General features: G+C 44.4%; 3 protein-coding genes across 9 annotated transcripts in view; 2 read left to right on the top strand and 1 right to left on the bottom strand.

Annotated features, from left to right (window-relative positions):
- Window positions 1–307: 307 nt before the first annotated feature.
- On the top strand, window positions 308–48,052 carry TMTC4 (transmembrane O-mannosyltransferase targeting cadherins 4). Of its 3 annotated transcripts, XM_083168626.1 has the most exons (20): window positions 344–498; window positions 663–766; window positions 5,230–5,424; window positions 7,612–7,727; window positions 8,503–8,716; window positions 10,562–10,649; window positions 18,836–18,933; window positions 19,250–19,342; window positions 19,805–19,966; window positions 22,815–23,017; window positions 24,279–24,450; window positions 26,613–26,744; window positions 29,167–29,246; window positions 29,647–29,754; window positions 29,854–29,995; window positions 32,054–32,168; window positions 32,257–32,369; window positions 33,167–33,236; window positions 46,137–46,304; window positions 46,610–48,052. In XM_083168626.1, exons 3-19 carry the CDS (start codon window positions 5,257–5,259, stop codon window positions 46,286–46,288), a joined length of 2,226 nt encoding a protein of 741 aa, XP_083024752.1. In that variant the 5' UTR covers window positions 344–498; window positions 663–766; window positions 5,230–5,256; the 3' UTR covers window positions 46,289–46,304; window positions 46,610–48,052. The 3 variants fall into 3 exon arrangements, with proteins under 3 accessions (XP_083024751.1, XP_083024752.1, XP_083024750.1); XM_083168625.1 differs by lacking the exon at window positions 344–498 and adding an exon at window positions 308–332 and having other exon boundaries at window positions 46,137–48,052; XM_083168624.1 differs by having other exon boundaries at window positions 46,137–48,052.
- A 14,920-nt stretch (window positions 48,053–62,972) lies between these two features.
- GGACT (gamma-glutamylamine cyclotransferase) lies at window positions 62,973–117,579 on the top strand. Of its 5 annotated transcripts, none has more exons than XR_014469717.1 (3): window positions 62,973–63,084; window positions 80,649–80,776; window positions 94,564–94,832. XR_014469717.1 is itself a non-coding variant. In XM_083168627.1 (3 exons), exon 3 carries the CDS (start codon window positions 116,822–116,824, stop codon window positions 117,287–117,289), a length of 468 nt encoding a protein of 155 aa, XP_083024753.1. In that variant the 5' UTR covers window positions 62,973–63,084; window positions 80,649–80,776; window positions 116,813–116,821; the 3' UTR covers window positions 117,290–117,578. The 5 variants fall into 5 exon arrangements, 3 of the variants coding, with proteins under 3 accessions (XP_083024753.1, XP_083024755.1, XP_083024754.1); XR_014469716.1 differs by lacking the exon at window positions 94,564–94,832 and adding an exon at window positions 81,095–84,599; XM_083168627.1 differs by lacking the exon at window positions 94,564–94,832 and adding an exon at window positions 116,813–117,578.
- Window positions 117,580–122,184: 4,605 nt separating this feature from the next.
- The window catches only part of PCCA (propionyl-CoA carboxylase subunit alpha), a 457,969-nt gene continuing 435,974 nt past the window's right edge, over window positions 122,185–144,179 (bottom strand). The window contains exons 23-24 of the mRNA XM_083168630.1: window positions 123,147–123,224; window positions 122,185–122,414 (exon numbers count right to left, since the gene is read on the bottom strand). Coding sequence (XP_083024756.1) covers window positions 122,346–122,414; window positions 123,147–123,224 — 147 coding nt within the window. The 3' untranslated portion in view covers window positions 122,185–122,345. The remainder of the gene's footprint in view (window positions 122,415–123,146; window positions 123,225–144,179) is intronic.

Consider the following 144,179-nt stretch of genomic DNA (forward strand, 5'->3'; position numbering starts at 1 on the left):
AACCCTAGCATTGTCACGTGTCTCTATCCCTTTAAACTGGGACATGCATAATAAAGTAATTACATACTAAGTTCTCTTGCTGATTAAAATGCAGACTTGCAGTCAGCCTGTCACATAACTAGCATAATGCATGACCGTCTCGTTTTAAAAAGATAACTTTATATAGATCATTCATTGTTGACAAACAATACCAAACCAGATACACACACTCGCAACAACCAATGGAAAGGTAGATAACAATGTCCAATCAGTGTGTAATGAGAATCAATAAACCAATAGGGATGCCGCTTGCTTGGAGCATATGGGCAGCGTGATGTTAAGGGCAGGACAAGGTGTGTGATAGGTGTGTGTGTGACTGGCAGCCCTTCCCTCCGTGGTGATGGCAGCGCAGCAGCAGCGCCCCCGGGCAGGCAGCCGCCGCAGCAGCAGCAAGAGGAGGGGGACACAACAAAGGCGGCAGCAGCAGCACTAGTACAGTAACAATAGCAGCAGCGCCCAGTGAGTTACTTTCCGGCATCCAGCAGGGAGGGTGCACAGACATACACAAAGATACCCTATACCCACATAAAGACTGCTGCACTGCTGCCCCGTCTCTATGTATAGATGGTAAATGTCAGTGTGTCTAGATGGAGCAGTGTCTGCATCATTCTTTCCTCTTTTAGTTCTAGATGGACCTGTACTATGTGGCAGCTGACCTGTACAGATGAGTGTCACTCAGCTACTACAGTATGTTAGTATACTAAGGATGACTACAGGGCTAAAGCAGGTATGATAATAATGCATGGTAACCCTACACCAAGCTGTCTGTATAAGTAATCAAGGAGCATGAAAGGTGACTGTCACTTACGTACCATGTCTGTTATCCTATATATGTGTGTGTGTGGCAGCAGCCAGTGAGTGTACGCACTGTTATATCTAGAATACTTTACGTCTGCTTTTGTTTTGTCTACTTTGTATGATGATGGCTATAATCACTACTAGTTTGTGGGAAAAATAGGTCCAGGAACTCCAGGTTTGGGGGTGCAATCAATTAAATAATAATAAAAATATATAGATTTGGCTATAATGCATTTATCCACCACCAATACATGTTGATTTGTACAGTAATATTAATAACAAACATATAAAGCTACTTATAACATTGACGAATATATGCAGAAGTGCTGGAAGCTGATCCGAGATGGAGAAACCGTACCTTAGATAGAAAGGGCTCTCTACGTGGTCACACGCCTATCCGATTTCCTTTCACTATGTGTCCTATTTAGTCCGCATCCGCTCGGTCTGAAATGGCTGAATTGAGGTCATCTTAATTCTATCTAAGTATACATTTGATTTACATCTGTGTATTAGAATTAAACTTACAGTACATATTGGATCGCTAAAAAGATCAGAAAGAACATATTTGTAGTGGAAATGTGTGCACTGGGAAGATAAGACCAATAAAGGATTTATCTACCCACACAGTAATGTTTTAAACCTCCTCTTCCAACTAACTGAACTGAGATCTCATGCCAGGGAGCCCAGCAATTGGATGGGCCTACACGCACAGCGAGTGTGCAGAATGATGCTAGATTGCTCAGCACACACACATACTGCGCTGTGTGCTGGGTGAGCTGTCGGCACCAGCAGGGCCGGCGCCACCACTAGGCAAATCTAGGCATTTGCCTAGGGCGCCGGCCACTGGAGGGCGGCATTTCGCCCCCCGTGCCGCGGGGGTACCTGTCCTGCGGCTGTGTATATAAAGCTTGCGGCGGCAGCGGGGGGGTCCCTGCAGTCAAGAAATAACGAGCGCTATCCGCCTGGCTACGCGGAAGCGCTTCTGTTGTGGAAACACTGACCGCACGCTGATTGGCTGAGATTCAGCCAATCAGCGTGCGCCGTGCGGCCAGTGTTTTCACAACAGAAGCGCTTCCGCGTAGCCAGGCGGATAGCGCTCGTTATTTCTTGACTGCAGGGACCCCCCCCGCTGCCGCCGCCACCGCAAGCTTTATATACACAGCCGCAGGACAGGTACACACCACCCCCCCCCCCCCCCCCCGGCACCGGGGCGCCCCCACCCCGACTCGCCTGGGGCGGCCCTGGGTGCCAGTGTTCTCCGATGAGAGAACACTGGTGATATGGTCCCTGCTCATTCTTACTCCACACACATCGATATCGCTATGGCCCCTACAGACAGAGCGATGTAGGGTCATTTTCTATGCAATCTAGCTAAAAATCGCTATGTGTGTAGGCCCCATTAGGATATACATATCCATTAAAATGTAAGTTCTCACGAACAGGGCCTTCTCCCCTCATGTGCTTTTTCTTCTATTAATTAAACCACCTTTTGATGGCACCAAATCCTGTGGTTTTCTGCCACCCTGATTCTTATTTCCGTGTCCTCTGTTGATGCAGCTATGTGTATGTACCCTGTACTTGTTCTCTATTGTTTTTAACTCGAAGTTACTGTTTTGTTTATTCAATTATGTACTCTGTAACTTTGCGCTGCGGATCCCTTGTGGCACCATATAAATAAAGGATGACCACAATAATAATAATATAGGGTTTTGGCAATAGGATGGAGCGATAAAGCAAACTATGCCATGTCAGAAAGTGTCATATTGCATATGACTTCTTAATCCTGTCAAAATACTGTAGAGAGCTGTTTAGCCGGGTGAGGGTCATATGGTTGACCATAAATTGGTGGTCGACACCACTAGGCCGACAGGTCATTAGGTCGACATGGGGTTTCACACTGTTTTTTTACCCGAATGTCGACATGGACACAGGAGAACGTGCACTGCGTCCCCTCACATGGTACTTTGCTTCCACTGTAATCTGCAGTATACAGTAGCTCATTAGCCATCGTGTAAATGGGTCATGGGGAATTCAGTTGTTGTATGCGTGCCTGTTAAGGCAATTCATTTGTTGCTCTGACTGGGCACTAGTGCCACAGGTACCTGCGTTTTTCCACCTTACGTAATCTCTACAGGGAAAGAAAGAGAGCGAGGGTGTCTGAGAAAGGGGAGAGAGGGAATTAGGGAGGTGTGAGTATTAAGCCCTGTACACAAGGTGGAATTCATTTTCTATTTGGTCCGGATTTGATTACAGCGCAGTGTACACATTGAACTTTGACTATATAGTACAGATCTGTACTTCATAGTTTTACCTGCACAGTTTATTTTTCTATTTGATTTCAATTGAATGTAGCTGAAAAATGTTTGATTCCGATTTGATTTTTGACTATATAGTCAGAATCGCACCGCCTGTATGGGGCATCGGTACAGTGTCAAGGTAGGAGGGAGAAAGAAAGAGATGGGAGCAAGAGAGAGAATGTCAGTGGGAGAGGGTGTGTCATTATGAGAGGCAGTGGGGGGAAATTTGTTAAGATGTGAATTCTACTTCACAGATGTTGCTATGGGCAACCAATCAGAATGTACTTCGGTACTTATATGTTAGTTGGGCACCCAATATAGTTAGTACGCTCATACCCCCCACTATCCATGTTGGCATGGAGTTGATTTTATATAGTGTGGCTAGCCACCGAGCCCGAAGCGTGGCGAGCAGACGCGGAAAACTAAGCAAATAGCTTAGTGGGCGCCCAACTAACATATAAGTACCTGTACTTCTTATTTATTTAGCACCTTCTAGAAATTAGTAGACAGGATCTTATTGGTTGCCCATAGCAATATCACATGTGAAGTAGAATTCACATCTTAGTAAATTTCCCCCCAGTGTCAGGAAGAAAACAGAGAGTGAAATAGACAGTCAGGGAGAGATGGAGGGGAACACAGTACATCCTCCATCCCAGAAAGTAAAACTATTGCCGGCGAGCGACACCGAAGTGCATATTTAAAATAAAATAAAAAGGTCAAAGGGTGCAGGGGATAGCCTGCTAGGCTTCCGGGCCCTCCAAGCTATGGGGCCCCATTGCAGTTGCATCCCCTGCACCCTCCATTGTTACACTATTGTTGTAGGGTAAAAATCTATTTAACAATAGTTCTAGTTCAGAACCATCTCTGGGAGGCAGATAATGTATTACTCATGTGAGTCTCGCCACAAATATTTGCTTTTTAGAGGAAAGTTTTGTGTTTTTGTTTTTTTTAACTGGAGCTTCGTTACAGCAATGTGTTTTATGCATTCGGGGGCTAATACAGACAATTGTTTACATAATGTATTTTGCGCTGTGCTTGGTCACTCAGTGAATAGTCATATGGGTAATTGCAAGGTTGGTTGTAAGCTCATTCAGACCTACAGAAATATGAATGTACTCCTGTTAGGAGGCTACTAGTCCAAGCTCTGTTTTCTAATATTTTCTAATATCACATGCACCAACAAAGATTATGCATACAGATGTAGCGGCCCTCATTCAGGCAGGGGCTGGCGATCGTTTTGCCAGCCGCCAGCTCCAGCCATGGGGTGCACACAAGACGCCCGCGCCCCATGGCAACGGAGCTCCCCCAGGTCCCTGCCGCCTCATTCTGATGCTTCCCCGCCCCCCCCCCCCCTCGCCCAGCTGCCAAGAGACTGGGACGCACGTGTGTCCCAGTTTAATGGAGTCGCTGTCCGCCGGTGCTCGCCAGAGGGGGTGTTCTGGCGGGCGCCGGGCATGGACAAGGGACGCTCCATCTGTATCTAATTCTGGGTACACACACATACAAATTTCTGTCCAATCTTTCTGGTGGGAACAAAATCTAGTGATTTATAGGATTACTACTACATACAGCTGAGATGGAAGCAAGGAAGATGTCTGCATTCAGGTTGTCATTGGTAGACATGCATGAATACCGGAAGAGATGCAGGTATAAATGCTGAGCTGAGTAAGGGCCTGAACGCAGGAAGTGAGCATGGCAGGGATGGCCAGGACATTAGATGGTAGGTAGGTAATGCGGCCTCAATATTAGGTTCTGCAGGAGCGTACACTATGATGAACAGGTGGGTATCAGTGCCTGTTTGAAGCTTCGAAGGTCAGGGAGAGTCCAATAAAGTGAGGGAGCTCATTCCAGTGAAGTGGGAAATCGCAGGCAAAATCTTATGACAATCATACTTTTTCTTGCAAATGCTGAAAAATTGATAAAATAAACTAGTTTTGATAAATTTGTAAAATCATTCATATATATTCTTACTTTTTACTTAAATGTATTTCTTTCTTTGTTAAACCCAAAAACATTTTTGTGTTCTCTCTTTTTTTATAAAGTTTTGTGTATTATTATTATTTAAATAAATGAATGTTTGTTTTTCCCCATACAGAATGCTGAAGTGTATAACTGGGCATGAATGCATACCATGGCACCAGCAGCAGCTCTGGATCAGGATATTCCATTGTTTTCCATTTCTATATTCTGGGCCAAGTCCTTAATTGGCTTGCTCTCATTCGTGTGCTTTGCAAATAGCTATAATGGCAACTTTGTATTTGATGACTCTGAAGCGATCATTAATAATAAGGTATGTGCTAATATTTGTTATATTGTATGAAACATATTGTCTTTGATTTTGCACGTGGGTAAAATATATACCTTTATGCCAGTGGTTCCCAAACTTTTTTGAATCACAGCACCCTAGAGCATCAAAATATTTTCAAGGCACCCCTAGGCCAAATGCTTATCGAGAAATTCAGAAAAAAAATATTAAATTAAGTGCATTGTGTTTATGTCAGTTATCTGGTGAGGGAGAGGATATGCTTCTGTTTGTGCACATATATTATTATTGGCAGCCACAAGCACTGGTTTTGCCTGGTACATTGACCATAAATAATATGAATTGTTCTTGGTCCACCAACCCAAGGCACCCCTGCAAGTGTCCTGAGGCACCCCAGGGTTCCTAGGCACACAGTTTGGGAACCACTGCCTTATGCTAAAAGTATACCTTTATAAATATGACATTTGTACTGATGGGCATTAGCAGTATGTGCGGGAACTCTCTAAAGTGCTGGTTCAGGAATTGCGGATGGATTTGCTACGGGATAGCGATATTTTGACAATTCAATTGCAAATTTACACAGGGCGGGTTTTCTTTCTGTCTGGCTGGCGGTTGCCTACTACCAGTAATCTGTAACTAGGGTGGCCAATCACAGGATCCTAGGATTTGGGCCCAAAATGGCCAGGATTTCATTCCCTGGATTGGAGCTCCCATTTTTGGGATTAGACCGTGCACACGCAATCTAATGCCGGGCAGTGTCTGTGCACTCGCTGAGACGCTATGCGGCTCTGCACCGCGTGATCACAGGTCACGCTACGCAGGCCGCATATCCGCTCAGACGTTCTGCCCCCAGACACACTGCCCGTATTGCTGACCCAGCTCTCAGCTGTTTCGCCCATATTACTGTCCAGGCCTGGCTCACCGCTGCCCGCCCGCCCGCCTGGCTAAGCACCGCACCCACCTGTCATCCTTTTTTTTTTTTTTATTAGGAAAGGCAATTCAGGGATTCTGGATTTTTCCATCCTGAATTCCGGGATTGAAAAATTGCTTCAGGATTGGTTTCCCTGTCTGTACCTCAGCAATCAGGTCCTAGTTTTTCCATGTTGGTTTGCACCATCCTCATATAGTGTAAACTCCTTTTACCCTATAGAAACATGGGTGCATATGTAATACAGTCTCGGTTAGGTTGTGATACAGGATGCCAAGCGATCTTATGTTTATTTAAAGCAGTGATCATTTACGAGAAATGTCTGTTTTGTACAGGAGGAAAGCCTACAGCTATGACCAGTGAGTGTCCATGGTAACCCCTGTTCACTGCCAAATGCACCTACATTGAGCACGGGAGTGTCATAACTGGACTGTGAAACAATGGAAAAATTGTACTGGTCTGATGAATCGCATTATCTTTTCCATCATGAGAATGGACAGGTGCATTTTATTTAATGAAAAGGTGCACTATGGGAAGAAGGCAAACAAAGGGACATAGGACCTTATTCTGGTCCACATGCAATGCTGCGAATTGCGTGTGGATTAAACCGTGCTCGCATAGCCGCTCGCCCCCCACTCTTTGGTGTCTCAGCTTTGCGTGTTCCCTGTACGGTGATGTCAGCTGCCCTCCCCTGGCAGCCGCGTCACTGCCTTAGTTCCATGGGAACTCCCAGTATTTCATGGGAACACCCATGAAATGCTGGGCGTTCCCATGGGTGCGTCCCCATGCCCACAATGGTAGGTGTGAATGGGATGGAAAACTAGCAGTTTGCTGTGCCCGTTTGCAACCAGCACATGCGCAGAAGGGAAACATCACTCCCCCATGCGAGCACTCGGGGATCGAACAAACCAAACTAAGGCCCACAGTGTGATGCTCTGGGCAAAGTTTTTCTTGGGTCCTGGCATTCATGTGGCTGTTCCAGTATTCCCTGATGGCAGTGGCGTCTTTGACAAAGTTCAAGGTGTTCACTTGTCCACCATACTGATCAAACATAGGCGAGATGTGCTGGTAATCCATGTACGAGGATTGAGATGATTGCTCACATCTTGGTGTCAGGTTCCTCACGGAGCATTCAGAGGTCTTGTGGAGTCCATATCTTGTTGGGTTTTGTTGGCACGATTTTTGCTGGGTTTTGCCTACACAATATTATGCAGTTTTAATGTTATGACTGATCAGTGTACTATATATATACATGCTAGATAATGCATTTTTTGTTTTATTTATAGGACCTGCGAGAAGAGACCTCAGTTGGTGATCTTTGGATGCATGATTTCTGGGGTACTAAACTCAGTAGCAATGCTAGCCATAAATCCTACAGACCTCTCACAGTCCTAACATTCAGGTAAGATAAGTATTTTTTTTATTTTTTATTTGGCTCTGACAGGGAATGAACATTGTATTGCTTATTTAGGTTTAATCTGTAAAAATGTCAAACTATGGCTATGCTGAATGTATGTGTTCCAGTTGATTTTAAGGTCCAAGATTTATGCCCGTTTTGCTATTTATAGTAGCCATGTACTCTATATCTCACGAGTTTCTGGTTTAAAACCGCTGATGTTGGCACAAGGGAACTCTGCACTCTTTTGTAAATCGTCCCTCATGAATTGAGGTGGGCCAGCCTCAGACTCCCTTTATAATGGCCCTCCTTTAATTTGCCTGTCTCGGAACCCCCTTCCTAAAGTCTTAATTACCTTCACCAATCACTAAGGGGTCCAGTAATTCCACAGGCTCAACACTCCAGTCACCACTCCTCTCTCTGCCTAGCAAAGTCACTGCTTCTCAATAGCTTCACTGCTGAGATTACAGTAGCTCCAGTCTCCTCCTAGAGGCTTTCTTCAATTGCATTCCCAGTTTTGTTATATGCTGATGCATGCCTGGCATGCAAAGTGGCTGTATTCAACTGCTTACTGCAGGGTACAATCTCCAGATAATAGAATATCATTATGGGTTAATATAATGACATTTGTGCTCTATTTAAAAAAACAATTATATATATATATATATTTATATTGTGTTTGTATTCTGTAGTTGTGCACAATTTTGTTTTGTGTTTATTTATTTTTTTGTTGCTGTTTTAATTATTATTATTTTTTTTTTTTTACCCTCTTATATTACAGGATCAGTTATAGCCTTGCTGGTGGTTTGCACCCAATTGGATTTCATGTAGTCAACATAATCATTCATTGTGTAGTGTCAGTCCTGATGTTTGATGTCTTTTTATTACTTTTTGGTAATGGAACATGCGACAAAGGAAAAAAACGAATACATGCTCCCAAGGCGGCATTGTTAAGTGCCTTGTTGTTTGCAGTGCATCCAGTACATACAGAATGTGTAAGTATATTTTCTGTTTCTTTTGGCATTTTGGATCTTCCTTTTTACTTTTTTTTGCTTTCTCTTATTAAGTTGCTTCATTACCATGTCAGTGTTGTGTCTTCTTATTGCGAACAATGGGCATTTGGTTGTATTACTAGTCACTGATCATGTAGTATGTAAATCGGGTAATCTGAACAGGATGAAAAAGAGAAATGTCATAATCTAGTCTATAGCACAATATGATCCTTACGGCAGCAGGCCCAGTATCTAATTGAGTATACAAAAAAAGTGGTTGAGTTTGCTCAGCCCCATCCTCCTGTCCAAGCAGTCCTATTCTTTTGGTATTTACCAACATCGCCACAATAATGGATTGTTCACAGCTCTTGTTTCTTGTACTGCAATATCTCAAACGAACAGTGAGTCCTAGTTGTCTTCAAACGAACAGTGAGTCCTAGTTGTCTTTAAACACTGTTATTACAAAACCATGGAAAACTTTAATGTAACATGTGATTATTGTTATTACTTTTACATGTTAACAAACATGCCCTATATCTGAAGGTGTAGAAAGGTTTTAGTTTTTTTACTCCCCAAAATCGGTGGCCAAACATAGGCCCTTATTCTGGTTGGTGCGGATATGTCCGCGTGCGTTCGTTCCGCCGATGTTTTGTGTTTGCGCATGTGCAGAGGCATATCTGCGCATGTGCGAAAAGGACATACGTCCAAATTCCGCATGAATTGTTTACACTACGAACAGGGGGAGTAGAGGGGCGTGAAGGGCTGTTTGGCCTCATTAACATATGCATACGCCCCGCGTTTCATGGGCGTTCCCATGAAAACACTGGGCGTACCTATGGAAATGCGGCCGTGACGCACATGTAGGGGGCGGACATATGACATTGCCGGATGTCAGCTGCCCGCCCAGATCCCTGCTTTTGCACGGAGAAATGCCCGAGTGGTCTGAGCTCGCGGGAGCTGCCTGACCACTCGGTCCTGCATTCGATGGTCTGCGACCATCTAATGATGGGGGAGGTTCCCAGAGATGGAGGAGGTGTATACATGAGAAATCCACTCGTGCTCCGTGCGGTCAGCGGCTTACCGCATTCGGACGGAGTGAGCGATCCGTACGGAAGGCGGGGTTTAGGACACACGGTCCTGGCCGCATATTCGGCTCCGGCTGCACAGACCAGAATAAGGGCCATAGTCTAATTATTTGTTGGCTATTCTACTTCATATATCTACTTCAATATCTTTCTTTTATTGGCCTTTGTAATATATGGACATGGTTCTGATGCCTCTCTGTCCATTTTGATTGAAGAGCTGCGCCAAGGAGAGCCCAAGTATAGTAGTATTTAATTCATAGCATGGGGATTTTCAAAACTTTTTTTACAAGTAGAGAGTCAATTATAATTGTGTTCCAAAAAAATACATGCAGAGCAAACAAGAACTCCATGACATCATATGTCGTGATATTATGGTTGCCATAGTCCAAACAATCTGTAAATCAGTGATGGCAGCTACAAAATAGTGAGGTTGTCGGCATTGACTAAACTCATACTTTAGGTTGAGTGGTCTTGTGAAGGGGTTGTGGATAACCGACCCATCTTGACTTGGACCTCAGTTGTCTGCCCTATGCCCCAAGGAAATGCCACATGATCTGAAGGTGGGAGCCTACTGCTTGGAAGATTGTAATCCATTTAGCTCTGACTGGCATGATTGCTCAAGATACGTCCGATGCCCAATGTTCAAAAGCAGAGCCTGTAGCTTGCACTGTAATTTCGAGACTGTTAAGTACACTGACATTACGGTACACTTTCAGAATCAATTTTGTATCGGTACAATGGAAGTTTCTTTTTTTATTTCTAGGTTGCAGGAGTTGTTGGCAGGGCTGATTTGCTTTGTGCATTTTTTGTTGTTTTATCATTTCTTGGATACAGCAAAGCACTACCAGGAAGTAAGTTATCCTTTATGTATTTCTAAATTTCAAGGGAGGTGGGGGGTATGGACCTCACTCGACTACTCTCCATGGGGGTGATGCTAAAATGAGATGTCAAAAGCTTGTGCTGCATAATAAGGTCAGGCTGGGTGCACTGTCTACAGGATAAGTGTAACTGGATGGGTTCAAGGCACTGGCTACAGAATTAATGTCATTTGGGTGGGGGAGTGGGGCTGAGGTTACAGGATGAATGTGTATGATATTGTCATTTTAAATGTATAATTTGCTGGTTTGTCACCATTATTGCCATTACATTCAGTGATATGCGAAAATGATGGTTTCTGCGGAACCTTCGTATAAAAAACCATTACTAAGGATTCTATATGACAACGCTGGGTAACGTTAATGACCAACCCTAGTGACATCACTGCTTAAAATAATATTATATACATTTGATGGCTATATGGCAATATTCTGAAGGATGACCTGATATTACATGATTGGATGTATGGATAACTGGATAATATCTGAATTGTTCCCAAAAAAATTTGGCCAATATATAACGTTTTGGAAATGAAATGCTGTTGTTTTGATCTATAGCCATTATATTCGGGGCCTGGGTGGTTGTTATCATAAGCCATTCTCTCTTCACTATACTGCAGCAATAATTATATCTTAGGTGTTTTCTCCGGATTTTCACATATGAACTTGTAAGTTTACAGTATGTATTAACAGATTCTTACACAGTGCAGCAAGTTCCGTTGTGCTTTGCATTCGGAAATAGGGATAAAAAAAATGGGGTAATTACAGACAGTCACAATGGTGGGAAGGCCCTGTTAGCATGATTACAACATTGTTATGTTTGTCTGTTTTTTCTTGATTATGGTCTTGTGATTCCTTGGACATCTGAGCTCAATACGATCTATCATTTGTGCTTACTGATGGGTTGTGTGTGTGTGTGTGTGTGTGTGTGTATATATCTCCGTTCAGACTTGATCGCACGGCTGCAAATTTGTGTGCGGCCCATAGTACGCATGCACAGACTGTCATGTGGTGAAATCCTGCTACTTTTTCTGTTTGCTGGCTGTTCGCAAGGTTATAGTAGGCGTCTGTGGGTGGAATCTGTGCGTTTACTAGGAGTGCTAAGAAAAATGCAGGCATGCCAGAGAAAATGCTGGGAGTGTCAGGAAAATTGCTAGGCGTGCCTGAGCATTTTAGTGGAGGATCTGTGACTCCAGCTTCAGGCCGGATATGCCATTTTCCATCACACCACCAAGTCGCTTGCTGTGCCTGCGATGACTTGTGCCCATTTTAAAAATCATTAGATGCTGAGCCTGTTTAAAATGGGGGTGCTTGTTTAGTTTCACGGCGGCAGCACGAGACGCTCTAGCTTGAATATTGGCAGCTTGCCAGACTGCCTTAAGCTACGCTAGTAGCGTAGTGACTGTTTGAATTCTGGCAGCTTGCCAGCTGCCTAGCCGCCTTTCATTATTAGGCTACTTGTTTAGTTTCAGCTCGGCATCGCGTGCTGCCTTACGCTGACTTCTACGTGGCAGGCCAGCGCTGCTACCCCTAACCTCCTTTCAAGTGAGCGCCTCTCACACAGCGCTTGTGCCCGCATGATATCCTCTCCTGTGGAGAGGGGATCATGATGGCGCCGGCACTCCCGACCGCCGCAATGCCGGCACTTGGTCCCTCTATGGGTGTCCATGAGAATAAATAGTGTGCCGAGCATAGCAAGGCTCCGGGCCCATTGCGTGGCAAGCGCAGCCCCCTCACCAAGCCCCTTATTCCTGGTTCTTTCCAGAACCGACCCTTTAATCTATCTGGGCAGAATTCTGGGACAACTGGCACCAGGTTACTTGAGGGACCCTTTCACACCAAGCCGTGACCTGGGTTAACCTGGCATTAACCAGGGTTGACTCGGCTGTGTGAAAGTGGTATTCGTTACCAGGCATGAGGCTTCAGTTGCTTTTTAATGTCTGTTTGTGATCCTGACTTAGTTGTTCAATATGTAGATTGACGTTCTGAAACTTGAAATCACACAGCGCTAAAGTTTTAGCATAAGGCTTATGTGCTGACATTTTACATCTCAAGCCTTTTACAGTAACACTTTATACTTCATCAGCTGCCCTTGAGGTTTATTACACACGTTTTAAGTGCACAGTAGCTAACTTTTTAATGCAAAAAGTGTATCCTCCTGACCTTCTTTGAAATGTAATAGAGCAATCCATGCTGTTAGAGGAGAACAGAAAGATTCATGACCAATCTGATAAAAGCACTAATATATCCTTAAATATATGCTGCTAAATTCTGTAGCGGAAGCCTGATGTGACAATCTGTCTGTTTACTGATGAACAACATCGTTCCTGCAAAACGTTCTGTGCAGCTCATTTTGTTATTCCCATGGTGGCAAAATGTAGAATTTTGGCAAGTTATGTATATTAAAATAAACTTTTACAGACTAGATTTTCTCTTTGATTAATGCCATTTTTTTATAGTGACAAGGTAAGACCCTTCTTCCTCAAGCCCCCACACACTATGCTGAAGTAAATATCCCAGCATTCCCCCTCTGCAGTTTTGCTATTTAGCCATGCTAAAACAGTTGCAGGGCATGATGGGCTGTGTAGTTCCAACAGCTGGAGTGCCGAAGGTTCCCATCTCTGCACCATACGATAAAGTTAGACTATCTGCACATTAATGATCTCGTTAATGTTATTATCGTGGAAATATCGATCAGTGTGTATGAGCGATAATAATGTGCGCTCCCGTGGCTCATTATCGACACCCTTTCAAGGGGGATCCATGCTGGCGTCTGACAGGAGCCTGCAGTGGTGTCCTTGCTGCGCGGCGCTGTGTATAAAGCTGGCGGCGGGGTCCCTGCAGTGAATAAGAAATAACTAGCGCTATTCGCCGAGCTATGCGGCAGCGCAGGAAACTGCTGGTGGGTTTGAAAACACTGGCCGCACGCTGATTGGCTGAATCCTCAGCCAATCAGCGTGCGGCCAGTGTTTTCAAAACAGAAGCGCTTCCCGCGACGGCGCAACAGGTACCCCCGCCCCCCGGCACCGGGGTGCCCCCACCCCGACTCGGCTAGGGCGCTCCGGTGCCTTGTGCCGACCCTGGGTAAAGCAAGCTCTTTATCTTTGACATTTGAAATTGTTCAGTGTGTATGCACTATATTGTGTATTCTGTAGCTTCGGGGGTTCAAGGGAAATTGTTAACTGCCTTTATTGCATAGAGGGCCTGATTCAGACCTGATCACTGCTGTGCAAAATTGCAGAGTTCTGCGATCAGAAAGCCCTCACCCCAACAGAGTAAAACCCTGCACTTGCAAGTCTGAGAGTGGCTTGAAAATCGATTGCTGTTATGAAAATCGATTGGCAACAATCAAATGATTTATCCCGTCTGTGCAAGTGTGTGTAACTATGGGCCTTATTCTATATCACTCTTTCTGAGAAAATCCTTCTTAGATGGACAAAACCATGTGCACTGCAGGGGGGCAGATGTTACTTGTGCAGAGATAATTAGATTTGGGTGGGGTTTTACTTAAAAGTGAGATCTATATTGCAGTGTAAAAATAAAGCAGTCAGTATTTAACCTGCACAGAAACAAAATAACTCACCCAAATCTAATTCTCTCTGCACATTTTACATCTGCCCCCCCCCCCCTGCAGTACACATGGTTTTGTCCATCTAAGAAGGATTTTGTCAGAAAGAGGAAACTAGAATAAGGCCCCATGACCCTTCCACATCTCTGCCCAATCCCAGAAAACTGTCGGTTAACACCCACAAAAGGTGGCTTCCTGTCAATCAAACTGGGGCTGGATTGGCAATGAAGATCACAGATTTTTGTCATTGTTTATTGTTATGGTGGTATCACCCTGCCGCATGCGCGGTATCACCCTGCTGCATGCGCAGTCTTTCGATAATTGTTCAGCTTGCGCAGTTGGACCCGTGGAACCTCAGTGTGTACGAGGCTTTAGAAATGACATTTTATTGGGACCATAGACTGGGATGTTGCAATTGTATACCTTCCAAATGTAATTGTAATTGATTTAATCTGCACTTATTATATACTGATATGTTGGCTGAGACTCATGCGCTCTGTGAGATTCTAAATTGTGGGCTTGTTGTCAATTAGCTCAACATTTGTAAATATATAATTTGTCCAGTGCTCACCAGAGGCTATGGGTCTGATTCTGAGGTAAATATTTACAAATAAGTAATTGTGCAACTGGACAAACCATGTTTTAATTTTTTTTGCATGAATGGAAAATACTGTCTGCAATCAAATGAGCCCTACAAATACTGGGGAGATTTTTAATAGCAATTTTGTATTTCAGTTTGGACACGCCCCTGTCTCATCTAAATCTCTCTGCACATTTGAAATCTGCCCCAACTGCAGTGCAGCATGGTTTTGCCCAGGTGCACAGTTACTTGCTATTTTGCTTTACTCCCACATAATCCCATTGCATGTCATTTATATTTTGTGTCCCTAAGTAGATGAGCGTTTGCGCTATTTCTCATCTGTTTCAGGACATATACAAGATAAGGCATATGGTCATTTGGTCTACAGCATGATGGTCGACAGGCATTGGGTTGACACCATTAGGTCGACATAGATATAGGTCGACATGGCTTTAGGTCAACATGGGGTTTTTCACTGTGCCGACAGGCGGTATTTCATACCCTACCATCCACTAGGGCGTGGTGTGAGAATAAAATAGTGTGCCGAGCGCAGCGAGGGGATGCAGTGCACTTCAAACTATGTCCATGCCCACTGTGTCAACATTGGGGTCAAAACAGTGAAAAACCCCATGTCGACCTAATGACCTGTTGACCTTGACCCATGTTGACCTTATCTCCATGTCGACCTAATGCTTGTCGAACAACATGCTGTAGACCAAACGATCCCAACCCCAAGATAATCTCAAAGCCCTGTTGAGCATCACACGAATTATATTTATTATCTCTACCTCAGACTCCTAGTCACTACAGATATACAAATTGAAACCCCTTATTTTAGAACATGGAATCTCCACCTTATGGTCGGTCCTCTTTAATGTCTTTTTTCGGTACTTATGTAATATCTGGGCTCCCGTTTTTCTTATGAGACCGCATCCCCTCACGGGGCTCGCTGCGCTCGCCACGCTTCGGGCACAGTGGCTCGCTGCGCTCGCCACACTATATAAAATCAACTCCATGCGTAGTTGGATAGTAGGGGTATGAAAAAATGGGGTGCATTTAACATGGGAGCCCAGATAATACATAAGTACCCTTTTTTCTTTTCAATGTAAATTGCAAAATGAGTAATTTGAAGGTTATGTAGTTGTACTGTAAGACCGGGTACACCTACAGATTTTGGGCAGTATTCAATGAGGATAATTCGCCCTGTTTCACTGCGAATTTGTGCTATTTTCGCGTTGGAAGGTGATTTTTTTGGGGGGGGGGTCAGAAAGCGAATCACCCTATTCAACGTGCACTTCTCGCCGTCTTTCTAAGTGATTTTCGCCGTGTAGCAAATCGCCATCTTTTCATGGAGAAGTGGAAAGTGAACTTTTAAAATAAAGAAGTTGTTGTTGTTGTTGTTTTACATTTGGTATAAAAAAATCAGGAATTTTATTCTGTGAAGGGGCATGCTATTTTTATTCATGTGCTTATTGCACATGAATATATATTTAATTTTAAAAAACATATATTTTTTTTACACATAGCAGCCAGCAGGGGGCCGGGAGCAGAGAGCCGCTCATTACATATTCATATATTCACTGCTCCCGATCATTACATATGCACGATCGGGAGCAGTGCATATTTGGTCCCCTGCTGGCTCTCCCGGGGGGGGCAGCTTGTGCTGTCTGGCTCCTGATGTCACATGACATTGACCCATAACTCCACGCACTTATCCCAGAATTTGTGGCTTAATGTCTGTTAGCCACATTAGGAAAATGCCTTGGATATGCAGCACCCAGGTACTGAGATGTGTTTGCAGTCCAATAACACAAGTCTCCCTTGTTTACCAACAGGTCTTCTTAGATCACAAACACACCGTGACAGAGAGGCAAGCGTAGAGTCTACCCTTTTTTTTAGCAGACACAACCCTACACCATGTAAAAGTACAACTCCATTTCATTATATTAACAGGTTTCCAACTATAACCAAGCTAAAAGTATTATAAAGCAAGTGACAAGCAGGTGCACACATGACAGGTAGGTAATGTGGTTGCCGGCTTTGTTACACTGTTACTATAAACAACCACTGCCTTCACTATACAACCTCAATAACATTTCATAACCAACAGATCAATAACCTATTTCCAACAGCAATAAGTCAGCTTGAAAATGGCCACTATAACACTGTATAGACATACAATTCAATATATAGGAATGTAATGTTACCAATGGAGAAGAGAGGGAACATAAGGGGACCTATTCCCGGTGTCAACTTTTATGAAGGGGTGCACCAACAAAAGGAGTACTTTCTCCTATTTTAATTAAGGCCAGGACCTTGAGTAAAGGGGAACCCACCCCCTATTTCAACTCCAACCCAGACCAAAACTCCAATGGGACCTATTCCTAATAAAAATAACTGAAAAGGGTCCGTCTAGCAGAGCTGGCAATGAAGGTTAATGGAGCAGGGCACTGTACTAAGGGAATAATAGCAGAGTGTTTGGCAGCCGGAGGGATGCACAGCAAAGTTTTGGCAGCCGAGGGGTTACGATGCAGAGTTTGATAGCGAAAGGGTTAACAGACTCTCACCACCTGCTGCGGTGCTTCTGCCACCTCCGACCGACCTCTGCTATCGGTGCCACCCGAAATGGAAAGCACTGTGCCGGGGATGCACTTGGCGTGACCGACAGCCGTCAGGATTCCACCACGCCAGCATGCAGGTCCTTCAACATCCTCCCCGGATGTTCCTGGCTTACGCCCCGCTGTGATGTCCATCAGTGCGGACATACTCTAACTTGGATACTTTAACTCCCTGGGTTTTGCTTTAAAAAAAATTATATGGGGGTATTGTGTGTATGTTCTTCTGTCTATTTCTGTGAGCCCACAAGATAAAGGTTATTATTTTTTTTTTTTTTAAAGGCTTGTAATTGAAAAGCTCATGGCGTAAAAATCAAAGGCTACAAGCACTTTCCCTCACAGGGTAATCAGCACAGCTAATTGAATACGGCCTAGAGTCTATGATGTGATATGACGGCATCCACAATATGTTCGGATTCAGCAGGGAGCTTGTATCAGATTTTAAAAATTAAGCAGTGCTAGTTTCTATTACAATATTGTACATCTCTCTTTATGTGTATTACTGTTTAATTTGTACTAACAGCACACAACCACTATTATTTGATTATGATTTGAAATACAGATCTATCAGGGTTCATGCTTTATTAACCACTTGTAAGGCCTAAGGTTTGAGGCCTATGTCCCTTATTCGGATCTGATCCCAGTACAAATTTGGAAAATGGGCAAAACCATGTGCACTGCAGGTGGGGCAGATGTTACATGTTCAGAGAGAGTTAGATTTGTGAATTATTTTGTTTCTGTGCAGGGTAAACACTGGCTGCATTATTTTTTCACTGCAATTTAGATTTCAGTTTCAACACACCCCACCCAAATGTAACTCTCTGCACATGTTACATCTGCCCCACCTGCAGTGCACATGGTTTTGCCCATTTTCCAAACAAATTTGTACTGCAATCAGATCTGAATAAGGGCCTATGTGCCGGTTTCCTTCTCGCCTTTTGTACCATTCCCCCCCCTCCTTTTTGAGTCATTTATTGATTTGCTCTTATATGCAGCTATTGAATTTACAGCCTTTGTGATCATGATCTATATCACTTACTTCCAAATCATTTCCCTTAATAACTTTGTTTTCCCTGATTCTGAAGTCCATTATTCTCGATGCAGTAACACATGAAAGATTTCTGTAGTCCTACGTAACCAACACCTTCTTCCTGTGCAGAACTAATGCTTGTAACTCCGTGGTGCAAATCTGCTAAATCTTTGCAGCTAAAAACACAGACACCTATTAATTGTTTCAGGAATCGGATTGTTTAAAATGTGCAATAAAAATAATTGATTTTAAAATAAAAATAGAAAAAGTATACATATTTTTGCTAATGTTAATCATGTCGACCTACACTGATGGTTGTTTGTAATGAAGGACAGGTATGACTTTAAAACAGTTACTTTTTCCCCCCAGTTACCAAGGAGGAACATACATCTGCATTCTGGGTACTGTTTAGCGTTTTCCTTGGTGCTATTGCCATGTTGTGCAAAGAGCAAGGCATAACTGTCCTGGTAAGAAACATAATGAATTCTTTAATGCATGGACAAATGATGTAAATCCTGTATTTGTAAGAGAAAAGGGTGTATAAAACTGCCATGTGAAATCATTAGGAGAACCTTCCTGTTAGAGATTCTTAACATCAAAACCATGCTCGCTGTACATGAATTGATATAAGCTGTCTTTGTTTCTTTATTATGCCTCTATCTTGATTGCACCAAAATACTATCTGATTTATTAATCTTTAATTTAAATATTTTAGATCCCCCTCCTCTCCCTCATTCAAGCTAATGGTCCCTGGAAATAATAAAAGATGATTGTCTTTTCTAGGGTTTGAATGCAGTATTTGATGTCTTTGTAATCTGCAAGTTAAACATGCTGGAATGTATCCAGAAGGTACAGCACAGGGACAAACCCCCAGAGGTGAGTGTATTCAGTTTCCCATTTCCTATTCAGAGCAGATTCTGGGCTCCTCAGTTACTGCACAGTGTGATCTCATGTCTGTCGCTCAGTTGCATTCTTGAAAGAAGTCTCTTTATTGAAGGGAAAAAAAATCCTCAGCTGCCCTTTGATATTCTTGGTGCTATGGGAATACATAGCCAAACACTTTTTTGCTATAAAGTGGCAAAATCCCGATCTTTCAAGGTGTGGTGCGGAAGTAACTTGGAATAAGAGTATCATTATTATCATTCAGCGATTCATTATTTTGTGTCTCGGGTATCTTGTAGAATGAACTAGCATATGATAAATCAGATCTTCTTTCTAGTATATGCTGTTATTCCTTACAATAGTATACCCACAGGAAGAGGTTTTTGTTTAGGATTATGTACATTTTTGACAGTACAAACATGTTTTGAAATGATTATTTTTTTCCTTCCCTAATAGAATGTATCTTTTCTAAAGAAGGGATTGTTTCCAAGGATAAGCCTTCTGGCTGCTGGAGGTATATTTATGCTTTATGTACGCTGGCGCATAATGGGTACAGGACCACCAGCATTCACTGAAGTTGACAATCCGGCATCGTTTGCTGATCACCCACTTGTAAGAGTAAGTATTACGTTTCCGGGCTACAGGTTACTGCTGTTGTACTAGATACCCAGCACATAGGCTTATCACCACTACAAAGCAAATGTAAATCCACTTTTGTTGCTACAGACTACTATGGGGGTTATTCAAACCTGATCGCACAGCTGCTAAATTGCAGAGCCCTGCGATCAGGCAGTCGGCACCCAGCCAGAGTGAAACCCCACCCCGTGCAAGCCTGCAAATTGCTTAGCACAGCTTGCAAAAATAGCTGGATCAAGTCCAGTCATCAGACACTCAGCATCAATTGATTTTTTTTCCAGTGTGTGGGCAGTCTCTACATAGCCCAGGACTTACTCGGTGGTTGGGATAGAAGCAGTCAGATCAGGGCCGAAGCTGATGTCACACACCCTGCCTCCGAGCGCCTGCATTTTTCTCTGACACTCCTAGAAAACGAACAGTTACTACCCCCTTCTCGCGGCCACACCCCCTTCTCGCCCTGCGGCAGGCAGGACATTGAATCCCGCCTGCTTGTTTTCGGTCGAGCTGACCGAGAATGGTCGTTTTTTAGGGCACCTTTCCATTTGTGCACATTTCTTATTGTACATTTTGTTTAGGTTACAAATCACAATGATCTAGAAATACAATCTACCCAATTGTTTGTAAAGCTCTAGGGAATAACAGGCACCATATATACGGTAATAATATTGGATACATGTTGCTATTCAGATATATTGTGCTCTCGTAAATCCGTTGCTAGATCCCAGAATTCGTTGTGTACTGTGTAGTCTATAAAGCTATTGGCAGGTAAGCGTTTTCTAGAAGGCCATTAGGGTACATCTCACGCACATGAAATTCAGTATTCCATTATATGAGGATATTAAATCTGCTCAGCCAATGTTGATACAATTTTATAGTGATTCTGATATACAGATGGAGCAGGCTCTATCTTTATAGGGGCTGGCGATTCTATCGCCAGACCCCGCCAGCGGACGGCTCTCGCACGTGCCCCGTGGCTACGGAGCTGGCCCTGCCGTCCCCCCTATCCCTGCCCGTTTCCCTGAAGAGGAGAGGGGCAGGATGCCGCCGTGGCGCCTTCCTGAAACTGGGATGCGCGTGAGACACATATGCGTCCCAGTCAGATGGAGCGCCTCTGCACCGGTGATCGCCAGAGCAGGCATGCTGGCGACCCCCGGCCAAAGAAGAGAGGCGCTCTATCTGGATCTCACTGAATTACATTCCTATGTTGCCATTTATTTGTTTAGAATTTCTGCAATCCACAAGCAGTGAAAATTATTAAAATATATATATATATGTTGTAGTTCTCTATTATATTTTGTTACGTATCCATTTATTAAGTTCATTTTTATTTCTGTAACTAAATCATACAAGTGTTCCCAAACAGAGTCTTTCTGTCTCTTTCTAAATACACCATATATACTGCATATCAATAATGTGTATTTGGGGAAAAAGTTGGTCATTGATAAAACATGTAGCATGCTTTAGGTGCCCACACAAGGTAAGAGTTTAAGTTTTTAAATGTTATGGTCATTTTTGACCAATCGCAAAGTCCGTTGTTATAAAACTTTCAGTGTATGAACATGATCACAAACCAATGCAAGCTCCTACTGGTCATTCATCTAGCTCGCTGATCTCTTCGATAAGCGAAAAGATGAAAGACCTGTCATGCATGATTTGGCACATATCATTCCTTGTGTAGGCATGATGAACGATGTGGCAACCATGTGTTGTATGATTTGCAGTTGTTTAAACAACCCATCTAACATTCTGATCATTTATTTGACAATGGATTTTAAGTGAAATTGGATTATTATTATTTATTATAATTTTTTTTAATGAGGCACCACAAGTCTTTCGCAGCACCGTACAAAGGAACAGTACAGGGAGACAAAACTTATCATTACAGTAAATAAATAACAAAAATAGAGTACAGGTAAAAAGCGCCACAATTCAATACACATTAAAGCTTAAATATAAGTAGTGAGGACTAGATCAACGTACTACTACTAGAGGCTGGTGGCCAATGATGGAGAGGAGTATGTGGACACCGATAGTCGCTGAGTGAGTATGGGACAGCTGAGTGAAATGTGTAGAGAAGAGGTCTTTGACAACAGGAGAGAAGAGGGCCTTGCTCTGAGGAGCTTACAATCTAGTAGGGGGATGCGGTTAATTTCCCGGCGGTCGGAATCCCGGCGTTCAAAATACCGATGCTGGAATCCCGACCGCTGACACCCCGAAACTTTCTCTCTCCATGGGTGCCGGGATTTCGGCGGTTGGGATTCCAGCGTCGGGATTTTGAACACCGGGATTCCGACCGCTGGGATTCCATACCACATCCCTAGTAGGAAGGGGTGACAGACAGATTACATGAGGTGCAAGGGGCAGTGGCTTGATAGCAGGATATAAGCAGGCAGAGATGGTCAAGACAGGGGGTCGGAGGACCAGCCTCAGGACTAGATTATGCAGCGGAAGGGTACGCTTTGATAAATAGGTGAGTTTTCAGTGCCTGTTTGAAGCTTTGCAAGGTCGGGGAGAGTCTAATGGAGTAAGGGAGTGCGTTATACAACCACTTACACTCGGGAAAGCCATTTTAACCTTCCGTTTTATTTTTACATTTTTGCAACTTTTTATTTTAAATCTTTTTTTTTCTTTCAGTAGTAGATTAGTCAAACAGAATATACCATGAACACTGAAATAATGGTAAATATTAAATTTAAAACTACAACAAAATATTTTTGTGTTTTTTTTTTTTTTGTATTTATATGTTGACGCTGTGTAAGATGCACCTGTACTCATCATTTTGTTAACATTTAATATGGGACATTGATTTTTCTTTTCCTCTTAATGACAGGTAATAAACTATAATTACTATTATTCCTTAAATGGATGGCTGCTGCTGTGCCCATGGTGGCTCTGCTTTGATTGGTCAATGGGCTGCATACCTCTTATTAAATCTCTCAGCGATTCTCGGATAATGGCACCAGCAGCACTTTGGTTCTGCTTGTTTGGCTTAATGTACCAGGCTTTATTCTCCAGTAATGGCCAAACGAGAAGGTGAGGGCTTTTTTTGTGAGTTTTCAAATAATGGAAGCATGGCTTTTTTTTCTTTTTTTTTGATCAGTAGGGAGCCAGAAGCTCACGAAACCTTCATTTCTAGATACTGCTAATAAAGAGTAACCTAATTTTATTGCTTTCTGTTATCTGGCTCATTCAGTGCATGGGCAAATGAATAGTGTATGATTTCATGTATATATTTGTTCTTTAAACTTCCCCTTCCTTACTTCTAGATCCGATTTAGACAAGAATTGGTAGTTTGCTGTATACCTATATTTTATATACATTCATTCTCTTCTGTAACATAAAGCAGGTATTTGATGATAACCAATATATCAATTCACAGTTATCTTAATAAGGGGAATATGGCAACAATCCTTATTTTCAAATCATTATATACAGTACTGTAAGCAAAATTTTGCAAGGCAAATTTCACTTTAAAACTAGCTGGATCGTGAGTAGGAAAATACTACCGTACAACAGAGTACAGGGGTAGTAAGCCTGAATACAATGCTTGTGATTGAATCAGTGACAAATACTCTGTGTGCACATGGAAAACACAAAACACTACTGCATCTAAACTGGAGCTGTCATCCCACTTCATTTTTCATCATAAAGTTGCCACATTATACTAGTGTACAGTAAATACACAACCACCTACCGCAACATTGTATCACATTTGGGCTATATATAAACATAGCAATGGCTTTGCTTAAAGCTATAAGCGTGACCTAATTTTCCTGTTCATGATTTACAGTATTAACAAGAGCATACTATGCAAAAAAATAATAATAATTTTGTGTCTGGAACACACCATGTGTCAATGCAGGGTAAATAGTGGCTGCTTCTGCATGTAGCCCACAAATATTAGACCACTTTAAGTTTACACTGCAATTTTAAGTTTCAGTTTGAACACACACCACCCAAACCTAAATCTCTCTGCACATGTTACATCTGCCCCACCTGCAGTAGAACATGGTTTTGCCTAGTTGTGCGCTGCGTTATATATATATATATAATTTATTATTTTTTTGGGGGGGGGGGTTCTAACAGAAATTGTAATATGGCTCCAGAGAAATGTAAACATAAATTTTAAATGGGCCAGATTCCCCCCCCCTTTTTCGTTGTTCGGCAGGTGGGTGATTGAGTCCAGCCTGCCGCATAACAATCAAGTGGGCCTGAGAACGAGCCACGGTCACGACTGTCAAGAAAGCCATTTCTATTATCTGGGTTCTAACTTCTATTTTCGCTTATTACACAGAATTCTCACCATGGGATTAGGGTTTCTCACAATCCCTTATCTTCCGGCAAGTAATTTGTTCTTCCGAGTTGGCTTTGTTATTGCAGAGAGAGTCCTGTACCTACCTAGTGTCGGTTATTGCATGTTACTGACTTATGGCTACAGTAAAATCTGTAGACAATTCAGGAAAAAGGTAAGAATATTATTTTTATGATCTATACCAAAGACAAGTTTGAGAAGCCATAATGAATTGTTCTGATGGACTTTTGTAAGAAGAAAAGTACGCACAAACTCATGATCTGTGCACCTTTATTATAAACCTAACCAGCGGCAACAGACTGTCCCTGGAATCCATCAGTCAATGTCCTCTTTGACCACACAACCAAAATGAGGGACTTGGTGGACTTTTGGCTGTGTTAATAAATGCTTTTATCCACACTGCGCCTATCAAAGTAGCAAAATTTCCACTTTAATTTCCGGAATACACACCCTTAGACACACACACACATGTGATTGGCTTTATTGATCAACTTTTCCCGGTCACTAAATCATTATCTATGGAAGGTCGCACACTCCCTGCTTTTGGCAAACTTAATCCAGCAAGTAAGACTTCAACTAGATGCTAATTGTGTTCTTACACAAATGTCATTTAGGATATAGTCTCTTCCCCCTCAATAGCCTTGGTCTAGTGCAGTGATGGCTAACCTTGACACTCCAGATGTTTTTTAACTACATATGCCAGCATGCCCTGCAACAGTTTTGCTATTTGGCCATGTTACAACTGATGCATGGCATGCTGGGATATGTAGTTCAACAACAGCTGGCGTGTCAAGGTTAGCCATCACTGGTCTAGTGAGACCTCTAATGCCCAGACAGGAGTAAATATGGCTCCACTAGATGTAGGAATCGTCTGCATCTTACCACTTTCACCTTTTTCTTAATCACTTAATTACTATTGTCAGTTCTTTGTGTCGGTTTATCAATGACATGGTTCTACTGCTTGTATAAAGGCTAGGTGAGACCTGACAGGAGTTATGCCTAGGCTAAATGCAATGTCAGTAGAAAATAGGCAACCTGTATCATCCTCACAATCTTCTGAGGCTGCGCAAACCAAGAATAATCATTTAATCACATAAACTAAAACAGATCTTTTAGTGTGCCAACCTCACAAATTAGAACTCCAGTGGGATCATTTCCCTTTATTGCTAATTGGGTGAAATGAAGGTGCTGGATAATTTGTATATCTATTTACTAAAATCCACTACTACCATGTCCAATTCAAGACTGAACTGGATGTAAATACCCACTTCCTGAGCCTAGGCTGGTAGTCCTGACTTAGACTTTGCATCAATGACCTCATACCCACAATAATTAAAGGCCTCATATACGCTCCACAAAAATGAGCAAATTTAATCTAAGGTCTGCATGGCTCCAAACATAAGCAGATTTCCTCAACCAACCCTTAACTGCATTATTGACCCAATTGGACGCTGAAATGAGTCTAAGGGCCCTCTGTGCAGCCCATGTAAATCAACTTTTTGGGTGGCCTTAATTGTGCTATTCATGTTCTCTTTAATGCAGCAGTATTCAGAATCACAATGGTGGTGATCTTTGACAGGTGAGCACTATGAGCCTGATTATAACCTCAATAACAGCAGTGATCAGGTCTCCCCCAGAGACCATCTCATGGTGGGAGTGGGAAAGACAGTAGAAATAGGAACATCCCCAACCATAGCTGATTGATACTGATAAAAGTTGATTTGAAAACTTAAATATCAAACTTTAGCACCCATATGAAGTGTTTGATCTGCTCTGTTGACGTCCAGAATATCAATACTGTAATGTTGACTAGAGCATACCGGCACATCCGTTTTTGTTATTTTCAATTATTTTAACCATGTTGGCATTACAACTTTAAACATTATGCTTTATCATCGTCTTTAAAGTTGTTATGGCAACACAGTCAACTTGATTAATTAACTACTGTGCCTCCCCATACAAAACAGCCTGGCAGGCTTTTGGGGTTAATACTAGGCTTTTTGGAAGTAAATCGTCCCCAAAAGTAACTCTCTCGATTCCAACCATTCCAGGGGTGTTGTGAGTTTTTTTTGTTGGCTTATGTTCTTAAAGAGGATCTACCTACACATCTATACAATTATGGACCCATTCACCCAAAAACAGGTGATTTGGCCTTGGATTGTATAGGTGTGTACCCAGCATCAGTCTTTCCAGAAGTATTTTCTATATACTGTAATGTTATCTAGCTGCTGTGTGAAAAATATTTTTGATCATGTAACATCATGTTATTTAGGTGCTGTACTTTTTCATTTGTAATAACAGATTATTTATATTTAGAAACTTCTGACACTGGCTATACTAGGACTCCTGGCCATAAATGTAGTGCGTTGTATCCACCGTAGTAACCAGTGGAAGTCTGAGGAACTCCTATTCCAGAGCGCACTCTGTGTGTGTCCTCTGAATGCTAAAGTAAGTCCGTGGGTTCAGATATAAAATCTAGATTTAAAGAAAAGATATAGGTGAACTGTGTTGCTCAGATTAAAAAACAACAAAATGTACCTTTGTCTACATTGTGTTCATCTAAGGCTTACCTGTATGCTGAAAGTATAAACTTTTGAGATAACGGGTGACATTTAATGCGATGTGATTTTTGCGATTTTTTTTTTTTTTTGGCAAAAAAAGTCAGAAATCGCACGTTTTTCCTAAATCCCATATTTAATGAGATGCGTAAAACTGCAAAATCCCACATTCTGAAGGTGCAATTTTTTTTTTTATTATTTTAAGTATCGCCGGAACTTGACGGTTTTTGCATTGTAAAGTATACAAATCGCGTATTTAATGAGATGGGAAAATGTTACTAAAAATCGCCACACATGCAGACCAGGTTCTGACAGGCAAATTTGCTAGAACCAAGAACAGATCATGGAGATCTGTGCATGGTCCTTTTTTAAAAAATGTGTAAAAGTAAATTTGTTAAAATAAAAATGGCGTGAGGTCCCCCCTCCTGATCATAACCAGCCCTGGGCTCATTGAGCGGGACCTGGTTCCAAAAATACGGGGGACAAAACGTGTAGGGGTCCCCTGTATTTCTGAAACCAACCCTGGTCTTCAACAGCCCGCGGTGTCATGCCACAGCCGGGGGACACTTTTTACATAAGGTCCCCTGGCCGTACCATGTTCACCGTGGCTGGTCAGCCTTGGACGGGGTACCTGGCCCCCCCTGGCCTGATAGGGTTAAAGCAATCATACATAACATTGCTTTATACAGGTGAACCGCTGGGACTTGTAGTCCACCTGTAAAAAAAAAAATTTAAAATAAAACACACACACACACAGAAAAGTAGAACTTTATTACACACACACACCACAATTTTACACCAATATACTTACCAACCCAGGATCCAGCGTTGATTCAGGAGAGGTAATGCCAATTCCTTACATGTGTGATTGAAACAGCTGCTCATCCCCATGGTAACCTTGTAATTAGAGATGAGCGGGTTTGGTTTTATCTGGATCAGAAAGCAGGATCCAAAACACGTGATGGCGGATAGCCAATTGGAAAAATCCAAAATTGCGATAATTTGCCAATAAGAACCAAGTAAAACTGAACCCGCTCATCTCTACTTGTAATACATGCACCAAGTACTGTAATTGCATCTGCTAAATGAGGGTCCTGTTTTCTTTCAAAACTTTCTTTTTAAGATAGTAATGTGGGAATCTTTCTTCTTTTTTAATACATTACAAAATGCTCCTATAAAAAATGTCAATTGTATTTCTGCAGTTTTCATTGAAAGCATAATGTCGCTTGGCATGTAAAAGGAGAACGCTTCCCTTTTCATTATGCTTAAAGGAAGTGCTTTTGAGAATAGGGCTAAAATGACTGAAGTTGACAAACCTGCTCCTACATTAGTGGGATTTGTGTTTATTCTGTATAAAGCTCACATACTGTACATTGTAAATGGTCTGGTCCCTTAGCCAGGTTATTTTCTAACTCTTCCACTCATATCGATGACCAAACTGGTGCTCAGGCCAAGACATTGGATCACAAACTGGCTGGTCAGTTGGAAAACAACCAAATTTTTTTAGTCCTATAACTCTTTAGTGAAGGAATTTTGGGATTTACACAAGTGAACAAACAACTCACACACACAAACAGAGAAACTGATAAGTAACAGGTCATGAGCGATCAAATTGTCATAGAATTGTCAATAGCTAAACAGGTCAAATGACTTATTAGGCAATAACGAACCACCATGCGAGAGGCTAAGAAAAAAACAGAGAGGGGGGGGGGGGGGTAGAAGACAGGGGAATAAAGAAGAAAAAAAAAAAAGGACAGATCTGGGGGTATGCAATCCTCCGCCACTATTTCGGACAGGCGAAATAGCGGCGGATGCCTATTCAATGTTATCATTACCGACAGCATTGAAGAGGCAGAACGAGCCTGACTTTAAAAGCTGTCGGGCTCGTTCTGCCGATAACAGACGTATTTCGGCTATCCATGGCCGTTTACGCAGACACTTCCCCTTTTCGCCAATAGGCAGGGGGGACATTTGCAGATTTGCTGTTGGGCAAACCTCAAACGGGCCAGGATCACTGCTGTCCGGACGGACCGACAGTTGTGATCAGGGATTGCATACTCCCCTAAGACTGTTGTGGTTCAGGTCTGACATTCGTCTGTGCTGCTGTTACTATTGAACACACACGCACAGAACAAATTGCTAACATTGCATGTGTACAGTATAGAGACTTTAAATTTTTTAATTTTATGTCTAGTCTCCTTTATGAGGTGTCTTTAAAATGTATTTTCTTATGTCAATAGAATCCTGCATAATGAATATATATTCTGATTTGCAAATTGGATCCAACTTAGTCTTTTTTTCATCATTTATAGGTGCACTACAATGTAGGTAAAAATTTAGCAGATCAAGGCCTTCAGTCCGATGCCATTAAGTACTACAGAGAAGCTGTAAGGTAATGTTAGATGGTTTTCTGGGATTATAGATTTGCGTTCTGTATAAATGTGTCCTTTCAGAACATAATGCGAGATGTCTTGGAGCAGCCTGAGACCGCGGACACCGCTGATCATCTTTTTCTGCATCGGCCCTGTCTTGGCTTTGTCGCAGCATCACACAACATGCTATATTACTGCTCTCTCATAGATTAAAAAATGATAAAATGTGTTCAGAAAACACAGTGTTCAGTGCACATTGATAGATCTCTTTATTTATAGCTGGAAAATGCCACCATCCTAGATACGAAGAGCACTTAATATAATCTACTTAGCGAACAGCAGCTTCGCTATCCTGACATGTACTACTGTAAGGCTTACTGGTTTTAAACACACTCCTTATATAATATTTGATGTTTCCAGGTTAAATCCCAAATATGTTCATGCAATGAACAACCTTGGAAATATACTAAAAGAGAAAGATGAACTCCGTGAAGCTGAGCAACTTTTATCCCGCGCTGTGTCAATCCAGTAAGTGCTTAGAGAAAGTGTGTAGTAAAGAAATATGCGGTACTGTATATTTTGGTTAATTGCCCTTTTTAATCTGATATTTCTTTATCCCAATTATAGACCTGATTTCTCCGCTGCATGGATGAACTTGGGTATTGTGCAAAACAGCCTTAAACAGTTTGAAGAAGCTGAAAAAAGCTACCTAACTGCGATCCGGTACAGGAAAAAATATGCAGACTGTTACTATAACTTGGGACGACTGGTAAATGTTCTCCTGTTCTCAGTATACTTAGCTTCGGTACTTGTTTCCTAGCACGGCGCCCATCGCATACCGTACTTATTGGTGTGTGATTCGATCTTCCCGTTAAATTAACAGGAGTACTTGTACAATGAAATATCGCATGGCATGCGATGCGATTCGATTTTTAATTGTACAAGCATCCTGATGGGTGCTTACAATGTTAAATGCACCCCCATTGTCAACTCCACCCCCACTATCAACGGCAACCTGAAGCATGGCGAGTGCAGCGAGCCCACGAGGGGCGGCGTTACGCATCCTCCTACCTTTTAATACCCCCACTATCCACGTCAGCGTGGAGTTGATTCTACATAGTGTGGCGAGCCCCGCGAGGGGACGTGGAATACAAGCCGGAAGCGTGGCGAGGAATACGAGCCCGAAGAGTGGCGAGCGCAGCGGAATACATGTAAAGTAATCAGTGTCCGCTCGCCACACTTCGGGCTCGCCACACTATCTAAAATCAACTCCACGCTAACGTGGAAGGAATCGCATCGCATGCCGCTATATTGCATGCAATGCAATAAGATGCACTTTGATCAAAATCGGGGGCGCCGTGCTAGGAAACCTTCGCTTCTTTTGCAATTTTTCCAGGCATATTATTTTTCTGAACAGTAAAATGTAACTTATTTACAAGCATAGAATTATTTAACTCATCTAATCCCTGTGACTAAGGTTTTATGTGCAATATATAATACTTGTTGACTCTTACATACTGTAAGCTTCATGTCTGTGGGGGGGGATCGGATCGGATCCGATGTCAAACACAACCAATTTCTCATCCCAATCTGTCGAAATTGGGTCATATCTGCCCAAATCGGATTAGTGTATGGGGAGTTTTAGTAACTGGAAAAATCTGAACATGGAAGGAATATTCTTCAGAGGTTGACAGAAAAAGGACTGGAGCGAGACTGATATCCAGTCCAATTCTAATATATTAATGCTAAAATAAGAACGTATTTCTTGGACCACTCCCTCTCTTTTCTTTTCTGTGGAATACCCTGCTCATTGGCTGAACCTTTTTTTTTTTAGTAATTAAATTCAGGACCTAGTCTTCTCTGTATTCAGTGCACTAATTTCAGAAAGGTTACATATGGAAGCGGCAGTCATTTGGAAATGTTTCCAATTATGGCATTCCAGTAACTTGTTAATTTTATACAGAGCGGTTGAACATTTGATAATCGGACCATCTAAAGTTCAATGTCTAATGCACCAGATTATCAATTAATGACATTAACATCCAGTAGCTCAGAACTTTGTATGCAGAATAGTGATTATTATAGGATGTATGTTACAGATCTATGTAAAGTTCTATCCACTTATTTACTAGCAACATTAAAAGCAGTAGCTTGTGTATTGTACAGGTAATCATTAATTCCATCGGACGTCTGCAGCAGCTAGTTTATAATCATTACTTGGTAACCATGGCGAGAGAAGTGATGCACTAATGACACCGAAAAGTGTCATGTCAAACTTTTCACGTGTTGACCTTTTTGCTGTTCACCTAATGACTGTTGGTCTAGAAATGGTCTGTGATCTATACCACAATCTGATCTTTGAGCTGGCCAGGCCATCCGGGTTATCGATCTTTCTGTAGACCAGTGCAACGCTGCCCTGGAAACATGAAAGGTAGTATTGTCATCCTGATAACATTTATGTTTCCTAAGAACTGGCATAATGTAGGGAGCACAGAGTTACTGAGAACATCTCTATACTTTTCAGAGTTAATGTGACCATGCATTACAACTAGTGGACACATGCCAGACCAGTTGAAACAGCCCCACAGCATAACATCACCACCTCCATGTTTCCCTGTAGATACTGTACACTCTGGCATCAGACGTTCTCCTGGCAATCCCCAAACACGTCCATCTGGTCTGCAAAGTGTGAATCGCGATTTGTTTGTTTTATACCTTTTACAAACGTGTCTGTTGCAGGAACTTCTCACTTGGGCAGGGTTGTCCTATAACTTTGTCAGAAGGCCTGACCATTTCTAGTTACAGTCTAAAACATTTAACGTTTCAGTATGCAGATTTAAATCGACATATGGATGCACTGAACGCCTGGAGAAATGCAACGTTTTTGAAGCCACAGCACAGTTTGGCTTGGAATAACATGATCATACTGCTTGATAATACAGGTAAACTACTATTTTTGTCTTTTTAAAAATAATTTTCGCTGCTGACATGTTTGCTGTTTTTTATTTTTTATTTGTGTCTCTTCCTTAGGCAATTTGGCTCAGGCTGAAGCTATTGGAAGGGAAGCCTTAAAACTGTTACCACATGACCACTCCATCACATTCTCCTTAGCCAATGTGCTGGGAAAGGCTCAGAAGTACAAGGTTGGTTTGGTGTAAACTCTAAAGCAGCATGTTATGCATGAGTTCCTCTGACTGTATCTGTGCCATTAGTCTTCAGGTGTAACTGTAGCTGTCGTTTTCTATAGAATAGGTGCAGTTAAACAGCATGGGGTCTGCATACATGTGAAGTGGTAGTATTTAGATATTTGTGATCTGCTTTGTCCATACCACTTCTTGCACACTATAAGCATTTTAGTGTTTTGGGTTTCTTCTGGCACTTTGGCCACCTGAGGGCATTGTTCTTTTGTTGTCTGATTTTTTTTTTTTGCTTTGCACCCACTAAGAAATACAGATCCAGGCCTGATTTAGATACACAAACCCTAATGCTTATGTACAAATCCACTGGGGAGTGGATTGCGCAGGTGTAGGAGCTGTTCTGCTCATATTCAGAATGGGTCCTGTGCGATTGCTCGCAGTGCCTCCTTAGCCAAAGCATGAATGGCACGCTGTGGCATATAGGGTGCGAAGGCTTCTTTCATCACAGTGATAATTGCATTAATCATCTTTGGACGCAGCACTCGGATCGTAGGTGCTGGCTGGATGCATCTTTTGCCTCCCTGTAGCTGTGCAGTACCAAACCTATCCGAATAAGGCCCAAAGTCCCTTATTGCTTTTCCCGTCTTTAGTGATTTATCCAAAACCTACTGTTTGTAATCTGTATTATACTTCAGTTATACGAGAAAACTAAAACTATTTTGAAACCTATTATACACGTCACTTTGACTAATTGTACTTTAGCCTTCAAAGAATGTACAGATTTTCTATTCTTTTAATTTCAGGAGTCTGAAGGTTTGTTCCTTAAAGCCATTAAAGCAAACCCTTCGTCTGCGAGTTATCATGGCAATTTGGGTAAGAGCCATTTCAATTCTTCAACTGAATAAACTGTCACCCAGTAGATACATAAACTGTGAGAGATTTTTTTCTATTGATGGAGTGGAAAATTAATTATCAAACAATGTCAAGAATGAAACGTCAAGAAGCATATGTTTAACAGTCCATTCTCACTGCGTAGTAATTGAAAAGGGTAAAATCAATATCAATCAAAAATGAGGGTGTACAAAAAGCCTACCCATTGGAGTGAAGCATTTCCATTATGAGGTGATGACTGTTCGCACTGTAAATGTTTCCATGTGCGGACCCTTTGTTTAGGAACAGCATGAGCAGAATGGGAAAAAAAAACTGTAAGCGCTCTTTTGAGGCCTGCTCTTTCTTACAGCAGAACTCTGTCAAAGTTTTCAGGGCACGCTGAGATAAAGCATGCATGAAAATCAGGAACGTATTGAAAGAACTGGACATGACAAAACACTGATGAGTCATTGGTCAAGTGATATTGTTTTTCAGCCATTGATGAGATTTGTATTCTAAGTAATTATACATTTAAAATAACACTGTGATATCAATGAACATATCTGCACACTACAATATATGCAGTAATTCAGTTGTTCTGTGCAAACAACAAATCACTTAAGTGATTTATGATTTAGATTGAATGTCAACTGAGAAAAGTTATTTCAGAAAGTGTTTTTTTTTTTTTTTTATTACAAAAGTATTTTTATTTTGTTGAAGTTCACCTTACAATTCACCACAACTGTGCCACAAGATACCGACACAGTTTGCATGCAGTAAACACTGCTCTAATATGAGATATATCGGAGAACACTTCCCATTTGGAAACCAAAAACTGAATTTAAATCTAATTAAACTCCTACAAAAAATGTATAATAGATATCCGACTAACCATAAAATAATCAGTTGGCATCACAAGTAGACAATCACAAGCTTCTCACTAGTAGTTGCGACCTCCATCATGTGCTGTTCATTCAAACCGACATGTAGGTGTCTGTGTCCCAGTCTGCATGTTCACAGTTGCACAAACAAGCTCTTACTGTTAACTGCATTGGTTAGAATGTTTCTGTCACCTCTCGATGACCAGCCTGGAGTAAGTGCCAGAATCATGCAAACCACATACGGTATACATCTGATAACTTGGTACTTATGAGTTATCCGGGCGCCCGATTTCTAAATCGGGTCGGATCGGGAACATCGCATCGCATCGCATGCGACCATCGGATGCGATGCGATGCGATGACCCGATTTTTCCATAGGAATCAATGTTAAAATGGACTGAGTCCATTTTAACATGGAATTCAATGGGAAAAAGGGGTCCATTTCATACCCCTACTATCCAAGTGGGCATGGAGTTGGATATAAACCTGTGGCGAGCGTAGCGAGCCACCGAGCCCGAAGCGTGGCGAGCGGACATAGAATACCGTTCGCTCGCCACGCTTCGCTCGCCACGCTTCGCTCGCCACGCTTCGGGCTCGGTGGCTCGCTACGCTCGCCACAGGTTTATATCCAACTCCATGCCCACTTGGATAGTAGGGGTATGAAATGGACCCCTTTTTCCCATTGAATTCCATGTTAAAATGGACTCAGTCCATTTTAACATTGATTCCTATGGAAAAATCGGGTCATCGCATGCGATGCGATATCGCATCGCATCGCATCTGATTGTATGCCTTAACTTAAGGCATACAATCAAAAAATCGGGCGCCCAGATAACTCATAAGTACCGATAACTTTTCTCGCCATGCACACAGCAGTGTCATTGAGAATACCACTACACAAACTGACAGGCCAGATGTCTGCTATGATCTTAATATGTAGTATGCAAGATGAAAGGAAGAGCCAAATATGATAAATATTGCCAGTTTTATATGAATCCTCACCGTGTTCATTGAAGTACATCCTATAGAGTCCATATAGACAGTGTCTAGCTGGGTTTAGCAAAGTGCAAGTTGTAGTTTAGATTATAAACCTAATGAATACTGATGTATTGTGGCTGATGAATACTAAGGCTCTGTTACTAATTTGTGCTATTACTTGTTTGCGTATATATGCATATACAACTGTACATATTGCAGTCCTGAAATAAGTTTTGCCAATACAATAGACAGAATGTATTGGACTTATTATCCCCAGTGAAGAAGGGCACATGGAACACTAACTGATGTTGACTGGTGTGAGTTACTGCATAGGCCTATCGATCACCTCTACCTTCCTGAGTCATGGCCATGGTTATTCCCAGGTCTGACCAGGGTCAGCTGCAGTGGGAAAGGCAGACCCAAAACATACTTGACCCTGGTCATGCCTAAAAGGCTGATGATTTGATGGGCTCAGGAGTGACATCTCCAAGCATATTGTGTGAACGCCGAGGACCTGGGACCCAGCGGTGCTGTGATAGGGGTAAATGTATGACCCATGTTCGGTATCACCTTACAGCTACTGCTGAGTGGTAATGTCAGAAAGATGCAGATCCAACTGGTAAGGCAGGCCGCTAATGTGTGACGCTGGCTTCATAATATTCTTCTTGGATGAGGCTGGGATCCAGACACTCCTCTTGATCGCAATCGTAAGTTGGCGGAACTGTCCTGGCATATAATAGAGTGTGGGGCGAAATACCGACGCCAGGATCCCGACCGCCACAATCCTAACAGGGCTTGCGGCCTCACTATGGCCCTTATTCTGATCGGTGCGGATTTCTCCGCATGCGTTCGGCCCGCCGATGGTGATCGTCTGCGCATGTGCAGAGGTCACTCTGCGCATGTGCAGGCGATTTCGCCGCACGTATTCTTGACACGCCGCACAGGGGGCGTAGAGGGGCCTGAGGGGCTACTTAGCCTCATTACCCTATGCATACGCCCCGCGTTTCATGGGCGTTCCCATGCAAACGCGGGGCGTATGCATGGTAATGAGGCCGTGACGCGTGTGTAGGGGGCGGGCATCTGACATCGCCGGATGTCAGCTGCCCGCCCCCATACATGATTTCACACGGACAAGTGTCCGTGTGGTCTTGTGTGGCGGGACCTGGTGGAGCGTGCGGCCCTGCATTCGATGTTCGGCGACCATCGAATGCAGGGGCTGCTCCCAAGACGGAGGAGGCGTATCCCCGTCCAATTTCATGCGGATCACCACATATCCGCGTACGGACGGAGGTGGCGATCCGTATGGAAGGCGGGGATTCGCCTGCACGGTCGTGGCCGCATATTCTGATCGGGCCGCACCGATCAGAATAAGGCCCAATGTTCGGCACACTAATTTATTCTCCCTCTACCTTTTTCTAGCATAAGGCTTGTACAAGTTTCACTGGTTTGACTGATTGGTGGCATATAAAGAAGTACAAAGCCTGGTGGTATACACTGACAGTGGGTGTCTCAGTACGTGCATATTCAGATGTGCAGATGTACCAGGGATGGGCTTTGTAGCAGCATTAGTATAAAGTCACAGACTCAAGGCTGCGACTGCCTCAGAATTATGCCCTGTGATGATGGAGTTTCCCGCCACCTCCACAGACTCCACGCCTCAACAGTTCCCGTCCTCATTAGGGTTGCATTTAGAAATTTACCTGGATGGTTTAATATCCAAATCCTCCATTGTCGTTATCTGTCAACTGTCTCAACAGCTCCCTTGTCGTCTCCATCTCAGTAACTGATACAAAATGGGTTCCCTTAAGTACAGATTTGATGGTAGGGAAAATAAAGAAGTTAGAACATTCCAAACTGTTTCTTAGAAGAAAATCCTCCATTAGGACAACACGTTTTCGGTCTGATTCTTTCCAGCAAAGTTTCTAAACTATGTTTTTAGTGATGATTCACTGTTGCATCTTTTGATACCTAGTCTTACAAAATAACACCCATAGCAAACCTAACAATTAACATGGCTTTGAGTTTGGATTTGCTTTGATATGCTTTCTTGGTGATGATGGTGTTTTCCAGTGCATGGACTGTTGTTTTGTCATAATGGAAGCGCCAAGGTTCAAAACCGTTAAAAGCCTTATCTAAAAAATGAGAATCCGCTTGGATTTGATTCATAATGTCTGTACAATTTTTCGCTTTTGATTTTATTTCTGCTTGGCAGTGAGAACCATCTTAGCACAAATGTTTGTCATGTTAAGGTTTTGATACAAAACTTGTCTAACAATTTCCTTGGCAATGTTTACCATTTCTTTTATCATGCTAAGTCAACCATCAGTTGGAACAATTTCCCCCATTTTTTTTTTACCTTTTTTCCTTTTGTGTTTGATGTGCAAGGCCTTCCGGAATGTTCAGTCTTAAATGTCCTCACAACAATCACTAAATCTTTTGTGCCACTCAAAAACAGGTGCACTCACACTCTGCTCTAGTGGTTTCCGACCTTAATTGGAAGTGAGCTACTCAAAACAAAATAAACCTATTGAAGAGCTAAAGATGGAGCCGCGTACATCTAGCCGGGCCTCTAACATTTTTTTATAGAAAAAATCGGTACTCTTTACCTAGAACGGCGCCAGCGATTGAAATCGCGGTCGTCGGGGGTAAAAATCGCGGTGATCGCGGGCATCGCGGGTAAATCGGGATGGCCGCGATGACCGCGATCACCGCGATTTTCCCATAGGGAACAATGTTAAAACGGCAGATTCACCGCGATTTTACTGTTAAATGCCTCAATGGACCCGATTTGGGGCCAAATAGGCCAAATTAACCCTTAAATGTCCCCCCAAATTTTTAACGCCACCCCACGATCCACGCCAACCCGAAGCGTGGCGAGCGCTGCGAGCCCGCGAGGGGCGGCGGTACGCGTCCTCCGACCTTTTCATGCCCTACTATCCACTAGGGCGTGGTGTGAGAATATAATAGTGTGGCGAGCCACCGAGCCCGAAGCGTGGCGAGCGGACGCGGATACCTTCACAGGTAGACGCGTCCCCTCGCGGGCTTCACAGGTGTCCGCCTCGCCACGGACACCTGTGAAGCCCGCGAGGGGACGCGCATAACTGTGAAGGTATCCGCGTGCGCTCGCCACGCTTCGGGCTCGGTGGCTCGCTGCGCTCGCCACACTATTATATTCTCACACCACGCCCTAGTGGATAGTAGGGCATGAAAAGGTCGGAGGACGCGTACCGCCGCCCCTCGCGGGCTCGCTGCGCTCGCCACGCTTCGGGTTGGCGTGGATCGTGGGGTGGCGTTAAAAATTTGGGGGGACATTTAAGGGTTAATGGGCTCTGTGGCCCATTTAACATTGATTCCTATGGCCAAATCGGGTGGATTGAGCCATTTAACAGTAAAATCGGGTCCATCGCGCCTTTTAACATTGATTCCTATGGGAAATCGGGAGCATCGCGTCGCGGGCATCGCGGGTACATTTATGGCCGGCCGCGACGCGACCGACACGATTTCCATGTTTAACATTGGTTTCAATGTGAAATCGCGGGCATCGCGTCGGTCGCGTCGCGGCCATACATACATGTACCCGCGATGCCCGCGACGGGCGCCGTTCTAGGTAAAGAGTACCAAAAAATCTGTATAAAAAACAATAAATGCCCCTTGCACATTATGCCACACACATACTGCCTATTACACATAATGTCACACACCATAATGCCCCTGACATAATATGCCCCACACTGCAATAACCCCAACACAATATGCAGCTTCCACATGATGCCACCTGTAGTGCTGCTTATACATAAAGCACCCTGTGATGCCACTTACAAATGATGCCCTCTGTATTGCTGCTTTAAAATGATTCCTCCTGTAGTGTCCCTTACAAATAATGCCCCCTGTATTGAATGCCCTCTGCGGTGCTGATTTATAAATAATACGCTTCATAGTGAAGCTTTACAAACTCATCTCATAGGCTCCCACTTACCAGGCTCTCTGCTCTGCTGCTGGCCAGTGAAAGATGGGGCTGCCTCATGAGCAAATCGCAGCGGTACACTGCTCTAATATGAGATATATCGGAGAACACTTCCCATTTGGAAACCAAAAACTGAATTTAAATCTAATTAAACTCCTACAAAAAATGTATAATAGATATCCGACTAACCATAAAATAATCAGTTGGCATCACAAGTAGACAATCACAAGCTTCTCACTAGTAGTTGCGACCTCCATCATGTGCTGTTCATTCAAACCGACATGTAGGTGTCTGTGTCCCAGTCTGCATGTTCACAGTTGCACAAACAAGCTCTTACTGTTAACTGCATTGGTTAGAATGTTTCTGTCACCTCTCGATGACCAGCCTGGAGTAAGTGCCAGAATCATGCAAACCACATACGGTATACATCTGATAACTTGGTACTTATGAGTTATCCGGGCGCCCGATTTCTAAATCGGGTCGGATCGGGAACATCGCATCGCATCGCATGCGACCATCGGATGCGATGCGATGACCCGATTTTTCCATAGGAATCAATGTTAAAATGGACTCAGTCCATTTTAACATGGAATTCAATGGGAAAAAGGGGTCCATTTCATACCCCTACTATCCAAGTGGGCATGGAGTTGGATATAAACCTGTGGCGAGCGTAGCGAGCCACCGAGCCCGAAGCGTGGCGAGCGGACATAGAATACCGTCCCCTCGCGGGGCTCGCTTCGCTCGCCACGCTTCGCTCGCCACGCTTCGGGCTCGGTGGCTCGCTACGCTCGCCACAGGTTTATATCCAACTCCATGCCCACTTGGATAGTAGGGGTATGAAATGGACCCCTTTTTCCCATTGAATTCCATGTTAAAATGGACTCAGTCCATTTTAACATTGATTCCTATGGAAAAATCGGGTCATCGCATGCGATGCGATATCGCATCGCATCGCATCTGATTGTATGCCTTAACTTAAGGCATACAATCAAAAAATCGGGCGCCCAGATAACTCATAAGTACCGATAACTTTTCTCGCCATGCACACAGCAGTGTCATTGAGAATACCACTACACAAACTGACAGGCCAGATGTCTGCTATGATCTTAATATGTAGTATGCAAGATGAAAGGAAGAGCCAAATATGATAAATATTGCCAGTTTTATATGAATCCTCACCGTGTTCATTGAAGTACATCCTATAGAGTCCATATAGACAGTGTCTAGCTGGGTTTAGCAAAGTGCAAGTTGTAGTTTAGATTATAAACCTAATGAATACTGATGTATTGTGGCTGATGAATACTAAGGCTCTGTTACTAATTTGTGCTATTACTTGTTTGCGTATATATGCATATACAACTGTACATATTGCAGTCCTGAAATAAGTTTTGCCAATACAATAGACAGAATGTATTGGACTTATTATCCCCAGTGAAGAAGGGCACATGGAACACTAACTGATGTTGACTGGTGTGAGTTACTGCATAGGCCTATCGATCACCTCTACCTTCCTGAGTCATGGCCATGGTTATTCCCAGGTCTGACCAGGGTCAGCTGCAGTGGGAAAGGCAGACCCAAAACATACTTGACCCTGGTCATGCCTAAAAGGCTGATGATTTGATGGGCTCAGGAGTGACATCTCCAAGCATATTGTGTGAACGCCGAGGACCTGGGACCCAGCGGTGCTGTGATAGGGGTAAATGTATGACCCATGTTCGGTATCACCTTACAGCTACTGCTGAGTGGTAATGTCAGAAAGATGCAGATCCAACTGGTAAGGCAGGCCGCTAATGTGTGACGCTGGCTTCATAATATTCTTCTTGGATGAGGCTGGGATCCAGACACTCCTCTTGATCGCAATCGTAAGTTGGCGGAACTGTCCTGGCATATAATAGAGTGTGGGGCGAAATACCGACGCCAGGATCCCGACCGCCACAATCCTAACAGGGCTTGCGGCCTCACTATGGCCCTTATTCTGATCGGTGCGGATTTCTCCGCATGCGTTCGGCCCGCCGATGGTGATCGTCTGCGCATGTGCAGAGGTCACTCTGCGCATGTGCAGGCGATTTCGCCGCACGTATTCTTGACACGCCGCACAGGGGGCGTAGAGGGGCCTGAGGGGCTACTTAGCCTCATTACCCTATGCATACGCCCCGCGTTTCATGGGCGTTCCCATGCAAACGCGGGGCGTATGCATGGTAATGAGGCCGTGACGCGTGTGTAGGGGGCGGGCATCTGACATCGCCGGATGTCAGCTGCCCGCCCCCATACATGATTTCACACGGACAAGTGTCCGTGTGGTCTTGTGTGGCGGGACCTGGTGGAGCGTGCGGCCCTGCATTCGATGTTCGGCGACCATCGAATGCAGGGGCTGCTCCCAAGACGGAGGAGGCGTATCCCCGTCCAATTTCATGCGGATCACCACATATCCGCGTACGGACGGAGGTGGCGATCCGTATGGAAGGCGGGGATTCGCCTGCACGGTCGTGGCCGCATATTCTGATCGGGCCGCACCGATCAGAATAAGGCCCAATGTTCGGCACACTAATTTATTCTCCCTCTACCTTTTTCTAGCATAAGGCTTGTACAAGTTTCACTGGTTTGACTGATTGGTGGCATATAAAGAAGTACAAAGCCTGGTGGTATACACTGACAGTGGGTGTCTCAGTACGTGCATATTCAGATGTGCAGATGTACCAGGGATGGGCTTTGTAGCAGCATTAGTATAAAGTCACAGACTCAAGGCTGCGACTGCCTCAGAATTATGCCCTGTGATGATGGAGTTTCCCGCCACCTCCACAGACTCCACGCCTCAACAGTTCCCGTCCTCATTAGGGTTGCATTTAGAAATTTACCTGGATGGTTTAATATCCAAATCCTCCATTGTCGTTATCTGTCAACTGTCTCAACAGCTCCCTTGTCGTCTCCATCTCAGTAACTGATACAAAATGGGTTCCCTTAAGTACAGATTTGATGGTAGGGAAAATAAAGAAGTTAGAACATTCCAAACTGTTTCTTAGAAGAAAATCCTCCATTAGGACAACACGTTTTCGGTCTGATTCTTTCCAGCAAAGTTTCTAAACTATGTTTTTAGTGATGATTCACTGTTGCATCTTTTGATACCTAGTCTTACAAAATAACACCCATAGCAAACCTAACAATTAACATGGCTTTGAGTTTGGATTTGCTTTGATATGCTTTCTTGGTGATGATGGTGTTTTCCAGTGCATGGACTGTTGTTTTGTCATAATGGAAGCGCCAAGGTTCAAAACCGTTAAAAGCCTTATCTAAAAAATGAGAATCCGCTTGGATTTGATTCATAATGTCTGTACAATTTTTCGCTTTTGATTTTATTTCTGCTTGGCAGTGAGAACCATCTTAGCACAAATGTTTGTCATGTTAAGGTTTTGATACAAAACTTGTCTAACAATTTCCTTGGCAATGTTTACCATTTCTTTTATCATGCTAAGTCAACCATCAGTTGGAACAATTTCCCCCATTTTTTTTTTACCTTTTTTCCTTTTGTGTTTGATGTGCAAGGCCTTCCGGAATGTTCAGTCTTAAATGTCCTCACAACAATCACTAAATCTTTTGTGCCACTCAAAAACAGGTGCACTCACACTCTGCTCTAGTGGTTTCCGACCTTAATTGGAAGTGAGCTACTCAAAACAAAATAAACCTATTGAAGAGCTAAAGATGGAGTTGCGTACATCTAGCCGGGCCTCTAACATTTTTTTATAGAAAAAATCGGTACTCTTTACCTAGAACGGCGCCAGCGATTGAAATCGCGGTCGTCGGGGGTAAAAATCGCGGTGATCGCGGGCATCGCGGGTAAATCGGGATGGCCGTGATGACCGCGATCACCGCGATTTTCCCATAGGGAACAATGTTAAAACGGCAGATTGACCGCGATTTTACTGTTAAATGCCTCAATGGACCCGATTTGGGGCCAAATAGGCCAAATTAACCCTTAAATGTCCCCCCAAATTTTTAACGCCACCCCACGATCCACGCCAACCCGAAGCGTGGCGAGCGCTGCGAGCCCGCGAGGGGCGGCGGTACGCGTCCTCCGACCTTTTCATGCCCTACTATCCACTAGGGCGTGGTGTGAGAATATAATAGTGTGGCGAGCCACCGAGCCCGAAGCGTGGCGAGCGGACGCGGATACCTTCACAGGTAGACGCGTCCCCTCGCGGGCTTCACAGGTGTCCGCCTCGCCACGGACACCTGTGAAGCCCGCGAGGGGACGCGCATAACTGTGAAGGTATCCGCGTGCGCTCGCCACGCTTCGGGCTCGGTGGCTCGCTGCGCTCGCCACACTATTATATTCTCACACCACGCCCTAGTGGATAGTAGGGCATGAAAAGGTCGGAGGACGCGTACCGCCGCCCCTCGCGGGCTCGCTGCGCTCGCCACGCTTCGGGTTGGCGTGGATCGTGGGGTGGCGTTAAAAATTTGGGGGGACATTTAAGGGTTAATGGGCTCTGTGGCCCATTTAACATTGATTCCTATGGCCAAATCGGGTGGATTGAGCCATTTAACAGTAAAATCGGGTCCATCGCGCCTTTTAACATTGATTCCTATGGGAAATCGGGAGCATCGCGTCGCGGGCATCGCGGGTACATTTATGGCCGGCCGCGACGCGACCGACACGATTTCCATGTTTAACATTGGTTTCAATGTGAAATCGCGGGCATCGCGTCGGTCGCGTCGCGGCCATACATACATGTACCCGCGATGCCCGCGACGGGCGCCGTTCTAGGTAAAGAGTACCAAAAAATCTGTATAAAAAACAATAAATGCCCCTTGCACATTATGCCACACACATACTGCCTATTACACATAATGTCACACACCATAATGCCCCTGACATAATATGCCCCACACTGCAATAACCCCAACACAATATGCAGCTTCCACATGATGCCACCTGTAGTGCTGCTTATACATAAAGCACCCTGTGATGCCACTTACAAATGATGCCCTCTGTATTGCTGCTTTAAAATGATTCCTCCTGTAGTGTCCCTTACAAATAATGCCCCCTGTATTGAATGCCCTCTGCGGTGCTGATTTATAAATAATACGCTTCATAGTGAAGCTTTACAAACTCATCTCATAGGCTCCCACTTACCAGGCTCTCTGCTCTGCTGCTGGCCAGTGAAAGATGGGGCTGCCTCATGAGCAAATCGCAGCGGTACGCGATTTCTGATTGGCTTTTGATCCGGCGTCGCATTTGAACTGGTCGCTGCCCAGCAGAGAAGTAGGTTGTCATATCGTATGTTCATATAAAGTACAATAAAGATACTGGTTGATAAAAGGATATGGGGTCCCTTCTCTGTTCTGATTGGATATCAGTGTTTTAAATGTTCTAATTATTCATTGGAATATATAAGAAAAGGAAAAATAAATAGAGAAAAGTAAGAGAGAAAAGGAGAGAGAACGTTGGTCATGCACTGAAAGTGTATGGTATAAATATCATCCCATATAGGGTAATGCATTCTTATCATGTCATAGACTAAACAGAACTTATCAATATATTGTGGTTATCAGCATCCATAGTTAACATAAACACCTAGTTCTGAAGTATCAAGAGTGTGAGGAATGCGGAGACTCCAGCCACCTATTCCAAATTTTTTCAAATTTAGGCAGAGTGCCGCGAGACATATATACATATCTTTCATGTTGCGCGGTGGTGTTGACCAGAGACCTCCACTCTGCCAGTGTAGGCCCCGAGCCAGCCATCCAATGCCTGGCTATTATGACATTAGCTAGGGAGCATAAGTTAATCACATATTGACCCTCTATATTAGTCAGGGGGGTATTTTCTTTGCTAACCCAGTATGCACAGTTTAGGCGTCAAAGCCTGCTCAGAGATCCCAGTGGAGACAATCGTTGATTTGACAGCACCCCAAAAAGAACTAACCAGGGGGCAGTCCCAGAGGAGGTGCCATAAGTTCCCCTGTGAGAAATGACATTTTGGACAGTCCGATGAGGCTCGTCCACCAAATCTAACCAGAGTACACGGTGTTAAGTATGTTCTGTGTAGAATAAATAGTTGGACTTGTTGGAATCTTGCGGAGACCTTGGAATGTCATGGTGATGCCAGCGCCTCCTCCAAACTACCCACATCTGCCTCCCACTTGGCTTTTAGGGTGAATAGTGAATCCTTGTGTAGAAAAGATAGCATAAATGAGTAAGTTAAAGATATGGTTTTAACCTGCCCCAAATTGGTCAGAAATATTTTTGCCGGAGAGGATAACAGCACTGGGGGACTGTTGTTACACTGAGTATTTAAAGCATGACGCAGCTGCAGGTACCTGAAAAAATAAACCTGAGACAACCCATATTCCTCCTTTAGCTGCTGAAAAGATTTTAGTATACTTGCCTCGTATAGCTGCCCAATCGTCACCACCCCCCCAGATGACCACAGTCTCCTGCCCGACAAACAGGCGAGCTCTGGTAGCTTAATGGAGTTCCAGAGGGGAGCCTCAGGATCTATAGCCGTGTATCCCATCAAGGACTGGGCCTCCTGCCAAATCCTAATGGCCTGAACCACTAAGGAAGGGGCACCCCCAGGGATCCTACCACCCAAGAACAGTTGCGAGGGTGAGACAGTGGGGCAAACTTGATGTATAAATGTAACCGGAAGCGAAGTCTGGTCAGTGTCCTATATCCAGTGCCTGAGATGTGAGAATTGGCTAGCATAATAGTACAACCTGAAATGAGGCAGGGCCAAACCCCCATCTATCCTTGGTCTAGTGAGGGTACTGACACTAATTCTAGGACGCTTATTCGCCCATACCCACTCCCTTTTTAACTCTCTCAGTATTGGTTATTTTTTTTTACACTATTTAAAAGCTACACCTTGTGCAAAATATATTTAACAACTTAACAGTTGTATGGTTTATATGCTATTTTAGCAGTACAGAGATATACCCCATAGTTTATAACCAACGGCAAACCATTTACAAGCTTTTATCAAGGAATTAGAGCAGATTTATCTTTATGTAACCTTTTTAAATATATATATATTTAATTATTCTTAATCCATCAAATATGCTAAAATGTTTTGTTTTTCAGCTGTGCTGTATCATCGCTGGGGACATCTAGACCTAGCCAAAAAATACTATGAAATTTCTATGAAGATTGATCCTTCTGCCCCTGGGACGAGGGAGAACTACAGTCTTTTGAAACGCAAGCTAGAACAACAGCAAATGAGAGGCCACATGTAGCAGCCCCACTTTTGATGTAGGAACAGTGTGAGGATCACACAGTGTAACGTTACTGACATTCTCACAAACACCACTGGGTCATTCACACTTATCTCGCTGGAAATGATGCTTTTGGTTTATCTACAAATACTCTGGTCGTGTCTTTTGGCCACCACTGCAGCACGTGATTTTTTCTTTTACTACTCACTAAGTAAAGATGAAGAATTAATTAAACCAATGATTTTCTTCTTGTGCAAACCGTTTAAGTAAAAAAAGCACAGCTTTATTGTCTCCGGAAAACTGTTTACTACAGTCCCTTTTTTTTTTTTTTTTTTTTTATAGACATCAATAAGGACTTTATACTACAGTTGCTACACTGTGGGAGATGAGAAATGGATGGAACAAATTGACTGTTACATTATTTATTTCCTTTTTAATGTATGCTGCATGTGCCTCTGGCATTTTCAGAATAATATCTACAGGAACTTTTTTCGGGTGAGGTTACCTTTTGGAGATAACAAATATTGGCTTTAATTTGTTTTAACCCTTTGAGTGCCAACTTCTGTGAGGGATGTGCAAAATATCTGAACAAAAATGCCAACGTCGCTCACATTCTATAAATTTAAATAAAAAATGTTGCGTAAAAAAAGATTATATGGGCGAGATGTAATAGGTGGCTTATTTGCCATTCATCTTGAATTCGCACTATATTGCACGTGGCTAGTGTTTGATTTATTTTTAAATGGTAATTCGCAAATGTTATAGGGTGCGAATTTGAAGGTAAAATCAGAAATTGCATGCGAAGTAGCAAGATACTTTAGAACCGGAAACATGTAGATTTTTGGATCAACTGGATTGCAATTTACAACACCAGCATGGCTAACACAAGTCCCCCTACATTATGCATCACTATTTCCACCTCACCATTAAAAGGTGTTCAATATACATTTGCCCCATTCTCCCACAAATACAAACCTTTAAAACGTACAATACTCACCATTATTTATAAATACACAGGACCATCCCAAGTATTGTTCCAGCGACAAATTGAAGAGGGCGATGCTCAGAACATGCAGGAGATCATGCTCAAAGCTGTGGATCCCGTGGTGCCTGAGGAGCATACACCATATAATGTAGGAGAAGACATGCCTCAGTCCCCAAGACTAATGCATCAAGACCCAAAACCAACACCTGCCCCAACTCCACAGCAAATTGCCGTATCACTTGATGCATTCATACAAAAACAAATTGGATATATGTCCTTTCAAACTCAACAATGAACGGGTTAACACAAAACTCCACTTTGTCACACCACCTCCATAAGGTGTCTAATGCCATCCGTATAGCCGAAGGGACACTGTTTAGAATGGCTTCAAATATACAGTAGATCTGCGCCTTTTTGAGATTATCCAGGCAATTCGGGCCAAGAATGGGGCCATTCAGGCCCAAACTGCTTTCATTCAGGCACAAAAGGCAGTACTGGTATCCATACACACGCACTTAAGTGGACATAGACAAATTGAGGCTGGGCCTGTTGCATCCACTATAGATAATATATCTATCACCCATGACTCGTGGTGGGTACACAAAACCTCCTGCACGAGGCAGAGGCAAGGCAGATCTCACACAAAAAATTTGGCGGTTTAATATTGAGACCAGGGGGGAAAAAAAGGTATTCACTAGGAATAATCAGGCACCTTGCAATTAGCTGGATCTCCAGTGAAAGCAGCTGCTTGACTGTGGGGGTAGTCACTCCCCACTGGAAGAAAACCACAGAAAAGAAATACTCACACAAGGTGGGTAAAGCAGCGCTTAAATCAATGAAAAATACCAATGGTGAAAAGGTATAACAATTTTACTGATTCTGTTAAAATCACAATCACAATAAAAATACAGTAATAAAACAATGACGATAAATGAATTACTATAATGACATAAGAAGGTGGGGGGGGAATAAACGTAAATTGGAATGAATGGCAATAATGGTAAATAATAAGAATAGGCCCCGCCTCAATGGACAGTCTGAGTAAGCTGTGTTGACACTGATATGAAGTAAACAGGTAAGTGCACTTTACCAATAATAAACGGTGGATCCTTTGAGTATAAAGTATGCTGGGAGTCCTCACGATGTATGCGGCTGGAATGTTTGCCGCTGGAGGTGATGAGTATCGCTTGATGTAAACAGACCATAAGTTGGTGCGAGGCTGGTGAATGTCGACTCAGTGTACCAGAATTTGTCTGTAGCGATCCCAGATGAAAGATCCCAGTGAAAGAAGACTGATGTGGCTTCCGTGCCTAGTAGCAGCCCACACTGGTATGGATGGTGGTGACCAGTGGTATTTTGCACGGTGTCCGCCAATAGGAGCAAATTGTCCAAGTGAAAATATGAGGAAAGATGGTGTCCAAAAGAAACAAGGTGTCACAGCTGTGTCCAGAGGTGGGGGGCAATCACCTAACGCGTTTCACTGCGTCCTGCAGCTTTATCAAAGGTGCCACATCAGTCTTCTTTCACTGGGATCTTTCATCTGGGGTCGCTACAGACAAATTCTGGTACACTGAGTCGACATTCACCAGCCTCGCACCAACTTATGGTCTGTTTACATCAAGCGATACTCATCACCTCCAGCGGCAAACATTCCAGCCGCATACATCGTGAGGACTCCCAGCATACTTCATACTCCACCGTTTATTATTGGTAAAGTGCACTTACCTGTTTACTTCATATCAGTGTCAACACAGCTTACTCCGACTGTCCATTGAGGCAGGGCCTATTCTTATTATTTACCATTATTGCCATTCATTCCAATTTACGTTTATCCCCCCCCCCCCCCACAGAATCAGTAAAATTGTTATACCTTTTCACCATTGGTATTTTTCATTGATTTAAGCGCTGCTTTACCCACCTTGTGTGAGTATTTCTTTTCTGTAATATTGAGACCATACCCATGTTTAGATCTATACAGAAATGGCAGTACTTCAAAAGGATGGGCCTCATTCATACATGTGTGCAGGACCATCTTAGCGCATGGGCTTTATGGGCAGTTGCCCAAGGGCCCCATAACCCTAGGGGCCCAATGCCACAGCCTTCCAGAGGCGCCATTGCAGTGGAGCGCAGATAGTAGGGTGCGCAGTTGCTGCTGCAGCTTGTGCCGGTCACAGGTAACAGCGGCGCTGGCAGCACTGTCTCCCGTATTAGGAGCCTCCCCTTCCCTCTCCTCCGTGCTGCCCTGTCATCATAGATTATAGACAGGCAGCGTCTCCCTGGGTCACCCCTCCTCCCATCCCATCAGTGGGATGCCACCCCCATCCTCTCTCCGGCTTCCTATCTGAACAGGAAGTCACAGGTCGTGCACTCGCTGCACTGGAGGAGCCCAGCAGAGAGGAGAAGACGACGGACAGCAGCAGCCACACCACAGGAGCACAGACTCGGTCAGCAGGGGCTCAGGTAAGTCCTGCTGAAGATGGAGGGGGTGTCAGTAATGTGTGCTAGAGGCGGGGTGTCGGTAATGGTTGCTGGGGGGAGAGGGGTCAGCAGTGTTTGCTGGGGGGGTTGTCAGTAATGTTTGCTGGGGGGAGGGGTTTGTCAGTAATGTTTGCTGGGGGGGGAAGGGGGTTTGTCAGTAAGGTTTGCCGGGGGGGTCAGTAATGTTTGCTGGTGGGGAGTTTGTCAGTAATTTAATGCACGCACCTCCTCTGCACCCCTGTGTATGTATTGAGCGGGGTCTGCATGGCTCTGGTGGTGGTGGTGGTGTCACACTGAGACTGGGCACATTTCCCTGTGCTGTTGCCTGCACTGGAGAAGTTGTGATCAACTTTTGCTATAGCCTATGGCTGTGTGACTATGGGAGTTATTCTGGTTCACTCCTTCTGGCAAATTCCTTCCTAATAGAGAGATGGCAGCCCAGTTGCAAGTATGCTGGTAGCGCTCACCTCATGCTTTGACCCGCCTTTACTGCAGCCTCCCACCTTGACTTGTGATGTGTCTATGATAGAGCAGTGTTGATTGTGTATGTGCTGTGTAATAGAGTAGCAATAGAGTCCCTGTCACCATATTTTGGTCACCCACGGCTTCTCTGCATCACCCATTCCATGTCCCCCACTGCTTTTCTCTGGTACCCTCTCTCCTTGTAGCTTCTGCCTCACTCTGTTACTCCCTATTACCCATTGCCTGTCACCATCTTTTGGTCACCCACTGCTATCCATCACCCACACCCTATCACCCACTGCTTCTTTCCGTCACCCACTGCCTCTCTCTCTGGTACGCTCTTCTTGTAATCCACTGCCTCTTCCTGTCACCAACTCACTGCAAGAGGCAGTGGGTGATGAAGTGAGTGACAGTCACCCACTCACTCCCTGTCACACCCTGCCTATCACCCACTGCTTCTATCACCAATTGTCTGCCACCCTTTCCTTGTCACCACTGTCTATCCATCACCCTTTTCCTGTAAGCCACTGCTTTTCTCCATCTCCCATTCACTGTCCCTTACTAGAGTACCCTCTTGCTATAACCCACTCCTCTTTCTATCACCTTATCCCTGTTACCCACTGCCTCTCTATCACCCTCTCCATCTCCAACAACACCCTTTCTGCCCCACCACCCCAGGCTGACTGGGTGGTCTCAGCCTTTTTTTTGGTGTGTACTCGCACTTAGTGTGCAATAATATACCCCGGGTTGAATACTAAATTGCTGTCAATTTTCCATACCCCTACTTCAAAATTCCCACTTTGATATATATAGTATAGCACTGCTTTGCCCTGGGGCCCATAATGCTCTTAAGATGGCCCTGCATGTGTGATTTGCAGAAAACTTTTTTTTTTTTTTTAAGAAAGTCACACATGGCTAAAAATCAAACCCTATATTTCCTATATGCTGTAAGGTAAACATTACAGGTCATTATGATGAATAACAATGTTTGCCTGGCAATATTCACACCTATTTTGACAATTTCCCTTGGCACTCAAAGGGTTAAATTCTGAAGATACAACATGAATCCAAACTGCTAATGTGTAATGTTTTTTTATAGCTACTCTATTTACCTCAGTACCAGGCCACAACCGCCAAGTACACACTCTATTTTGTAAAATTGTTTGCTTTTCACACACTATAAAGTAGCCAACTGCTTCTCTTCAGGGGCCAGATGCACTAAGCTTCAGAAGTGATAAAATGGAGAGCGATAAACAACCAACCAATCACCTCCTGTCTGACATTTTTCAAACACAGTCTGTGACATGGCAGGTAGGAGATGATTGGCTGGCTGTTTATCACTCTCCATTTTATCACTTTTGAAGCTTAGTGCATCTGGCCCTAAGTAATTAGATATGGCCCTGTCTTACCAGCATTTTTACCTGCAGGCTACAGTATTTGACTTTGAATTGGACAATGAACCAGTTTGTTCAAGACAGTCTGCAGCTGTGTGTAGAGTTGTAAAATAGTTTGTGTGCAAACCTGTGATCTGCCATTTCATTAATGATGGCTGTTGTATTGTTTACAGTGTTTGTTATATTATTTATCTATTGTTACTCATACAAAAATGTCCTCATACATCGGATACCCCTGTCACACTCGCAGAATGTGTTCCCGGGTGCTTCCCGGAAATGTACCCTTTCACACTGCACGAAGACCTGGGATCGACCCGGGACAGCCCCATTCACACTGATCCCAGGAAATCCCTGCAAATACATATGCATGTCATTAGAAATGGACTCCAGGGCTCTGAAAGATGACATCAGCATTTGTGAGCACAAGAAAGCTGCAATCAGCAGCTTTTGTAAAGTCCTGTGTACCCAATCCTGGGTACGGGACCATTCACAATGACCGCATCCCGGGTTGATTCCGGAATCTACCCAGGTCAGGACCTGGGTAGAAATCCCGGGATGCTCATCCCGTGATATTCTTTCAAGACCCTTTCACACTGAGCTAAATCCCGGGTTGATGCGCAAAACAAACGGGATCAAATTGCGAGTGTGAAAGGGGAATTAGCTGCAGTCACACCAAATAGTCCCCCTTGGCACATCAGGTAGTGTGAGAACCTTTAAGCATCAGGCATTTTTATTTCTTTGCCAAAAATGCATCTTGGTCAGAATGCAGTGCAACTAGGACACATTGTGAGACTGTGCTGATTAATTAGATATGACGGTACTTGTTTCCTAGCACGGCCACACCGATCATGATCTTGGGCATCGCAGGTAAAAAAATCGCGTTGGTCGCATCACATGCGGGCTAAAAAATCGTATGCGATGCGACCGACGCAATGCCCGCGATTTCCCATAGGGAACAATGTTAAATGCCTCAATTTACCCAATTCAACATAGGGAACAATGTTAAATGGGCCAGAAACCCCCCAAAACACCCCTGAACAGTGAAATGGGCCCCCAAAATTAGTTAACGCCACCCCACGATGAATGTGAACCCGAAGCGTGGCGAGCGGCGGCGGTACGCATCCTCCGACCTTTTCATACCCCCACTATCCACGTCGGCATGGAGTTGAGAATAGATTAGTGTGGCGAGCCACCGAGCCCGAAGCGTGGCGAGCGCACGCGGATACCTTCACAGGTAAACGCGTCCCTTTGCAGGCTTCACAGGTATTCGCGTCCCCTCGCTGCGCTCGCCACACTAATCTATTCTCAACTCCACGCCGACGTGTATAGTGGGGGTATGAAAAGGTCGTAGGACGCGTACCGCTGCGCTCGCCACGCTTCGGGTTCACGTTGATCGTGGGGTGGCGTTAACTAATTTTGGGGGCCCATTTCATTGTTCAGGGGTGTTTTTAGGGGTTTCTGGCCCATTTACCATTGTTCCCTATGTTGATTTGGGTAAATTGAGGCATTTAACATTGTTCCCTATGGGAAATCGCGGGCATCGCGTCTGGACCATTTAATGCTTTTTTAGCCGCCTGCGATGCGACCGACGCGATTTTGACTTTTTTCAATGCATTTCAATGGGAAATCGCGGGCATCGCGTCGGTCGCATCGCAGACTACTAAAAATTACCCGCGATTGTGGCCGTGCTAGGAAACCAGTACCGATATGACGCTTGTACCGCTTTCAGATCGCAAATGCAGGGTCACACTGGGACTTTGAAACGGTTCAGTCCCGGTGCAACCCTGCATGTGCAGTCTGTTCAGATCGCCTTTGCGAACCGGCAATATTGCCTGTTTGCTGACATCATGTGGGGGCGCGTCATCTGGGGTGGGGGAGGAGGCAGCGCTCAGAGCTGGCGCTGCTCCAAGCGCTGCCTCCTCCATAGTGTGAATGGGAAACTGGTCGCTCGACAGGTAAGAACCCTGCTTTTTACCCAGTTCAGATTGCCGCATTGCTACCAGTTAGCTGTAACTAGTAGGTAACCCCTTTCATATCGCACTAATTATCAGGTCGAACCGGCAAGAAATTGGCTTGTACCCGGTAATTCGGTGCGATGTGAAAGGGGTATTTTATGCAAAGGAGTCTCTTAATATGCATATGAATTTCTACAATGTAGCATCCACAGCATTTTCCCATAAAAGGTCTGTGTTCTGTTCTGCTCCACATGCAGACTCGGGTGGGTGGTGCATTGCTTATTGCTGGGTCCATGACATCACTGCAGACACCTCCCGAGCTAGTGCCTGGAGTTTAGCTTTTCTCCAAGCGCCATATCTTCCTATGTAGCAAATGGATTCCGGGTTGCGCTGACGTAGTTTACGAGTTCACACTGCACCGCAACCCAGATTATGTCAACTGAACCCTTTTAGATGACCTATAAACCTGTGTTGCAATTTCATGTAAAAAAAACCGACTGTCAGACTGAAAATGGTATTGTAGAGCATGAGAACCAAGAGGAGCAGGCCTTTGCCACTTTAAAAATACATCAGAATTCACACAATCATTTACAGGGCAAAAACGGCCTTGTTTTTCAGTGTAAATGATTGCTGCTTTAAAAATAGGTGAAAACTCACACAACTTCCTAATTCATGCACTCTTTTACATTATGCCCCTCAGTCTCACACAATGGACCTTATTCTGGTTCACACGCAATATTGTGCGTTTCGCAGTGTTACGTGTGGACCAAACGCCGTCTGCAGAAAACCACACCCTCCCTCTCGCACAGGCCGATCCCCTGCATGGCTGCAAATGAGCGATTTGCTTAATCATCCATTTGCAGCCAGGGAGAAATCATTCGATGGCAGGCAACCATCAAATGATTTCTCCAGCGCTCGCAGATCAGGGAAACCTCTATGGTGTCTCTGATCGGCAAGCGCCCTATGCGGGAAGCAGGCAGGCAGCTGACATTCACTGACGTCAGCTGCCCACCCCCTGCACCCACGTCACCAGGCGATTTAACATGGGAACGGCCATGAAATGCGAAGCATTCCCATGGGTTCTCGTCATCCCCCCCTGGGCCACACTGCTTGGCAAACGCAGATGCAAAATATCGGTCTCCCGTGCTAACGCGTGGGGGGACCGATTGATTTAAAATAAGGTCCAATATGCAATATCCAATGAATGGGCACAGTCTTCTCATGCCTCCTAGCTTTTCTGTATTGGAATGAAGATGCAAAAGATGTTCAACATTAGTAGAGTTGGACATGGCGGCTCACTCGCCCCAGCTATCTTGCGCTGCATGAAACATTGAGGCTAGATGAATGAGGAATCCTCTGTGTATTGCAATTAGAAAATGCATTTGGTTTTACTTTTTTGTAATCCGTTTCCCAGGTTAAGCATACTAAAATGGTATTACCATCATCACATTTGTATAAACTCATTTCTAATATGAACACAATGTTAAAAAAGACAGTAATATATAGGCCACCAATGTTTGTTTATTTTTGTTCCTGTGATACACATAGTTTTTTTATGTAGTGTCTAAAAAGGATGGTCCTGGTCAGTATTTTGACTTCCCAAGATGGCTTCTTTTACTGTGCAGTGTTTTAGTAAATAAAAGTCACTTTGCTTTATTTTGGGCTGAATTTTATATGCTACCTTTGGAACAAAGCAGTCAGTGGCGCAACAATAGGCCCGCAGACCCCCGTGGTTGCACGGGGGGGGCCTATTTAAGTGCAGGCGCCGGGGTCTGCGGGGCTATTGTAATGCTGCTGTGCTGCGGCCGGGACCTGCAGATTTACCTGTCTGCGCAGCGGTCCCTGCTCCCCTCCTGCCCTGCTTCTGCAGTGCTAAAATGCAAATGGACCATCATAAAATGTCTGCCCCCATACAGCAGACAGTTCTCTAAAACTGTCTGCTGTATGGGGGCAGACATTTTGTGATGGTTTATTTTCATACCAGCAGGAGGGGAGCCGGGACTGCAGACAAAATCTGCGGGTCCCGGCCGCAGCACAGCAGGGGGGCATGGGCGGCGAGGGGTGGTGGTGGGGTTTGTTATATTTACTGGGGGGGGGGGGGGGGGGGGCAATTTTCATAGTTACACCACTGAAAGCAGTTTATTATGTTATGTATTTATTGAATGCACTACCGCTTTGGGCCTGGTGCAGTGCCAGCATATTTTTACAGTTGCACAAAAATAAATGATCTAATTAAAGGCTTCATCAAGTTTAGAGAAGCCCCTGGCTCATAGCTACCAGCCATATACCATATAGTGGGCTGTTTTCTTCCCTGGACACCACGCACTATATCCTTTTGTGTATCCCCATCAAATAAGAAGAAATGACACCCTAATTTGAAATGAAATTATTAAGAAATTACTTTTTTTGGTACTTGTGTATTTGCAGGGCGCCCACTAAGCTATTTGTGAAATTGCATCGCATGGTACGTTTTCGTGCCGTGCGATGTGATCTCACAAGTTAATTTATTCACTGCACCCTGACATCCGATCGCATCGCATCACACGCAAAATCCCATGTGCGTAACGTGTCCCCTCGCGGTTCTTGCTGCATTCGCCACACTTACGGCTGGCGTGGATAGTGGGGGTGTTTTAGGAACATATTCACACCTGCCATATCATACATCTGAGACAGTAATGAAGACATGTATTAACTGGATTGTATTTAATAATTAAGAAGAAATAATCAAATTAACAAATTACAATAATAACAATTAATCAAGAACAAAGAAAATAATAGTCATTCTTCTGATTCTGCATCAGCCTTTGGCAGAAGAGAAAGTGCATAAAGAATACGCTCAAAAGTATTTTCAGCGCCCACAGTCTTTCGCCAGATAAATTCCTGTAGGTAGGAGTCGAGATTCTGGCGCGCGGTGCCTCTTTGACGCTTGTTGCGCCATCTACAGGATCCCAAAAGGCGCTCAATGTTTTATGTGTGAACACCAGTCTGTGGATTGACGAAATTAAACCTGTGGTTCACCCGAGCATGGTGGTACCCTGCCTTCTCCAGCTGCTCTGTGTTATAGGCACGCCAGCAATCGGAGTAAATAGTCGTCCCCGGTTCAATGAATTGATTAATGGCGGCCATCCGGGTACTGGCGTCACGTCTTTGTACAGGTGTCACAAAGCACTCACCGGTGTCTCGTGAAATGCCTCATGCCTCCGAATATCCACTGTTGAGGCAGCATCCGTCCCACATGACTTTTCCTCTGTACAAAGAGGCTCTCGTCGACTTCAACGATTTTCCCTGGACCACCAATACGGCGTTGGCGCTGTGACATTAGGTCCACGGTGCAGGCCTCCCACATCATTATTATAGAGCACCATTGTTTTATTTGCTAACTTAAGTTGTCGCTCACAGAAACTGATACTTGTGAGCTCCTGTGCCCATGAATAAATTAACAGTATCAGCGTCAGGAAAGGTAATCGGGAACCAATGTGCCACACGGAGGCTCACCTTCTTCCGACACGTTTTAACATAGCAGCTCCACTTGCACTCCTTCATACTTAAGCGCATTGGGTGTCCATTAACACAATTTTTTGTCACTGGCTGCAAATGGTGCTGCTGGAAGAAAACCACTGCCTCCTCCTCTGTCTGCGGCAACCATTATGCAGTCACTTCTCCTTCACCTCTGACTGAATCTGACAGGGAGCAGGAACACTATGCTACTCTGACTACGCTATCTACACAGCCCGCGCGAACACTACGCTGATTCTGACAGCGCCGTTACACTAACTGCATAACGGGTGCCGTGCTAATTAGAGATGAGCGGGTCCGGATCCCCGAGATCCGTCAGATCAGAATCCCGGGATCTGGGTCAGGATCCGAGGCGGCTCGGGAGTTCCCGCCTCAATTCCGGACCGAAAACGAGGCAAAACGTCATCATTGTGCTTCTCACGGGAGCGGGATCTTATAAAAGACGCACGCGCGCCCCACCATCTTCACTCCAATCTTGGAGAGGGAAGAGGGTGGTTAAGAAGCTCCGTGTGCCCTGTGCTGTGCTCCATGCTGTGCTGTGCTCCGTGACCTGCCCTGTGCCCTCACTGCCCTGTGCTCTGTGCACTGTGTTGTAGACTTGTATTGAGTGAGAGTCAGTGACTGTTTATAGGCCTGAGCCCTGTAGTGTGATTTAACTAACTAGGTGCTGCAGTGCTCACACGCAGGGGCTGCAGTGTCCACTGTCCAGGGGCTGTCCTGTGGCCCGTGCCCTGTTGTGATTTATTTAGCCCTAAGCCCTGTGTTGTGATTTATTTAGCCCTGAGTTGTGTGATTTAACTAACTCAGTGCTGCAGTGCTCACACGCAGGGGCTGCAGTGCTGCTGAGTAGTACACTGTGTACAGGGGCTGCAGTAATACAAGGGGCTGTGTCCAGTGTGACGGCCTATATCCATTGTCCAGTGTCACGAGTCATGACATATCCTGTGTCCAGTGTGACGACATATATCCTGTGTCCAGTGTGACGGCATATATCCAGTGTCCAGTGTGACAGATATATCCATTGTCCAGTGTGACGACATATATCCTATATCCAGTGTGACGGCATATATCCAGTGTCCAGTGTGACATCTAACCATTGTGTGACGGCATATATCCAGTGTCCAGCGTGACATATATCCATTGTCCAGTGTGACGACATATATCCTGTGTCCAGTGTGACTACATATATCCAGTGTGACATCTAACCATTGTGTGACGGCATATATCCTGTGTCCAGCATGACATATATCCTGTGTCCAGTGTGACGACATATATCCAGTCTCCAGTGTGACAACATATATCCTGTGTCCAGTGTGACGACATATATCCTGTGTCCAGTGTGACGACATATATCCAGTGTCCAGTGTGACATGTAACCATTGTGTGACGGCATATATCCTGTGTCCAGCATGACATATATCCATTGTCCAGTGTGACGACATATATCCATTGTCCAGTGTGACGACATATATCCTGTGTCCAGCGTGACATATATCCATTGTCCAGTGTGACGACATATATCCTGTGTCCAGTGTGACTACATATATCCAGTGTCCAGTGTGACATCTAACCATTGTGTGACGGCATATATCCTGTGTCCAGTGTGACGACATATATCCTGTGTCCAGTGTGACGACATATATCCAGTGTCCAGTGTGACATGTAACCATTGTGTGACGGCATATATCCTGTGTCCAGCATGACATATATCCATTGTCCAGTGTGACGACATATATCCATTGTCCAGTGTGACGACATATATCCTGTGTCCAGCGTGACATATATCCATTGTCCAGTGTGACGACATATATCCTGTGTCCAGTGTGACGACATATATCCAGTCTCCAGTGTGACGACATATATCCTGTGTCCAGTGTGACATGTAACCATTGTGTGCCGGCATATATCCTGTGTCCAGCGTGACATATATCCATTGTCCAGTGTGACGACATATATCCTGTGTCCAGTGTGACATGTAACCATTGTGTGACGGCATATATCCTGTGTCCAGCGTGACATATATCCATTGTCCAGTGTGACGACATATATCCTGTGTCCAGTGTGACGACATATATCCAGTGTCCAGTGTGACATATATCCTGTGTCCAGTGTGACGACCTATATCCTGTGTCCAGTGTGACATGTAACCATTGTGTGACGGCATATATCCTGTGTCCAGCATGACATGTAACCATTGTGTGACGGCATATATCCTGTGTCCAGCAAGTATGTCCTCATGGACATCCATGGTCTTATCCATTCCTATCGTACTTATTTTTTGGATGAGATGTCCAGGATGGATGGCTGGGTGGGTGGGAGAGCCCCAGCTAATCTAATATTTTTTTGGGATATGATGGATGAATGGAGGTGAGAGGAAGTCCAAACAGCTGGGGATGGTCATCCAATTAGACCGAGTGTGCGGCTTCGGGAGGGACACACGTGAAGTTGTGAAGTGGTGAGGGAGGTAAGGGAACACACGCCTAGCCAGTCATATCAAACGAATTAACCTTAGCGGTAAATCGGGTGACAGATGTCGCAGTATGATAGACCTCACAACCTAGATAGGGGTCTATAAGGGTAGACTAGATAGGGATCTCCAAACCAGGGGTCTTAGAGACGTGGAGGAACTCGGTTATCTGCCACCAATTACCCCCCTCCCCTCCACCCATTAGGTGATGGATAAGGAGGCAACTGGTAATGTTTCCAGAGTTCATCAACCTGATCACGACAGATAGGGGTCTTATTAGATTTTAAACTGATCAGAACAGATAAACACTTGCCGCAGGTTAGAAGTCAGTCTCTGCACAGACCGGCGGCTGCGCAGGAAACTCATACAGGGGAAATTGGCCCAACTACAGTAAATGAAAACAATTCTGTGAGCTGTGAAGTGATCAAAATTGACTAGAAATGACTGGAAACTAATGTTATTGAGCTTAATAACACTTTAGGGGCAAAAACAGGCCCAAATTCTGTTATTTTAGCAATTTTTAGCATTTTTAAAAAAAAAATCCAGATCCAAAACCCGCAAGGGTGGTTTTACCAAAACCAATCCAGATCCAAAACACGAAGGGAGATCCAGATCCAAAACCCGAAAAAGTGCCCGCCGCTCATGTATAGTGCTAATATACAAGTACCATATTAACTTGTAAGATCGCACGGCACGAAAACATGCCATGCAATGCGATTTCACTACGCCTGCGTACGTATGTTAATTGGGCGCCCTGCAAATACACAAGTACCCTTTTTTTATATGTACAAATGTATAATAGTCTGCATTGATCGATTTATGTATTTTCAATGTTTTTAAGTAGGATATACAGTACTGCAGCAACAGATATGATCAGCCGCTCCTTAAAGGTTTCAGAAGAGAAACAAGGCACGGTATACAGTGTAAGGTAAACTTGTAGTCACTTGGAATATCACTCTGAGGAAGACCATTCTTGAAATGCATTGGTAAAAGGAGTATTCTTGGTTGCTTAAGGAACATTGGTGTCTGACATTTTTCAAACACAGTCTGTGACATAACAGGTAGGAGCTGATTGGCTGACTGTTTATCACTCTCCATTGTATCACGTTTGAATCAATTCTAGATTTTGGCACCCCAAAAACTTAAAGGGACAGCTAGCACTGAAGGCGCCACAAAAAAGGGTTGTGGTCTTGCAAGGAAGGGGCATGGCTAAACAAGATTTCCCACGAGAGATAGTTGGTGACAGGGATATATTGGGTGACTTGCTGGGGAGACAGGGAGATAGCTGGTGACTGGCGAGGCTGGGGTGATTAAAGGAATTATATATACCGTTAGATCGCGATCAAACTTTTGGCCACCCCTGCCCTAGGGCATGAAGGGCAGGGGTAGGGCATGAATTACCGCCTGTCGGCACGTCAGCTCATAGAGACGTGAAAAACTCATGTTGACCTTTTGACTGTCAACCTAGCAATTTGTGACCTTAGCCATGTCGACCTAATGACCATATATTTTCATGTCAGTGGTAAGGCGTATTAGAATGCAGAAGAGCAGGTGACATACCTCCTAGGGAGAACTGATCAGCCTTCAAAACAGAAAAGGTTTCTGTTGCTGGCCACACATCAGACCAACTTTCCTCCAACCATCCAACTAGTTGCTTGGAAGGAATAAAATGATGGTACTGGATGGGCGCAAATGTAATATTTACTTCAGAAATTTGCTCCCAAAATCTGGAAAAGGACAAAAACTGTCGCTCGGACGCGGTACTGTAGTTGAACCTGTTTGATTTAAACAATTTTACTGAATGTTTTTGTCCATTTCCCTGGGTTTGTGAGCACATTTCTGATTGTCCTTTGCTCCCATCCATTACCATATTTGTATTCCATCCAACAACTAGTTGGGAGGTTGGAGGAAAGTTGGTCTGATGTGTGGCCAGCATTAGTCAGTGGTTCCCAATTGTGGTCTTGAAGGCACCCCAAACAGTCTAGACTTTAAGGATCTCTATGCTTAGGTACAGGAGGCTTAAATAACTCCATTATATTATGCCATCTAGGCATAGGCAAGGATATCCCTAAAACCTGGACTGTTGTAGTTCCTTGTGGACTGGATTTAGGAACCACTGTTCTCTGTTAATGGGGTCGATCCTATTAACCCCGAAGGGTGAGAGTTGCCGTTCGGATGCCGATTTCACGCTGAAAACGGCCCCCAAATTAACACTAACTCGCACCATTTGCAGGGCCAAATTCAATGAAATGTGCTCGAACCCCTATGGAGGTGTGAGCACTTTTCAGTGTATTCGGACAGATGTAAAGTGTGCCGGGTGTTGTGATTCGGTGAATCAGCTGCACCCTTCGGGGTTAATAGGATCGACCCCCCTAATGTCTTTTTTTCTTTACTTTTACCTAGAAATGTTCCCTGCGCATGCCTTATGTGGAAACACTGCAGCAAAATACTGTGACTTAATATTCTGCACACATTAGTTTATTTTGCCATTTAAGACAATGACATTAATTACATACTATGCATACCATACTTGCCTTCCTTATACCAAACTTGCCTACCTGACCGTCTCCAGGAGGGACACAATGCTCTGTTCCTGGACTTCCCTGGTAATGTATGATTGCCCTCATCTCTGGTGAAACACCTTTTCTATCCATTAACTAGCTCTCCACAGGTGATGATAATCATACATTACCAGGGAAGTCCAGCAGCAGAGCATTTTCTCCCTCATGGAGATGGTGTGGTAGGCAAGTATGACTTAAGGTGCTCATACACGCACCGATTTTTGTGTGCTGTGCGTTTTGTACTTCAAGCTGCCATGCTATTTTCGCATTTGAAGTGGATGCGATGTGATGTACTGTACTTTGCGGATGAGATGCGATTTTAGCCACTTTTTTTTTTTTAAGTTAATAGGTAGTAATGGACATCGCATCGCATGTACTCCTGTACTGATGCGATACAATGAAGCACAAAAAGTACTGCCTGCAGATACGGTATGTGCTTTACAATATTGTACCCGTGGGGACGCGCATCGCATCCCCGCAGGTACACTGTGTGATTATCGCACATGCGATGCGTTTTGTACTTACGATAATCGCAGTGTGTATGGGCACCTTTTATACTCTTGAAACTTGAATTATCAATTAGCAGTTTTAACGACCAGGGAAGACTCTCCACACAATTTAACACATCTGAACACACTCAATACTTCTAATTTAGGTGTTAGTGTCTCTTTAAATTTGCAAATGGTGACACCTAGTGTCAGAGGCATGCATTTCTAATAGCATTTTTGCTCTTTTGTACAGCAAATGTAAATACCATGCCTGTATTGGGAAATAGATGAGTTTATTTCACATTGAAAAACTCAATTATACATTTTTACAAACGTGTCAGTGGAATGCTATGTTCTGATAATTATGTTAAGACTGATGACGTGTTGTGCAATGTGGGGGTGTGACACGGCTGTCCAGGTGCATTAACAAGAGTAGGTGGAGCTACAAACAGGTTTACACACAGAGCAGTTAGCAGTCCCAGTAGGCAGAGTCACCTGTGCTCCACGACAGGTAAGTGTCCAGCTTAGCACGTTTCAGGTGTTCTGCTGTAATTACGTGGCCTTGTATTACTGACATTCTGTCATTGTTCTGGCCTTAACGTTAATCTGGCATATGCGTACTGCTTATTTTAATGTTCTGCTGCAGATCTCTATTGAATTAGACTTTACACTGTTCTTTTTAGAGACGTGCTGAAATCAGAGTAAATCAGAGCCTGCACATCTCTAGTTCTTTTTAATGCGTGAAGTGGCAGTGGGGTCTGCGAGATTAGAATCTCTGAATAGCGTGGCCTGACCATCCTTTTATTACCGTAGTAAATAAATGACAGTCATTATTATTATTATTATTATTTTATTATTTATAGATAGGAATGGCTGGATGCGTAGCCTGTGCTCTCCCAGGGCAGAGATCATTTTAGTAACTGATTAAACTAAACTGTGTTGTTTGCAGTATCTTGGGTCCCTTTTATCATCATCTGCATTTCTTATTAAAGTGTTGCTACTAATTAAATCTATGCTAACCTCATTAACCTCAGAGGTTAGCGTTGAATCCTATTATTCCCACAAAAACACACGTTTCCAATTAGTTAATATAAATAATAATGAGCCTTGTTTCTCTGTGGAGGTATTGAATTAGCCCCAAATATTTTAACGGGTGTAAAAAAAAAAAAACAGGAGTAGTATAGAGCTTTTTTTTTTGCTTTGGGCTATTCAGTTAAAGACAGGGTTTTTTTTGTGCCCATCAAATGTTCTAGTATTTGGGTGAAAACACATAGGGGTATATTCAGTGCGGTTTTGGTGAGTAATGCCTATTGCTCGCCATCATAGCCCGCCCTCAGTATTCAACACATCCCCTGCACTCGCCGTTTCCACCTCACTGTTTCTAAAAATCTAAGTAGAAACAGCGAATGCGGCCATCGAAATGGCGAGGCTCACGGCTTTATGTAGTGGGCTCGCTGCATTAGGTGCTAACCTCGCCATTCGGGGGAACATAGAGTAGGGCAAGGAGCTTAAATGGTGAGGATGGCTTGGTTTTCGGTGATCCTCGCTGAAAACAAGACATCCTCACCATAAAACCCCCCTCCCTGCTCACATTAATATACCCCATAGAATCCATGATCAGTTCACAGACCTACAGATGCTTCCACATAAATCTATCCTCCGTGTGCTAAAAGTCATGTTACACATAATGGCCTTTATTTAGATCTGATTGCAGTACAAATTTGTTTGGAAAAATGGGCAAAACCATGTGCACTGCAGGTGGGGCAGATGTTACATGTGCAGAGAGAGTTAGATTTGTGTGTTATTTCGTTTCTTTTTTTTTTTAAATTGAGTGATTTTTTTATTGTACAAATTGTTAGAAAGCATAAAACATGTACAGTTTCGGTATAACAACCAAACAGTGTTTACAGATGGTTTGCAAGGCAGAGAAATACAAGCTATAATAAAGCTTTTTCGTATATAACTTGGTGTAGTCTCTGTCAGTCCTTTGAGATCAGATATGTATCTGGGTACACGTATGGATAAATCTATGCTTTATACATAGGAAACAGCACACATGTAGAAATTTTCATTTTAACAGTTTAACAAGAACTTAACTAGCTAACTTAACACTACACCCACCCCCCATCCCCCTACACAAAAAGAGAAAAGAAAGGAGAGAGAGAAAGAGAGAGAAGAAAAAAAAAAAAAAAACCGACTGTGACAATAAAGGACTAAGTTCAGTTCATGGTGCTGTCTGAGACGGAGGCATACAGCATTAGTGTTTTAGGAACGACCCTATTGTGGTGGTGAGGCCCAGTCCAATAAGTAAATGCGGATGGTCTACATGTATCGTGACATACAGAGGTAAGTACACTTGCAGATATACATATTAACATAGATATATATAAATATAGGCTCCCCCATAGCTGGAGTCAAGGATTAGGGATGTTGGGCCTGATGTCGACGGCTGTGGCAAATCTAGAGGAGGTCCATCTGCTCCATTTGTTATAGTAAGAAGTGAGTGAACCCCTGGCTTTGAAGGTGAATCTCTCATGCCCCGAAACCTCGTTCACGAGAGCCCTCCAGTTGTATATATTTGGGAATGTAGGGTCAAACCATTTCCTGGCAATGAGAACCTTGGCCAGAGTTGTTAAGCATAGGACATATTTATAGATTGGAGGTGAGAGTGATTCCTCTAGGTCAAGAGCAAACATACAGTATTTAGGAGCGATGGGAGGGACTGATGGTTCAGTAGTGATTATATCAATCCAAACAGCCTCCCAAAAGCTGTACACCTGTGGGCAGAGCCATAACATGTGCCAGAAGTCTGCACCGGGTGAGGCACATCTGGGGCAGCTGTCGTCTGATCTGAGTCCCGCTCTGTGCATGGAAACTGGAGAGCGATAGGCTCTATGAAGAATATAGAAAGAGATCTGCTGGTATTTAAGACATGGGGTGGTGTGCTTGACCGATTCCAAAATCTGACTCCACTGCTCTGCATCTAGGGTTCCAATGTTAGGCTCCCATTTACCCCTAAGGGAGTCCAGGCTATCAATATCTATCTGTCTGCTAAGATTATTATATATAGTAGATATCTGACCCTTGGTGTTTAGGTTTTTTAATAGTATTTTAATCGGAGAGTCGGAAGTGGAGGGAGGGGAGTTAGGAAATTGAGCCCTGGCAGCATGTCGGAGTTGTAGAAATCGGTAGAAGAGCCTGTTTGACAGCTGATGCTCCTCTGCCAGCTGCTGGAATGATTTAAGGGACCCAGCCAGGAACAGCTGGGAGATTGATGTAAGACCCACACTGAGCCAGAAGCCGTCCCTAGATAGCTGCCTAAACTCTGGGAATGTCTTATTGTACCATAGGGGGGTCTCCGAGTCCATGCCCCTCCAGTTCCATAATTTATGGGTTTGACGCCACACCAGCAGCGCCTGTCTGAAGAGAGGAGAGAGAGTAGGACTGAAAGGGAAAGAGAGAAGAAATTGCGTGGGGGGAAGGCGGGACCCCACACACTCGGCATAGGAGCACTCAAAGGTGGAACCGCAGCGTCCCAAGATCCAATCTGATAGATGCATCAGTTGGGCTGCTAGATAGTAGGCCTGGAGGTTGGGAAGACCCAGCCCCCCATCAACTCTGGGCTTGACCAGTGTCCTAAGGGCTATTCTAGGCGGCTTGCTCCCCCAAATAAAGGATGATATTAAGCTATTTATGGCCGTAAAGACATGCTTAGGGATGTATACTGGGGAGTGCTGGAGCAGATACAGGTACTTGGGAAGTATCGTCATTTTTATTAAGTTGACGCGGCCCATGACAATAAGAGGAAGTTTCTTCCACTGGCGAACCCGCCCCTTAAACTGAGTAGTAATGGTGTCTATGTTGAGTGGTACAAACTCCGTCACTTTAGGGGTTATCCATACTCCCAGGTATTTAAATTTGAGGACCCATTGCAGAGGGGAGGAGGGTATCAATTCACTCGGAATTACACCTGAAAGAGGCATAATGCTTGACTTACCCCAGTTTATGAGAAGGCCAGAGAATGAGCCGAATCTCTCAACAATTCGCAGGACCGCCTCAAGGGAAGCTCCGGCGTCATCAAGGAAAAGGAGAGTGTCGTCAGCATAAAGAGCGACGACATCCTCCCTATTACCTATAGAGACGCCGCGGACAGCCGGGGTGGTGCGGAGAACAATAGCCAAGGGCTCTATCGCCAGGGCAAATAGGGCAGGGGAGAGGGGGCACCCCTGTCTAGTCCCTCTGCCAAGTGGGAATGCATGGGTCACATAGCCGTTAACCGAAATACGGGCCATCGGGGAGGAGTATAGTAGCCTTATCCAACTGATAAAATTAGGGCCAAAGGCAAAGGAGCGTAGGACCTCCCATAGGTAGCTCCATTCCACAGAGTCGAAGGCCTTGGCAGCGTCAAGCGACACTACCACTGCCCCCGACCCACAGTTTGTATCTCGCTGTAAATGACAGAAGAGTCGCCTGAGGTTACGGGTAGTGGAGCGGCCAGGCATAAAGCCTGACTGGTCCTCGTGTATAACGGAAGTGACCACTGCATTCAGTCTGGTAGCAAGGATTTTTGCTAGTATTTTAACATCGGTTGAGAGGAGCGAGATGGGACGGTACGAGTCCGGGAGGGAGGGGTCCTTTCCAGGCTTTGGAATTACAACTATAACTGCCTCTGACATGGAAGGGGGGAGGCCCCCAACCCTTCTGAGGTCAGTGTATAGCTGGAGTAAATAAGGGACAAAATAATCTTTATGCTTTTTATACACCTCAATCGGTATGCCATCACTACCGGGGGCTTTCTTGTTAGGGAAGGAGGCAATTGCGGTCTCAATCTCTAAAGTAGTGATATCTGCTTCCAAGAGGTCTACAGACTGTCGGGAGAGAGTGGGTATGTTTATCCCTGATAGATACTGCTCCAGTTGGCCAGAGGTGTAGGTCGCCCGGGACGTGTACAACGAGGAGTAGAATGATAAGAAGGTTTGAGCAATTTCAGGGGTGGTATGGTATTCCACTCCCCCAGAGTCGCATATCTTTTGGACAGAATTAGTTGATCTTTCGTCTCGGGCGAGATACGCCAAGTAGCCGCCTCCCGCATCTGACTGGGCATATCTAGCATGTGCAGAGAACAGGAGCCCACGCTTAGACTTGTCAAGTAGGTAGTCCGTCCAGAGCCTGCGCGCTCCATCCCATCTCACTCCATCCTCCAACAGACCCGAGCTCAGGTATGTGGCCTCGTGTTGAGAGCATGCAAGTTCTAATTTTGACTCCTCCTCCCTGCTGGCTTTTTTAATGTTAGCTATGCGTTTTATGAGGGAACCCCTGATAACGGTCTTGAACGTGTCGTGACGGATGTGGGGGTCCGTACATGACGCATTATGTTCCTGAAAATCTGACCACTCCCCGAGTAGCGCATCACTGTCAGCCATCAAGGTGAGCCAGAAGGGGTTTAGCTTCCAGGTACTGGCACCCCTGGAGGGCATCAGGTCCAAAACTATCACCATGGGGGAATGATCCGATATCCCGCTCTGTAGATAGTCAACTAGATTAGTTTTATGTATAAGGTCTGGAGAGATCAGCGTAAGATCTATTCTGGAAAAAGAGCGATGGCCAGCAGAGTAGCAGGAGAACTGCTTCTGATGTGGGTGTCTAAGTCGCCAGATGTCTATTAAGTTAAGTTCGTTGATCAGTTTAGCAAATGGCGTGGGAGAGGGAATAGGTGAAGGAGTGGGATTAGTTGCGCCCGTCCATCTGTCTAGGGTATTATCTAAAATATTATTAAAGTCCCCAATACTGACAGTCGGCACAGATGGGAAGGAAGCCAGGAAGGATACTGCCCTTCTAAGTACGTCATTGCTATAGGGGGGGGGGGAACGTAGATGGCAAGTATGTTGAGGAGAACGTGGTTGACGTGGGCCCTCAGAAAAACATATCTGCCATGTTGATCTATTTGGTGATGTGTAAGGTGGAAGCCTATGGTTTTTTTGATTAGAATCGCCACACCCCTAGCATTGTTAGAAAAGGTGGAATGGAACATGTGGCCCACCCAAGGTTTCTTAAGTGACATAGTTCTTGTGCCAACCAGGTGAGTCTCTGAGAGACATGCTATATCCGCCCTATTCTTTTTAATCTCTGCAAGGACCAGGGAGCGCTTAACACGGTCGTTGAGGCCACGGACATTCCAGCCGAGTATGCGGAGCCCCGCTAGGTTATGGGTATGAGCCATAGTTGGAACCGATAGAGAAGGGCATAGAGATGGACAGAGGAGAATCAGAGGCGAGGGAGGAGGTTACATAGGGAAGGGGGACATACGTAGATACATGTAATCTGTTTCCTGTTGAGGTGGGACTTGGCAGCAGCAGCCAGCGGGGAGTTGACTCTACGCTAGTACAGTAGGTTAGTTTGCACATTATAATATAGTCATTCCTGTCAAAAAACACAGTCAGCACCAACTTAACTTTAAACAAAAACATAGTTAGAGAATAAAAAAGAAAAACCCGCAACATTACCCCCCACCCGGTATACCTATCTAACATTAGATATACTTTGGATCCCGAACAACCAAAAGGAAAGAAGGGGTTACCCAACTATAGCTAAACTTTGTATACCCAGAGGTATAGACCAGTAGTCGCCTATAGACAGATAACTATTTCCCAGCATTGAGCTCCATTCAAAAAAAAAAAAAAACACATTTCCTGCACATTAAACCGCACAAACACATTGCAGCCTGAAAATAGAAACGCATGGATTACCCCCGGACCTAAGGGAAATAAACAAGAGAAACAACATTTTGCCAAAGGGCCAAATATTCTCCTGGATGCAACAGTAGAACCATCATGCTCACGTGGGTAGCATCAGGGTGGGCCCCGCGGCCTGCAATCCAGCCATTGTTCAGCATCCCGAGGGGTGTTGAAGAAGTGGGAGTTGCCGTCAACCACCACCCTCAATCGTGCCTGGAAGAGCATTGAATACTGGATTTGCTGCTCCCGAAGTTTTCTTTTGATCTGAAGAAATTGGGCACGAGTTTTTTGAACGTCCGCTGCAAAATCTGGATATGCTGCCACAACTTGGTTGTCACACTTCAAAGGGCCCTGTAGACGGGCCAGGCGGAGGACAGCGTCTCTGTCTCTATAGTGGAGGAAGCGAGCAATAAATGTACGCGGGGGGGCACCCGGCGGGGGAGCCCTAACAGGGATGCGATGGGCCCTTTCCACAGCAAAATGCTGGCTGAATTCACCGCCAGGAAACAGGTTTAGGAGCCACCCCTCCAGGAACTTCTCTGGGGAGGATCCCTCCGCCCGCTCAGGGAGGCCAACAAAACGGACATTGTTCCGGCGCAGGCGCCCCTCCATGTCCGACAATTTAGATTTGACCTCTGACATCTGGGTGGTAAGGTCGGCAACTGCAGATTTAAGGGGATTAGTTGTGTCCTCCAGGTCGGATATACGGTGTTCCGCCTCTCCCACCCTCTCTCTTATTTTTTGCATATCATGTCGAAGCAGGGAAATATCCGAGCGCACCTGGCCAATCTCACCAGTGACTCTCTGTTCGGACGCCGTTATAGCTAAGAGGATCTGTTGAGTAGACTGAATTGAGCTTTCAGCGTCAGGTGCGTCGACCTCTGACTGAGGGGGCGAAGGGGAGGGAGAGGTCTGGGAGGACTGCGTGGAGGATGAAGGCTGGGTTCCACGCGCAAACTTTTCCAGCTTAGCTGCAGCAGACGCTGCATTCGTTTTCCCCATGCTGAGCAGCCTTGTCTTTTACCAAGGCAAATCCCAGGCCTGATGTGAGTTGCAGGGGGGACCAAGGGTAGGGAGACCAGCCTAGGAGTAGCTTCAGAGGCTTCCAGACTGCAAGGAGATGCTGTTATGCTGAGGGGGGGGGGACACGCTCTGGATTTATGAGCTGGCTGCGGGGCACTTAGAGATAGAGCCCTTATCTGGGCAGTACAGTCAGGATATATATAGTCCGGCACTGTAAGAAGAAATGGAGGCCTGAGGCAGGGGGAGAGGATGGCAGCAGGCTCAGTAGCCAGAAAGACAAAAGTGGAGGCCTGAGGCAGGGGGAAAGGATGGCGGCAGGCCCAGCAGCCAGGTCTCAGTGCACTCACCCCCGCTATATGTTACAGGAGCTCCGGAGGCTCCGTGCGCGGCGAGCAGGACTTCCAGGCAGGTGATTGCAGCCAATGGGGGATCGCTGCCTCCCGCTGGGTGGTCGGGTGGAAGGCGCGAGTACCCCGCGTCCAGCCAGCCGCTCCAATTACACGTGAGCGGGGGGACGGGAGCCGGAGTCCAGCTCAGCGCCGCGGGGCTCACCTTCCGTGTCGGGTGCTGCTGCAGGGGAGAGTCGGGTGATGGCAGGACCGTACAGGGGCTGCTCAAGCCAGCTAGCCCGCGCTCCCAGGTCACCAAAATGGCGGCGGGTCCTCTCCAGCCCCGGATCGTGTCCAAGTTTACGCAGCGTTCCAGGGGCAGGTATGTGAATAATTCGGGCGGCAAACGGACGGCTGATGGCAGGGGGTGTTCAGGCAGGGTGTAGGCAGGTGCTGGTGAATATTCCAGTGCAGGAATAAGGATTTTGCAAGCGGATGGACGGAGAGCTCAGAGAGTCTGCTACCTCTCACATGCTCGGCCAAGCCACGCCCCGTGTGTTATTTCGTTTCTGTGCAGGGTAAATACTGGCTGCATTATTTTTACACTGCAATTTAAATTTCAGTTTCTACACACCCCACCCAAATATAACTCTCTCTGCACATGTTAAATCTGCCCCCCCCCGTGCAGTGCACATGGTTTTGCCCATTTTCCAAACAAATTTGTACTGCAATCAGATCTGAATAAGGGCCAATGCGTGAGCACCGTGCTTCTTTTTGTGCAACTTTTTCTATTAACATGCCTCTTATTCGCAAAGTGATGTCATCAGCTTCTGCTGATTAAAATAATTGCCATGTCTTGATTCTGTATATGACTGCAGCTGTATCTGCATAAGGAATGCCATGTTATAGTGTTTACTTATACCTCTTTCACACCAGAAATGCAGAGACAAACCCGGGAATTAAATTCCAGGGACATGCAGGGACATTCCCGGGTTGGGACCCATTCACACATGCTTTTGAAGCAGAGACAACCCGGGTCAGCACCTTTTACACTGAACCCGGGATGACCCTGCTTTTCTATGAGAATAGCATTGAAAATGGCCTTTTTTAGGCTCACATTAGATTATTGATTATTATTAATTAAGACACAAAACATTTGGGTACTTATGTATTATCTGGACTCCCATGTTAAATGCACCCCATTTTTTCATACCCCTACTATCCAACTACGCATGGAGTTGATTTTCTATAGTGCGGCGAGGGGACGCGGTCTCATAAGAAAAACGGGAGTCCAGATATTACATAAGTACCAACATTTGTAGTGTTTCAGCCTTTGTTTACTTGTATAAAACAAATTAAAAGGCATATAAAAGCATCTTCCCCTCTAATGATTAAGAGCTCCCTCACCTCCTCATTTGTCCAAGACATGGCACACATTGCAGGCTTTCAGGGGGATAAAACGCACTTCTGGGGTCTGTGGTGCCACAGAACATGCACAGTGTCTCCCTGCATGCTGTATGCTGTCTCTGGGCGTGTCTGTGAGTGTTCACCACAACAGGAAGTTGCCCTGCTAGCAAATCAGCACTAGCAGAGGCAACACGGGAAGCAGGGACATGTCCCTGCACCTTTCACACCAGCCAGTAACCCTGGAAGGACCCGGGAGCAACCCTGCTACCTAGCAGGGTTGAATTGCCGGCAAATTAACCCGGGAATTTGTCCCTGGAACCTTTCACACCAGAGCTAGGTCCGGGTTGTTCCCGGACCCAACCCGGGAATTTAGGCTGGTGTGAAACGAGTATAAGAAAATTCTGTAAGGTAGCATTTGACAAGAAAATAAATGCTACACCTCTCACGTGCATTAACTTACCTACAATTCCCTGGTGCACAGTTGTACACTGTCTCCATATATTCTCCAATCTTTAGGCTGAATACACACTTAAATATTTATGTGTCTAGTGGGAACAAAAACCTAGAAATATAAATACGCAAATTACTATTAACCATTCGCTCCCAAACAGACTAAAAACAATAGCTTGGATGAAATTGTTAAACCAAATTAATTAAGCCAATTTGTCTACTATTGTATGTTTTCCAGCGTTTCAGGGCAATCCTTTGATTGTTGCTCCCATAAATTTCCAGATTTTTGTTTCCACCACCAAAAAGATTAGACACATAAATCTTTAGGTGTGTACCCAGCCGAATAAGCCCACCCCAATTTTGGAGCTCTTCACAAGTCCATGTCCCTGACCCAATCCCATTCTTTTATGCCAGGGCTGGGCAACACCGGCCCTCCAGATGTTGATGAACTACACATCCCAGCATGCCTTGCATCAGTTTCAGCATGGCCACATAGCAAAACTAATGCAAAGCATCCAGGGATGTGTAGTTCACTAACATCTGGAGGGCCGGTGTTGCCCAGCCCTGTTTTATGCTATACAGTACTACTTTTGGGTTGTGCCTAGAATACAAATGCTCATTAGTGGCCCAGCATATAACCAGTCCATTTACTATTATATAATATGCTGGCCATGCACTTCACCAACTTTAATCCAACTGGTTGGTTGGACTGAAAAGCTGGTACTGTATGGAGGCAAAGGACAATAAGCAATTTGCTTACAAACCCAGGAAAATTTGACAAAAACATTCAGCAAAATTGTTTAAATCAAACGGATTCAAGTACAGTAACTTGTCTGACCGACAGCTTTTGTCAGTTTCCAGATATTGGGGCAGATGTATCATAGCAGCGCTTATCGCGCCGCTATGATACTTCCTGCTTCGCCTCAATAACGAGGCGAAGCAGGAAGGGACATCGACAAGATGTATTAACATCTTGTCTGCCGAAGCGGGGGAGCGTTAACTCCCCCCTCCGGCGATGTCCCTTTCTGGAGATAGCGCATCAGTTAATACTGATGCGCTATCTCCTGTCCCCCGGCCGGCCGCACTGGGCATGCGCGAGATCTCGCAAAAACTGCGAGATCTCCAGCGCAGCCCAAGCCAGACGCAGGGCTAGCGTTGTCCCCATAGTGGGGGATAGGACAACGCTAGCCCTGAGCTGGCGAAGCGGCCGGGGCGAATTAACGCCTTGAAGGCTGTTAATACATCGCCCCGGCCGTTAATCCCTGGGGGGGATTGCAGGGACAGCCCCGCCGAGCGTAACTCGGCGGGCTGTCACTAGCGCACGTTAGGTGCGCTAGTAATACATTAGGGACAGACGTAATCCCCCCCAGTTAACCAGCGTTAAGTGCATTTTTGCACTTAATGCTGGTTAATACATCTGCCCCATAGGGAGCAAATTACTGAATTACAAATTACATTTTGTTCCCATCCAGCACTAGATTTTTATTTCATCCAACCAACTAGTTGGACGAAAGTTGGTCTAGTCTAGTCCCTTGATGGCTAACCTTGTCACTTCAGATGTTTTTAAACTACACATCCCAGCATGCTCTGCTTCAGTTTTGCTATTTTAGCCATGCTTACTCTGCAGAGCATGCTGGGATGTGTAGTTCAACAACAGCTGGAGTGTCAAGGTTAGCCATCAAGGCTCTAGTGTATGGCAAGCATTAGCTATAGGGGGAAATTCAGTTTGCTTCGGGTTTGGCTTGCAGCTAATTAATTGTTCCACGTTCTGAATAGCTGTTCAATCAATCAACCTTTTCCACACACAAAAACTCACTGATTCTGTGCAAAATGTCAAATTGAAACGTTTCCCAGCATGTTAAATGCAGGGGAGCATGGAATGCAAGTTTGCTATGAGGTAAATGCCTGGTCTGGGGATTACTGGGCATGGTTACCACAGCTATTAGAATCAGGCAGTGCAACCAATTAGTTACAGTATAAAGCAGAGATAGCTAACCTTGACACTCCAACTGTTGTTGAATTATACATCCCAGCATGCCCTGCATCAGCTTCAGCATGGCTAAATAGTAAAACTGTAGCAGGGCGTGCTGGGATGGATAGTTCAACAACAGCTGGAGTGGCAAGGTTAGCCATAACTGTTAATGAGTACACCCCATGGTTTATATGATTTCCCCCATAGAATAAAGATAATTGGTAGTAAGAAAACAACAGAAATAATGTGTTTCTGTGTAGAAACAGCTGAATGAAGGTGTGGCATATTAGATTGACACCAAAAGGTTCACATACACAGGGCTGAAACAAGTTGAAGAAAAATTGGTGTCAATGTCAACCCCTGCGCGCGCACACACACACACACACACACGCACACAATTAGTGTGCTGCTTCACCTGCCATGCTTCCAGGCAGATGCAATGCTCCACTATCGCTGCACTTGGCTCACTTTACCGTACCCAGTCCATGTGGGTGGTAATGTATGTTTATTAAATACAAGCGTTCCCAAAAGTTGGCTTTCTCATGTGTCCACTATATCCCTGATGGCCTTTTGTTTGTGTCAACCTTGTGGACATATTGACCTGTTGACCTAGACAGGGTCTATCAGCCATCTGGTTACCGGAAATATTGGTGAGGATGAAAACTGTAGATGAGTCAGTAAGTATCTCTAACGCTGTGTACACACGGGGGGTGATATTAAGCACGTATCGCTGGCAATATGGTCGCTGAGTAACCATATTGCCAGCGATTTGTTTGTGCTGCAGCGATAAATCGCCGGGTGTGCACTCCCATTTTCAGCCCCTAATGGTCGCAGGAGCCAGCTATTTCCCCCTGTGGCTCCACCAATCATTTCCTTGTCATCAGCAACCATCTCTGGTCACTGATGAAAATGGGACACTGAACAATATACTGCACCATGTGTACACCGCTTTAGAACAGGCATTCTCAATCTCCGTTCGCAAGGCACACCAACAGTGCAGGCTTTAGTGATATCCAGGCTTCAGTACAGATTGGTAAATTAAAATAGCGCTGGTAATGTCCCCAAGGTGATGGAAATAGGGGTCCAGACCCCCCCTTCCTGAGACCATGCCCACTTAGACCGTTGCCCCACCCTTTTTCGGACCAGCCACACTTTCAACACAGCAGATCCCGATTATGAACAAACAAAAGTTGGGAGGTGGCAGTCATAATTAATGCTTAGCAGCAGAAAAATATTTACTCTTATGTTGTGTACACACGGGGCAATTTGATTGCTCAGCAATTTTGGCTTCATATCTCTCAGCAATATATTAGTCCGTGTACTGTTTTCATCAGAGACCAGCAAACATGGGTTGTGGGCAGTCCTTCTGGAGGGGAATAAAAGGACAGGGGCCATTTTAATGCTCTGTGGCTAGTTTGTTTAGGTTATACCTGCTGACCATTGTAACATTGCTATTTTGCTTTGTATTTGGCTGGTATATGGTGGTTGGGTCGACACTATTAAGGTTGACATACATTGGGTCCACTGGCCTTAGATGGACACGTGGATATGATTGACATGGCTAAGGTCGACAGGGTCAAAAGATTGGTACTAGCATTAGGCTGACAATGGGAAGGTTGACAGTCAAAAGGTCGGCATGGGGTTTTCACCTTTTTGTTGAGCCGACATGTGCCAACAGGCACATGTCCTACCATCCACTACGGCCTGGAGGGAGATTATAATAGTGTACCAAGCATAGCAAAGCACCGGACCCGAAGCATGGCGAGCCATGTGAAGGGGACATGGTGCACTCTTCTGCTGTCCATGTTGACTGTCAACAGTCAAGAAAAACAAAACATGAGAAACCCATGTCAACCTGGCGACCTACTCCTTGTGTTGGCCTAATGACCCAATGAATGAAGACATTAGTTTGGTCGACCTAAAGATCCAAACCTGTGCCGATTCTCACATTACCCATTGATGTGGTCTGCAACTTGACTTGTTGAAACCTTGTGGTTATCCACCTTCCACATCAATGTGGAGTGGGAAATCCTGCACAAGTGTTGGTAATGTAATATTGTGTGCTAGGGTACCCATTTGGCCACCCAGGAGTTCACCCAGGAACCCTTACCTTTACCTTTTCACTGGAAAAACGAACGACAGAACATTTTTATTTTTCCTTTTATATATAAATTAACAAATTGGAAAATCTGGGTTCATTGAAATATACAAAGAGCAGAGTGCCTCTGGAGTCTACAAGGACTTTAGCAACATAAAGTACTGTATGAAATATCCTCCAAATAGTGGGTTACACTCAGGCCTGAAATCGCACTGCCAACATGATTTGGGGCCAAGTAGAAGGTGCATAACATTCCGAACAGTGTTTTTTGAAGAACACTAAGTACATGTCTTGTTGCAGCAGTCACTGGAATAAAAGATGTTCATGGTACCAGATCAATGGCTTATGAACAGGTCCCAACAGTTTTCAAACAACTTGCATTTAAAAAAAAAAATGCTAATTTAAAAAAATATTCACAACTTTTGAAAAGTGGGGTCCCGATCAGGAGTGTCTTCTGAACGCCGTATAGCTGAGAACAGTCCACTCGATGAGCTGGTGGTTTGGGTGAGGGGTTGGCTGGCACATGCCGGAAAGACACAGGGAAGCGTAAGAAGTAAAAATGGATGAACATAAGTGGCTGGCAATGTTGGTGAATACGGTGCTCGTTGCCATTGTAGGGGGATTGAGCCTTGTGTATGGCATAAAGTCATAATGCTCAGTCAGTATCTTACTGCTGACATGCGACATTACGCTATATAATGCGCTTAAAATTTCCTTGTTGGGTCTCAGACATTCTACACTTGTGGTGGGCAACAATGTTCTACACTTGTGGTGGGCAACAATGTTCACAAAGTCATCAAATTAATCAGTCTGCCTCAGTTTATTAAGCAGCTCCTCTGCAACACTTAAAAGTTGCTTGACCTCTGTTGGTGCTGTCGGTGCCCTCCTAGGAAACATCCTCCTCCAGGTGCTTTGAGAATGCAAAGGGATGCTTGTTTAACAGTAGAACTCTCCCTCAGGTCGGCGGAACAGCTGTGCAAGGGGTAGCATAGAGGAAAAAAATAAATGAACACTTGCATGGCATGAAAATTATACTGTTGCTGGAAAAAATAAAGTGCTTACCAGTAATGGACTCTCTCGAACCGCCTCACCCATCTGTTTCACTGGCAATGGCTCCTTCATGGAATTTAGCGCCTCCTCTTCAGGGTCTTGGTCTAGAGTAAAGAGAAGCAGGTCGTAGTACCAGATCTTTGGTTTCCATATGTCATCTGCCCCATCTCCAGAACCCGTTATACTTCTAGTGCTCTTTCAAAAACACTGTACAGTAGTTATGATCTTCTTATTTATTGTCTTGATGTTGGCACTGCTATTTTGGGCCTTGGCATAATCCACCATTTGTTGATATGCCACATTTCTTATTTGTTTGTTGCTGAAATCCTTGCTGGTGGTTCTACAGAGGCACTCGTTCTCTTTGTATATGTTAATGAACCCAGCTAAGAACCCTGCCATCAGCCATGACTGTTAGGACACAAGTAGGACAAAATTGGTCATTGTACTTGCATTTAAGTAAAAAAAAAAAAAATCTAAATGAGGCTGTGAATTAGCACATTTAATAGGGTGCGAGTTGCGATTTAATTTGCACATTTTGCATACAAAATAATGTGCACACTTCAATTTGCAACCAGATGTTGCAAATTGAATTAAAAAATGTAATAGGGTGCAATTTTTGGTAAACGTTACCAAATATCGCAAAACAAATAGACCAAGTGCAGACTGGTGAATTTGACAGTCATGCACAAAAGAGTGAGATTTGTGCATGGTTTTAACCATAAAAATGTAAAGTATTTGAAAAAAATATTGTGGGGTCCCCCCTCCCGAACATAACCAACCCTGGGCTCATTGAGCCGGCTCTGATTCCAAAAAATATGGGGGGGGGGGCGTAGGGGTCCCCCATATTCTTTAAACCAGTCCCGATCTCTTGGACTGGTCCTGGTTCCAAAAATATTAGGGACAAAGAACTGGGGGTCCCTTGTATTGTTTTCGGGGTGAGCGGGAAGCACTTCTGAGTTTGAAAAGACTGTCCGGACGCTGATTGGCTGAGAGAATTTAGACAATCAGCGTCCGGCCAGTCTTTTCAAATTCAGCAGCGCTTCTTTCCCACCCCGCCAAATAGTGCTATAAGCTTCCAGCCCCCGCTGTCCAGACCCCGCTGCAGATTCAGCAGCTCCCCGAGGCAGTGCCATCTTCCCCATTGGGGTGGGTCCCTAGAATCCTTGGGCAACTTTGCCCATTAAGCTCAATGGAAAAGACGGCACTGCATTATATGCTGTTCTAGTTCTTTTCACTTGGCCCAAACTAGTGACTGCATGCTCTCCTGGCAATTGGGTAAATTGGGAAAGTGATCATATGCTGGGCATACATTTTATAATTATTGGCCTAATCTATATGATGGTAGATCAGACTGATAATTATTTATGGGTGTGAGAACGGTGATCGGATAGTCCGTCATGAGAAATCTTCCAACATGCCCAACTAATCTGATCATCTGTCAGTGTATGAGCTGCCATGGTCACAGGGCCGGCATAAGGCTTCTCAGCACCCTAGGCAAAACTTCAGCCTACTGAACCCCACCCCCCTCATACTGCCACCAATACCCAGTTCCAACCCCTTAAGACATAATTGCTTAACATTCCAGAATGGCAGGGAGGCTCCCAAAAATCGGGTGGTCCTCCCAGCCCCATCCCAGAAAGGTGGGAAAGTCCCCTACTTTCCCTGGAGACCTCCCTTTGTCACCCACAACAGAGTACAAGGAGGAGGGGGCAGCAATGGTAGGGAAGTATGGCTCAAGGGAAAGTATTGAGGTGAGGTCTTAGAAGTTCCACAGCAGCCATCTACATTAAGTACAACAAGGATCCTCATAGACAGCCTTGATTTTTTTTGATAGGCAGACTTGGTGGCGCCCTCCAGATCCCGGCACCCTAGACAGCTGCCTAATGGTAGAGCCGGGCCCTGCATGGTCAACCTACCAACATTTCCTATTTCCCTTGTTCCTTCACAGGGGAGGAATCCAGATATTGTGCCAATACCCTATGAAATATCTCTCAGTGAATGGCCACGATACAGTATCTGATGGTTACAGGCTGTTTGCCTGTTGGTCTGAAAATAATATTTGCCCAGCGTTAGAGATCTCTTTCCATTCATAATAACTGCATCCCTGATGATAGCATTTTTTCTGTTCGCAAGATATGATGTGGGTCTTCAATCTTTGCTACTGTGCCTCTTCGCTGAAGAGAATGTATTCATATGCTATACATAAATTTAAAAGATTTTGACCCTATTTTCCCATAATGTGTAGAGCAGGCATTCCCAACCACGGTCCTCAAGGCACACCAACAGTGCAGGTTTTCGTGATATCCAGGCTTCAGCACAGATTGTTTAATCAGAATCCCTGAGATACTAATTAAGTCACCTGTGCTCAAGCCTGGACATCTACAAAACCTGCACTTTTGGTGTGCCTTGAGGACCGTTGTTGGGAATGCCTGGTAGAGAGTATGAAAACATGATAATAAAACATTAATTGCCCCCCAAAAGCACTGACCGTTGAAATTGTTGTCATTTTATTCCTGTAATATCAGTTAAATTATACTTTTACATGAAAGCCTACAAACGTTTTGTCCTTTACCAAACTTTAGCAAGCTACTCTGTCTATATGTGGCTTACTATCTTAATAGAACTATATTTATAAATGGGAAGATTTTTTTTTATTATTATTGTAACTAAATAAAAAATGAGCTTTGGCAAAATGGGTGATATTTACATATAATGGATTGTTCATATTTACCTTTACAAAATGGTGTATCCAGCTCAATATGACTGCTATGCCATACATTAAACAAGAGCAATGTGTCCTTTTAATGATAATTTCTTTTTAAGTATTTCCTGTGGTGCACTATGCAATTGTTCAACAACTTCCATTTCATGGTTTAAAGAAAAAAATGTTAAAGGGATTACACTTTTTAGAAATCTCTTTTCATTTATGTGTTAAAAATACCATCAAAAGAGTAAATTTTTTTAGAAGTCTACGAGCAATTTACTCTGTGATGCTCTTGTTTGTTTTTACAGACTGGAGTTCATCATTTCTGAGTGAGCCACCGCTGGGAAGGGACCATAACCCTCCGATTTCAAAGCCAGGCCTCATTCCCTGACTGCAACTAGGAAAGGTGGCTTGCCGTTAACTTTTGAGAGACCCGGTAAGGTTTCATAAGGGTCATTTAAAGCAGGAAACTCTTGTCTGTGACAAAAAAAAAAATAGTACATAGCAAAATGAAAGCTTTAAAGAACCAACAGGATACATCTCCCTGAGTGTGTTTTTGCACGTTGGCTCACATTAACCCTTCCCACTTGGGATCCATGGTTGTACACTGTATTGCAATGCAGCGAGTGTGCCTAGGCATTAAATGGTTAAATGTTAAAATGAAGGGAACAGTGAGCCTAGAAATAACTTCATTCGACAGACCATCAAGTTTAAAGTTCAGTGTTTTTTGTTTTTTCATCTGCTTCCTTGTAAGAAACTTCTAAGGAATGAATATGGAACTATGGTACATGTGGTCACTGAGCCAAAGCTAAACACTATTTTCTCAAGAGAAAATCCAAATGTAAAGAAGAGAGACTTTCATATGCAAACATTATTACTGCCGCTCTGCGTCCATATGCATGAGGAAGAATTGCATTTTGCTTAAGTTAATTAAACTGAAAATGTATGTGTTAATGTTACAATGTAAGATTATGGTTTTATGGTACATTTACTTATAATGGAGGTGTGCGTTATTAGAGGTGATCGGCAAACACTACAGTATGTGGGATACAAAAAATGTACACTGTACCGTTTCTGCTATAGCCCTACACAATTATGGCAAAGAGATGTGTTCTAGGATATTTAGGAGTAAGCTTAAGCTTACATGGTTTTCTTCTCTTATTCATGTTAATTCTCTATTCTAATTGCATAGATCTAGCTATTCCTGTGTGTCCAGTGGCTTGTTAAGGCCTGTGTACAGAAGGTTTCACTGTTATTAACTCAGCTTTTAAGAGCTGGAGGTAAACTTACTAAGCCAGCCGCACTTCTCAGTGTGCTCATGGCAAGCAGGAAATGTAAAACAGCGATTCTGTAAAGCAGTGGTGTAAATTCGTCCCAGTTGCGGAGTAGCTCCTAGCATGCTAGTCTGAAACACCAATCCACACAAGGAGATTAAGAGGTTGCAGCGAATCCATAGGCGAATCTAGAATTATGGTAATGGGTGGTCCCAGATCTAGACATAGCAGCAGGGGGACCTTTGCGCGGCGTAGCCGCGCTGCAAAAAGGGGGTGAGGCCTCATGGGAAGGAGGCGTGACATCACAAAAAGGGGTGTGGTATTACACTTTAGACAATACACAGTAATGCACATTTTAGCAAACTCCGTAATACCCATTACACATAAAGCCACACGCCGTAATGCCAATTACACATAAGGCCACACACCATAATGCCCATTACACATTGTGCCACACATCATGATGCCCATTACATACTATATAACAAACCCATTACATATTTGCCACGTAAGTGCTGCTTACCTACGTGCTCATTACTAGGGGGTTCTTGCTTGATGGCACCATAGTACCCATTACACATGATGCTGCACACCAAAGTACCCAATACACATGATGCCGCACACCATAGTACCCATTACACATGATGCTGCACACATAATGTCCCTTACACATGATGCTGCACACATAATGCCGCTTACACATGATGCTGCACACCGTAATACCCCTTACACATTAAGCCACACATTATGCGTAATGCCCCCACATACCGCCACTTGTAGTGTCCCTTAAGCAATGCCCCCAAAAGTGCCACTTACTGTAAATTTTATATGAGCCTTCGCTGCTGCTGCTGCAGGGAGAGATGGAGAGCGGTACAGCTGCTTCTATGGGGAGAGGAGAAGAGCGCAGCGCAGAGCACACTCCCACTCCCCTCCTGGTGTCCCCTCTAGCCGAGTGGACATTCGAAATATTGTGCGCGCTGTTGTTGTGCTTGACGTCGGGGAGCATGCCGGGCGCCAGCACCACATGATTAAAGGGGGGGGCGGGCTGAGGTGAAAGCGGGGAGAAGAATTGGAGCGAAGCTGCAGGGGTGACAGTCATTGACAGCTGGGCAGAGAGCAGGGGGCTGCCCGGCTGTATTCAGAGCACTGCAGGTCACGGCTGTTTGAAATAATACCCCTTTTACAACAGAAAATGCAGGGATTTACCTGGGAATATGGTCCCAGGATCATGCAGGGACATTCCCAGGCTGACACCTTATACACCAGCCTAGTACCTGCATTTTCTGGTGTGAGGGGGAGAGACAACCACTCCCCTCTCCCTACCCCCCTTTAACCAACCAGCTATATCTTCGGAACCAACTGACCCATTTACATGAGACCAGTATCATATTGAAGAACTTTTAAGTTGGCTTTGAATGATTTTGGTTCCAGAGAAATCTGCCCTCAAAGAACATAAACTGTCATGAAATTACATTTAAGACATTAAAAAAATGGTTTAACCTCAATATCCCTGGAACCAATTACCCCATATGGATCCAGCCTGGTATCAGATTGAAGGCCCAGCGATTTGGGTTCGACTGAGATCAACCTCGAGCTTCAGTGATGCCGAAGGGGGAACTGGCAGCCGTTGAACTGGGTGGGGGTCGGAATTAGCGGGTCCCATCAAAGGCGTACCTAGATAATCGTGGGCCCCATAGCAAAATTTTGTAAGGGCCCCTATTTAGCAACTGATGGTGATAAATGTATGTAAAACATATACTTAGACAGTAAAGATGGGCCCCCTTCAGCTCTGGGCCCCATAGCAGCTGCACCCCTTGCACCTATGGTAGTTACGCCTTTGGGTCCCATATTATCCTATAGGGAAAACGTTCCAGCTTTGCCTGGCAGTATCTCCGGTCCCCAGGGGGCTAGAGACACGGGGCTGGGCTCGTTGGAAAGCCCCATCCCTCAGCTACAAAATGGGCTAATGGGTGGTCCTGTGCACCCCCGGACTACCCCCTAGATTCGCCTATGAGCGAATCATATAGAGTGTGACTGGTTGTACAAGCATTCCAGTTCCCAAAATATGCAGAACTAATGACCAGTATTACCATAAGTCCCTGTATCATAAAGGGCCATTAGTGCTATAATAACAGGAGACCAATATTTATTGGGTAACAACAGGGTCACTGTAATTTGCCAGATACAGAATCACTGACTAGGATGCTTACTTACAGGAAGCATAAAATAGCAACATTTTGACTCATTTGTGGACTAACTGATATACAAACTTCTAAACTGACATATACTGATATAATTATACAAACTCATTTCATCCAGTAAAGCAGACATTTGGGTCTGTAGGATTTATTAATATACATAATTTTATCACACACAGACCACTGTTAATAACTACAACCCAAGGGTAAATGCACCTTTCCTCTCACATTTACTTTAATTAATATAATCGGATTCTGTGTAGAAGGAACAAGTATAAGGTGCCACCTGGAATAACAGGAAACAATTAATAGAAGGAGGCTGCTACGTGGTGACCCCGCACGTGCCATTTTAAAATCGCACTGTATTCACTCGTGTCTATGTTTAATGTTTTGTCATATTTCGCAGGATTTTTTTTAATGTAGAACCAAATAAAAGGTATATTTTAAATATTTGTGTTTCTAACAATTGGTGCACCACTAAGTGACAAACCCTTTTCTTTCCTACTCTGAATACCACATAGCTGCCTACCCTCCTGCATTCTGCAGGAGACTCCCTGAAACCGCCGCAATCTCCCTCATTTCACCTAGCCCACATTACACTGTTTAATTTTTGAGGAAAATAGGAATGATAGATAGATACATTTACATTCCATTGCACAGCCATTTCCCAAAACTTTACCAAGTATAGTAGTTCTTATTAACTACTTTGGGGATCATCTACATTTGGATATAAGTAATTTTAAAAATATTCGGTACTTGTTACCTAGAACGACACCGACGATTTTGATCCTAGGCATCGCAAGGAAAAAAATCGAATCAGTCGCATCGCATGCGGCCAAAAAATCGCATGCGATGCGACCGACGCTATTACAGCGATTTTACATAGGGAACAATGTTAAATGGCCCAATTGACCCGATTTTACATAGGGAACAATGTTAAATGGCCCACAGACCGCAAATAGCCACCCTGAAGTGTGAAATGGCCCCCCAATTGTTAACGCCACCCCACGATCAATGTCAACCTGAAGCGTGGCGAGCGCAGCGAGCCCGCGTGGGGCGGCGGCACGCGTCCCCTCGCGGGCTTCACAGGTATCCGCATCCCCTCGCAGGCTTCACAGATATCCGCGTCCCCTCGCGGGGCACGCTTCGGGCTCGCTGCGCTCGCCACACTTTCTATTCTCAACTCCACGCCGACGTGGATAGTGGGGGTATGAAAAGGTCGGAGGACGCGTACCACCGCCCCTCGCCACGCTTCGGGTTCACGTTGATCGTGGGGTGGCGTTAACAATTGGGGGGGCCATTTCACACTTCAGGGTGGCTATTTGGGGTCTGTGGGCCATTTAACATTGTTCCCTATGTAAAATCGGGTCAATTGGGCCATTTAACATTGTTCCCTATGTAAAATCGGGTCAATTGGGCCATTTAACGTTGTTCCCTATGTAAAATTGGGTCAATTGGGCCATTTAACATTGTTCCCTATGTAAATCGCGGTAATCGCGTCGGTCGCATCGCATGTGTTTTTTTGGTCGCATGCGATGCCACCGACGCGATTTACCTTTTACCATTAATTTCTATGTGAAATCGCGGGCATCGCATCGGTTGCATCGCATGCCATTAGAATGGCATGCGATGTACATGCAATGCCCGCGATGGGCGCCGTTCTAGGTAACAAGTACCAAATATTCCTCTCAGATGTAGCAGTACACACCCACGCTTCTAGGTACCACATTCACAATCTCTTTTTACAATCTCTCCATATATGAAACTAGCCACACCCTTTGGGTGGAGCACTGCACGCCACCTTAATGGGGCGCTGCGCAAATTCTATTGCCAACTATAATCTCCCTGAAACTAGTTTTCAAAAGTAGGCAAGTATGGAATACCACCATTTCAATAAAGGTGTCAAAAAATGTATGGAGAAAAAAAATACAATTAGCCACAAGTTGTATAATAGTCCAAAGGCAATCCTTCAAGACATATTGGGGTGAATACTTACCGTTCCCTGGGAGTGCTATATGCCAACAGCCTATATCCCCCCCCCCCCCACACCTTTGTCCCACAACTGTTTCGGAGTGCTACCTTCTTGATACGCATACGATGAAGGAGGTAGTACCCTGAATATAGAGGTGAAATTATCTCTTTTTGCAGTAATATATTTAGTTCACACATTTTAAGAGATACTCTCCAAGCTGCTTTAATTAGACGTAGTTACCTTCTCATAGGCTAATACTAGTATAAATGCCAATCTGGTAGTCACCAGGACTGGTGCAAAAATACCATATTCTAGTGACTGCATTGGCTGCAGGCCCCAAAAAGACTGATACAAAATCAGAGGAGTAACTTCCCATTAAAAGTGCTTTTTGATGTACAATTGACAGATAGTATTTCCTACGGGAAGATGGTGGAGTCTAATGGGGGTACTGCACTCCTGCAGCCTGTAGGCATAAATGCGTCACTGGTGTGAACTATGAAAGAGAGTGGCTGGTATGTGACGGAGCCAGGACCGGACTGGCCATCTGGCACTTCTTGCAAATGCCAGAGGGGTTGATGGCCAGGTGGGCCGAATTGGCATGACAAGATGGAGGCTCCACCTCCCAATCTGTGCACACAGAGAGCTGCTGGACTTGCGGCAGGTACAGCAGCTCTTTCTGTGTGCTGATCAGGACCAGGAGAGGGGGGGGGGGGGGGGGGGGTATTTGGCTATTCCCCTCCCTCCTGCAAGCCAGGATAGGCAATACACACATGCCCGGCGACCATATTGCCAGTAATTACAGACAATATCGCTGCTGCGTGTACACGGCTTTAGCTTTAGAATCAAACGGTTTTGGAGGAGTTGTGGCGATTGCCAAGTAGTATTTTCAATTTTATTTGGCAACATAAAGGTTCCTCAGCACTTTACAAAGTACATAACCAAATGAGCAGACCCTTGACTTATAGGACAAGGGAGTTTGCCTGAAATGTAAAATAATATAAACTAATTTGTTTTAGTACAGTATGTTCATTGATTGCCACGGCTGAATTGTCTAAAGCAGGCATGACCAAACTGTGGTCAAACAGTAAGGCGAACCCACACCAAAATATTATATATGGTTTTGCAGAAATGGATGGGTCTGTAGTGACCAAGTGGGGGTGTCCTATAGTTGTTACCCCGCTATTGCAAAGTGCTATCAGCTGATTTTCAAATACAGTATCAGATAAATACCAAAAGAAGAAAGAATTTTTTTTTTAATAATGTTTTATTGAAACACCATGTATTACAATGTACAATAAAGATTCAGATATATTATTGTTGACAGAGCAAGCACAAAAATAGAAGCTTGACATCAATGCTTGTTCTAACAGAAATCAATGTACAGTCATTAATAAAGAAAAACTCTGTTAAGACAAAAGCAGGGTCTACCTTGTCTCTTTATATACTAATAATTAAAACATTCTGACAATGGCATACAGAGACCATTTTAATCTTTAAAATGTTTTGATCTAGCTACTTCTTTCTTTGCACCTATATATTTTCGGTACTTGTTTACTAGCACTGCACCAGCGATTTTAATTGCAACCATCGGGACCCAAAAAATCGCGTTGACGCGATTTTTTACATTGGAATCAATGTAAAATGGTCCCTGAGATCCGATTTTACATTGGCCCCATTGTTAACGCCATCCCATGATCAACGCCAACCCGAAGCGTGGCGAGCGCAGCGGTACGTGTCCTCTGACCTTTTCATACCCCCACTATCCACGTCGGCAAGGAGTTGATTTTGTATAGTGTGGCGAGCGCAGCGATACACCGAGCCCAAAGCGTGGCGATCGGACGCGCATTACTTCACAGGTATTACGCGTGCGCTCGCCACACTATATAAAATCAAATCCACGCCAATGTGGATAGTGGGGGTATGAAAAGGTTGGAGGACGCGTACCGCCGCCACTCGCCATGCTTCGGGTTGGCAATAATCGTGGGTTGCCATTAACAATGGGGGGACATTTAACATACACATTACCCATCCGGGTGCATATACAATAAAAAATCGGGGCCATTGGCCCATTTAACATTGTTCCCCATGTAAAATCGCATCGGTCGCATCGCGTGCCATTATAATGGCATGCGATGGACGCGATCAACGCGATTTTCTCATTTCGGCAATAAAGGCTAAAAATAGCCAAATATCGCGTCGGTCCCATCCATCGCATACCTTAAGTTACCTCAACTTAAGGTATGCGATCACCCACGACGGGCGCCGTGCTAGGAAACAAGTACCATATTTTCTTTTCTTCACATATTTACTATCAATAAGTTTTTAATACTTTACTCTCTATATCCCTAATACAGGGCATTTATTCACCTACACCACAAGGTAGAGTTATACCCCTTTTACACCACCGCAAAAACCCGGGTCAGTGGCAGTGTAAATGGATCAACCTGCGTCTATTTACACGGGACTTCTACCCAGGTCCTGACCTGGGTTGAACATGGCTAGGACTTGGGTAGAGGCCGGTGTAAATGGTGCCAGCACAGGTTGAGGCAGGTGGATCCTCCCAGCAGCAGCGCTGTAGCAGGGACGTGCAGCGATGGGGAGACAGTGGGGTCCCTGCAGCAGATGGGCAGTCAGCGGCAGGGTCCCTGCACCGGATTGGAACTAGTAGTGCTTCCCATCCGCCGTGGGGATCCTGCCTCTGACTGCCCATCCGCCGCAGCAACCCGGCTAGACATGTAACTATTCAGTAATGCCGCTTGTATACTCTGTAGCTCAGGAAACTTTAAGAAACAAGAGCTGTGTACAAGAATTAAGATTTGATGGTTTGAAGATTAGCGATAGTATGAAGATTGTGGCAGATAGTATGTAATGTAACAGGAGATTACAGAAGAGGTCACCGTTGTCACATATTTAAACATTTAAAGGATAATATTGCGTTCCAATAATATAACATGGCTGTTGCCGCTTAAGTTTACTGACAATGAGACCGTGGTCAAATGGACAATATTAATATTTTTATTCTCCTCCTTAAATAAAAGGTACTAATATTTTTTTTTTGTCCTACATAAAATGTAAGTATATATCATGGATGCATTTGTTCTTATTCTTCCATTAGCTATTTTTTGTTGCTTTTGTTAAAGGAGTATGCTGTGCATGCAGTCTACGTCGCCTAGCCCATCCCTATGTCACCTAGCCGTGCTCCTTCCCAGTCCTGCGCTGTACTTTACTGTGGATTACCTCTTCCCCCCCCCCCCCCCATAATTGAACCAGGATCCTCCTTTGTGCAGTACCCCGGTGGTATTCCTCTCCCTGGCCCTTTTTTATGACCTCCACTAGAAAAAGCAGGGCTAGCCCAGGTTCAGTGTAAACGGTGCAGACCCAGGTTGAAGTGCTGTGTAAATGGGGCATGAAGCTGAACACTGGAGTTTCCAGGGTGGAACCCAAAGATCAGGGTCCGACCAGGGATTTGCTGTCTGAAAGCTCCACGTCCGACCCGGCTTATTGCCAGGTTAGTGACGTCAAACAGGGCAGAGCGGAGCGGCGCCGCGTCACCGGGGGGTTTGGGAGGATGCAGCAGTTGGAGCTGACAGCGCTGCCTTCTCCATACTGTGAACGGGACCCGGATTGCGAGATCGGTATCCGGACTATTTGTCTACAACAAGAAGATAGACAGCCATTAGGTCGACACCATTAGTTTGACAACTCAATAGGTCGACAGTCAGCGACAGTCAGCCAAACTATGGCCCTCCAGCTGTTGTGAAACTACAAGTCCCATCCTGCCTTGCCACAGTTTTGTAACTAGGAAATGCTAAAACTGTGGCAAGGCATGCTGGGATGTGTAGTATCACAACAGCTGGAGGGCCACAGTTTGGATATAAATACCAAAATAAATCAATTTCCAGAAGATCTAATTCTAATTGTTAAAGAATTACATTTTATATTAGTAATACCGCTTTCAGACTGCACTCTAGACCCAGGTGATTGCCGTGTCCTTGCGGGCCCAACGTGGGTTGAGGTGCGGTCTGAAAGAGTGACCTCTGGTCGAGCAACATGGGAGTTCAACACTGGTAATGACCACAGCTCTGACCCATGTCAAGTGCAGTGTGAAAAAGTGCCTGGATCTCGCGGATGCGGGACCATTTGTCTACAACAAGAAGATAGACAGCCATTAGGTCGACACCATTAGTTCGACAACTCAATAGGTCGACACTGCCATTAGGTCGACAGTGTCTAGGTCGACATGGTTTTTTTCACTGTTTTCTGACCCAAATGTCGACACCGTTTGAAGTGAACCGCAGCCCCTCGCATCGTTCACAATGCTTCAGGCACGGTGCCTCACTGCGCTCGGCACACTATTATAATCTAACTCCACAACGTAGTGGATGGTAGTGCATGAAATACCGCCTGTCGGCACATGTCGGCTCAAAAAACAGTAAAAAACCATGTCAACCTTTTGACTGTCGACAGTGGCGTAACTATAGCCCCACAGTCCCCGCCATGGCGGGGAGGCGCTGAGTAACTGTGGGCGCCGGTCTCCGCTGCGGGGCTATGTTACGCTGTGTGTGGCTGGCCGGGACCTGTGGGCAGACAGCGCGGCCCCCTCCCCTCCCCCTTGCCCTCCCATCCGCCCGCCCTCGTACAGTTAATCACCCCCCTTACCCCTCCTCGTGCCGCCGCCGCCACATTCTCGCAGCGCAGATCTCCAGTCCTTCAGGCTCCGGACCGTCTCCTCCTGACGTACAGTGCTATTGAAAACCGCCCCTCAGAATATGGCTGCCCCCTAACAGCAGACCAGTGGCGTAACTATAAATTTTGCTCCCCCAAGCCAAAATAGTTTGGGGCGCCCCCCCCCCGGGGCGCCCCCCCCCCCATAATGCCCCTTACGCATTGCGCCACGCACCGTAATGCCACTTACACTACAGTATATGCCACATGCTGTAATGCCACTTACACATTACACCACAATGCCCAGTACACATTATCCAAACACCATAATGCTCCTCACACTGACCACGTCAGGCAGGAGCCGGAGTGTGCGAATGTGAAATAGCCCAAAGGGTGTCAGGGGAGGAAGAGCGTGACAGGTAGATGAAAAGAAAGTGTCAGTGAGAGGCAGATGGTAATGTTAGGTGAATAGGAAGAGGCAGTGGGTGCTTAATGTGTGTTCCCCCTCCACAGACAAGTCCCATACTGACCACTGTCTGTGGTCAGTGCTCCCCATACTGCTGCTCCTTCTCCAACTTTAAACACCCCACAGCATAGGTCCCACATCCGCATCATGTCCCCAGGCTCACCTGCAGCAATGGATCAGGACTTAGCATCTGCAGCAGGACACTATCCGGAGGAAGCTGACACGGGCAGTGGGGAAGGCGCGCAGCTGCGCTATACGCTGAGCGCGCTGTCAGTCTGCCGATGGAGCGCACATTCCAGGGGCTGCTGCCGGGAGCTGGCTGTTGCTAGGAGACGGATGCCGAGCACTCCGCTCCTAACACAGCGCACAGTACGGAGCGGTCCGGATAGCGTCGCGGGCCGCATCCCTGGTGCAGTGTGACAGACTCAGAGATGAATGTCTGTCACACTCACTCCGGCGCCCAGGCAGCCCCCGCTCCCCCAAGCAGCAGCGGGGGCTGCCTTACACTAGTTACGCCAGTGCAGCAGACAGTTTTTGTAGGGATGCTAGAGGAGGCGGCGGCCTCCTATCATCCTTAAAATCTGTCTGCTATTAGGGGTAGCCATTTTGTGATGGTATTATTTCATTAGCACTGTACATCAGGAGGAGACGGTCCGGAGCCTGGAGGAGATCTGCGCTGCGGGAATGTGGCGTCGGCAGCAGAGGGGTAAGGGGTGTTTAACTCTTGGAAGACCTAGGGGGGGGCGGCGCCTCCTATAACGGCGGGGGGGCGCAAAAATCCTAGCTACGCCGCTGACTGTCGACCTATTGAGTTGTCAAACTAATGGTGTCGACCTAATGGCTGTCTATCTTCTTGTTGTAGACAAATAGTCCGGATACCGATCTCGCAATCGGGGTCCCGTTCACAGTATGGAGAAGGCAGCGCTGTCAGCTCCAACTGCTGCATCCTCCCAAACCCCCCGGTGACGCGGCGCCGCTCCGCTCTGCCCTGTTTGACGTCACTAACCTGGCAATAAGCCGGGTCGGACGTGGAGCTTTCAGACAGCAAATCCCTGGTCGGACCCTGATCTTTGGGTTCCACCCTGGAAACTCCAGTGTTCAGCTTCATGCCCCATTTACACAGCACTTCAACCTGGGTCTGCACCGTTTACACTGAACCTGGGCTAGCCCTGCTTTTTCTAGTGGAGGTCATAAAAAAGGGCCAGGGAGAGGAATACCACCGGGGTACTGCACAAAGGAGGATCCTGGTTCAATTATGGGTGGGGGGGGAGAGGTAATCCACAGTAAAGTACAGCGCAGGACTGGGAAGGAGCACGGCTAGGTGACATAGGGATGGGCTAGGCGACGTAGACTGCATGCACAGCATACTCCTTTAACAAAAGCAACAAAAAATAGCTAATGGAAGAATAAGAACAAATGCATCCATGATATATACTTACATTTTATCTAGGACAAAAGGGCCTGTTCTAAAGGGCCCCCATACACTGCAACGATTTTGCACAATTTTATTTTATTATGACTTTTTTGGGGGTGATATATTATTTCAAAAGTGTCAAATCCTTTGTTTTTAATCCGATCTGATGCGCGGTTCCCATGTTGGATAGGCGCTCCTAGATAGCTTGTACTGCATCAGTGATTTATTGGAATTGGATGGAAAAAGGAGTGCTTTTTGCACATGCGATATATTGCAGGAAGTTTGATTCCAGTCCCTCTTGCCCCCTTATTCAGCCCATCAGATATATCTTATGGTACAATTGTATACCATAGTAATAACAACACTTCAGATTGCGTTTTAATTGTTCTTTCATCAGAGACACCAAGTGACTTTAGAGAGCACTGGAAGCATTTGCATCCCCAACAGTGTGGGAGTGCCGGCTTCTCTACAGTTTGTGAATATATATATATTTTGCAGGAATAAGCGGCACTCAGAGGCTCCGTCGTCAGTTCAAAGTGCTTACTTTGAACTGACGACGGAGCCCCCGAGCTCCGAAACGTTTTGATCCCTGCACAAGGAATAAATATTCCTACTGGTTTCACCGCTTATCAGCCTCTGAGTGCCGCTTATTCCTGCAATATATTCTTATATTCCTTGAGGATACATCCCCTCTTGAAAGAGGGCACCGGAGCCAGTTCACTTGGCATTACACCTAGACTTGAGTGCCGGCCTCATCACATTGTGTATATGTATATATGTGTGTGTATATGTATGTATGTATATATATATATGTATATATATGTGTATATATATATATATATATATTATCCTCTTTATGCCGGCACTCCCAGACAACATCACAATGATTTAGGTGCACTCCAATGCAATAATACAGACAGTCCAATAACAGAGGCACACACGGAGGTGAATTCAAATCAAGTGTATTGGCAAAAGATCAAGCGTTTTCGGGGCTCTCCCCCTTCCTCAGGATCACAGCCCTTACAGTGCAACCAAGTGAACAACAAAAACAATACACCCAAATGCACATTAAATACCTTCATACTCACCTGATTCCCACGCTCAGCTCCGGACCTCGCCGCTCCGTTACCCGGAAGCCGCATCTCCAACTTCTATGTGGCGCCGGAAGTACAGTCTGGAACGTCATCCGTGCGTTCCATCTAGCTGCTTCCACGTTCCACACGTTGCTAGGCAATGCACGCTTCAGCAGTGTGTCAGGAACCGGCTCACCCCGGGCGGCCACGCAGAATCTAAGGGAATATAAAAGCAACATTAAACATACAAACATCAATATCTACAAATATTTACAGTCATGCAAGTTAATTACAGTACACAAAAGCAGCAGTATTTACAGAAACTAGCACCGGCTCAAAATGAACATGAGGGAGATAGCGATACAATACTATGCCAAGCTATTCCAATTTATTTTGTCATTAAGGCCACCTGGACTAATGGTGCCTAATCTAAGAATCCACTGAGTTTCTTTAATGAGTAATCTCTTGGCCCTATCCCCTAGTATCTAAGGGACTCGAGAGATACTAGGAGGATATAGTATCTAAGGGACTCGAGAGTGCCCTGCTTGTTTAAAATGGCAGGGGACTGGTTGATCCACCTCCTTGCCCTTTAGGGTAAGGTCAATAGCAGATCTGTGCCCCGCCATCCTCTCCTTGAATTTTCGTGTGGTTTGACCCACATACCTGAGGCCGCACGGACACACAATAATGTAAATAACATGTGTTGATGAACAGGTAAGGACCGATCGAATATCATATTTCTTATTGCAATGAGGGTGTTGGAACTCCTTGCAACTAATCAGGAATTTGCAGGTCACACATGTCCCACAGCTATAACAACCTGGAGGTTTGACATAAACATTAGGGGTAATGGCAGGTTTGTAGTTGGTAACATCCGCATGCACCAGGCGGTCCCTCAAATTTTTACCCCTGGTGTAAGCTAGCAAAGGTTTGTGGTCCCTCAGCCCCACAAGGTCGGTATCTGTCTTGACTATAGGCCATAGGGCCCTAGAGGCTCTCTGAACAATGGGGCTAGATAGAGAAAACTCATGCACCCATGGGATCCTCTTGACATTTTTCCTTCTTTTTAGGGATCCAAAACAATTCAGGATCCATTTCAAGAATCTGTTGTTTTTGGGATAATAATGTTTTACGCTCATAACCTCTCTCCTCAAATTTAAGGATCATCAAGTCCAATTCTCCCAGAAGTTGATCCCTATTGCTGGTAAGCCGTGCTACCCGAAGCATCTGGGACAACGGCAGCCCACGCTTCAGGGATGGAGGATGATGACTTGTTTATCTGAGGAGAGTATTCCTGTCGATGGCCTTGGAATATCTACAGGTCTGAATAATGCCTGCCTCCACCTTAACTGCTACATCCAGAAAATTGGCCTCAACTTCACTATAACTATAGGTAAATTTAATGAAGGGGCTATTAGCTTTGACCTTTGTCATCAACTCCAGGAACCTGTCGGCGCCCCCGGTCCAAATGAGGAATACATCGCAATGTGCCCCCCTATGTCCAGGTCGCCGAAGAACAGGTCCTTTTCCTGTGCAAACATGTAGATATTCGCGTAAGAGGGGGCCACGGAAGACCCCATGGCACACCCTCTTAGTTGAATATAAAACTTCCCATTATTTTAATTAATAATATATATATATATATATATATATATATATATATATATATATATATATATACACACCTACACATACGGTCGTGCCCTTTATATTAAGGCTCAATCGAACAAACAGAATTCTCCCATAGGGAACTTTTGAGATGGGGTCATGGTGTTTGAGGGGTTATACCTCAAAAGTGGCTGGACGTACTGAGCTGAGATTTGGCATGGACATGTAGAATCGTCAACTGGTGCTGCAAAATTTCAGGGCAAAACCGTAAAAAGGGAGCAATCTAAACTTCCAAATGTCAGTTTTTTTTCTGTCACTTCAGAAATGGCTTTTTTGACACCATTGTTTATTAGAGTCTATGAGGGGATATTTGGGAAGGCATAACTCAGGGTAGAGGATGAATTTAGACTTGGGGTTCAATTTATTAGCTAGAGCTTGTCTCAGTATACTGCCTTTTGGGGTTAAGGGATTTCAGATTGTTACAAGTTTTTTTTAATTTAGTGAAATATGCCCCATTATAAAGATAGGCATTTCAACTGCAGTTGGGCATGAGGAGAGAGTGGGAAGCAGTCTCATGCAGGGGGCTACACACAGTGCAGTGTACTGTAGTGCATGTGACACATGATGTAGGAGACTGTAGGGGGTGACACACAGGGTGAAGCATACCTGCCTACTTTTTATAACTGGGTGCATGGGACTGTATAGGTGGTGACACACAGGGTGCATGCAATTTTATATGTGGTTACATGCAGGGTCTGTAGTGGGTGTTGTGACTGTAGGGGGTGACACACAGGGTGCAGAAGACTGTAGGGGGGGTGAAACACAGGGTGCAGAAAACTATATACTGTAGGTGGTGACACACAGGGTGCAGGGGACTTATGGGGTTGAGACATAGGGTGCAGGGGACTGTATGGGGGGTGACATACACGGTGCAGGGGACTGTATTGGGGGTTTCACACAGGGTGTAGGGGAGTGACATGCAGGGTCTGTGGGGGGGCGGGGAACACACAGGGTGTAGGGGACTGAATAGTGGGTGACATGCAGGGGACTGAATAGGTGGTGACACACAGGGTGCAGGGGACTGTAGGGGGTGACACGCAGGTGGGATGGTATAGCTGGTAACGTGCAGGGAACTGTAGGTGGTCTGACACACAGGGTGCAGGGTACTGTAAGGGGGTGTGACACACAGGGTGCAGGGGAATGTAGGAGGGGGGTTGACATGGTGCAGGGGACTGTAGGGGGGTTTACACCGGGTGCAGGGGACTGTAGGGGGGTTGACACACATGGTGCAGGGGACTGTAGGGGGTGACATGCAGGGTCTGTGGGGGTGTGTGACATGCAGGGATGTGATTTTTTTTTTGTCTAATTCCATGTTTATCTCCTGCACCTATAAGTCCTCTGCCCACTATGTGTTGCTGCCCCCCCCTACAGTCACTGCACCCTGTGTGTCACCCCTTAAGGTCCCTGTGTACAATTTGAATCCCAGTAAAATATGAAGACAAAAGCATCAAAAATTGGAATTTATATGTTGATATTTTTCATGTTTTTTTCTAAGGCAACAAAGTAGTTTGACCTAAGTTAAAAGTATTGGTAAATAAAAATATATTTTTCATTTTGCACAAAACAGTGATGCTATATGAACATTTTCATTAAACATTTTTTAAAAATCCAATATTTATTCTTACAGTGAAATTCTGCATTTCTGAGTTAAAAAAAATAAATTAAAAAGCTATGAAATTTCATAGACAAAAAAAAACGTATGGTTCACATGTCCCATTAAGGCTTCTTACACATGATCTGACATTTCAGAAACCGGTTGTAACTCTTCAACTCAAACTCCAAAAACCAATGCAATTCCGATCATTAAGCCTGGCACCTTAATGGACGTGTTCCTTGCACAATACAGATATGGTACGCCATTACAGCCTGTGGATAAGTGCAGATTCAGCACTCTCACAGAGTGAGATTGCAGTCACTCACACAATGGTGGAGTTGCTAATCCCTGACTGAGGCAGCTTCTTCTCTCACTGGCAGTGTAAGGAGGGAGCTGCTGCAGCCGCGTACTGCGATCAGGTCTGAAATAAAAAGGTCAGCTTGTCTGATTAATCCGTGGCCAGGGAGGTTTCTAGATACTCAGAAACCCCTGATGCGTGTGCATCAGTGGTGTAACCCCCCGTAGAGTTAACACCCCCCCCCCCCCGTGCGGTCAGTACCTCCTGCTGCGGGTCCTGGCTGCTAGTAAAAAACAACCCCCCATCCGTAAGGTTAACAAACCCCCCAACCCCGTGCAGCCGGTACCTCCTGCCTCTGGCGCTTCTGTCGGGTCCCGGCTCCTGCTAATAAAAAGTGACACTCAGAAAATGGCTTCCCCCATAATGCAGACAGGTTTTTTGAGGAGGCAGCGGCCTCCTCTTTGCAACCTTAAAAACAGTCTGCTGTATGGGGGCAGCCATTTCCTGAGGATGAGGAGGGGGGGAAGAAGACTGCGACAGTCGGTGGGCGATGCCCTGCCCTGCAGTGACGTGGCGGCTGGGAATTCGCTCATTTAAAAATGCGGTAAAACGGGTTTTACCTCATTTTCGTCTTAATACATCCCACCCACTGGGGCGGATTTTCTAATTACCCCGGCCACACCTTTCCGGCATTCGCATTGTTAATAATAAAGTATGCAGTAACATATGCGGTTATTAACGCAAAGGTGACGGTAGTGCAGCAGGTCCCCCCTCCCTCCCTGAGCCCTTACTGGGCTGTGAGGGATTCCTCCTCCCTGCACCAGGAAGCCGTGCAGGGAGTAAGAGGTCACTGGTCCATGCAGCACAGCAGGAGGCTGCCCGGACACAGGGGAGGAGGGAGGAGGGAGGAGGGGGGTGCGGCGTGGGACACAAAGGGAATCCCATAGGGAGGGCCATAATTTGGACATGCCTGGGTTATGCCATCTAGTACTGGCGGTGGGGCTTTGCTGCATATGAAAATGCAGTAAAAACTCTGAAAACAGGGTTTTTACAGCATTTTTTGTTTGGAGCATCTCGCATATTGAGGTAGATTTATTAAGCTTGGTGAAGTGATAAATTGTCTGGTTTTTATCACTGGACATTCAGATCCTACCTGTCATTTTTTAAAACCAAGCCTGTAACTTCACAGTTAGGAGCTGATTGGCCGGTGATCAAAACCAGACACTATCTCTTCACTGAGCCTAATAAATCTACCCCATTGTCTCGAGAAATTGGGCATTATACAGATGTAGCAGGCTCCATCTTTGCCCGGCGCCCGCCCGACAGATCCCTTTCACTGGCGAGCGCCTGCGGTAGGGACTGGGATGCATCCCAGTATCCCGGTGGCTGGGCAGCGTCTCCCTGTCAGTCTCCACTTCAGGGAGACGCTGCCCAGTTCGGGGGCGGGGGATGCAGGGACCCCCGGCAGGCTCCGTAGCCATGGGGTGCGCAAGCATCTCGTGTGCCCCTGGCGGTAGCCAGTGATGGAATCGTCAGCCCCTGCAAAGATGTAGGGCGGGATGTATTAAAATACATCGCCGCCCCCCCGCCGCGATGCTGCTGCATATGTACTAACATATGCGGCTGGCATCGCGGTGCGGTGACGGAGGCCCCCCTGCCGCCACGCTCTCCCCTCACGCCGGGGACAGCTAAGCATGCTGTCCCCGGCGCTTCCTCCTCCCCCCTGCAGCCGGAAGGATGTCCGGCTGCTTCACTAGGGGGAGGCAGGGCTTACCTTCCAGGGGGTCCAGGAGGACCCTTCAGGAAGGTAAGCCAGAGGGGGGGGTCGGCGAGGCGGCGGGTTTGCGTCGGCGGGCGGCGAAAAGAAGCCCATAGGCTTCTATAGGGTATCGCCACCCAAATTGATACATCTCGCCCGTAGCAGTAGCGCACACAGGGGGGGTTTCTGAGTACCCAGAAACCCCCCCAGGAGTCTGGGGACCCTAGGCTGAAAGCTGAGGGTCCCCTCTTTCCATGGGTACAAGAATTAAAAAAATCGGCCCTTGGGAACTGGAGATATAATACTTCAAAGCAGTGGTCCCCATCCAAGCCTGTTAATTGCTCTTCCCAGTCAGATATTTCAGGTTCTGTCTGACTAAGAGTTTTTCTGAGGGTATATTCCAAAAGCTGGGACTCTCCCCCTTTGATGGACACAAGGAGCTTGTCTTTACTGTTCCAAGAACCAGAGATATCAGCCTTCCAGCAGCTGGTTACTGCTCCAGCTCCACACACCTGGTATGTAGTTTTATATACTCGTTGGCAGATTGCTCTGCCTCCTGAACTCTCATCCCCTAGTCCCCAATACTATTTGGTAGGTGGGATTCTCTAGTTTTTAATTCCATTAAATCTAAGAAATCTATTGCCGGGAACTGGAGATATCTGCAGTCAAGCAAGCTGTCCTCCCACCAGAAAATTATGAATAATAAGCCCACTGCACTATACACCCCTCCTCTGCATATTAACCATCCTCTACCACCCTGGAAGTTATGTATCAGGGCCTCTTCATTCAGCCCAATGCCCCCTTCTCCCACCATCTGTGCAGTAAAGGGGTAATTAGTGGAAATTACTGATCCAGGCCCTACATGCTGAGCGGTTGATATAATACCCCCTACCACCTGCAGAACATCAAAGCTTCCGCTCATAGCACCCCCCACCCCTACTGCTGGAGGATCGGTAGGCGCCCCAATACATTGGTATGCCCAGGGGTCTACACTGCTGTTGATGCCCCTGTATATATATATATATGGTCCTGTAAGCAACAAAACCACCGGCACCAGGAATGAGGAATTCCAAAACAGGAATACTTTAGTGCATATTTAATGCAAGCATCTTCAAGCTCATGTAAATCAAAGCATTAAACAACACCCATAGGCATTAGAGATACATAGGGCGGTATTCAATGAGCCTGATTCGCCATGTTTTTATGGCGAATTTGTGCTGTTTGGCGAATTTCTGACTAAAACGGTGAATCACCCTATTCAATGACCACATGGCGAATACATTTCAAGGTTTTTTTCGCCATGATTCACCGAGTAGCAATCGCTATCTTTTTATGGTGAAGTGGAATGTGAACTTTTAAAATAAAGTGTTTTGTTTTTTACATTTGGTGTAAAAAAAATCAGGAATTTTATTCTGAGGAGGGGCATGCTATTTTTATTCATGTGCTGTAAGCACATGAATATATATTTAATTTTAAAAAAATATATATATATTTTTTTTTTACACAGCAGCCAGCAGGGGGCGCCGAAGCCGAGCCGCTCATTACATATTCATATATTCACTGCACCCGATCGTTAGGATCGTGTGTAGTGAATATACGCTCCCCTGCTGGCACCCCCGGGGGGCAGCCTATGCTGCCTGGCACCCGGGGAGCCCACCTCCCCCCACAAACGTTCTGGGCTAGGCAGAGAGACTACCATCTCTCTGCCTGGCACCGTCCTCAGGCTCCCTGCGGCAATCGCCGCAGGAGCTCATATTCGCCTGTCAGGGGCAGCGAGCCCCTGACACGTTGAATACCGGAGCCCACCGGCTGCGGAACGTGGCGAATGTGCAGCGAATCCTAAAAAGGATTCGCTGCACCTCGCAGGTATTCTCATTGAATACCGCCCATTGTCTAATTCTCACGTCTCCTCGACGGCCGTTTCGGTGCATAGGCACCTTCTTCAAGAGGGGTTGAAAAAGGTGCCTATGCACTGAAACGGCCGTCGAGGAGACGTGAGAATTAGACTATGTATCTCTAATGCCTATGGGTGTTGTTTAATGCTTTGATTTACATGAGCTTGAAGATGCTTGCATTAAATATGCACTAAAGTATTCCTGTTTTGGACTTCCTCATTCCTGGTGCCGGTGGTTTTGTTGCTTACAGGACCATACTTCTATGTTACTGTTACCTGGCACAGGTTATCATTACAAGTTAGCGTGTGCGTTTGCTCTTTGGACTATATATATATATATATTTTTTTTTTTATTATTATTATTATTTATATACATTTGGTCTATCTATAGTACCTTAACTGACCCGGCATATACTGGGTCACCTAAGTGTCCATCGGGTATGGGTAAAATCCGGAATCGGATAAGACACCGGAATGCCGGACTGGACATCAAACTCTGCATTCCGGAGCTTGTAGTATCCGGTCCGGGGGTGTCCTGTCCGGGGGTGCTCCATCTGATGAGGCTGCTCTCGCACCTGGGAGAGGAGAGGGGGGAGAATACAGCCTCACCGCATGGTCCGGGGGTGTAATAAAAACTGGAACGGTCCAGACCACACGGGGAGGCTGTAATCTCCCCTTCCCCATGTCCCTGGTGTGAGCAATCACAGGCATCCCCCCGGACAAGACACCCCCCGCATGGGACACCCCTCGGACCAAACACTATAAGCTCCGGAATACAGAGTTTGATGTCTGGTCCGGCGTTCCGGTGTCTTATCCGGGTCCGGTTTTTACTTAGTCCCGTGTCCATCTACGTGCTTTGCTCCGCCCCTCTGGAAACCCCCTTCTGAAAATCCTGCGTTTGCTCCTGCGTAGCCTGCTACATCTGTATAGGGAGAAAAACGCGTAATACCAAGCCTTTTTTACATGCACTGGAGTTCAAACTTTCCCCTACACAATGTTGGGATGTTTGCAGATCATACAATAAAGCACACATTTGTAAATGTACATTATGCCTTGATATGAAAGCCTAATCTCCTACACATTTATAGACTGGTCTGCCATCATACAGCCTGCATTTAACGCTCTCCTGTAAGGAGTCAGGACAGAACGGAGAAATGATGGGCAGCCGCCGCCGCCGTGCAGCAACAGGGCGGGGAGATCACGTGACGGGAGTGGGGGGAAGTAGGAGGGTACGGCAGAGGGAGAGAGGATGAACCTGGCTGACCGGTGGTGACGGTGAGTGTTTCCGTGCACGTATTGAGGATGAGGAATTAGCAGCAGCGCAGTTTAGTACATGCAAAGTGGTGTTTTCATACACTGTGTGAACCCACTCACCCAGATCCCAGCTTGGGAAGCGCAGCCTCTGCTACTGACAGAAGGGGCATGTAGCTGGCGTATTCTCACCAGATACTCAGCATGTATACAAATGTGTGCAGGGCATAGACTGTGCCACACCGTGGCCAGTGCGCACTCAGCTGCGGATGCCCCTACCACCTCGGTGATGTCCCGCACCACCTTGCTTTGTAAAACCATTTTTTTTAACTTTTTTTTGTTTGTTTGTTTGTTTGCCGAGCCCCTGCCATTGCCAGCCGTGGCTGGAGTCAGTCCGCTTCTTATTCCGCTCTGGCTTTTTACACAGTCACAGAACAGGCTTTATTAGAACAAGGAAATAAGCCTAGCTAATCATATGCCATGTGGTGTGGGAGACGTGCATGCTTGCTGCCTAATGCCATGTGGCTTGGGAGACGTGCATGCTGCCTAATGCCATGTGCCATGCTAGCTTGTGCCACATGGCGTGGGAGATGTCATACTAGCTAGTGCCACGTGAGACGTGCATGCTAGCTAATGCTATGTGGCGTGGGCGACGTGCATGCTAGATAATGCTATGTGGCGTGGTAGTGCATGCTAGCTAATGCTATGTGGCGTGGGAGATGTGCATGCTAGATAATGCCATGTGGCGTGGGAGACGTGCATGCTAGCTAATGCTTTGTGGCGTGGGAGACGTGCATGCTAGCTAATGCTTTGTGGCGTGGGGGACGTGCATGCTAGATAATGCCATGTGGCGTGGGAGACGTGCATGCTAGCTAATGCTATGTGGCATGGGAGACGTGCATGCTAGATAATGCCATGTGGCGTGGGAGATGTGCATGCTAGCTAATGCTATGTGGCATGGGAGATGTGCATGCTAGATAATGACATGTGGCATGGGAGATGTGCATGCTAGATAATGACATGTGGCGTGGGAGACGTGCATGCTAGATAATGCTACGTGGCATGGGAGATGTGCATGCTAGATAATGACATGTGGCATGGGAGATGTGCATGCTAGATAATGCCATGTGGCGTGGGAGACGTGCGTGCTAGATAATGTAACGTGGCATGGGAGATGTGCATGCTAGATAATGCCATGTGGCGTGGGAGACGTGCATGCTAGATAATGCTATGTGGCGTGGGAGACGTGCGTGCTAGATAATGTAACGTGCCATGGGAGATGTGCGTGCTAGATAATGCCATGTGGCGTGGGAGACGTGCATGCTAGATAATGCTATGTGGCGTGGGAGACGTGCGTGCTAGCTAATGCTATGTGGCATGGGAGATGTGCATGCTAGATAATGCCATGTGGCGTGGGAGACGTGCGTGCTAGATAATGTAACGTGCCATGGGAGATGTGCGTGCTAGATAATGCCATGTGGCGTGGGAGACGTGCATGCTAGATAATGCTATGTGGCGTGGGAGACGTGCGTGCTAGATAATGTAACGTGCCATGGGAGATGTGCGTGCTAGATAATGCCATGTGGCGTGGGAGACGTGCATGCTAGCTAATGCTATGTGGCGTGGGAGATGTGCATGCTAGATAATGCCATGTGGCATGGGAGACGTGCATGCTAGATAATGTAACGTGGCATGGGAGATGTGCATGCTAGATAATGCCATGTGTAGCTCAATCATTTTTCATAACTTTCTTTTTTATAAGCTTAACTGAAATGATCAATATGTGAACTCTTATCTTTACACCAGATCCTCGGGTTATTTTTCAAAACCACGGCTTGTATTTAGGGGCTAATTTTATTTAGTAACAGTTTCATATAGCGCAGCATATTTCATATAGAGACAGTGATAAATCAAACTGGGTATTTACAGACAGTCAAAGGTATGAGGGCCCTGCTTGCCAGCTTACAATCTATTACAACTTGCATATACACTGTGATCTGGGTGGAATCTTACCGCCCAGAATCGCATTACAATATGAGATCCTAATGGCTGAATATATGTCTCTGCAGATGCAAAAAAAGGAGGCGGTCCCTGCGTTCTTCGCCACATGTCTTCACATGCACTGTTATCACTGACCATACTGCCAGCAGTGCGGTCTTTAGGTCATGGGTTACTACCATCTCAGAATGGCGGTAGCCTGATGCGATACTACCCAATGTTTATTTACATCGGGTAGCATTTTATCCCCATAGTAACCTATGGGGATGCGGCTGTACAATCCGAGGGATTGTAGCAGGGTTCAGAGATTTTTGCTGCGGTCCCTCAGTCTTAAGCTGCCCATACACGGTCTGTTTAACAGATCCGTTTGGGACTTAGGGCGGGATGTATTAAAATACATCGCCGCCCCCCCGCCGCGATGCTGCCGCATATGTACTAACATATGCGGCTGGCATCGCGGTGCGGTGACGGAGGCCCCCCGCGATACCTGTACACCGGTGTGCGGGGGGTCTCAGTCACCTCCCTGCCGCCACGCTCTCCCCTCACGCCGGGGACAGCTAAGCAAGCTGTCCCCGGCGCCTCCTCCTCCCCCTGCAGCCGGAAGGACGTCCGGCTGCGTCACTAGGGGGAGGCAGGGCTTACCTTCCGGGGTCCAGGAGGACCCTTCAGGAAGGTAAGCCAGAGGGGGGGTCGGCGAGGCGGAGGGTTTGCGTCGGCGGGCGGGGAAAAGAAACCCATAGGCTTCTATAGGGTATTGCCACCCAAAGGTAGCGATACCCTTCAGTGCGGTATCATTTTTGATACATTGGAAAATGCGGTAAAACCGGGGTTTTACCACATTTTCCATTTGATACATCTCGCCCTTAAACAGCACACATCGGATCGCATCCCTAGTGCATGCACTGCGATCCGATACGATACGATGTGTACCTAGTACAAAAAGTATGTGCAGCACATACTTTTTGTACCGTACTTTGTGATGCGTGGGAGCGCGCATCGCATAGTACAGAACGGATGCCGGCGAGCGGCTCCGTGTATGGGCAGCTTAACATTCAGGTGATACTTTTGTTTTTAGTAAATTAGCTCTAAATATTTAATAGTAAATAGGCCCCTTAGCCTGTTAGATCAGGATATGGTCACTAGGTCCACAATAGGAATGTCAACATGCATTGGGTTGACCACTAAATGTTGACATGCATCAAGGTTGACACACCTGAAGGTCGACATGGGTTTTTTTCACTTTATTTTCAAGCAAACATGTGTCGACAGGCGGTATTTCATGCCCTACCATCCACTAGAGCGTGGTGGGAGAATAAAATAGTGCATGCACGGGGACACCATGCACTTATTTACTGTCCATGTTGACTGTCGACATTTGGGATTAAAAAAGTAAAAAAAAACACATGTTGCTCTTTTGACTATTGACCAAGCCCATGTCAACCTAATGCATGTGTCAACTTAACCCATGTCGACCTTCCTCTTGTCATCCCTACCTGGTAGGTCATATATTTCACTTCTAATCCCCATAACCCACTCTTTATAAAAATGACTGATTCTATGTAATTGCATTTGTATTTACTTATTAAAATAAATCACTTGTTACCTGTAAGGCGGGGGATTTTTTTTTTTTTTCATCTGAGGTTTGATTCGAACCCCTACAAAAGATGTTTCCTCATTGCTGTGCCATAGCTGTGACCACCACACCTGAGGTGGTCTCCGAGCTTGTGTCCGGTGTATGGAATGCCTGTACAAAATCTGCATGTATTGAGACACCTACAGGAAGTGTGTTATCTGCTGCTTGTGTACGATAATCTGAAGATATTAACCTTCTTAGTAACTCTGTGGCCGCACAGCATGGCCACCATAAAGCCAGGTTCATTGTGGGTGCAGTCGCAAACTGTGACATACCCCCAAAAGTTTAACAACATTCCTGTAATTAAGTGGCCACGCATCTGTTGCCTCCCACAAACACTCCAATCCACCTGTATGTATGTATGTGTGTGTATATATGTATGTATGTATATATATATATATATATATATATATATATATATATATATATATAGAGGGAAAATCAGCCTGCCACTCCCGATGCTTGTAGTACAGCTGCCGCGGGTGCTCGGAGGAAACAAATTTGCAGTAAACAGTTCAAACAGGCTCTGTCACTCCAGCGGTCTTGGTGAAAAGGTTTTAATGTGATCCGACGTTTCGGGGCTACAACAACGCCCCTTTTTTCAAGGTGTACAAAAAAACAAAAAGTCTTCAGCAGACCGAAATAAATCCAAAGATCCTAGAGATCCTGTGATTCTTGGCTTTGTCAACATTCAGAGGCTGTTGAAACTGCAATACAGTCTTTTGCATTTTGGATTTATTTCGGTCTGCTGAAGACTAATTTTCTCCCTAATTGGAGAGATCCTTCTCTTAAATCTGAAGCTGCATACCTCCTACTGTGATAGGAGAGACTGCGTGTAGAACACCTATTCTTCTGTGTGAACTCACAATAACTGAGCCAGAGAGACTAAGATCACCTAAACGTGGCGGGATATAACAGAACTTCTGTATAAAAAACCGTAACCTGAGAAAGTTCTTCTCTGCTAAATTGGTAATCCTAAATAAACTTTCTAAGAGAGCTTCGACCACATTATACAAAGGAGATATTTCCACTTTTTGGCTTCGATTGGTTCATCGCCCCTGATGAAGTCCCAAGGGACGAAACGCGTTGGGCAGCGGATCTGAACTATATGTGGCACAAAAAAATCTGTGAAATGAAAACTGAATGCTGGCCTTAACCTTTCAATAAATGTTACTTGCTTTTATTTATTTTATCTGATTCATTATATGTAAAGCCACAGTGTGGTATATTTAGCGCACCCCTATCTTTTCTTCCCTTATCCTATCCAACTTGTACCTTTACTAACAGCAAGGTACGATAGAGGTGCTGCTCTTAAAGCGCATTATTGGGGCCACATCTTTCTGTCTATATATATTCACATATGCATGTCTTATTCAGTGGCTGCAGTCACCCAGATGTTGAGAAATATTCCGGTGTGTAAGCCTGGCAGTGCATTCTGTGCATCTCTATCAATTTCACACTACTTCTACTGAGCCTTAATACGTGTTTCTCAGCTACTTTCATCTGATAAAAACTGCATTGAAGCGAGAAGCGCGTAATGATAAAGACTCCTTGAATCATCTGTTTTAAAGTGCTTTCTATTCTGTCATTATTACACAATGTTAATCTTCTGCGGCACCTAAATTGTTATCATGTTTATTTCATTTAAGTAAATATTATTTTAGAAAAGATCCATTGACTGGTTTTGTCAGTGCCTCTCTGTATTAATATTCTGCAGGTCTTTACAATTGGGAACAAACACCAGAATAAAACAAAACTATGTACTGACGGAGGCCCCCAGTTAAGGTTGCTTTGGACTTATGGAAATTGATTTACAATTATTATTTATTTATATAGCTATATTTTAATTGATTGTAAAATCAACCTAGAACAAGAAAAAATCATCTTTTAGTAAATATACCCTTAGGAGTGTAATATATTCTTTAAGAATATACAGAGAATAAAATATATTTTTTAAATGAAGCCCATGAGATGTTTTGCACCTGGGTCCCATATTTTCTGGTTTCAACCAAGAAAATTTAATCGAATGGAAACTGGATTAGTGTTGCTTTCAGGTGCTGTTCGTTGTATATAACGGGTATTTGTCATTGAGTCTATCATTTTTAGGTTGATATGCATTGGGTCGACCACTGAAGGTCAACCGGGCTTAAGTCGACACCTGAAATAGGTTGACATGGCTATGATTGACAGGGTTGGATGGTTGACATGAGCATTAGGTCTGAAATGTGAAGGTCGACATTAGTTTTTAATTTTTTTGGTCATTTTGGAAGGTCAACATGGACACTGAAAGTGTTCAGCGCCCCCTCGCACGGCTCGCTGCGCTAGGTACACTATTTAATTCTCCCACCACACTGTAGTGGATGGTAGCCCATGAAATACCGCCTGTTGCCACATGTCAGCTCCAAAGAAAACTTGAAGGTACTTCCTCATCTTTGCGGCTACCGCTTGCGCTACAGAACTTATGTGGTGCTGCTAAGCATCATCGTTCGCTCACCATGCTTCGGAATCAGTGGCTCGCCACAACTTTACTAAAGGTTATAAATGGTGGCGTGAACCCAGGGTGGTGGCGTACACTCTCTCACCGAAAATCCTTACGTAGAGAAGTACTAACTTGAAAAACTCATGTCGATGTTTTTACTTTGCCATGTCGACCTATTTTAGGTTTTGACCTAAGGCCTGTCGACCTTCAGTGGTTGACCCAATGCATGGCGACCTAGTAACCGTATCCCTATATAACAGTGTAGCACAATAGAACCATAATATTCTCATTCTCTCACATAGATATCGATAGATACTAAAAAAAAGCTAATTTACAGTGAATCCAGTGTATCACAATCGATAGGTGTTAAGATGTTCATGGGCGTGTAGCAAACTCCCTGTGTAATTCTGTGCAAGTTGTTTTTATGGGGAAGGGAAACTTCTCTAAAGGTGCCCGTACACTTATGAGACTTCTCAAAGGGTAGAAGTCACATAAGCTATCCCTTAAACCACCTTGGAAACTGCTTCCTGGGCGGCATGACTGCATATGATACACTATATGAAGTCCCTTTTGTATCGTATGTGATGCCATACAACTGTGTCCAAGCCAAAAAATCTACAGTGCATCCTGTGCGATCTCTGGCTCTGATGCATGGTCTCATGCATTGGATGTCTAACACATGCAATTTTGATAGACTACATCACTATTTCACTTTGAAAAAGCTCTACCATAGAGCGAAACGCGTTGGTGGATACCTGAAGTGACTGATCCCTCTCAATACCACCTAATACAGCTGCTATAAGCCCTGAGAGACCGGACCAGCCTCTAGACCGCTATATATAGTGGGAGACCACTATAATCCAGCCTACAACATACCAATCTGGTAATAAAACTAGCAGGAGGTTAATATACTCCCTGAAGCTAAGCTGGAATACATCCCCTGCCATCCAGGTCCTTGGATCCGTTCCTATTTCGCCTCAGTTTTACAAGTGGGCTCATCACCCTTTATAAACCCAGCTGGACATTCCAATACGGTACCGTATGGACATTAAATACTTTTTTTTCAAGACTTATCTCAGGGGATCCCCAATAGTTTTAGATGCCTAAAAGTGAGGTGCTTTTGCTTATTCTGGGACGGATGACAGCCGTGGGCCATTGAGGGTTTATAGATAGGTTACATACTTTATGTGAAAAAATTACATGGATACATACTCTACTTTGCTAAGATCTTTATTTATAGTGGACAATGTATGGTCAAATCGATAATATTGAACAATGATATTTTCGGATGTCCATGCTACTTTTATTAAAATTGTTACATTTGTATTCAATTTGTAATATTGTGACTTTTGGTGTTTCAATAAAACATGTTTAAAAAAAACAAAACTTTTTTTCAGTCACTCTACCCATTTTTTATGAGCTAAAACAGGGGTGGCCAACCGGTCAGAGGTAAAGAGCCGAAAAATATCGGTAGTCAAGCTAAAGAGCTGACAACATGCGCGCGCCGAAGGCGCATGCGCCAAAAAAAGAGGCATAGTTTATTTTGACCCCTTGGGTGGGTGTGATACAAATATGCCTCCAATAGTGCAGTGCCATATATACATATGCCCCCCATGGTGCCAGGAATGCACCACACGGTGCCGGGTATGCCCCTATGGTGCCAGAAAGCTGGTATGCCCCCACAGTGCCACAAACTGCTATGCCCCCACAGTGCAAATTTCCCAGCAGCAGCACTCACCTTTGTTGCTGCTGCTGCCGGGCGGGGAGAGGACAGTCTGGTGTCCCCCTGCAGTCCTCCTGTCATGTCACTGATGGGAGGAGAGCACAGCACAGGACACTGCGCGTCTCCTTCCCCCTCACTTCCCTGTGACTGGGCTGTCCACCAATCAAAGCTCGCTGGCCGGCTCCTGATTGGCTGCTGGCCCACGAGCTCTGATTGGCGGACGGCCCAGTCACAAGGATGCACAGTAAGGGGTAGGAGAGATGCGCGATGCGTGCTCTCCTCCCCTCAGAAGGAGAAGGGATTCAGGGAACCGGCAGCAGGGGGGACTGGGACGGACAGTAGGCGGCGGGCAGCAGTGGGAGCAGGAGCCTCACTTTACAAGGGGGGAGCCGCATGAGGCTCAAGAGCCACGGGTTGGCCACCACTGAGCTAAAAGCTCTCCCCAAATTTGCTTTTCCAATCCACTATCATGTTATGTGCTGATTTTCATGCTACTTATGGTTTCTAATATGTGCTGCTAAATTTCATTTTACTATATTATATAATAAACATTGTAATTTTTATGAAGGTTACTTGCATCTTTTAGTATCAGATTCCACCTTTAAAATTAGCGCAGTCCACCCTTCTTCCCTTTTGTATATCAATATTTCACTGCCTGATGTGTTGAAATCAAATGGAAAAGGCCATAATTTTACCAGTGTATGGGGACCTTAACAAATTTCTTGTTCCTGACATGGGGCTATGCAATTACTAATGAGAATGGTTTTGGAGTACAAATGGGTTTACACTAGCACTTGCATGAATCGAATTTAGGATAACTTAGTAAATCTGGATTCCACACTTATAGCCCCCAAAATACTCCCTATAATGCTATAAACAGGAGTCCTCTGCCTTAATTATATCTGTAGCACATTTTACAGCATTGCTGCTGGAAATCTGCTTGAGTTAAAGAAATATGCTAGGTTCCCCGACATTTGTCCAGGTGTGGTAAGATAGATCTACAGGTTTTAGGCCATCAATTGGTCAACCCCATATGGTTGACATGCAGTACGTCAAAAGGTCAATGTGAAAAACATACAGTACAGAAAGTAAAAAAAACGTACCCATGTAGGCTCACTTCCCTCGCCACGCTTTAGGCAAAGTTACCATTTCCAATTGTAGTCAACTTGTATGATAAATCAACAAGAGTGGAAAAAACTAACCAACAAAAACTTCTTGACCATTGTCCTCTGAAACCTTTGTACGACCTTAGGCGCAGTCCTTTTGCATTTCAACCATATGGGGTTAGTGTATTTGGTACTTGTTTCCTAGCACGGCCACACCGATGTTGATCGGGTCGGTCGCATCGCATGCGACCAAATCGCATGCGATGCGATGGTCCCGATTTTTACATTGATTGAAATGTGAATAGGGTCCCTGGGACCCTATTTTACATTGGATTCAATGTAAAAGTCTCCCCACACCCCAATTTTAACCTCCTCAACGGCACCCCACGATTGACGCCAACCCGAAGTGTGGGCGGCAGTACGCGTCCTCCGACCTTTTCATACCCCTACTATCCACGTCGGCGTGGAGTTGAGAATATAAAGTGTGGCGAGCGCAGCGAGCCACCGAAGCGTGGCGAGCGGATGCGTATAACTTCGGGCTTGGTGGCTCGCCACACTTTATATTCTCAACTCCACGCCGACGTGGATAGTAGGGGTATGAAAAGGTCGGAGGACGCGTACCGCCGCCGCTCGCCACGCTTCGGGTTGGCGTCAATCGTGGGGTGACGTTCACAATGAGGGGGGGCATATACAATGAGAAATGGGCCATATTGGCCCATTTCCCATTGTTAGCTATGTAAAATGTGCTTAATCGCGTCCATCGCATCTTGTGCCATTATAATGGCACAAGACCGACGCTATGAACGCGATTACAATGTTAAAAATATTTTAACATTGAACCCTATGGGAAAATCGGGTGCATCGCGTCGGTCGCGTTGCGTGCCATGTTAATGCACCCGACCGACGCGATGGACCCGATTTTGCCTTTGCCGGCTAAATGGACCTGATTTCAAAGGAAATCGGGTGCATCGGGGGTAATCCTGTACCTTAAGTTAAGGTACAGGATTACCCCCAATGGTGGCCGTGCTAGGAAACAAGTACCGTGTATTTATTACAATTTGTTTCCAGTTTGAATGTGCAGTGCTAGTAACATTCAAATATAATGAGTCCGTTATCTTACAATGCAGATAACACAATAAAAAATGATCAAATAACTTTTTTAGATAGCCATTTAAACATAACTTACTGAAACTACTTTGTGTGTCAGCTCTTACACCACAAAGATCTACTGAGGTTGACTGCTGATTGCGTACTGGAGCTGATATTGGTTGCTTTATAACGCTTGGTTCATTATAGCTGTAAAGCCCTAAGTTTTATTACAGTGAATAAGTTGCGTTTTACGTAGGTTAATTGGATACATCAGTGTTCCCCAGTACTGTCTGACATCTAAGGTCTTTATTGTATTCAGTCTTCCTGTATGCCTGCTTCCTTAATTTCAAGGTTATTAGTCTTGACATATAAACTCTTGGATTTGGACAATTTTATTCACAATTCATGTTCCTGAGTCAGAGTGAACATGAGTGCCTTAATCCTCTTATGAGAATTAATTGCGTGTTTTAGCGCTAACCTTTGACCCCTTTGCAAGCAGTGCCTTCTGGGGCAGGTTTATTCCTAAAGGACCAGTGTTGGTTACCGAACACATAACTCTAAAGGTGATGATTCCTTTCATGACAGAAGTAAGGCAGAGTGTTCTTTGTTAATAAAATAACAACCCATTATTGTTTGATTTGAACTGTAGAATATCAGGGAGTAACTAATATGAAACAGGCAGCAACAAGTAGAAAAATCATCATTTATAGCCGTTTATACCACAGCATATTGTATGAGAATGTAATAAGACTGACCACTGCTTCCAATCTACATGTCTTACAAGCGCACTCATACTCAGTCTCAAAATAAGATACAATAACTGGTACTCTTTACCTAGAACGGCGCCCGCGATCAGAATCGCGGGCGTTGGGGGTAAAAAATCGCGGGCATCGCGGGTAAATCGCGGGTACATCAAAATCGTGTACCCGCGATGACCGCGATTTTCCCATAGGGAACAATGTTAAAAAGCCTAATTGATCGCGATTTTAATGTAAAATGCCTCAATGCCCGCGATTTTCCCATAGGAATCAATGTTAAATGGGCTACAGAGCCCAAATAGACCCAATTAACCCTTAAATGTCACCCCAATTTTTTTACGCCACCCCACGATCCACGCCAACCCGAAGCGTGGCGAGCGCAGCGAGCCCGCGAGGCGCGGCGGTACGCGTCCTCCGACCTTTTCATGCCCTACTATCCACGTCGGCGTGGAGTTGAGAATAGAATAGTGTGGCGAGCGCAGCGAGCCACCGAGCCCGAAGCGTGGCGAGCCCCGCGAGGGGACGCGGATACCTTCACAGGTAAACGCGTCCCTTCGCGGGCTTCACAGGTGTCGGCGTCGCCACGGACACCTGTGAAGTCCGCGAGGGGACGCGTATAACTGTGAAGGTATCCGCGTCCACTCGCCACGCTTCGGGCTCGGTGGCTCGCTGCGCTCGCCACACTATTCTATTCTCAACTCCACGCCGACGTGGATAGTAGGGCATGAAAAGGTCGGAGGACGCGTACCGCCGCCCCTCGCGGGCTCGCTGCGCTCGCCACGCTTCGGGTTGGCGTGGATCGTGGGGTGGCGTCAAAAAATTGGGGTGACATTTAAGGGTTAATTGAGCCTATTTGGGCTCTGTAGCCCATTTAACATTGATTCCTATGGTAAAATCGCGGGCATTGAGGCATTGAATGCAAAATCGCGGTCAATCTGACTTTTTAACATTGTTCCCTATGGGAAAATCGCGGTGATCGCGGGCATCGCGTCGCGGCCGTTTATGTACTGCCCGCGATCACCCCGATGGGCGCCGTTCTAGGTAAAGAGTACCCAATAACTTATTGCAACAACCAATAATGATAATATTGTGCTTGTATTGTCCGAGCTGGAGCAATGTCCCATGATCTTCTGCCAACGTACTATAACGCAAGTGTGGTTCGTTCTCTCTCATCTCCGCCTGCCCTTCTCCTTTTACAATGTAAGTTCCTACAGACAGGGCCCTCCTCCCTCTTGTGCTTTTTCTTCTATTACTTAAACCCTCTTTGATGGCACCAAGGGTAATTCTAAATTCACTCAGAAAGTCCATTAGAGAGTGATTGTGCCTTTCCGAGTGAATCAGAAAACCCCCCCAAATTCTGAGGTTTTCTGCCATCCTTTTTCTGATGCAGCTTTATGTATGTACTCTGTACTTGTCCTCTTTTGTATTCAACTGTACACTCCCATGCACAGAGTTTTGCACAATAGATTAGAGTGATTTAGTATGGGAGATTTGTATAAGTAAAAAATTAGGTGGGCATTACAGGAGTGAGGGTGACAGATCGCTCAGATCACTTCTTAAAACATGGGCGATTACTGTTTCTTGCTAAGCGATCTGATTAGGTATGTACGGCATGTTTGAATGATCAAGACAGCTGATAGTGATGTGCAAGGCTATGGGCCATACACAGATATTTGTGCTTCATTTCTAAGTGATTTAGCGAAATCGCTTAGAAACTAAGCAGAAATCTCCCCGTATGTATGGCCCATAAGATACTGTTATGCTTATTCATTTATGAACTCTGTAATTGGGTGCTGCAGATCCCTTCTCACACAATATAAATAAAGGATAGCAAAAATAATAATACAAGTATTACATACTACTATTTACACTCTTCCTAGTTAACTCTTTAGTTGCCAACATCTGTGAGAGATTTGCAAAATATTGGCTAAAACTACAAGTGTTGTTCAAATTTCTTATATAAATTCAAATAAAAAATGTGTAAAAATAAAAAAAGATTTTATTTCCAATACAAGGTAAACATTACAGCTCATTATGATGAATAAAAATGTTTGCTTGCCAATTTTCACACCAAATTCACTTGGCACTCAGAGTTAAAGCACAGCAACATTGGATGTCGGCAATGGGACTAAAAATGGGGTCCCAGCATTGGCAAAGCCCAGAATGCAGTACGGATGTGTCCTAAGTTGGACACCACTGACCTGATCATGGCACCAGGGCAGATGTGGTGGCTGATTAAACTTAGCATTATCTGCCAAACCAATCAAAAGTAGGCACAGACTAGCTCACTGCAGCTGCTTTTAATTGGCTAGGAGTCTGAGGGGGACGGGGTGGAGAAAAAAAAATTGGCTTTTTTTAAGACACTATCAGAATCCAGCACAAGACCCTGGCCACATTTTGTGGTTGAAATGTCAATTTTGCATACCCAGAGCACCTGATGCGATGAATAAATATTTTTGATATCTGCAAAGAGATGTTCCTGGTGAGTGCAATTTATTGCATGCAAAAAAGTATGGCTTGGACCAACTCAAAGGGTAACCCAAGTAGTTGAAACAAAGTGCAGCATACAAACGCAATATTAACTTGCTCCATGCACTTCGTTTCAGACAGCCATCCCGATGAAAGGGCTCCGGCCTTGAAACGTTGACACAAATGACATTTGCTTGTATTACTACTGATTGCTTGGTTACACTGATTTAAATGTATTTTTATAAGACTGTGAAGTGCCTCTTCTTTTGTTTACTTGGCATTTTTGCTAAGTTGAGCTGAAGCTAGTCTTTTTATCCTCCAAGATGGCACCTCAGCATCTCTCCATTGTCCAGATGTCCTGACCACACCATACTATGGGGTGTATTCAATGTGGCCGTCAAGGGCCAAAAACAAAAGATCCTCTCCTTTAGCCCCCCCGCGCTGGCTGCTTACCCTATTCATCACGCCAGATAAATCCTCACTGTCCTCAGATTTCCCCAAACAGCGAGGCTTGCGGATAATGCAGGGAGCCCGCTGCAATTAGCCAAGAGCCTCGCGGTTTTAGAAGCCGCATACGCAGTTTCCCCCTCGCTCCAAAAACCGGGGGAAACGGCGTGTGCAGGGGGTCAGTTGACTACTGACCCTGTGAGCTGTGACAGCGAGCATGCAGCATTGCTCGGAGAAAGCATTGAATACACCCCTCTGTGTATCTTTAATATGAGAAAATATGGTGTGTAAGACTCAAAACTGCAACCACACTGATTATGATCAAATAGCAACAGAAAAGGCAGCACTGATAAAATAACGTACTCAAAAGTAGACCATAATGAAAAATGTAATCTTCTCCTGGGCTTGAGAGAATTTTTTTTTTTTTTTTTTATATATCTGCACTCCTGTACAGATATGTCTTCATACTAGATATCTAACCTCAATACACTACACATCTTAGGCATGACTCGATTAGGTTAGTATGTACCAGGAGACTGCTGATTTATTAGAAACGAGGCACTTGTAAATTTGTGTGCGACTGAGTCTGTATATGAAGCAGTGCAGAACTGGTCAGAAAACCCCAAGGCTGCTGCTCATATTCATATGCAAATCCGGAGTCGCACACAGATGTATGTGTCACATATCAAATTACTCAGTACAGTAACAATGCATGAGGACACCTGTATAATGGTAAGAAAGTCTCTATTAACAGTTTTTTATATAGCGCACACAGATTCCGCAGCACTTTACAGAGAATAGTTGAACATTCACATCAGTCACTGCCCCAATGGAGCTTACAATCTATGTTCCCTACCACACATATACATGCACTAACAGACATTATAGGGTTAATTTTGTTGGGAGCCAATTAACCTACTAGTATATTTTTGGATTGTGGGAGGAAACCGGAGTAAACCCACGCAAGTACGGGGAGAATATACAAACTCCGCACAGTTAGAGCCATGGTGGGAATCAAACCCATGACCTCAGCGCTGTGAGGCAGTGATGCTAACCATTACACCATCCGTACTGCATTAATGTCTACTTTAGTCTACTTCAGCTGGTTTCCCTGTGTTTCTTGCTCCTTGATTAGTCTTTGAAAACATACAACCAGTTAATGCACAATATTACATACAGAACTGAGACACCAAAGCTTTCCTATTTTGAAACACAGTCCTAACTTGTTATTTTTATATCCATAGGAGAAGAAAATGCATAACATCTTTGTATATGGCACCTTGAAGATGGGGCAGCCAAACTACCACAAAATGACAGACCATAAGCTTGGCAAAGCTGTATTTAAAGGCACAGGCCGAACAGTAGACAAGTACCCACTGGTCATTGCAGAAAAAGCCAACATACCATTTCTCTTGAATGTCCCAGGAATTGGCCACCATATTGTTGGAGAGATCTATTTGATTGATGACCAGATGCTGCAATTCCTGGATGGGTTTGAGTGCTGCCCAGACATGTACCAACGAACTATTAAGAGGATTGAAATATTGAATTGGAAAGATAGAGCTGAATCACCTGAGGAGATAACAGCTGGTGCTACCATAGAGTGTTATGTCTATAGCACGACCAGCTACAAGCCTGAGTGGCTTAGTCTACCTCACCTTGACTGTTATGATTCCTTTGGGACACACAGCCTGTGTTACTATAGTCATCTGGACACATAACAAATGTGGCAACGTCAACTCAATAGTATATTTTACATCTAAATCTAGCACTGCTTCGCATTACCCAAATTTAAAATATATGTAATTTCAAAGTATTCCACATGAATTCTGTGTCAATTATGCAGGTTTTAAATGCAAAGTATATTGACTCAAATATGGTGTTTGGTTTCCTATGTCAAATAGGAGTTATACATTTAAATAATTGTGATTATAAATAATTTGATTCACAAAATGATGTATCACAAATGATATTTATCAAGGAAACTTCATTGTAAACTTTAGCAAATTAAAAATATATATATATTTTACCAAATTTCGGTGTCAAGTCTGTGCTCAGGATTTTATGATTATAATAAATCATGTAATTACTAGAAATACAAAGGATAAATGCTCTGACAATAGGCCTTAAATGCTAGGTCACCCCTACAAAATGACACAAGTAGGTAACATTCCAACAAAATTAAATTATAAAAAATAACCATCATTACCTTTCCTGCCATACATAGTATTCCTTACATACATATGTATATTTCAGTGACTGGCATTAGCAGAAAATATCAATCAAAGAGAGAAATGGCATTTATCATTCAAATGGTTATAGCCAGGGTTACCATCAGAAATGACACACACACTTCTCTAACTTTTATCTCTTACTGAGATAAGTAAGATAAGATGCAAAAGTGATCTTACATTTAATGTAACTAAATAAAATGTATATAATAAAATTTGTTGACATGTTTTTAGAAAATACCCCCCATAAAGATTATAGATACACTATTATAAGGGTTCCCCTCTTAAAACAGGATAGTGACGGCATATAAGATTTGATGTTGATGAGCAAGTGTACGGTGTGGGATACATACAGTACTGTATATACATATGCAATAAAAATAAAGGTACTTGTGTATTATCACGGCGCCCAGTTTTGCTACCTACGGCACCATACGTTAATCGCATCGCATTGCATTGCATGGGCCATTTAAGGGTAGTGCGATGTAATGCGATTTTTTACTGTAATTTATTCACTGCTCTTAGCCCCGGGGCATCGCTTCGCATGCCCCGCAAAATCGCATGGGCTTTTATAGGGTGTGCGATGCCATGACATTAACTGTACCATCATATAATTGTATGACATACAATGTTTTAGACCCCCCCCCCCACTATCAACGCCACCCCGTAGCATGGCGAGCGCAGCGGAACCCGTCCTACGACCTTTTCATTCCCCCACTATCCACGTTGGCGTGGAGTTGATTTTATATAGTGCATCGAGCCACCAAGCCCGAAGCGTGGCAAGCGGACGCGGATTACTTTACATGTATTCCGCATGCGCTCTCCATGCTTCGGGCTCGCCACACTATTTATAATCAACTCCACGCCGACATGGATAGTGGGGTCATGAAAGATCGTAGGACGTGTTCCACCGCCACTCGCCACGCTTCAGGTGGCGTTGATAGTGGGGGCTTAAAACATCATTGTATGTCATACAATCATTTTATGGTATAGGTAATGTCATGGTATAGCACACCCTATAAAATCGCATGCGATTTTGCGGGAGGTGCGATGCGATCCCCCGGGGCTGAGAGAGCAGTGAATAAATTACATAGGAAAATCGCATCTCATCGCATTAAAATGGCCCATGCGATGAGATGCGATTTTCCTACGCAGAATGGCCCACTATTGCTTAGTGGGCGCCATGATAATACACAAGTACCAAAATAAATGTGAAGCTCAGCATATTAAAACAGACTGGTGTGGCTTAAACTATACATATAAAGTGTCAGCATTAATTATACTAAAAAAACAATGCAGTACAAAGTTATTAAAAATGTCTGACCTCACAGGAATTTGCAAATGACCACCATTGTAGCCAGCTGTTGACCGGTAGTGGTAACAATGTAATATTCAGCTGAATTAAAATAACAATACAGACTAAAGGCCCACATACACTACTGTGATTTGGGCTGATTTTACCCAAATCCGACAGATCGGGCCGATAAATCGGGTAATATCAGCCCTAATTGAATGTGTTTGACATCCGATGTGCGGGCCTGACCTCTGACCCCCCTCCTGGTGGCAGGAAGCGGGTCGCATGCGATATATCAGTTGTGAAAGGACCACATGCAATACTGCAATCCGGGATGGTCCCAGACGGCTCAAGGGGGATCGGATGGCCATACACTGCTGTAAGACATCGCAGTTGTATATGGCTAGCTTAAGAGATATAGGGGGAAATTTACTAAGCCAAATATGGCTAAAATATTTGTACATACGAATATTTTAAGTGTATTCGTATTTTTGGCATTCACTATGCCAAAAATACAACTATTCGTATTCGGGATGCAGTCATTTGGTCTACAGCATGATGGTCAACACCATTAGGTCGACATGGGAAAAGGTCGACGCCATTAGTTCGACATTGTCTAGGTAGACAGTCAAAATGTTGACATGGGGTTTTTCACTGTTTTTTGCATGACGTGCCGACAGGCGATATTTCATGCACTACCATCCACTAGGGCTTGGTAGGAGAATAAAAGGTGTGCCCGATGCATTGCAAGTGATGCGGTGCACTGTGTCCATGTCGACTGTGTTGACATTTGGGTTTTTTATTATTATTATAATGAATTTTTCTGTGCAGGCTGCCGAATTTTGCGATGTGAAAGCAGTATATGTGTGAGCTATATAAGAAACTGTTAATAATTAAAGATATACTGCATATTGTCCAGTGCACAGGTTCTCAAAGTCCGTTCTCAAGACCCCACACAGTGAATGTTTTGCAGGTCTCTTCGCGGAATAAAGTGAAACAATTAGCTCCACCTGTGGATCTTTTAAAAAGTGTCAGTAAGTAATGAGTACACCTGTCAGGTGACCTGGAAAACGGGAACTGTGTGGGGTCCTGTGATTTTGAGAACAACTTGTCTAGTGTGTACTCACTATCAAGTGTATTCAATGCGGGGTGTGGCGGTGAGGGGGGGATGTAGAGCAAGGATGGCTTTTTTGGTGAGGATTGAAGGTTTTGCAAGAGGACGGCGAGTATTCCCTTTAACGGCAGTAAAAGTCCACTTCATTTTGTGGGAGCCCCGCTGTTTGAATGGGCACACTCGCCATTTCCACCTCACTGAAAAAAAAAACAGCGAGGTGGAAATGGTGAGTGAAGGAGAGGTAGTTGAATACTCGCCCTCATAGCATTGAATACACCTTTTTATCATATAGTTAACAACCCATCGTTTCTGAACATGAATTCAAATTTTGACTCTATTGTCAGTGATATTATCCTTCATGGATGTGGCCGTTGAACAATATTGTTCAGTGTGTATGCCCTGTATCATTAGTCCTTGAGTATAGGGCAGTTCAATAGAGAGTTGTTGATTGACTACATTGCATAATGTGTACGCACCTTTGCTCCCGAACTTAATATGCACATGTTTATCCCTTCAGCTTCAGACATACAGCCTCCTGCATTGGACACATGTGGCAGCTCCAGCAGATGGCAGGACCCAGGCCCTCTATAACTATGCTGCATTAGTAGCAGCGAAGGCCAGCAGGATGGCTCAGGACCGGGGACTGCTTTCACCTTAAAGGAGTAACTGCAAGCAATAGTGGACTGGGTTCTACTTTCATGCACTTAGCGGCAGACGGCCTCTTTTAACATATGACATTGCTGATGGCTGGGCAACAGGAGCGGACTGGGCCCCCCATAACTTTTAAATTGCCTTGGACTGAAGTCCAGGCAGTGCCCCCTTAACAACGGCTGTGGATAGAGCATAAATAAACTTGAATTACTGACCATAAAACATGTGATTACATAAAACATGTAAAACATGTGATTACATGCCACGTGCTCTGATGGTTGTGTGGGGGCTGTGCATGCACAATCAAGCCAGACTGCGCAGCACAGCGGATACTTCCGGGGAGGGTTCTGGGTGAACCCTCTGCCAGGCAAACAGACTACAATGGGCTACCGCCATTTTCAGCAGTTGCTGTGGGGACCAAGACTCCAGATATTGCTAATTATGTGGAGCACCACATTCACCATAGAAACCTATGGGGGATGTGGCTGTCAATGGAGCAGTCCCTCCTTCATACATGCAGGGGGTACTTAATATCTGCGGCTGACTCCCGAAAATTTGTGGTTTCAGGGATTTAGCTGCAAGTATACTTTGATAAAGAGGCCTCTAAAGGTGCCCAGCAATTTTTGGGCTGATCAGCCAATTTTTGCCAAGAATCCTTTGCGATCCAGTGTGCAGTCCTGTGGATCTTTAGCTGCATTTTCGGATATTCCCTGCAGCATGGAAGATCAGAAGATGCAGCTAAAGATCCATGGGACTGCACATCGGATTGCGATGGATATGTGGCTACGCTCACCCAGAGCCGGCAGAATCTGGTAAGCACGGTGGGGCCACAAAGCCGGAAAGGTGCTCCTCTCCACTGGCTATCCTGATCCCCAGTGCTGATTTTCACGGCTGTCGGGACAGATCGACGGTCGTGACTCGGGATTAAATACCCCGCTTAATATTGCATATTTAAAATGGCAAATATTTGTTTACTGTCTAGGTGGTCACATCACTATTAGGTCCCATAATGGAAAATATGTAATATACTGTAAAGAAAATGATCCTGGTTTTCTCGTTTTCCTCCTACAATATCCATGTAAGATAGTAAAGTGGTTTCAAAATAACATTACATTCTGTATATTGGCAATAAACGTTCATCATCAGCCGACTGAATAAGAAATGTTCTAAAGCACCAGTGCTTTTTGTACTTATTCTGGGTCTGGTTAAATAATGGGCACCTCTGTCTGAAATAGATTAGTTCTGTCCAGGACGAAGCCAGTCTAACATGTAATGGGATGTGTGTATTTGTCATCTGTTAGCAATTCAAGAAACACAAAAAGAAAACATTTTTAACCTCCTTTTTTTTTTTATTCATCCCACTTATATTTGTAATAAATACAATTGTATAAAATCAGTTTTGTAGGAATTTCATCTCAATGTGTCTGGGACAGATTTATAAGAAATAGTTTATAAAGTGTCAGATGGAGTCTTGTAGTGAATGTGATTCATTCAAGCTGCACCAATAGATCCCCCTCACCCACAGTTTCGCCAGGCTTGCAGTGCACAGATGTCACCTGTTAACAAAATTACAATAAAGTCAGATTAAAAAAAACAACAATAATTTTCAGCTTAAAAAGTGCTGTTCTCCATTACTACAGAATGCTGAGAGAGAGAGAAAACCTAGCAGGGGAAATATGACCCTCAGATGATGTTACTAAATGACTCTCTTGGTACAGTACCTATTATGCTAGTGTGGAAAATTAAGCACCTGGCACTGCTCTCTCCCCAATTCCCATAATAAACTCCCCCAATAAATAAATAAATACATACTATGACCAATCAGTAGGGTTCTTGGTCTGTCCATGTAGCCTCACTCCATGAAACATCCAGGGAGCGGGAGACGAGTGCTGCATTTCTAATCACCATAGTACAAGTGTATATTTAATGATGTTTGGAAGCTGTGCCAGCTTTTAATTTTAGAGAACCCCAAAATGCTTTGTCATGTTATTCAGAGTGTACAAGTATGTGCATACGCATTGCAGCAACATAAGAGTTTCTCTTTAATGTAATCCATTACCCATACAGTAGCTACAGTATATGGACGAATTTGCTCCTTAACCAGACATAGCTAGGGGCCATATATCTTTCATCATGCACAACTCTGGTTACAAAACAATCTAATATTTATTTGATGATGATATGATGTTGAGGTATAAATACATATTTTTATCACACATTCGCCCCTGTATGAGATCATAGATGAACAGCACATTCTGTATACCCATGCTGACACAAAGGAAGCGTACCTTTCCAGCTTTAGCAGCTGTCATGCTGTTCTGCATCTTCATCGCTTCAATGACACAGATCTCTTGTCCCTCTGACACCTATCACAATACAAGTGCAACTAGTTAGGACACACTTATTAGGGCATTGCAGAGTCTGCTTTTCTGCCTAATAAATATACACACTAGCAATACATAGGAGCTGTGAAAAAGCAAAGATTGCTCTAGTCAGTCTATGAACACAATCAAGGACTACCGTAGTGTTTTATCTTCTGAGCATTACTCAAGCCTGCGGATTACTAGTGCAGGAACTTCTTGCATGACAATGCGTGCTTCAGTTGTATGACAGAAACCTCTACTCTGCCCATGAAGATTTCACAAGCATGCTTGTTTCCAACACCATCCTCCAATTATACATTTTACCTGTCTTTATTGGAGTGATTCAATTAACTGCAATATGGGGATGCACATCAGTATTACTTCAACTAACCCAATATTGCTCATTTTTACAATAGACCTATACAGGGGTGCAAGGTAAAATAACCTATTTTGTTACACTGCTCTGTGGCACACCACCCACATTGCATTTCACTGAATGATGTCTTAGAAATGGAAGACTAATAAGGGGAGATTTAGTTAAGGACAAAGTTCCATCAAAATCCTGAGCTATGTACAGCTACAGATTGTAATATGTGAGCAAAAATGAGTGAGGTTTCCTTCCTTTGTTATATAAGCTTATGAGCAGAATGTTGGGATTCAGGGATTTGGGCCAAAAATGCTTTGATTTGAACCCCAGGATTGGAGCCTCCAATCACCAGATTCATGGGACTAGGATGCTCATGCACAGTTTTGTCAGGCAGCGTTGAGCACTAGCAACATTGGCTCAGATGTTGCACGGCTGTGTTGCCCTGGTGGCAGTGGTGTATATGATGCTCGGGTGTGCATTTCAAATATATAAATATCTATTGTGCTGGCCACCAGCCAATCGAAGATGGTGGATCACAACCAATCACGTAAGCGTCTCCTGAATGACTAGCTCCAATTAGGTGGGCAGTACTGTCTGTGTCTCTATGGCTTCTCTTGTAACAGTAAGTGAAAAGTACACACTCCTTACATCCATCCTGTTAGTTTTCCCCACACGCACCCACCCCCTCAAACAATATTTCCTAACTGCTCCCCACCCTCAGCCTAACTTGCTGCTCCCTACACTCTTCTTCATTGCCACTCTCCCTGTTCCTTACAGTGATCTTGGGATTGAGCATTTCTCTTGTTTACATTAATGTTTATTTACTATTAAAATCCTTTAGGACTTAATTAGGGAGCTTTAGATTCAAAAGCAAGTCTAGTACATACTTCAGTACTACATATTGTGTTCTGATCACTAAAAGTCCAAGATACCTCCTAAGGGGGTTATTATTTGGGCACTTAAGTGCAGTGTCTAATCATTTATATGCCAAATACAGCACTTTAACGACAGTGTTTTATATGCAAACAGTAATTTTAAAATGATCAATAAAAAATAATGTTATCTAACTGAAATATATATTTTTTTAAGTGTTCAAAAGATGTGGGCACAGCACAGATGCCCTTTTACAGGCAATAAAACAATAAATAACATAAAACAATAGGCTTCTGGTCTTATTAAGTTACAAAAAGCCCTATGTGACGCTGACCTAAATGATACTGAATGATTCAATTTGACATTTTAAACTGTTCACTGCTGAAAAAAAAAATCTTCTGAAAATCCACAAAAAACGATTGCAAAGAAAAATATTTGGTAGTTACAAGCCAATTTTCTAAAACCTTTTGTCACCAATAGATAACAATAAAATGGACTTCAGAAGATGTCCATAAAAATTAATATTTAGTGAGAAACTGATTTCCCTGTTTAAGCCACAATCTACAAATAAAGAGAGATCACTGGACACAGCCCAAATTAATGTGACAAGTTACTTTCACTGCAACCCCTACATAATGGTCACAAGCCCTACAAGTCTTTCTGATAAACCAAATCTGAGCTGATGAATTTCTCTACTCCTTGTCTAATTGGTACAAAGTTTGCAGCTCTAGATCCTGTATCTTTCATCCGGCTTGCTGCGTCCTCTCCTTTGACATAGAGGGTCATAGGTCACATTCACATCCGATTATCAAAGTAACACTCATTAAGCAGCAGCCTGCCCTGTACCTCAATGAGTTAGTTTGAAGGAGCCGTCAGTACATATACTCAACCGCTTCTTGCATTTTAAGGAACTTTGGATTGACACGACACTGCCATAATCTAAAGTTTCAGACATCTCCAGCTGATGATTAATTATGGGTGGTGGAAATAAAATGCAGTAAAGCCAGCTGCTTGCCATGGTCGGCAAAATTACTATAATGGATATAGGCTGCCAATTTTCCATTTATTGGCAAGCCTTCCAAATGCAATTAGGGGAGTTAGAAATGATATGGAAATCTATCAAGTCCCTTTCATTTTCAGAGACGTCCTTCCCCTGAGACTTGTCTTCAAGCTCCTCGCTGACTTTAGCGTACTAATGATGTTAACTTCTTTTTATTCTTCATTAAAGCACCTGTCAAGGTTTTAAATACAAATTCAGCAGTGATCTATGCGGCAAACAAGCAAAAAGACAAGTTTTGCTGAACTTCTCATTGAGTCGGCTGTGTCCCAGCTCCACAGACATCTCAGAAATGTCCCACAGCGAGGTGGTCCAGGATATATACGCTAGCAGGCACATTATAAGCGAATGGCGGACACCCATCAGGAACTCTGTTGCTCGCCCAGTGCTATTTGCTTTGGAATAAAAGCATGAAAATTAAATGCAAAGGCTAAAATTGCAGAGGTAAAGGATGACTGCACAGTGCTCCATTTCTCAATTTCATCCTTCAGAGCCACAAAATGGGGTGATACAGTTACTGGATGAGATGTACAGTAACAGCTGTGCTCTTCCCACACAGGGGAGGGACTTGCAATGTGCTACGGTCTGCAGCAGACAGACAGCAACAAAGCACAATGCTGTGTAAATACAAAATACTATCCAGGCATATTTAAAGGGAGAAAATCCTCATTATCACTTGCTTGTGTTAAAGGATTTTATGTCAGTACATTTTAAAATCCTGAAATGATCTGGATAAAATAAAGGTACTGTTATTGCATTACTTGTCTAAATCCATTCTGCAGAAACAGTAAGCATGGCATAGGAAGCCGTGCCAGTGGCATATGGTTCTCTACTGTGCTAAACATTCATACTAAAGACAGGTTCATCAGTCATTAGAGGATCTGGGTAAAAAAATTAGCTTCTGATGGATGGTATTTAGAGCTGACCCGCTGATAATACATTACCAAAGAAACACAGCTTTCCAAACCCAGATGACATTAGAAATTGCAGACCATGAAATAAAATAGCTAGGTTATACCATATCATAAATAACCTATTTAAACTCTTCCTAAAATTGGACCTTCTGCAAGGGACCTTGGGTCAGGCCTTCACAGGCCAATTAATGCACAGCACCTGCTGTATAGAAGCAGCACACGAAGCACTTCCGAATCATTTTAGCAATTAAAACAAAACTGTTTCCTGCCTATTTCAACAGGAACGGTTTCAATGCAAGAGTAGGACCCAGAGCATTATGAAACAAGTATGTGAAGGAAGCAAATGAAAGGGGGGTGGGGGGGAGTGGAGGTGGATGGGATAAAGCTGCAGAGTGGAACAGAACCCATCTTTTGTTCTCTTATATTCTGAGCCTTCTGCCTAATTTGGCAGAAAAACAGAGGGTGTGTGGGGGCCTTCCACAGTATCACCTTCTGCTGCACTCTGGCCCCCTAAAAAGATGGATCAATATCATCCCTGCTGACTTCCCTTCAAAGGTGGAAATCCTTCAATTACAGATTTTATTTGGGGAGGGGGACAGGAGGTGGGGACGGACAGGTGACAGTTTAATATGTATCTTGGGTTCTCATTGCCTGGATCTCTCGCTAACTGATCCATTCTTATAGGAGTATACTACATTTAATTTACGGACACAGAAATTGATTTATTTTTTTATCATTAAAAGTAATAACTGTTCAATCCATTCCTTCTCCCTATTACCTCACCTTAAACACCAGATACTGTAATGTCATTGTTATACCTAATCTCTGGCACTGTGTACAAATCTAGGTATCTTCATGTTGATATGATGAAACCTAGAGTCGATAAAATATGGAATTGTACCTTTCAGACTGGGCAATGCGAGTGCCTGCAAATAGAGGATCCCACAATTAGCAGCCGTGCTAGAAGTGCTTATTAAAGCAGTAAATAGAGCCCACAGCTCTAACCGACACAATAGATGATGAGATTGGGGTGTATCCAAAGTGCAGCTGGTAAAGGGCCACATAAGGGCCACATACACACACAATTGGACCTCTTCACACTTATGTGCAAATGTTTCTACTTAAACCCTTACTAGTGTTGATTTTAACTATGGTGAAGAAGGTGCTTTTGCAACATTGTACATCTGGGGGTAAATTTACTAGTGTGAGTTTTTAGAATTGAGAGATACAGATGAAGCCGGCCTGGTCTTTGCAGGGGATGGCGGAAGAATCGCCAGCCGCCATCTGATCTGCGAAAGGGGACGGGCGCGCACGAGATGCGCGCGCATCCCCTTCAGACGGCGCTTCCCTCAGGTCCCGGGGTCCCCACTGCCTCCCCCACCGCCTCCCCTAACCCTGTCCATCTCCCTGAAGCGGAGACGGACAGGGTTCCCGTGGCCCCGCTGCCCGGAAACTGAGACGCACGCGCGTCTCAGTCAGATGGAGCGGATCGCCAGCTGAGACAATCTGGCGATTCTCCAGCAAGAGGGAGGCCGGCTCCATCTGTAGCAACCAATCACATTCTAGCTTTTATCCTCTATAAAATGCTAGATAAGTGATTACAATCTGATTGGCTGCTATGGGCAACATCTCCCACTTCTAAAACTTCAGTAAATGTACCTCTTAGTATTAGACCTAATATTGAGTCCACAAGGCACCCCCAACGGTCCCGATGTTGAGGCATATCCATGTTTGAGCACAGATGGTTAAATTATATTGACTGAGGTGCTAATTAAGTCACCTGTGGCCGAGCATGGATACATTTAAAACCTGGACAGTTGGGGTGCATTGAGGATAGCGTTAGAGAACCTATGGGCTAATGCACTATGACAGTAAGTCCGCTCTCCTGGATATAAAAAATGGGTGACCTAATTAGTTTTGAATGACCAAATGCAAGTTTTCAATAATTTGAGTCGACTGACTCAAATTCCTTTATAGAAAACTTTTGATGGCACCTTCACCATCTTGGGTCATTTATTTACAGTTTCTTATATAGCGCAGCATATTCCGTTGCACTTTACAATTGGAAATGAGGGATCAATACCTCTATGAGGGTATTTATAGTTTTCATTAGATTTTCATTTGAAGTGATGCTTCTGGTACTCGTACTTGATCCCCACCCCTTCCCTCGTGTGCGTATGCTTCTCCCATACTCATGCATCAAGTTTCATGATTATCTGTGCATTATGTATCTTGTCCTACATATGCCTTGAAAATTATTGCTGCTTTAATATGGGCATTCTCATACAAAGGGCATGATTCAGAGTTAGAATCACTGATGAGCAACTTCTCAGTTTGGCAAATTTTAGAACGACTGCACGCGCTTTAGCTGCATTGTGGGTGCCTTTAAGCTGCATGACGCATGACCGCAATGTACTTGCAGTTTGATCACAGCAATGGCAGTCTGATAGACAGGAACCCGGCATCTCTGGGCGGAAACCTGCCGTGCCCAGGCAATTTTGAGTAGGGTCTGTGACATCAGCAGTGACCACTTCCAGCCTGCCTCAGTCACAGATTTGTGGAAGGGTCAGACTTGCTGACATTTGCAAAGACTGGAAAAATCATTAGACGGTTCGTGAATTGCGACATTATTTGGTAGTGGATAGCGATCCATTTGCATTTTTCTCGGAATTTAGCAAGGCAAATCTTCTATTTCAGACTGGTGACCGCTTTCTCCTGTAGTCCACTGCGACTTCTCAGGATTGAATCAGGCCCAAAGTCCTACACCTCCAGCTTCTTGCAGTCTACTAGATTTAGCCCACAGTATTTAAAAAACAGTAATTACGTTGAAGAATGCATGTGTACCAAAATTTGATTAAGAAAAATAAAAACTAAATCAGGCCTAGCTGTTTATATTTGTATAATGCTACTTATTCCTCAAAGGAAAATGTGCCTATAATGTAAGATTGGAACACTGGGAAAGGGTGGGGAAATCACAGGAAGTATCATTATACTACCACAAGTAGCATCATGGGAATACAAACGCCAGACAAGCCTCAGATTCTTCTGGGCATTGTATGTCTATTTTAAGTGTAAATACCAAACTGGTACTGTGTGTGTGTGTGTGTGTGTGTGTGTGTGTGTGTAAAATGAAGTTAAACTCATTTGATTGTTAAACAGTGATATATTTTTCTGCTAGAGGGTTGACCCCCAACTGCCTGTCCAGATCAAGGGATTAAAGATGAACCACTACATATAATTGGTCTGTTCAGTGCAGGGTTATAGACTCATTAGGGCATAATTCACTCCACTCTCGACATCTCAAGACCTGAAAATACAATCTACTTTCATAGTCATAATAAAGTCTATAGAGTTTGATTTCCAAGTAGATAAACTAACCGGTCCATTGACAGTACTTATATGACTTTATCACTAATATATTAAAATGTATTGCTATTTCAATCTTAGGTGTATTAAGACAAAAATAATTTTATTTATATACAAATATAATGTAACGGTCATGGTACCAGCAGTGTATGTGGTACTAGTATATGACATACATGATCATTTCCCCATTATCTTGTGTCTGCAAAATAAATGTGCGTTACAATCCCTTGTTCCCTGCTGTATCCCATGTAATTCTAGTACAATTGTTTTTTCTTCCAAGCTATCACCATGCTGGGTAGATTTGTGTGTGCCAGACCTAGGAATGAGGAGATATCTTTCGATGCCTCCTATCTGCACCCACCTGCTCAGGCTTTTATGAATTATAGACTGTTGCCTAGAAACAAGCAGTCACAACTGACCGGAGATGAATCTGCCACATCTTTATATCACAACTACAGAAAAACCCAGCTTCCTCTCATGATACAGCATACACTATGAGTGATAATATGCTGGGACAACATTTGTAGGTGCACAAAGCCAAGACTCATTTGCATCTTTACTGGAAATATAAAAGTCCATTATGTAGTAACCACACAAATCCCTAAATAATTGGACGTCAATGAGCCCTGAATGGTTTGTGTCCCATATAAACATGTTGCTGTGCACATTTCCCTAGCTCAAAGGTGGGAGGACAAGATTTGTCATGACATCCGATTGAGATGGCTGCTAACAGGATTAGAAAGCAGCTGTCACTTTGAATTACTTGGTGCCGAAGCCTAAAATAAAGATCTATAAGATGAAAACTTAGAGGGAACGGCTCAAGTTGACTTTAGAGAGCGGAAAAGTAGCACTTTAACTTACAAAGAAAGAGCGGACTATATATTAAATTTTAAATGTGCCCTAGTATCAATGTGGCAGCTGAACTAGGTCATTCAGAACATGAGCTGTCTGAAAATATGTTTAACGCACTGCTAGCATTTATTTTATGGATGTATCACTAACTTTTGTTTAAATACAAGCAAACACATAAAAGTATGATTTACACACTTGAGGAAAAAATAAATATACAATATATGAAATGCTCACAGATCTTCCCCTGTAAATCATACTTCTTCCAATGAGGAATTAGGCGGGGACTCTTGCTTGTCCTATCCATTCACCTCTGCATAGAGTAATAGGGGTACATTTACTAAAGCTTCTAAAAGTGTAAAGTGGGGATGTAGTCCAGATCAACCAATCAGTTTCTATCATTTTCTAGGATGCCATAGATCACTAGAATGTAATTGGTTGTTATGGACAACATCCACTTTTAGCAGCTTGACTAAATTTACCCCCTAGTGTCTCTAGAGCCCCAATCCTAGGTTGGACTTGTAGAGTGAAATGATGACAAAGTGGTGGCTCCCTAATCTACTCTGTCATTCCTATCGCCCTAACGGTGGGATGGTACAGTTATATGTACTGTAGTGGAAAAGTAAACAGGAACTGCATCAGGAATGTCAGAGGACAAGAGGTGACCTGGACGATTGGTGGGCAGGCCAATATCACTGGCCAATGATATACCAACAACCTCTTATATATTATAATATAATGATCGCATAGTGCATTTGCACCCTCTCTCTCTCTGTGTAAACCATTTTATTGTCAGCAGATGGCACCTTTCATTACTGAGGGTGTGTAATTTAGAGCCACTTTTCCCTACCATGTCAGAGGACAGTCCGAAGAACTTTACTCTTTTAATAGCATAAATATGATTGCCAGGATAGAATCTTTACATATACCAGGACTTTTAAAGATAAGGACATATGGAAATTTAATTACATTGCATATAAATGCTAGTAGTGCGAACAAGTGGCACACAAGAGAAAATATATAAATTTATAAGGTCTTAAATAAAGGTATAAACAGTGGTGTAACAGGATCTTGTGGGCCCTGCAGTAACATACAGAAGGGACTCCTGTTCCAATGCTTCTTGAGAGACACCTCTATGCAATAGTTATTAATTTTATGCCCTATAGTATTTCCCTAGTTACATTTTTGAACCATAGCAGTGCCTAAGTTAATATTATGCCCCATAGTAATAGCCTAGTTTATTTTATGAACCATCATGAACCCTCTGCATAAGAAATGCCACATTGCATAGGAAATGGAACGGTACAGTGTTGTCCTAGAAAAAACTGTAGATACAGCTGCAGTCCCACACAGAATATAAGCATGCCACTTAAGAAGCTGCTCGATCGAGCCACAGGTATCTCATGTGTTATGTGTAACGGGACGTTTAATGCACAGAGGATAGATGTATCCATATAACTAGCTTCAGTTTGCCAAGTGGTGTGAGACGCCTGCCATAAGTGAGCTGCCACATTCAAAGCAACTCTAGCAGGGTTGAATTCCCTGTAAATTTTCCCGGGAACTTGGCCCGGGAACCTTGCACACCAGCGCTAGGGGCCAACTCGGGAATTCAGGCTGATGTGAAAGGGGTATAAGACACATTTTTGTAAAAAGATATGACAAAGATGGCCGTCATTATCAAAAGTAGTATGGGATCTAGTGCACCAAGAAGGGCTGTTTGGCTGAACAGTACCAATAATGTATGAGGACACATATGCTGGACAGAATAAAAAGGCTATGGTATGGTTCACATTCTGTTTACCTTTATACTAAATTGTTCTAATATTATCCAATGACGACCATAAGCAACCTGTGCAAAGACCGGTGTGTGCACTATTGATTATTTACAAATATAGAATATACAGTAATTTTAGAACTTTCCCTAAATCATAGCAATCATTCACTGCTGTATTCATAGCCTGCACTAGACATATAAAGGCTGATTGGTTATTCTGTAGGTCTCTGGTTGAGATCATATTCTGGAACTAATAGGATGAGAACTAAGAGCACAGGGACATATAAAAGTTCCCAATCAAGACCAGACAAAATAATGTACCCTGATGGCACCAGTTATGGTATGCTTCTGATACTTTATAAAAAACAGCTTACAAGGAGGATAATTCGAGCAGCTTGCAGGGGCAAGCGCAGGATTTTGTTGGGAGGCAGGGGTTCTGTACATGTACTGAATGCACATCATATATTACAAACACTTTTGTACATATACATACATACAGCGCATAATTACAAAGACATCATATATACATACTGTAGACACACACACATATACACAGAGCATACATGCACACAGCATACAACCACTTTAGACACACACACAGCAACAGCATTCAAAACATAATGCAGCATATACATTCAAACACACAGTACATACACGCGGCATATACATACATTGCATATATACTGTACATGCACGCATGCATACTTACAGCAATATTATACAAAACATAACGCAGGATATACATCCAAACACACACACACTGAGCATACAGATCATACACACGTTATATACACAAAAACACATAGCATATACACACACAGCATACACTGTACACACACATAGCATACAACACACACAGCAAAACTATACAAAACATAAAGCAGAATATACATCCAAAAACACACATAGCATACAGTACATACACACATAACATATATACACACACAGCATATACACACACATGTAGCATAAATACATACACAAACAAACAAACAAACAAACACATAGCATACGTACAACATATATATACACACACACAGCATACATACATACATACATACATACATACAGCAATGGCATACAAAACATAGCACAGCATATCCATCCAAACACACACACACACAGCATACAGTACAAACACACACAGCATATACACACATAACGTACATGCAAACATAGCAAACATACAGCATGTACACACAAACATACACATAGCATTCAGAGACACGGCATATACACACTGACATACACACACCGAACATAAACACATAGCATACATACACACACATCATGTACATACAGATACACATCATTTACAGAGTGACACACATAGCGTACACACATACACACTCTTCCTTCTCAAGTAAACATCAGGAGAGCAAGTATCTCACCTGGCAAGCATAATAACTAAAGCCTGAAGCATATAACACCCACCTGTTCAGCTTCTGAGGACCATCCCTGCACATACTTGCCTACCGTCCCGTAATGGCCGCGAGGCTCAGAAAAAATGTGTCCCCCTCCCTGCCCCCGGAAGTAATTTTAGCCCTTCCCCGAAGAGCCCTGGCATTTATTATAATGTTGGTGGGGCTTGAAGACGTCAAGCTCCGTCCCTGCCCCCAGAAATGCCACACCGGCCTTCTCCTGGAGAGAACCAATTTAATGTAGGCAAGTATCTACATGTAAAACCCGGCCACATGGAGCACAGCCTCCCCTGCTGTTAGCCGGACAGCGGCAGCCTGTCTCTCTCTCTCTAGGAGGCAGGTGCCGGTAGCCACAAAGCCCATCCGAGGCTGCATTTAAAAATAAAAAAAAATCTGTCATCTGCGCAGATGGATCAGGGAGCATGGGAGACTTGAAACACCCCTGCATGCACGTATGACTTTATAAACCATCTTTTGTGTCCAAATAAGTATCTGTCAAAATCTTTTCCCTGCAAAAAGGTAGACTGGCAAGAGCTTCAATCAGGTTTCTCTGCAACATATACCAATCAACAGAAAAACTGAAATTTCTAATAAGGAGCTTACTTCTACCAGATATAGGGTTAGGTCCAGACAGGTCATTATGATGCAGGGAGCAGGAACTGGGCAGGGGAGAGGACATGGAACAAATACACTGAGGCACAGAAGCTCCTGCTCCTCTTTTACTCCGCAATTGTGGAGTCTGTACTGTGCTCCTTGATACTGGTCTGGTTCAGCTCCGCCAGAGAGAGACAAAAGGTAGTCAGAACTATGGAGAAAATCATTGGGGCACACCTTCCCTCTGTCCAGGACCTGTACCTGTCCAGAGCAAAAAAGCAGGCAACGAAGATAGTCACGGACCAACTACATCCTGGCCATGGCTTGTTTAACCTGCTGCCATCAGGCAGACACCACAGAGACATTTCAACCAGGTCCACCGGAAGCCTAAAAAGTTTCTTCCCTCAAGTGGTTCAACTGCTGAACTCCTGAACATCTCACTGTCTAGTCACGCCATAACCCTCTGCACATAATTTAACACTGTGTCCCCATGGAATATCTTTCTGTATAACTGTACATGTTCCCCCACCTGTTTATGTTGTTTTTTTTTTTTTTTTTTTTTCAAATATATTTATTAGATTTTTTCATACATTACATAATGAGACGGTTAAACATCCAATTTGTCATGTGTTTCAAAGTTTCAGTGGTCACGATTAACATGTTCAGAGATTTCAACAAGAAATAGAAAATTCCAACAAATGGAAAACGTACAGTTGGGGTGTATAGTGCAATACAATACTCAGATCCCTTATAACCGAGGGGGGATAAATTATCCCGGTCTGGTGTTACTTCATAACCTTCCCTGAAGGTGTCAGGGAGGATCTGGCTTTAATATCGCCAAGCAAATGTACGTTCGGAATACATAACATAACAATCCGATGATAACCATAAAATATAAACAAATGTAAATGAATACAAACGAGTTGGGGGGGGGGGGGGGGGGGGAGGGAGGGGGGTGGAAAGATCAGGGAAGAGTAGGTGGGGGGGGGGGGTCCGTCCTTGGGTCACTCATACTTTATTCTCTGGTGCCTGCACCAGTGCCAATGTGAGTCAAGGTGTCAGAAGTCAATTTGGGAGTCTGAATAGGAATTCTTTCTGTCTCAGTTGTATGTGTGCATATATATATCTAATTGTTATATCTGGGGATCTTGGGTTTCAGGAATGGGTATCCTCTTCTTCTAGTACCAGGGGGCCCCATCTCGCCACAAAGCTGGTATATCTGGCCGAGTGTACCTGTACATCAAATTTATCGTAGTTCATGATGCGTTGCAGTGAATTAGTCAGTTCCGTGAGGGAAGGTGCATTTTTGGACACCCAGCTCCTCGTTATCTGCTTTTTTGCCAGTGTTACCAGTATGGTGAGGAAAGGGATGTGTCTAGAAGCCTGAGCGTCTAGATTCCATATATCAAAGTTGGCAAACAAGAGTGGGAAGGGGTGAATTGGTACTCTCAGGCCTACGGTTTCATGTATGTAGTTCAGTATCTTATTCCAATATTTCTTTATATATCCACAGGTCCACAGATTATGCATGAGAGAAGCGGAAGAAGCTCCGCATTTCAGGCATCTCCCTGATTCCTCTACATCGAAATGTCGTCTTTGAGCCTGTGATATATATGCCCGATATATTGTTTTTAGGTGTGTTTCCTGTAGTGCTGCTGATTTAACAATGCGCATTGTTCTGTCAAAATATTTGAATAAAATATCGTCATCCGTCAAAGTTGGTATATCTCTAAGCCACTGTTCCTGAGTTTCCTTTCTTAATTTAGGTGAGGTGTTTAATAAGTATTCCTTGTACAGTAATTTGGTTTTAAACGTCTGATTCCCAAATTTGCCCACAATAGAGTGGAGCCGGGAGCTTTTGGGGAAAGTGCTGTCTATTGGGGGAAGGGAGGAGACGTAGTGTAGTAGCTGCATCACTGGGAATAGGTTGCTAGGAGTCAGCCCAAACTCGGATTGTAGTTGATTAAAGGGCATCACTTTTCCTCCCGGGTCGAATACCTGAGCTGTGAGTCTTAAACCTTTCTTGAAAATGGGTTTAAACCCTGGGTTATCCATGCCTGGTTTGAACAAAGGGTTTCCCCATAATGGTAGCCAATCCGTATGTACGGGGGAGCATTGAAAGATTTTGCAAGTGTATCCCCATGCTTCATAAGTGTCTCTGAATAGAAGATGCGATAAGATGTGTTTTGGGATCTTGTTTTTTGGAGTGTGTAGTAATGCACCCGGTGAGTAGGGGTGGAATAAGGCACAGTCTAAGTCATATAGTGTGAAGTTGCTTGACTCCAGCAACCAATCCATGGCATATCTGGTCAACAGAGCTCGGCTGTAAAGATTTAAGTTGGGGAAACCCATGCCCCCCTCCGTTTTGGGCATCTGGAGTTTGGGTTTAGAGATCCTAGGCTTTCTACCCTGCCATATGAATTTTGTACACAGTGCCATTATGACAGTTATATCTTTAGAAGTGAGTTTGATTGGGAGTAATTGCATTAGATATGTGATTCTAGGGAATAGGATGGATTTAACAATTTCTATTCGGCCCAACAAGGAGAGAGGCAAGTCCTGCCAAGCCTCCACTGAGTGTTTAAGTTTAGTGATAGCAGGGGTAAAATTAAGTGCATATAGAAGATCTGGTTTGTTTGGTATTTGTATCCCTAAATATTTGAGATGTGTAGGCTTAATTTGTATTGATCTGAGTTCTGGTGTGGAGTCGAAAGTCGGTTTCACTCCACTTAATGGGAGCAGCTCCGACTTGCTGACATTTATTTTATATCCCGAAAAACTACTAAATTGGTCAATAATTCGAAGAGCTGTGGGTATGGAATGTTCCGGATGGGAGAAAAACAGCAGCATGTCGTCTGCAAACAGGGATACCCTCATGTCCACGCCCCCCACAGCAATCCCCTGGTATAATGGGGATTCACGTAGGGCAACCGCCAGGGGCTCCAATGCTAACGCGAATAGGAGCGGGGACATGGGGCACCCCTGCCTTGTTCCTCGTAGAATTTGAAATGGGTCAGATATGTTCCCGTTACAGAGTATACGTGAGGATGAGCCTGTGTAGAGGGTCTTAAGCCAATCAGCAAAAATGGGCGGAAAGCCGAATCTGCCAAGTGTATGAAACAAATGGTCCCAGTGCACCATGTCAAAGGCCTTTTCAGCATCTAGTGAAAGTATAGCTCTAGGCACATTTGACATGGCGCACTGGGAATTGCAAATCACCGACAACACCCTCCTAATATTCGTAACTGGCTGTCTGCCTGCCACAAAACCTGTTTGATTTTCGTGTACTAGTGATGGGACCAGTGGCTTTAACCTTTCCGCTAAAATCTTTGTCAGTATCTTGTAGTCAAGATTAAGCAGGGATATGGGGCGATATGACGCAGGGTCTGAAAGGTTTCTGCCAGGCTTCGGCAGGACTCTTATGTTAGCCATATTAAATTCAGAGGGGACCTTAGGGCCCCGCAAAAGTGTATTAAAAACCTGTACTAAACAGGGAGCGATCTTGTTTTGGAGTATTTTGTAATATTCGGTCGTGAGTCCGTCAGGGCCCGGGGCTTTATTTGGTTTTAGACTGGATATAGCGATGTTTACTTCCTGGAGAGATATATCTTTGATCAAGTGTTCGGTTTGCTCTAATGTCAATTGGGGGAGGGGGAGGTTGTCCCAGAATGTAGCCTCTTGCGCCTTATCTGAGGGTGGGAGTGAATATAGTGTACTGTAAAAGTTATTTAGGACGTTAGCTATTTCTGCGTTAGATTTTGTGAGGGAGCCGTCTGGTTTTTGGAGTGGATGTATTGTAGCGGGGGTTCTCTGGCCCTGTAGCAGGTTCGAGAGTAGTTTCCCGGACTTGTTTCCAAACTTGTGGAATTTAAAGTCCTTGTTAAACGTGTACCATGCCTCCATTTTTGATATGATAGCTTCGTATTGTGTTTTGGCTGTGGTGTAGGTAGATCTCGTTTGGGGGGAGGGGTGAGTTTTGAAGTCTTGGAAAGACTCTGTGAGTGTTTGCTGTGCTTTAATGTATTCCCTAGTGGTGTTTCGTTTTTGGGAGGATGAAAAGGAAATAATTTCTCCGCGAATCGTGGCTTTCGAGGCTTGCCAGTACAGTACTGGGTTTGCGTTTAGTGTAGGGCTATTGTTGGTGTGATAGGTTTCCCATGATTCTAGTATTTTTTCTCTCAGTTTGTGTGATGTGGTGATAGAAGATGGGCATCGCCATGAAATGTAAGAGGATAGTTCTTTCTGGAGTTTAATTTGGATCCATACTACTGCATGGTCGGATATCGTGATGGGTTCAATATGTACATCTTCAATCCTAGGAAGCATGGGGATAGATGTGAACATATAGTCTATTCTTGATAATTGGTTAGTTGCTGCTGCCAAGCATGTGTAATCCTTTTCAATTGGATGTAACACTCTCCAAACATCTAGTAATTGTAGTTGTGACGTTAGGGCCTGTATGCCGAACTTGGGAAGGTTTTTTCTATTTGCATTTGGTATTTGCCTGTCTAGTGTTGGGGAGCTAATAAGATTGAAGTCACCGCCCAATATAATGGGACTGGACATATGTGGGGTAAGCAAAGATATAATCTTCAGGAAAAATGGCTTAGAATACTTATTTGGTGCATAAACAGACATCATAGTATACGTTTGTTTCTCATAAATCATCTGGCACATCAAGTAGCGGCCCTCTGCATCTGCGACAACATCGGAGACCACAATGGGCAGGTGTGATCTAGTCAGTATGGCCAGACCTCTAGCTTTAGAAGTGTATGGGGCAGATGCCACCATTTTCCAACCCATGGTACCCAGCTTCATGGTCTCCGATGCTGTGAGATGTGTCTCTTGGAGCATAACCACATCCAACCGTATCTTTTTTACATATATTAACACATTTTTCCGTTTCTTGGGGGAGTTTATGCCCCCAATATTCCAAGTACCTATTCTAAGAGACATCAAAAATTTTCAAACATATCAAGTAATTCCACATGTTATTGATTTTGAAAGATGTATTTTCCTTTGCTCACTAGCATATATTATATATGTACCAAGGGGACGAGTAATAAGGGTATGATGGGGGGGTGAGGTAGGGCAGAGGGAAAGAGAGGCAAGGAGAGGGGGAGACATAACATACATAAAGTAAAAATATGGATATAACTTCCGTATTAAATATAAGACAGGGCAATACATTGCCTACCAACAAGATGAGGGTATAGGCTCCAATGGCCGGTCGCCCATCTTTTAACCAGAAATCTATATTTTCAATTTTTAAACGGCTTATCTAATAGCTTCAGCGATGATCATTATTCAATTTTAGCTTTTCTTTAAGTTTTATATTTCCTCTTGAGTGTGCCAACAGGCAGAGGAGAAACAAGAGTTGATCAGGGGGGGGGGGGGGGGGGGGGGGGAGTAAGAAAAAGAGGGGTGTGGTAGTCTCTGTATACGGTACTTGCTATCTGATGTCCTCAATTGGAATGGGATACCTCCGGTACAGGGGTCTTGATCTGTGAGCCCTTGGGGACATCATATAGTGCAGGAAAAGCATCTTGCTTGATGACCGTAGGTATACTTGTATGTTGTGATATGGGGGGGAGGGGGGTGTGGATGCGAAAGCATAATTGAGGGGGGGGGGGGGGGGTGGGAGGGGGGGGATAGAGTCAACATTACCAGTCTCAGTAGCATAGTCACAGAGGTTTCTTCAGTAGGTTGCAATGTGAGAGACTTTCGGTCTGCGGTGGGTTTGCGAGAATGTTGGGGGTACTTGTATTCAGTCGCAATCTGACATGTGAGTGTGGGCGGTGTCGGCTGTTTGAATTTCTTGTAGGTAGGCTTCTGCATCTCGTGGAGAGAGGAAGTCCTTGAAAGATGATCCATCGAATATCCGCAGTCTGGCAGGATACAGGAGAGCAAACTTTCTTCCATCACGGATCAGGCCAGCGCAGATGGGGGAGAAATCTTTTCTTGCCTTTGTAAGTTCAGCTGAATAGTCTTGAAAAATAAGAATCTTATGTCCTTCCCAGGACAAAGATTTAATTTTGCGAGACGCCACCCACAGTAATTCCTTATGGAGATAATTCAGAGTCTTGAATATTATGGCACGGGGTCTGGCGCCCTCTTGTGTCCTTTGTGGACCTAGCCTGTGTGCTCGTTCAATGACTAAGTCATTGCATCTATCCTGCACATTTAATAAATCCGGCAAAGTCAGTCTGATAAAGTCATATAATGCCTGACCCTTCACACTTTCTGGTAGTCCAATCACTCTTAAATTATTTCTCCTGGACCTGTTTTCCAGGTCCTGGATTTTGTTCTGTAATTGGTGTATGACCTTAGTGTGATCCTCAGTAACCAGCTGGATCTCTGTCACAGCTGCAAATGTCTCTCCCACTTTGTGTTCTGTTTCCAGCACCCGATGTTGTAGCTGAGCTATCTGCCTGTTGATATTGGCAGTTTGCTCCTTCATGAGGGGTAACATTGCAGCGCGCATCGCCATTATGAGGTCCCCGTATGTGACTGGTGCTTGGGGGTCTGGGGCTGGGCAGTCTCTGTGGGGCTCTTGTGGTGTGTCAGGGTCGGCATGTTTTACCTGCAGGTCTCCAGGGTTCCCATCATCTTCCTCGTCTGTAGCGTAAGTGCTATGCTGGGGTGAGGCGGGGAGTGACACGCTGGACGCGGTGTGCGGCGCCATCTTGCTTTCCCTTCTCCTCCGGTCCCCCTCCTTTCCCCTCCGCTTGTTGTTGCCGGGCATCGCTGTTAGGTATTTTTCCATGCACCGCTCGTGATCAGCGGTGCAGCGGGTGTGTGGTGTGCCGTTTGTTGGAGGCGCAATGCCTTGTAAAAGGGTAGATGGGCGAACAGGCAGCGGAGCTAATCCTCCTAGCCGCCGCTCATGTGCTCGCCGGAACCGGAAGTTCCACCTGTTTATGTTGTTTATTCCCTCTCACTGTAGTTTTAGACCTACAAACAGAAACCTTCCATTTTTTATGTGTGCACTTTGCTCATTTCTATGTTTTTATATTTTGTTTATGATTTCTAGGAATTTTCTGCTTTCCAATGAGTACTGTTAAACATTAATTTGGGTTTTACCTTGTAACTAGAGCCTGGATCAAATATTTATAGAAAAAAAAATGTTAAACAAGACTGCCATAACACGATATAGCAAATAAAAAAACAATATAAAAAAAAAAAAGTTAGGGCTGCTGCCTATTCTTTTTTAGATTTTATGAACTAGTCCACAGGTATATGATGAGACTGGTCTGAGTTTACTTCATAGTGTGATTTTACCATGTAGGCCTCTGTACTACCTAATGTATGTCTCTGTATGATCCGGACAAGTATCTAAATAAACCTGCAAAAGCAGTGCTGGAAACAGATGTGGTCTATTGATAAGATTAGGACTGTAATAATCTACCATTGGGTTTCTGCTCACAGGAAGGCACTACAGTGTCTAATCCGGACCCAGGGGTAATTGACAGGTTTGGGAATATACAATTCTCTGCGGCCCTATTTCCACCACACATTAAGTGGAACAACCTTTCATTCAGCTATGTGTGTTGTGTGGAGCATATGGCAACTTGCAAGATAACCACCCAATAAGTGGTTGTTAGTTAGTCTGCAATATTTAGACATTTGCCCTCCCTCAAGTGCCTTCAAAATAAATAAATTACCTAACATGATAGATTACTTTGTACCATGTCTCACTACAGTGATCCTAACATTGTTTTAAACATACTGTAAATGCTGGAAGTAAAGAGATACATAAAAAATTACTTCAACAATGAGGAATGCCACTAAATTGGGAATAAACAGGGTGAACAGTCACATAAAAGTTGCACGGAGATGTAGTAAAACAACTGTACAATTCACTCTCTGCTTTCCTTTTCCATTGTCTGCAAGGTAAAACCCAAATTAATGTTTAACGGTACTCAATGGAAAGCAGAAAATGTCTAGAAATCATAAACAAAATATAAAAACATAGAAATGAGCAAAGTGCACACACATAAAAAATAACGGCACTTATATGTTAGTTGGGCGCCCACTAAGCTATTTGCTTAGTTTTACGCGTCTGCTCGCCACACTATATAAAATTAACTCCATGCTGACATGGATAGTGGGGGTATAAGCGTACTAACTATAGTGGGCACCCAACTAACATATAAGTACTAAAATAACTAACTATGCCATACATAAATAAAAAAAATTATATTTAAAAACAATTGTTTTTTCATTCATGCAATACAACTGAACATAAGAAAGCAGAGACTTTCCAAGAGACATCAGAAGTAAAAGGAACACCTTCTGACATATGGAGAGGAAGCGGTTGAAAACTCATGTGCACCTTTTCATGTGTCGACCTATTGCATGTTGACCTTTTGTCAATGGTGAAATAGTGAATGTCGACCTTTTGCCCGTATTGACCTATGGAATGTCGAGCTTTTGGTGTCGACTTATTGACTGTCTAATTAGACACTGTAGACCATTCAATCCACACCCACAAGAACCACACCACAGGTCTCTTCCAGTACAAACTGCAATTATTTTTGTCAGATGAAGTTTGGAGGCGTGTCGCAAGGCGAGTTAATATAGGATCGCATATGCAATGTTATGCATTTACCACCCAGGATCGCATTGCCATATGAGATCGTTTCTCTCAAATGTATGTCCCTGCAGATGCAGGCACAGCGGCTCTGAAAGGAGCCCGTCCCTGCAGTCTTCTTTATTAGGTGCCAGGGAGTCTGGGAATGCGTGATCAGCACTGACACTTGCTGACTGCACTGCAGTGCTGTCCATAGCCTACCTTAGAATGGCAGTAGCCATCTCATAATGGTGGTTGCCCAGGGAGCCACTGAGATTCTGCCTGATATTGAAACATCGGGCAGCATTGCAATCCCCATAGAAACCTATGGAGGGTGCGGCTAGCCGCGTTGCAGGAGCAATCGGAGTTTCCTGCTGCTGCCCTCCGTGATACATGCGGGTGTAATTAATATTTAAAACTAACCCCACAAAACTGGTGTTAAATGGGCCCGTTACTGTACAGTCACACTACACCCACATACTTCATTTCCAATCTAGAGATTGGATACACTGTTCTCATTCATTAAATTGATATTAAAGACTATGAACGACTTGCAGGCCACTTATGACAACTTTCTCTCTTGTCCACATATTCGGAGGCATGCTGGCGTGACTTTCCCATGTGTGATAAGTTCAATCAAATCTTTACCGTCTGATTTCTAGTCCCTTCACAGGATGTCAAATTAACTTTTTTATTTTAAAATGAAAAAAAATGGCACAAATTCTGACATATTCTAACTACAAATATTTTCAAAGCTATTTTAACTATAGCTTGGGTTAATATTACAGAATTACATGTAATTACTGTAGTAAAGAACAAGGACAGACAGAACATAGGAGACATGAATGAATCTCTATATTATTTGAGCTATTAGTTAACCATTATTATTTTATTCAGAATGGCATTAGGCCACTTATGAGAAGCATAGAATTACATTTGCATTTGACATGTGCTTATTTCCCTAAACTGAAATTGGATTCTCTGGCTGGGAAGGCGCTATAGCCTCTTGGAAATCACAATTCTCAGTGTCGCCAATCTGGCCCTATTGCAGGAGAGAGCACCTTTCCACGTTTACAATATGTGATACCTAAATGGTGTATGGGTCATTGAATTGACCAAATTTACATATGGAACCACTCTCCCTTTTGCGCCAGCATGCCAGATATCAGTA

The sequence above is a fragment of the Crinia signifera genome, chromosome 2, assembly GCF_055691185.1.
Source record: "Crinia signifera chromosome 2, ASM5569118v1, whole genome shotgun sequence".
NCBI classification, from domain to species: Eukaryota; Metazoa; Chordata; class Amphibia; order Anura; family Myobatrachidae; genus Crinia; species Crinia signifera.

Bases quoted from the DNA above. Each gene is read 5' to 3' on its own strand.
- TMTC4 (XM_083168625.1), top strand. From the start codon at position 5,257: ATGCATACCATGGCACCAGCAGCAGCTCTGGATCAGGATATTCCATTG. The intron at 29,247-29,646 runs GTAATGTTAGAT...TGATGTTTCCAG, and splicing joins TACTACAGAGAAGCTGTAAG to GTTAAATCCCAAATATGTTC. The intron at 33,237-46,136 runs GTAAGAGCCATT...TTTGTTTTTCAG, and splicing joins GAGTTATCATGGCAATTTGG to CTGTGCTGTATCATCGCTGG.
- GGACT (XM_083168627.1), top strand. From the start codon at position 116,822: ATGCATAACATCTTTGTATATGGCACCTTGAAGATGGGGCAGCCAAAC.